This window comes from Lynx rufus, unplaced genomic scaffold (assembly GCF_022079265.1).
Source record: "Lynx rufus isolate CCGP_SWC_20201006 ecotype Redwood Valley unplaced genomic scaffold, mLynRuf1.p SCAF_13, whole genome shotgun sequence".
Lineage (NCBI taxonomy): Eukaryota > Metazoa > Chordata > Mammalia > Carnivora > Felidae > Lynx > Lynx rufus.
This window is the reverse complement of record NW_025814827.1, coordinates 9,869,499-10,010,842: the sequence shown is the minus strand read 5'-3', so window position 1 is coordinate 10,010,842 and position 141,344 is coordinate 9,869,499. Positions and strand designations below refer to the sequence as shown.

Here is a 141,344-nt window from a genome sequence, read left to right as displayed (position 1 = left end):
TCCGTGATTTCAATGATCGGTCACCAGTCACAGCCTTTGTTCGTGCTGTACTCTCTGCTAGGGATGTCTTACTTCTCTTTTCTGTCTGACCTGCTCCTACCCACTCTTCAAGGCCTGCTTCAAAGGCCACTGCCTCTGGGAAGTCTTCCCTAATTTTGCAAACAGGAAGTGGCTCTTGCTTTATTCTGGGTCTCACCTCACAGGGCTTGTAGCTTGACAGGACCTCTGGGAATTATGTCATTGCCAGCCCGGGAACAACCTGAAAGCTGAGGCTGTTTTGTTCAGTCTGATTCTCCAGCACCAGAGCACAATGCCTGACGTGTAGACAATGCTCTATGAGTTTATTGAATGAATGAACCAGTGAATGGGTTGAGTGAGTGCGTCAACAAGGGGATGAATCTCTATGCACCTGCTGCCCCAGCCCCTAAGGGTCAGTGGCCTGGAAAACCTCCTTACGGCCTATGTCTCAGCATTTTGGTGTCATTGGCCTACAGTTGGTATTTCATGTGGCTCAGCTGGGAAAGCTGGGTAAAGTGCATGTACCCATTTATTTGTCTTGGCTGGCCTGCCATGGTGGACAAGGCCACCTTAGTCTGGAGGGGCTCACAGGGGCCCTGGGGAAGTGGAGGGGAAAGGCTTGCGATGGTCTAGAGATTCTGTCGGCACCCAGCTGCCCAGGTCACCAGGCCCTCGGGCCAGCCTCCTGGCCATCTGGCACATCTCCAGGGGTCAGGGTGCAGAAATGGTTTGGCTGGTTCTGGAGCCCACCAGGCCTGGTCAACAGCCAGAAATGACTCCTGAGAGCAACTGCTGCAAGTCTGGGCCAGGAATAGTCAGGGAAACTGAGGCCTGAAGGCAAGAAGTTTGCTGCCCTAGAACCCATCGTCAATGTGCTATATCACCAATGTGCTAGAATCATAGAAACTGAGTGGGGTGGAAACCAACGGTTACTTGGTCCAATTCTATGAATTCTTTTTCTCTACATTTTTCTTGAAAGGTGGGGGATGGTGTCTGAAAGGCCACACCCCATTTGGTAAATGTCACCAGAACTGCCTTTTGTCTTGTGGCTGTTGCATGTCAGACATGAGGCTACGTGCTCCACTTCTAGAATAGTGTCCATTTATAAAGGAGAGAACTGGCTCAGAGAAGTTAAGCAAGCTGCTGAAGGTCACACAGCTGCTAAGTGATACAGGCAAGACTGAGCTCAGGTCTTAGCAGATACTTGGGCTTGCACTCCTGACCCCCTGGTAGTAATGCCCCTTTGTCAGTTGTGGGGGACTGTAGATGGATTAGATTGCTTGGTTTTTGTTTATCTGTATTCTCTCATTTTTCGCCAATGACCATGGAATACTTACTTGTATTATAAAATCAGCTAAATGGAAACAGCCGTTGTATATGAGTCTGTGTGTGTAAGTGTCTGTTTTAGTGATTTTAAACTAGGACGGGGAGGGGGGGATCTCTGAAGCTCTAAGTGTCTCTAGACATCTCTGTACTCCCACCTCTGAGCTGTGTCATTCTTTTTTTTTTTTTAATTATTTTTTAATGTTTATTTATTTTTGAGAGAACAAGAGAGACAGACAGACAGACAGGCAGAGCGTGAGCAGGGGAAGGGCAGAGAGAGAGGGAGACACAGAATCCCAAGCAGGCTCCAGGCTCTGAGCTGTCAGCACAGAGCTGGAGGCGGGGCTCGAACTCACAAACACTGAGATCATGACCTGAGCCAAAGTTGGATGCTTACCCGACTGAGCCACCCAGCTGCCCCAGCCATGTCATTTTTTAAACAGCAGCCCCCCCCCACCACCAAATATTAAAGACAGGCCCCTCAATCTAACCTCCCCACAACTTAACCGACTGCAAAGTCACTGGTGCCTTTTGAAAACACAGCCCCCACTTAATTTGCAATATTTCCATGCCCAGATGCCAAGGCAACAGGGAGACCACACTGGCCTGGGAATCTGGGAGCCTGAGGTCTGGCCTGGTGCCCTGCTCTCTAGCCCGGTGCATACCCCTGCCCCAAATCTAGGCCTCAGTTTCCCCATCTGCCAATGAAGGTTGCACTGGGTGAGTTCTGAGGAGCTGTCCTGCCCTCATGGCCCTGCTTGTGGAGTATTCTGTCAACTGCAGGGCTGTGGTAGAGTGAAGGTGCCTCAGATTATCTCAGGTCTCTATGATAGTCTGAATTGCAAATAACTTTACCCACCAAGCTATCAGCAGGGCAAAGCAGGCCACCCTCTCTGGGTAACAGCCCTCTGGGTAATCCCTCCAATGTGTGTTTGTGAACACAGAGTTCATGGGTTCCTGCTCTGTGTACGCAGAGTATTGAAATGTAAATAGCCCCCTGCAATACAGCCCTAGACTGCCGGCCGGCTTATCGGGCTTGGGTGCTACTTGTTGGGGGTTGATGCCTAAGGGGGAGTCTAGCACGAAGTGGCTGTTCAACATCTATATCCTTTCTTGGAGAGTTTGCAACTGATCAGGGAAGATGGGGAGACAGTGCTTATCAGAAAGGAGTAGGCATCTAAGATTTTCAGGATGGGAGATGGGCAGTGTGAGAGGTCTTCCGGAGGCCTCCGGCAGCACCTCCATGTAAGCCGGTCCAGCTGGCGTGAATGGTTCTGGGCCAGCGGGGATGTCCCCATTTTTAAACAGGCTCCCGCTGCAGTCATCCTTCTGGTCCAACCTGGAGCCTTGCTACTTACTCTCTGTCCATCCCTGATGGCCCATCTGTCTGTGGCCGTGACTCCCTGGAGCCGGGTCCGTTTGGCCAGACCCCATCCCCGTGGTAGTCCTGACTTTCCCATCCATTACCAGCACCTTCAGAGAAATACAGGGAGCAGGCAGGGCCAGGAGTCTGGGGAGGCTTCCTGGAGCAAGCAAAGTATCTCTGGGCAGAGTCTGCAGATCACCAGGCAGAAGAAATAGCTGGTGAGAAATTGTGTCTAGAGAATGGCAGGTGATGAGAGTGGAAATCTTGGACTGTGGGAGGCCACGGACGCTGTGCCAGGGAACCTGGGCTTCGGTTCTGAGGCTGATGTGGAACCAGAGAACCAGCATGGAGAGGGGCACTGGGGACGGATCTATGTTTTAGAAGAGCGGTGTCTGAGGGGAGGAGGGAGAGCAGCTGAGGAGTCTGAGATATGAGGGACAGCGGGGGGAGGGGGGTGGTGTGGGGGGGTCAGGGAGAGTCAGATGTGGGTGAGAGAGAGAGTGGGAGGGGTCAAGGAGGACTCAAGGTTTCTGGCCGGGGAAATGCAAAGGAACCTAAATGTCCTTTGGAGCAGGATGCTTTGAGGGATCCCCAGGAAAGCCAGGTGGGGTGTCTGATTGGACAAAGGCATCTTGAGTCGGGGGCGGAGCAGGTGTTGGAGACTCATCTGTGTCCAGGTGGTAGTCGAATCTGTAAGCATGGGTGAGGCTCTCTTGAGAGAGTAGGGAGCGGGGAGGTGAGCCTGAGGCTGGTGTGTCCCAACATTAGGGGTGGGGTGGAGGGACAGGATCCCCTTCAGGAGCCTGAGCAGAAGCAGTTAGAAGGGGAGGGGGCAGGGGAGTGGAGGGCACCGGCCCTAGAATGCCACAGACAGGGACGGTTCTGGGAGAGCGCAGCCAGCAGGTCCCCAAAGCACAGAGGGGTCACGTGGATGTGGCTCCACGCAGAAGTCACCAATGCACCTGTCAAAAGCTGTTCAGTGGAGGGGTGAGGCAGAAGCCAGATGGTCCGACTGAGGCTAAGCCCCTGCTATCTCTTTCTTGGGCACCCGCCACAGCCTCCCGCCTGTCTCTCTGCTCTGTCCTCACCCCTGGAGTCCATTCACCACACAGTGGCCAGAGGACTCCTAAAGTTATCCCCAGGTCAAGGTGCTCCCGCGTTCCTAATGCTCTCTGCCTTCCCACCGCCAGCCTTACCGCGGACCACCTTGACCAGTCTGGAAGCTTTCTGCCTCTGCCTCTTCCCCATTTGTCTTTTGGAGTTCCTCTCTGAACAAGGGGCCTGCTTCCAGCTTCACCCTGCAGGACTCCCCACCGGCGTCAGCACCTCCACACAGGGGACCCCCAAGGCCCACACCCTTGCTCCCCTTCCCCTGGGCCTACCCAGCAGTCAGATCTCTGCCTTCCTTCTAAAGGAAGCATCGCTGAACCGCCACCCCCCTACCCCCCACCACTCCGAAGTAAGGCCTTCTGTTTTGTACACACTGTACCCCTTGTGAAATACTCCTCAGGCTGTAATTAAGTTTTTAACTGTGCTGCTTACGCGTCTTTCTCTTTAGAATGTGCGGTGCTGTGAGGGGCAGGGGCCGGTTCTGCTGTGCCCTCCACACATTGCAACAGCGGGCTGGGTGCCTGGCCGGCAGTTCAGTGCCTGGTAGATTTGAATGAGTGAGTATTAATGAATGAAAACACGGATACAAAAGGATTAAAGGAAAACACAAGTACAAAAGGATAAAAGGAAGTAGATTGAACAACTTCAGTTGGAGAAGTTGTAGGAGGGACTGAGATCCTTGGAGGGGCGGCGGGGGGGGGGGGGTTCTGGGCCAAGCCGGGGCAGTCTCTCGGTCTTTCCATTTTTAAAGGGCAGTAATGATCCTAGCTGTTGGGCACACACAGTATGCGGTGGGTAACGAGGCGGGCACTGTCACCTGGGGATGACAATCCCCCAGGACAGGAGGAGCCCGCCCCCGCCCCCCCCCCCCCACCGTGGGATTGCTCCCTGGGACCCAGCACCCCCAGCTGAGGAGAGCCTGCGGGCAGTGGGACCTTGGAGCTCTGCGCGCTCCAGTTCCCGGGCCCACGGCCCCCAAGCGTGAGACCCGGGCGGGGGTTGGGGGGCGCGGGGAACCTCGTCCAGCCCTGCCCGGGCAGGGGGGCAGCAGCGCGGCCCCAGCCCCAGCCCCAGCCCCCGGGCAGGAGGGAGCCCCGTACCCCCGCCCGCCGCCCTCCCCGCGCCGCCGGATGTTTGAGGGCGGCTTTTGTCATCCCGCCGGCCGGGGAGGGGCAGCCCGCGGGCCGCCGCCTTATCGCGCCCTGTCTCCGCGCTGTCTCCCGCCGCCCGGCCTCCAGGCTGGTCGGCCTCTCCCCCCTCCTCCCGGCTCCACGCTGGCGGGCTGCTCCCCGCGGGCTCCCCGGGGGCGACGCCGAGGTGGGGGCGGCCCGCCGCGCAGGGCCCCCGGGGCCTGGGAGAGTGTGCGCCAGGGCAGGGGGGAGGCGGGGCTGCCTGCGGTGGCGCCCCGAAGGCCCTCGCCACCCCCCTTGGCAGCCGCTGTGGGAGGAACTGGCCAACTTGGAGCCCGGAGGGCCTTTTTGGGAGACTGCCCCATCCCCATTTTATAGAAGAGACACCGGGGCCCCCGGAAGCACACGACTGGCCAAAGCCACCCCCGCTCCCACCCCACCCAAGATCGTCCTCATCCTGGGTCTAGAAAAGCTTTCCTTTCCCAGTGCCTGGGTGCCAGGGGCGGAGGGGCAGGGCCAGCGGAGTCCCAGAATGTGCCAACTTCCAGCGGGGCCCCAGAATGTGCCAACTTCCAGCGGGGCCTGTGGGGGCCCAGGCCCTGACACAGCAAAAATGGTGGGGTTCCTTCAGCAGTGGGGATGGAGGCAGACGGCCGAGTCCCCTTTCCTCACAGGGTCTCTCTGTTCTCCCACATGGGCCACCTTTGCCCTGTTTGCTCCCTCTGCTTAGAATGTCCTCAGCTTGAAGGAATCTTCCCGTCTAAGGTGCCCCCCAAATACCACCTTCAGCCCCGGAGTGATGGGGGCGGGGCTAGAACCTCAGGCAGGAGCCAAGGACTGCATGGCACCTGTCTGCCCCCCATCCCCCTGCTGCAGGCAGTCAGAAGTAACCCAGGACATCGCAGGTGAACACACTTGGCACGGAGGGAGGTGGCATAACCCGTTCTCTGAGACTCTAAGGGAGGTAGGTCGGCCCTGCAGGGGATACCTGCCCAGACTTCACGCGGCCACTCAACAGCCCCCTTGTCTGCTGTCATTGACACACATCAGCCCCGGGGGGATGCTAAGCTGAGGGGCAGCGAGCAGCTGGGGCAGGGAAGGGGCAGGCATTGTGGAGGCCTGGCGAGAAGCCAGGGAACACTGGGGTAGGGATGTTTGAGCTGGTCTGGGGTAGTTAAAGGGAAGAAGGTTGAGAGGAGGAAGGCAGAGAGCCCAGCTCAGGCAAAGGCCTGGAGGCCCATGTGAGGCATCTGGGGAGAGGGCAGAAAGGTGTAGGGGTGGCCGGAGAGGTGGAGATGAAAAGGTAAACGGGGGCCAGATTAAAAAGGCTCTTACACCCCAAGGTAAGAAGAAAAGAGCAGGTTTCCTATCATATGACCGTTACTTTACCACATTTTTAAATTGATAAATAATTATAATAAGTGTTATACCCATCTTACAGACAAGCCAACCTTGGCTCAGGCAAAGGCAGTGGCCAAGATACTGGCATTCGAACCCAGATCGTGCTGAGCAAAAGCCCAGGCTGCTGCCTCACTGTCACAGCCTCTAGGGAATGAAATTGTGGAGAGGCCTTTGGTTGCATTTGCTCCACTTTCCTCCCACCCAATTTTGTTTTGTTTTGTTTTGAGAGAGAGAGCATGAGCAGGGGAGGGGCAGAGACAGAGAAGCCTGAGCAGGCTCTATGCCCAGCACAGAGCCTGATGCGGGGCTGGATCTCACGACCCCTGAGATCATGACCTGAGCCAAGATCGAGAGTCAGACGCTTAACAGACTGAGCCTCCCAGGCGCCCTGTCCTCCCACCCTATTTTTCGGGATGAAGATACCCAGAGCCCAAGAGGGCCAGCCAGGCGTGGCCCCATTTTCCTTCTTCCCAACTGGACATCCCTGTTATCCTCCTGGTGTTCGCAGGCCAGGAGCTGGTTAACAACAGAGATTTTCATCCCCTTGTTTAGCCTCCTGCCCTCCCACTTACGAGTTCAGGGCAGGGCCTGGGAATCTGTATTTTTGGCAAGCATTTGGTGATTCTGGGTCTGCCCCTTGTCCTCAGGCATTTGGGACCCATAAACTTTTCCTGCAAACCTCTCACTGAGCCTCCTCTCTGCTGGCTTCCTCCTTCCCCTTCAGCTTGCCCCCCAAGGGCACACATTCTCCCCATTCCCCTCCACTCGTGTGCACCTCAGGCCCTTTCTCTTCAGGCTCCCCTCTCTCAGAAAAGTGAAAACACATGGTTTCCTAGGCAACCGCATCCCTCCTTCCAGCTTGCCCTGAGACCTCCCAGCGTCTCTCAACCGTTCAGAAGAATATTTCAAATACCAGCCTCATCAGGCGGGGCCTGACAAAGGCTGAGTTCTCCTCAAAGCCTTCTCTTTGACGGGCAAGAGCTCTGCTCCCCTCTAACCTGGAGGCCTCAGGGGCAAGTTCCGGGCCATCGCCTTGGTTACCACCTAGGCCCACTCTGCTCACCAGCTCTCAGTCAAGAGCTATTTGGCCTTAGAGATCCCTTGAGTGGGGAGGCCAGAGTCTAGAGAGGGAAGAGACTTTCCGAGGTCACCCATCAAAACTGTGATCTCGGTAAGGGACTGGGGGGAGAAGGAGGTGGCACGGGTGAGTACCTGCTACTTTCCAGGCACACTGCTTGATGATCCAGAGACATTAACATGTTACCCCCCCCCCAGCCTTGTGAGGTCAAATTCATTCCCATTTTATAGTTGAGAACACTGAGGCTCAGAGGCATGAAGTACCTTGCTGTAGGTCCTGCAGCAAGTGAATGACAGAGACAAGTTTCAGGAAGCCTGATCTGTATTCCCAATAAGGCCATGGTCTTTGCGCTTAGACTGTGCTGTTCTCAAGGCTGGGCGGTGGTTGGGGGAATTATGGGGCTCTGTGAATTCCTTCCTGATTATTATTTTTACATTTCCTCATTAGAAGATTTGGCTGAAGTTCTTTGGGGGCTGGGCTCCAGATGAGTTCCTCTCTCTCCCTTTCTCTCAGCTCTGACCTTCCCCCCCCCCACCCCCCGCCGTCAATATTTCTCATCCCAAGATGCCATTAATTGGGTGAGTAAGGATACAGAGGTGCCCATCTGTGCAATTCACACCTTCTCTCTGGGCCTCAGTTTCCCCAGTGGTATTGCCCGGGGGGTTGGAATGGAAGACTTTGAAGATCTGTCCTAGCTCAGATATCCTTGGATTCTCACATCAAGTGTATGTGTGTGCGATTGTGTGTGCAATTGAAGGCAGTTAGGTGTGTGTATGATTCGGCGTGTGATTGTATGTGTGGGCTGGTGAGTATGTGGGTGTAATTGTGTGGGGGGGAGCACATGCGTGTGGACTATGTGTGGGTGGTAGAATGTGTGTGTGTGATTGTATGTGTGTATGGAGAAGGGGGACTATGCATGTATCTATGTGTGTTCGGGTGAGTGTGAGTATGTGTACAATTGTGTGTGTGTGTGTGTATGTGGGTTGTGTTATGTGAGTCTTGTGCAGTATGGGCAGTCTGTGGGTACGTTAGTATGAGAGATTATGTGTGTGTGCGTGTGTAGCGGGTGGCGATTTGGAGTGACTGTGTATGTGTGTCATTGCGTGTTGGAGGGCCATGAAGCCCCTTCTCAGCCTGGTTGATCGGGACCTGGCATGGGCAGGCCAGGCAGAGGAGGGGACCCCAGCCGCCCATGATGCCAGCAGGGCAGCGAAGCATATCCCTTTGGTAATCAGCTCCAGACACAGCTGCGTCGCCTCCCTCTGACAGGAGGATGCTGGAAACGCGTTCTGGCCCCAGCCAGGTCTCTTTGGGGGAAAAAATTAAAGGGGGAGGAAAAATTCCCAAAAGGCAGATCGTTATTGAAGCATTTCGTGACACGCACACCAACTAATTGATTTCCTTATTAGTAGCAGATTTTTCTCCCGGCCTTTTCTCCTGCCTGAACTTATAAAAATGAAGGGTGGAGAGCCAGCTCGGTACAGACCCTGGGCCAAGTTTCTCCGGGATCCTCCCATGGCCAGGGAGACAGCAAAGGCACGATGTTTGTTTGCTTTTCCAGGTCTGACTACAGGTAGAGAGGGCCCGGGCACCTGTGGGATCAGATTTCAAAAGCCTGGGGAAGCCCCCTTGCCATCCCTCCATTTTTCCTTCCACCCCTTTGGCCTGAAATCCCATTTACTGGGCTTTCTTTGGGTCAAAATGCAAATGCGCATGGGCAGGAGCTCTGGGGAACCTTAATCATTTCTAGGTAGTTCATGCTGTGGGACTCTTGGAGCCTCTGTTTTCTCATCTGTGCAATGGGAGGCTCCTGTTGCTGATGTAACAGGATGCTTGTGAAAATTAAGATGAGGCTTGTGACTCCCCAAGCCCTTTGTAAATGTAAGTTGTTCCCGTTATGATGACAGTGAATGGCACAGTTCAAGGCCTGGGCGTTCACAAGGGGGGGGGGGCGGGAATGGTGGATGCGCCTTCTATTTAACAGAGTAGGGATGTGTTGTGCAGTGGCCAAGTTCAGGTGTGGCCTCTCAGGAGATCCTTCACTCTACAGCCAGAAAGCCAAGGCTACCTCTGTGTCTGGGCCTGTGGCAGGAGTGGCTCAAGCTTTATCCAAGGGTTAGTGAAAAGAGAGGGAAAGACACTTCACCCAGATGCTTCAGGCCACCATCGTTAACCCCACTTGTGGGAGGAGGAAACCGAGGCACGAGGCGATTTACAAACATCCCAAAGAGCATGTAACTATGAGAGGAGAGGCAGGGATTTGAATCCGGGCCTGAGTGGCTCTGAACCTACATGATGCTTTTTATTCATTAAAAAAAATAAAAAATGTGGCCCCTTCCATGGAGGTAGAGATAGAAAAGACACTCTGAGCCTTTCTCCCCAGAAGCTCTCAAGGGACAGACAGATAAGGGAATGGGTATTGGGGATCATGGTGTGACAAGTGCTGTGATGGGAGTAAGCATGGCCACTAGAAAGGGTACCAATACTGAGTGGTAGGATCAGGGAGGGCTTCCGGGAAGGGGTGACACCTGAGTGGGCAGAGGAGCCTGAGCCTGCCTGGCTGGCTGACCTCCAGCTGGCATACATGGGCCTGTTGGTACCAGTGGTTAAAATATTGACGCACTCAGATATGTGCTGTAAATAACCGATGCCGACGTCCCCTCCCAGCTCTAATGCTCAGGCTCCCTGACCCCTCGCCCAGACCCCTGGACCTCTCCATATCCAGGACCCTTAATGACACATCCAGGTCCCTGCAAGAATAGTGAGTGAACATGCTGACTTATGAAGGTGCAGAAGGGGTCCCAAGGCCAGGATGATCTTGTTATCACCCCCTGGCAAGGAGAGCGAGGGACTGTGGCTGGGAGCTGGAATCTGGGCTGGGCAGATAGGCCTGCTGCTTGACGTGTCCCCTTCCATTCCACGTGAACTTCCTAGGAATGACTGGGGGCCTCTGTGCAGTTCCTGTTCCCAGCGGCTCGCCGTCGCCAGGCCCAGGGAGACAAAATGTCCCTGAATGTGGTGGGGCAGGGAACAATATGGGGCGGGTGGAGGAGGGCCACAGGAAGCGCAGCGGGGACAGCCTGGGAGCTGGCCGCAGGGCTGGGGGTGACTCAGGAACTTGTGACTTGATAAGGTAAGATGACTCCAAAGGAAAACAGCCAGAGTCCAGGGGGTGGTGAAATGGCTGACAGGACGGGATTTCTGGCACCTGTTCAGACATTAGTTCTGGAGCCCTCACATGTCTCCACGCGGCAAAGGACCTTACACACCGTCCAACCAAACGTGTTCTAGTCATTGACCGTGTCAGGTAGGTAGGTACTACCACCCCGACTTCACAGAAGAAGAAACTGAGGTCAGGGAGGTGAGAGAGCCTGCCCAAGTTCACGCAGGAATGGCCGGGAGCCGAAGCACGCACAGACAGCTTGACTCCAGGGCTTACGTGCCAAACTAGGCTTCAAGACAGCACTACCCCTGGGAACCAGGCATGCCTGTATTTGACTGGGTCTTCACATCCCTGCCCGCAAAGCCAGGACCCCCCAAAAGAGCCCCAATAGGGCCACTTTGCCATTAGAACTCAGAGCTTAAAATCTTTGAAACTGGGACACTGCAAATGAAATGAATAAACGGTAAAAATCATATTCATTATAGGGTCTGTGGGCTTAATACGCCTCATATTGAGTAGGGCAGGATCTCCAAAATAAGAATGCTCAGGGCCGAGAAAAGGCTGACGATGGCCTTGCCAAGCACGGTCGTCCTGCCTGCGTGTGAGCAACACCCCCAGAGGCCCGCTAAGGCTGGGGGTGCCGTCTGCTACGACCCTTGGGGCGGCCATGTCACCTTGCTCCCTCCATCGTCCCTGGTAAATGGGACCATGAAAGCCAGCCCGCTCCAGGGCGATGGGAGGGTTAAATGCAGTCCTGTGTGCGGATCGCCTGGCCCCATGGTCGGGCTCTGCTATTGTTCTTGCCTCCTCTGGCCCTGACCAATTTCAGGAAGTCTTTTTTGGCTGGAAACTTCTTAGGATGAAAGAACGTTGGACAGAGAAGGCTGTTAGAGATAAGGCAGAGCCACCTCTCACGTGGGAGGGTGACTTTGGGAACTCTGAAGGCTCAAGCCTCCAGCCCTGTTCCCACCCTCGCTCTGGGCCTAAACTCTGTCCCTCCAGCTTCTCCCGTCCGGCCTCAGGCTCTGAGCACGTCCTCCTCCTCCCCGCAAGGGTTCTAGAAGCAGAGTCCAGGTCAGATTGATCTCTGGGTTTCTTTCTCTCGTGTTTAAAAACAGCTCTGTTGAGATGCGGTTGACATACAATAAATTGCACGTACTTACAGTGTACAATGTGATAAGCTTTGACATGTGTTTACATTCATGAAACCATCACCGTAATCAAGAAAACGAACATGTCCATCACTGCCAAAAGTTTCCTCATGCCACTTTATAATCCTTCCCTCTCTCCTTCTCTCCCCACCTCCCTCTCAGTCCCCAGGCCACCACTGAGCTGCTTAGGTCGCCATGCCTTAGTTTGCATTTTCAAGAACTCGGTATAAATGGAGTCAGACAGGGGCGCCTGGGTGGCGCAGTCGGTTAAGCGTCTGACTTCAGCCAGGTCACGATCTCGCGGTCCGGGAGTTCGAGCCCCGCGTCGGGCTCTGGGCTGATGGCTCAGAGCCTGGAGCCTGTTTCCGATTCTGTGTCTCCCTCTCTCTCTGCCCCTCCCCCGTTCATGCTCTGTCTCTCTCTGTCCCAAAAATAAATAAACGTTGAAAAAAAAATTAAAAAAAAAATAAATAAATGGAGTCAGACAGCATATGTATTCTTGGGTGTAAGGCTTCTTTCACTCAGGGCAGTTATTTTGAGACTCATCCATACTGTGTATATATCAACCTTTTTTTTTTTTAAGTTTATTTATTTTGAGAGGGAGAGAGAGAGAGAGCGAGAGCAGGGGAAGGGGCAGGGAGACAGGGAAAGAGAGAGAGAACTCCAAGCAGGTTGTCAGTGCAAAGCCAGACACGGCGCTCAAACTCATAAACTGTGAGATCGAGACCTGAGCTGAAATCCGGAGTCGGGGGTGCTCAACTGACTGAGCCACCCAGGCGCCCCTATACATCAACCTTTTGTTCCTTTTTATTGTTGGGTGGCATGCCATTGAATGGATATCCCATAATTTGTTTATCTATTCACCTGTTGATGGGCGTTTTGGGATGTTTCCAGTTTCTTCCTATTGTAAATAAAGCTGCTATGAAAATTCACATACAGGGGCACCTGGGTGGCTCAGTCGGTTGAATGTCTGACTCTTGCTTTTGGCTCAGGTCATGATCTGACCAGAGTCGTGGGATCCAGCCCGGCCTTGGGCTCCATGCTGAGTATGGAGGCTGCTTGGGATTCTCTCTCTCTCGTTCAAATAAAAATACTACTACTAAAAAAAGACAATTCACATATAATCTTTGTATGAACATGAGCTTTGATTACTCTTGGGTAAATACCTAGCTAGGCATGGGATGCTGAGTCACACGGTAGATGTATGTTTAACTTTTCAAAGAAACGGCTGAACTGTATTTCAACGTGGTTGGATCATTTCATTTCAACCATCAGTAGAAAAAAAATCCCAGTTGTTCCATATCGACACTTGACATAATTAGTCTTTTTCATTTGATTAGATTTTCTTAATGTTTATTTAATTTAATTTAATTTTTTGAGGGGGTACAAGTGAGTGAGGGACAGAAAGAGAAAGAGAGGGGAGAGAGAGAGAAGTGGGGCTCACCTGAAGCAGGGCTCGAGCTCACCAGTGTGGGACTCAAAGTCACCAAACATGAGATCATGATCTGAACTGAAGTCAGACGCTTAATGACCGAGCCACCCAGGCGCCCCAGTCTTTTTGATTTTAGACATTCTAACAGGTGTGTAGTGATATCTTATTGTGGTTTCATTTACATTTCTCTAATGACTAATGACATGGAGTGTTTTTTTCACGTGCTTAGTTGCCATCCGTGTATCTTCTTTGGTGAAGTGTCTGTTCAAGTCATTTGCCTGTTATCTTTATAATTATTATCATTATTTTAATTTGCTCAGTTTTTTTATTAAAATTTTTTTTAATGTTTATTTATTTTTGGTGGAGAGGGAGGGAGAGAGAAGACAGAGCGCAAGCAGGGGAGGGACAAAGAGAAAGGGAGACACAGAATCTGAAGCAGGCTCCACATTCTGAGCTGTCAGCACAGAGCCCGACAGGGGGCTCGAACCCACAAAATGGGGGATCCTGACCTGAGCCGAAGTCAGACGCTCAACCAACTGAGCCACCCAGGCACCCCTAATTTGCTCGGTTTTAAATGGGTCATTTATTTTCTCATTACTGAGTTTTGAGAGTTCTCTGTATGTCCTAGATACAAATCCTTTATCAGATATCTGATTCGCAAGTATTTTCTTCCAGTCTGTGGCTTATCTGTTTATTCTCTTACCACTGCCTTTCAAAGAGCAGAAGTTCTTATGTTGCTCAAGTCCAATTTGTCATTTTTTTTCCTTGTATCAATCGTGTTTGATGCCTATCTAAGAAATCTTTGCCTAACCCAAGGTCACAAAGATTTTCTCCTATGTTTTCTTCTAAGGCTTTATCATTTTAGGTTTTACATTTAAGTCTATGATCCATTTTGAGTTAATTTTTATATTTGGTACAAAGTTTGGATAACAGGTTTTGTTTTGTGTTTTGTTTTGTTTTGTTTGGCACGCAGATATCCAATTGTCCCGGCACCACTTGTTGAAAAGACGCTTGTTCCTCCACTGAATTATCTTGGAACATTTGTCAAAAATCAATCGACTGTTTACATGCGGGCCTATTTCTGGACTCTCTTCTGTTTTGCTATTTGCCCGTCTCGAGGGTGATGCCACACTGCCCTGGTTCCTGTAGCTTTATGGTAAGTCTTGAAAGCAGGAGGTAATGTTAAGTCCTCCAGCTTTTGCTTATTTGTTTGTGTTCAAAACCGTTTTGGCTGTTTTAGGTCCTTTGGACTTCCCTGTAGGTTTGAGAATCGACTTGTCCATTTCAACCAAAAATCGCCTGCTGGGGTTTCGGCTGGGATTACATTGGACCTATATGTCAGTTGGGACAGAACTGACATCTTAGCAATACTGAGTCTTTTGATACACAAAGATGGTGTATCTTTCCATTTATTTACGTATGCTTTGATTTCCTCTTAGCACTATTTTGTAGTTTTCACTGCACAGCTCTTGCATATCTTCTGTCGGATTTATCTGCATTGAATATTTTTAAAGACTTACATTTTTTTTCTGATTTATTTATGTACATAATCTCTACACCAGCATTCATGACCTCAGAATCAAGAGTCACATGCTCTTCCAACTGAGCCGGCCAGGCGCCCCTGTATTTATTATTTTTAGATGCTATTTTAACTAGTACTTTTTTTGTTTTTGTTTGTTTGTTTTTATTTTTTACTACTAGTACTTTTTTTTGTTTAAGTTTGTTTATTTATTGAGAGAGAGAGAGAATTGAGTGGGGGAGAGGCAGAGAGAGAGAGAGAGGGAGAGAGAGGATCCCAAGCAGGCTCTGCACGAGCAGCACAGAGGCCGAGGCGGGGCTCGAACTCAAGAAACGTGAGATCATGTCCTGAGCTGAAATCAAGAGTCGGACGCTTAACCAACTGAGCCACCCGGGCACCCCTTTTTTTGTTTTAAATGTCAAATTCTGATTACTGACACTTTCACTTTCAGGAGCAGGGACTGGATTTGCCTGGCCACCTGAAAACAAGGGAACAATCAGGCAAGATACAAGAAACAACGTCAAGATGTTGGATATCAGGCAGTGGAGGACAGTACAGCAAACAAACGAGATGAGCTACGAATGCCCCGGATTGCTGCCTGGAGAGCATTTCCAGGCCACAGCAAAGGGACAGTGACCCAGGCAGAGCCCAGCAGTCACCTTGAGTTGAGAAGTTGGATCTGGAAGTCTAAGGAAGCCAAGGTAGCTACAATTCACAGGGAAGGGACCAGAGAAGAGGGAGCCACACAAGGCAAGTCGGAGTTCCCTCTCGTGTTTAATTGAATATTGATCAGCACATGTGTGTGAGACGACTGCCCGAGGCTGGGAAAGAGCCCCTAAAGACTAGAAAGAAAAGTACCTAGCTCTACAGGGCTCAAAATAGTGCCTGTGCCAAAAACCAGGGTATAAAACATCCTAACTCATGGGGCATATGAAAGCTCTCGTCTCAGTAGCAGGGAGACTTATCCTACACCAAGTGTGACTCTTGTCCTGCCTAATGAAGCTTAAAATCAAGACCTCAAACAATCAAAGTCTTTCCAAGTAACTTAACCATGTCCCAAAACTAATCTGAAGAATAATTTTAGGAATCCAAAAGGATTTTACCCAACAAGTCACAATGCTTAGCATCCAAGCAAAATGACCAGGCGTGCAAAGAAGGAAAATACAACATACAGTGAGGAGAGAGTCCATGCAGACTGAAGAAAGGGTATTAAGGCACCTATTATATTACATTGTATTCCCTAAGTTCAAGTAGCTAAAAGAAACATTGAACATGTTAAGTAGAGACATAAAACATAAAAAAGATCTGGGGCGCCTGGGTGGCGCAGTCGGTTAAGCGTCCGACTTCAGCCAGGTCACGATCTCGCAGTCCGTGAGTTCGAGCCCTGCGTCGGGCTCTGGGCTGATGGCTCAGAGCCTGGAGCCTGTTTCCGATTCTGTGTCTCCCTCTCTCTCTGCCCCTCCCCCGTTCATGCTCTGTCTCTCTCTGTCCCAAAAATAAATAAACGTTGAAAAAAAAAATTAAAAAAAAAAAAAAAAAGAAACATAAAAAAGATCCAAATCAAACTAAAGATGAAAACCCCAGTGTCTGAGGGGGGCGCCTGGGTGGCTCAGTCCGTTGAGCGTCCAACTCTTGTTTTCAGCTCAGGTCATGATTTCACAGTTTGTGAGATCGAGCCCCGAGTCAGGTTCTGCACTGACAGCATGGATCCTGCTTGGGATTCTCTCTCCTAGTCTCTCTCTCTGCTCCTTTCCCCCTTACGTGTGCACATGCAGGTGCTCTGTCTCTTTCTCAAAATAAACCTTAAAAAGTCAATGTAATTCACCTTATTGACACCCTAAAAGTGAAAAACCGTATAATTATTTCGGTAAGTGCAAAAAAAAAAACGTTTGACAAAATCTAACATTCATTCCTAATGAAAATGCTCAATAAATTAGGAAGAGAAAGGAACTTCTCAACCTGATTAAGGATATCTGTAAAAATCCACCGCTGGGGCGCCTGGGTGGCCCCAGCGGTTGAATGTTCGACTCTTGTTTTAGGCTTGGGTCATGATGTCATGGTTTGTGGGCTTGAGCCCCACATCGGGCTCGGTGCTGACCACAGAGAGCCTGCTTGGGATTCTCTGTCTCCCTCTCTCTCTGCCCCTCCCCTGCTTTCTCTCTTTCTTTTAAAAAAAAAATTTTTTTTTAATGCTTATTTATTTATTTATTTTTTTTTATAAATTTTTTTTTTCAACGTTTATTTATTTTTGGGACAGAGAGAGACAGAGCATGAACGGGGGAGGGGCAGAGAGAGAGGGAGACACAGAATCGGAAACAGGCTCCAGGCTCCGAGCCATCAGCTCAGAGCCTGACGCGGGGCTCGAACTCACAGACCGCGAGATCGTGACCTGGCTGAAGTCGGCTGCTTAACCGACTGCGCCACCCAGGCGCCCCGTTTGCTTATTTATTTTTGAGAGAGAGAGAGACACAGAGTGAGAGTGGGGGAGGAGCAGACAGAATCTGAAGCAGACTCCAGGCTCTGAGCTGTCAGCCCAGAGCCCGACGCGGGGCTCGAACTCACAAACTGTGAGATCAGACCTGAGCTGAAGTCGAACCACCCAGGCCACCCAGGCGCCCTTCTTTTTCTCTCTTTCAAAATAAAAAAACTTAAAAAAAAAAAATTCCACAGCTAACATCTTAATGGTGAAAGACTGAAGGCTTTCCTCCCAAGATCAGAGACAGGACAAGGCTGTCCACTCTCACCATTGCTAGTCAACATCGCGCTAGAGTTTGTAGCTAGCGCAGTCAGGCAAGAAAAGGAAATAAAAACATCCAGACTGGAAAGGAAGAGTCCGGTCGGCCACGCCTGGACCGCAGGCTTTTCTGGGCCTCTAGGGGGAATGTCAGTTTGTGTGCACACACACATGCATATCTGTGCGTGCAGTATTGTATTGGTGCGTGTGGCACCTTGTTCCTTGGAAATGTGCCTCGGAACTGGGGAATGGAGAAACGTACCTCCACGATTTGGCAGACGTGACCCGTGCGACCCCTATGGTTTCTCCTAGGTCTCAGGGTTTCTCTTAAAGTTTCAGATGGTTTTTTGCACTTTATAATATTTGTGCTATTTTAATAAGGAAGCAGTATTTTAGGTGGCTTATGTCCAACCAGACATTACAGTGGGGGCAAGGAGGGTCACGTTTATCTGAATTCCAGGACCCCGGCCACCTGGATGGTGCAAATACCTTCTTGGGAGGCGCGGGCTTGCAGGGAGAATGAGCCCACAATTCACAGCACGTGTGCATAGGCTACGAGCAAGCGAGCAAGCAAGACTGACCTCATTTCTCCAATCCTCATTGGTCACTGACCTCATTTCTCCAATCCTCACTTTGCTGCCCTTTAAAGGAGGGCTAAGAATCTCTTCGTGGCCTCCGGCTCAGGATTGGTGAGGTATTGGTAACAGGTGAAAGTGCTCTGAGGGTCCGCTTTCTTCTTGCCCAGAGGTGGACTGCGAGTCCTTGACCGGCCCCCGTGTGTTCTGTTCCTTGCAGGTAGTGAGGGGCTTCTCTGAGGGAGGCCTGTGCCTCCTACCCGCCCCAGCACTGGAGGCCTCAAGGGCACTGAGGCCCAGGCTGTCCCACCATCAGGTCTTTGGAGATGCTCCAGTGATTCCACAGATATTTAGGGATGGCAGTTTTGAGGAACAATCTGAGAAACATCTGTGCGGTAAGCGGAACCAAGCCGCCCCCCCCTCCCTGCACCCCCTCCCCCCAAAGTCCGCGTCCTGATCCCCAGAACCTGTGAATTGTTAGCTTACATGGAGGTGGGGAATTCAAGCTGCCGATGGAATTAAGGTTACTATCAGCTGATCTTCAGATGGAAAGATTATTTTCAATTAGCTGGATGGGCCCAATGTGATCACAAGAGTCTTTAAACATGGGAGAGGGAGGCAGGAGCAGAGAGGGAGAGAGGTTTGAGGAAGGAAGCAGAGTCAGGGCGGAGCAGTCTAAGGACTTGATCTGCTGTTGTTGGCTTTGAAGATGCTGGAAGAGACCCCGAGCCAGGGAGTGCAGGCGCTAGCTGCTAGAAAAGGCAGGGAAATGAATTCTCCCCTAGGGTGCCCAGAAGGAACACCGCCTTGTTGACACCTTGAGTTTAGGGACCCAGGTCAGACTTCTGACCTCTGGAACTGCAGGTAAGACATCTGTGTTACTAAGTTTGTGGCCATTTGCTACAGCAGCAGCAGGAAAACGAATATATTCCAGAAGCTACTGCCCTGCCAGCTCTCTGCCTGTACTGGAAACGCCAGCAGATTCACGGGCCCGGACTCCATCTGTTGGGCTTCAAGTGCATCGATGCACTTGAGAGTGGCCCTGAGGCCCTGCGGGCCTGTGGGTAATCAGGAAGAGGTGCTGGCCGGCCTGCGAGGAGGCCAGACCTCCAGCCGGGTCCCAGACTCACCCGGAGCCCCAGGAGGGAGCAGGCCTGCCACCTGCGTGGGGAAAAGGGCACTGACTGGACGGCCTGAATCTAAACCCTGGATCTGCCCTTTGTTGGGTGTATGATTGTGGGCAAGATACTTAGCTTCCCTCTTTCTCTGTTTCCTTACCTGTGAAATGGGGATAACAGTACATACCTCACAATATTGTTAGATGAAGTGAGTTCGTGCAGAAAGTTTGGAACGATGCCTGACGCATAAAGCTAAAAAAAAAAAAAATGTATTAATTAGTGTTACTTGTATTAAGATGACATGAAAGGGCTGGTGTCTTTAGGTGATGAACGGTCTAGTGGGGAGACCCACGTGTGTGGGGGGGGGCAGGATGGGGAGCACGAAGCAGGAGGGAGGGATTCTTTCTCTGGGGGTCGGGGGCTCAGGAAAGGATGGATAGAGGTACACTGATGCTTGAGCTGAGCTTCCCCCTTGCACAGAAACATTTCTGTTCCTTTAGTCATTCAACAAACCTTGATTGAGCCCCTCCTTTGTGCCAGGCACTGCGCTGGGAGCTAGGAATACGGCTGTGAACCAGACAAAGTCTTGCCTGCATGGAGCTTACAGTGTGATGGACGGCTCTGGCGACAGGGACCAACAAAGAAATGCAAAAGATCAGGGGGCCCAAGTGCTCTGACGGAAACCACAGTGGGTAAGAGGGGCGAGGTGTGTGTGTGGGGGGGGGCATTTTATACTGGATGGTGGAGGGAGCGGTGAGCCATTCTAATGGGGTAAGAGTGAATCCCGGAGTTTCACATACCAGCACCGCCACCGCTGGGAGGCCTTGAACAAGTCACTTGTCTCTGTGCCTCAGTTTGCTCATCTGCAGCGTCAGGATCATAATAGTATCTACCTGCCACAACCGTAGGGTTGTGGAGCGGAGTCAATGAATTAATACAGGTGAAGTGCTTAGACAGTGCCTGGCACGTGGGTAAGTGCTACAAGCGTCTGCTTCTTCCGCTTCCAGTTTTCTAGCAAATGGAACAGCCAGGGTGAAAGTCACGGGGTGGGAAAGGGCTTAGAATGTTGGAGGAGGAACAAGAAGGTCAGGAGCGGACAAGGGGAGTGTGGCGAAGGATGACGTTAGGAAGGCAGGGGTCTGGGTAGCTACCCCTCCGTGGCCAGTCATTATCCAGGGTCAGCTTGGCCCTCCTACTGCTCAGAAGCCCGCCATGGCTCCCCACTGCCTAGTCATGGAATTTCCACCTCCCGGTGTGGTTTTCAAGGATCTCCATGTTTCAGCCTCTTCTCTCTCCTCCAGCGTGATTTGCCTGCCTCCCAATCCCCCATCTGCCCTGCTCACTCGGAGCCTCGGACCTTCTTCTGGAAGTGCTTGGTGTCTGCTCACCCAGGCTCTTCCTTTCACCGGGAAGCCTGGAGCCCAGAGAGGGGTATGACTAATCTAAGGCCACGCAGCAGAGTAGGGGCCAAGTCTGGAGCCCAGGTTTTCATAACGGAACCACAGTTGATAGTTTCCTGGGTGGGTCATTTTAACAGATGTTGTGTGTATCACAGTGTGATTTGAGTTGAGGAAAGGGCGAGAGGCAGGGAATGAGGAAGGTGGAATCCACTAATGGAAATTCTCCTCAAAAACACTGTGTCTGGGCCCCTTTCATGCTCAGCACACTGTTCCTCAGAAACAGAAGCCATTTGTGAGGCTGGGACACAGGGAGTAGACCACATTGTCTGCCTTTGCTTGTGTCTATCCATTCCTTCCCTGGGAGAGCCGGAGAGCCCCATCTGCTAACGGGCTGTTGTCCAGGCTCCAGGGTCACGCTTAGCGAGCAATGGCAGAGCCTGTCACAGTGGCCTGAAGAGGAGTGAGATTTAGAAAGGGGGGCACTTCTGGGCACCTGGGTGGCTCAGTCGGTTAAGCGTCTGACTTCGGCTCGGGTCATGATCTCGCAGTCTGCGAGTTCGAGCCCCACGTCGGGCTCTGTGCTGACAGCTCAGAGCCTGGAGCCTGCTTCAGATTCTGTGTCTCCCTCTCTCTCTGTCCCTCCCCTGCTCATGCTCTGTCTCTCTGTCTCAAAAATTAAAAAAAAAAAAAATTAAAAAAGTACACTATAGAAAGGAGGGACTCCTCAAGGAAAATGCCACTAACCACTTGAAAATCTGTATTAGTTTATTGGGGCTGCCATTACAAAATACCACAGACTGGGGGCTTAAACAGTAGAAATTAATCTTCTCACAGTTTGGGAGGCTGGAAGTCCAAGATCAAGGTGCCACAGGGTAGGGTTTCCTCTGTGGCACCTCTCCGTGGTTTGTAGATGGCCTCCCTCTTGCCGCCTCTCACATGGTCCTTTCTCGGTGGGCACATATCCCCTGTATCTCTTGCTATGTCCAAATTTCCTCTTTTGTAAGGATACCAATCAGATTGGATTAGGGACCACAGTGACTGCCTCATTTTAACGGAATCACTTATTAAAAGCCCTATCTTCAGGGCACCTGGCTGGCTCAGTCCGTAGAGCATGAGACTCTTGATCTCAGTGTCGTAAGTTCGAGCCCCATGTTGGGCGTGGAGCCTACTTAAAAAAAAAAAAAAAAAAAAGCCCTATTTTTAAATAGACTGACATTCTGAGGTACAGGGTGGGGGTTGGGATTCAACATGTAAGTTTTGGGGGGACACAGTTTAGCCCATACCAAAACCAAACGCCAATCAATACTCAACCCTGGGCGGGACTGCAAGGACTGAGGACTCCCAGGAGGGGGGGCATCAAGAGTTGGGCATTCTGGGAAAGTTGCCTGGAAGAGAGAAACTTGAAGTTTTGGTCAAAGGGAAGAAGGCATTAACAAGGGCCTGGAAACACATGCATGACGTGTCCCTGGGGTCTCGGGGCTGGTGGTTGTTCCAAGGGGTGAAAGCAAGGGGGAGTTAAGCTGTGAAGGGCCAGGGAGGGCAGGAGAAGGGCTTGGGCTTGACTGTATGGGACCACTGATGATATTTGGAGCACAAGAAAGATGGTGGCTGTGCTTGAGGCCAGAATCAGGGAAATGACAGATTCATGGTTCTCAAATTTGAGCACGCATCAGAATCACCCAGAGGGCTGGTGAAACCAGATTGCTGGACTCACCCTTCAGGGTTCCTGATTCAGTGGGTCTGGGATGGGGCTTGAGAATTTGCATTTCTGACAAGTTCTCAGGGGATCCCCTAGTGCTGTCTGTGTATCACCTTGTGAGGACCCCTGGGAGCTTTGCTAGAGGACAAGAGTGGCGGTGGGGAGTGGGCAGACAGGGGTATATTTCATCTCCCAAAGCGTCCGAGGCACAAGCAGTGGGAAGTCTCGCCCCCACCAACTGCCATGCTTCACCGACAGGGAAACTGAAGCCTCGAAGGTGATGGCTTTAGTAGTGGGTATTTCTAGGCCCTGAGCCTGGAACCTCGGGCGCCTCGAACCTGGCATCTGGCATCTCATGCAGGAGGGCTCACTGGGGCACCTGCTTCTGGGTATACTGAGCTAGGGAAAACAGGTCCCAAAGAGCTGGGCTTCTCTGAGTGTGCGACAGACAGCTGGCTAGGGAGCCGGAGCAGAACTAGCAGGAGGCGGAGCTTTCCTGCAGCTCCGGGGGGCCAGGCGTGCCGTGGTCCCGCCCCGCCCCTCCACAGACTCCGCCCGGTCTGGCCCCGCCCCTTGCACGGCCCCGCCTCCCCGCTGGGTAGTGTCCTCACCCCGGTGCGTGCGTTGAATGTGGCCGCCTGCCTGGCTCCGCTGGTCTGGCTGAGTCAGGCTCCGGCTGCCAGCATAGTGACCCCGGGACAGCTGAGAATGGAGACTGGCGACAGACAGGAGAGGGAGGAAGGGGTGTGGCCAGGTTGGGGAAGGAGTGCTGGACCAGGAGCCAACCGACCAGTCCCATGGGGGTCTCATCTTGAAGGACCGAATGACCTAAAAGAACTTGTTGAACCTCTCTGGGCTGCATTCACTCGATGAAAACACAGTAGACTCAGCGTGCGCCAGGTGCTGGGATGTGGTAGTGAACAGGACCCACGTGGTTTACAAGCTCTGGTTAAGGGCGTGACCACTGAATCCCAGCTTTCCACCCTACTGACTGGGCGACCTTGAGCAAGATAATCAACTTCTCTGTACTTCATTATCCCCTCATCTGTAATTTGGGAGTAATACCTACCTCCTAGGGCTGTGGGGGTTAAATAAATGTGCACTTGTAAAATCCTAGGAATCGTGTCTATTAAGCACTATTATTAAGTGCATAAGGATCTTCATTATTAGCTAATGCTATCTTCAAGCTCCCTCCTGGAGCTTGTATTCACTGACTTTAATTTAAAATTTCTGGGGCCCCTGGGTGGCTCAGTTGGTTGAGTGTCTGACTTCAGCTCAGGTCATGATCTCACGGTTCATGGGTTCGAGTCCCACACTGGGCTTGTTGCCGTCAGCCTGTCAGCACAGAGCCCACCTTGGATCCTCTGTCCCCCTCTCTCTCAAAAAAATAAATAAAACATTAACATTTGCTAGGGAGCCTGGGTGGCTCAGTCAGTTAAGCATCTGGCTCTTGATTTTGGCTCAGGTTGTGATCTCACAGTTAGTGAGATTGAGCCCTGCATCAGGCTCTGCACTGACAGTGTGGAGCCTGCTTGGAATTCTCTCTCTCTCTCTCTCTCTCTCTCTCTGTCTGGCCTCCCCCACTCTCGCTCTCTCAAAGTGAATAAACTTTAAAAATTATTAAAAATAATAAAATTTCTTTATCATTATGAACCTATAAAGAAAGAACATAAACACTAAGTCCCCATCACCCTATTTTAGGAATTAAGCATTATAAATACATTCCTTCTAGTCTAACTTTAGTCACACCTTCATATCCCTTGCCCCTGAAGCCTCTAGAATCTCCTGCCTCCAACCCATCCTCTACAGGGCTCCTAGTCTGTGAGAGATCCAGATAGGAACCAAATTGGACCCTGCCATGACTCTGCTTGAAAATTTCCACCTATAAGATAGAAAACCCCCCTTGACATCCAGACCCTTCACTTCTCATCCTCACTGACTCTTCCTGTTCGGTCTTCGCCACCCAAGACCAAAGTTCCTCTTTCCCTTCTTTTTTTTTTTTTTTTTTTTTTTTTTTTTTTACTGGGGATTTATTTTTGAGAGAAAGACAGTGAGAGAGTGCGAGCAGGGTAGGAGCAGAGAGAGGGAAACACAGAATCCGAAGCAGGCTCCAGGCTCCAGGCTCCGAGCCATCAGCACAGAGCCTGACACGGGACTCGAACTTACAAACTGCGAGATCATGACCTGAGCCGAAGTCAGATGCTTAACCGACTGAGCCACCCAGGCTCCCTTCTCTTACCATTTCTTAAGCATCCCTGTTCATTGTATGTGTTGGCCCCTCTGCCTGGGGGTCCTGCGCATCCCTTCTCTCTCTTTCACTCATTCTAGGAGGAGCATCATCTTTTGATTCCCCACCCCCCTCCCCCCAGGCTCCTGAGCAGGGTCCCCTTGGTGTGGGTGTGTGTCTGTGTGTCCATCCTCCCCTAGACTGTAAGCTCCTGGCAGCAGGCCCTCTGCTGACTCATTTTCATCTGCTCCTAGTAAAGGAAAGGCACGCACCACACTACATCGTTGGAGTTGACTGTATGGGGCACTGTGTGAGGGTATGGTAGGTGTGGTCACGCAGCGACTCCAACGCCATCATTTTCACGGGGAATTACAGTCCACCAGCAGTGAAACCGCTGAGCAAGAACACAGAGGTCATTAAATGGAGTCCCCGTTTTAAAGGCATTCCAGCACAGTGTGATTTCCCACCGTGCCCCGTCCCCGTCCCCAGCCCGTTCCTGCTTCATCCCTGTCTCCTCTCTCTGAGGACACTGGGTTCCTCATGATGAGTGGACATTCCCCAGGGACTAAGTTGTAGGACGTGCAGTGACTATGTGGCGGATCCAAGAGGCTTGTGGTTTTGTGGAAACCAAGTGGATGCCAAGCCTGGCCCCAGAAAGCCTAGGTTCTAGAAGCAAAGAAGAGATGCTTCCGGAGCAAGGGCTCCCAGCCTGTGTCCATCCTGTCAGCTATATTTGTGAAGCCGAACCTCTTCACAGAAAGAGGGGAGCCTAAGTCCCCGTTTAAGTACATTGGAAATAAACCAGTAAGTGCCTCAGACTCCAGGGAGGGAGCTGGGTACCTGGGGGAGGAGAAGAGGGACACTTCTGTGCCTCTATGGCCATTTTTAGTTTTGTACTGTAGTCACATCTGATCTATTTAAAAAAAAAATGAAATCATATGTTGGCTGGTAATCAGAAGAGTCAGGTTCTAGTACTGCAAATACCAATTACTGGTCTGCTCACCTTGGTCTCTCTGAGCCTCACTTTAATAACCACCCAGTTCTCAGCTCAAAGAGTAGGCACAAGGAAGACCTTTGTAAACTCAGTGGGGCTGGGCGCACTTAATTATTATTTACTCTTCATGCAGTTCGTCCCAGCTGACAATAACCGAGCCCTTCTCCTCTATGGCCACAGTATATGGGTCTCTCCATACAAGTGTGGGTGTGTATGTCTGGGCCTGAGCGGGTAGGTCTGGGTGTGTGCACTTCCGGACATGTCAGGGTAGTGTGAGGGATGACTGTGACGTTGGCCATTAGGGGTCCCTGCCCCAAGGATGGCTCCTGATGCAGCAGGACAGGTGACCAAATGAACCACGTCCTCTAACGCTTTTCACCTCTGTCAAAGGCCAAATAGAGGGATGCAAAATGTGGGTGCACAGAGGAGGGGACATAAATTCAAACAGGGGGCTTTGCACTGGCTGTTCCTCCTGCTTGGAATGCTCTTCCCCCAGGACCCTCAAGGCCCACCCCCTTGCCTCCTTCAACTCTTTGAGGAGATGTGACCTTCTCAAGGAGGCCCACTTGACCACCCCGTTTAAGTAGCAACTCGACCCAGCCCTCCCCGAACTCATCTCCGCTTTACGTTTAGCCAAAGCCCTTACTTCCAATAGCAAAGTTACTTACAATAAAACTAACTTAAAATACTGTATGTTTCATTCGTTTTACTGTTCTATTTCCCTCCTTAGAATGAAAGCTCCATGACGGAAGGGACAATATCTGTTTTGCTCACTGCTGTGTACCACCCCTCCCGCCCCGGGCCTAGAATAGTACCTGGCATAGAGTAAGACTGTACATATTTGGGAATATGCTGGTGACAGGGTGGTGCTCAGGGGCGGATGGCAGAGAGGCCAGGGCCAGGCCTGGGGAGGTAGCACGAGGTCTGAGACTGCAGCAGGGGAATAAAGGAGCACCTGTGATGTGGGGATCTGATGGGGAGGTGGATGGTGGAGGTGGGAACATTCCAGTGGACGGGGGGAGGAACACACGGCCTGGAGCGGGGTGCCTGGCCGGTTCAGTCGGTTAAGCATCTGACTCTTGATTTCGGCTCAGGATATGATCTCGCAGTTTGTGGAATCAAGCCCCGTGTTGGGCTCTGAGCTGGTGGCTCAGAACCTGCTTGGAATTCTCTTCCTTTCTCTCTGCCCCTCCCCCAGCTCATGCTCTCTCTCGCACTCTCTCTCTGTCTTTCTCTCTGTCTTTCGATAAAATAAACATAAACAAACAAAAAAGACATGGGCTGGAGAAAACCTGAGACATTTGGGGGGCCGTTCTCCAAATTCTAGCTCAGTGCCCATCCATTCCCTCTGCTACTATGAGAATCTAAAACTGTTAATATGGGGGAGGAGAGATTCAGGGGCCCTTCTCGTTTGGGGAAGGTGATGGTGCACACATTTGCGAAGACCAAAGGCCACCAGCAGGTTCCTTGCCTATGAGAGAATACCTGGGGTGGGGGGGTTGGGGGCGGGAGTTGAGACGTGTTTACAGGGGAGGAGGCACCAGGAGTCCCTGTGATGTTGGTGGCTGGAGTATAGACTCGGTGAGAGCAGAGATGTTTCTATGAACATGAAGGACAGAGCGCAAAGCCCAGGTAGAGGGTGCTCTTGGGACCAGAGGCCAGAGAAGAAATGGACCAGACACTGAGGCCAGGATGGGAAGGGCCTCACAGGGCAGGTCAAGGAGTCAGGAGAGAACCCTGGGGGTCCGGAGAACACAGGAGTCCCTGGAACTGAGAGTAGGAGGTGGCAAACAAAGGAAGGAAGCTATATTTGGGAAGAATCGCTTCTCAGGGGTCTTTACCAGTCTTTCCTGAAGGGGGGGGGGCGGGGGGAAGCATGCTCTCTAAGGCTTATAGACAGAGGAGGGGGGCAGAGTAGCCATTTCACTTTCGTGGCCCGTTCATTTACTTTATCACACACTTAATGCTTCTGGACTCTAGGCTGGGGTCTGGGGGATGCCATGAGGAATCAGTACTGAACTTTGACCCCATGCAAGGGAGAGGGTACCCTGGGAGAGATGTGACGGCCCTAGAGAGGCTGTGGTTATGCCCAGCTGGGCAACCAGGGAGGACTGCCTGGATAGGAAGCATCTGAGCTGGGCACTGAATAATGGTCAGGGGTTTGAAAGTCGGCTGATCCGTAAGAGAGGCCATTTGACTCAGGCACTCCAAAGCCGGGGATTTTGATGTGCGCTATTTCATGTAATTCACCTAGCAACTCTCAGAAGGGGTTGATCTTGGGACCAAATCCAGAGAGGGTAAGTGCCCGGCCCTAGGTCACCAGCCTGAAAATAGCTGTTGATTGGAACCCAGGGCTGTTGGACTCCCGGCCAAGTGCTCACCCTGCGAGTCCACAGCCGCCCCTGGTTATTTGGAGTTCTTTTCACTGCTGCTTTCCAAGCTGCTACGGAGGAGTTGCCAGCTAATCTCCAACCCCCAGGATCTTGATCTGCCTCTGCCTGACCCCGGAGAGGATCCAGGACACAGGCCAATGACCCGATCTCGGCTCCTCAGTGGTTGGCCAAGGGCAGGTAGTGGCCAGGACGGAAAAAGTTTGTCAGACTTTGAGTCCGAGGGCTTGTGGCCGGTTCCGGCTGTGCCATTAATGTCCTGGCTGTACAGCCTTCAAAGCACTTGACCTATCTGGGCCCTTCAAGTCTCCTTCACTGTCAAATGGGGGCACGGTTCACCCCAGTATCCCCCGCCTTCAGGGAGTCAAGAAACTGAGGACAGAGGGGGCACGGCCGTCCCAGAGAAGAATTCGCTGTTATTATTTGGAGGGACTGGGGGTTGCCTGCACCGCTAGAGTGATTAAGGGAATGTTACCAGACTGCCTCCTGCAAAGCCGACCTTCTCGGAGCCCTTACCAGGCTCGGAGCTAAGTGCTTTCCGCACCGTAATTCATTGAGTGGTGCATGGATTGGAAAACACTGGAAGGAGTGCTATCATCAACATGTATGGTCTGTGAAGATGATGATGATAGAGCCGTCTCGCAAAGCATTGTAATTAATGGACTCAGAAGTCTTTGAGAGCAACTGAGAGCTTTGCGGACTGTGTGTCCTAGCCCGTTGGCACAGCCCTGGTCCTTCCCTTCCTTCATCTGAGTGACCGACGTTCTCAGTGTAAAGGCAGCCAGCTCCCCACCCTCGGCCCCCCATCCCTGGATGAGGTATTTCGGCCCCAAGCCAGGCCAGCTCTGAGATTCCTATTCCCGGGCAGTGCGGCTACGGCCCCAGGAGGACAGCCAACAAGGGGCCCAGCAGCTTATCGCTCTGCGGAGACTCTCCAGCGGGCAGACTGTCTCCACTGCTGCTGAGCCAAGCTGATAATGAGGACAGACCCTTGTGTTTACTGTGGCTGGGAGAGTGGGGCCTCCTGGGGGCGGTCCCGGCTCCTCTGGGAACAGACTGTCTGTTTGCTGAGATACCATCGCATTCCTGCAGCCTTGGCCACCCCAGGATGGATGGGGCGGGGGTGGAGGGTGGGGGGAGTTGGGGTGGGGTGTGGAGATGGGAGAGGAGGAGGAAATATGACAGCTGCCGGCCCTCTGTCCCCCTGGGGCCCACGCTGGGGAGGCTGCCTTTGCACTGGATCCTCGGGGGGTCTATGGTTTTCTGGCCTGATCGTTAAGCCCTTCATACAGGTCATTAATAGCCAACACAGGCCCACTTCACTCTGTAGTTTACAAAGTATTTTCTCAACAATGATCTATTTTGTTCTTCCAGGGAACCTTCCATGCAGGTAGTCTGGGGTGATGGAATGTCACAGAAGAGAGATGCCCAGCAAGGCCAGAGCAGAGGCCCACGGCACGGCCAGACACTGGGGTAGGCGTTGAATGAGCCCCAGCTGACCAGGCAAACCCACGAAAACACTAACACGGAGAGTGCTTTCTGCAGTAGTGACTGTCAAGAGATTTTAGTCCACTTAATCCTCACGACAGATCGTATGAGGTCGGTGCTGTCACTGTATCCATCTTACAGCTCAGGAAACTGAGGCAGACGCAGGCAGAAACCAGGAGGGCTGAGACTGGAACCCTGGCAGTATTTCTCCAGAATCTCCCATTTAACCACTGAGCTACACACCCAGCCAGCGTAAAGCCAGCTAATGATAGACAGGGTCCTACCTGGCTTACGAAGGCAGTTGGCATTTACAAGTGCACAGGTGGCCTAGCGGAGGCAAGAACGGGCTTCGGAATTAGGCCTGGATTCCACTCCCCGCACTGACACCAATGAACCCTGAGGCTGACCCTCCCCGGAGTCTGCATTTCCTTCACTGGGAAGTGGAAGGAACACCTGCCTTAGCAGTGGGTGTGAGAAATGTTGGGTGAGAAGGTTCTGGCGTATGGCAGATTTTCATTAAACGATTACTTTTATTACTTTGACAGATGAGCTGGGGAGGTGGCCTGCTCAAAACTGAGACTTGAGAAGAATCTCTCTTGAAAGAGAGGCCCAATCTTCCTCGGCTGTGGGGGCGCAGAGGAGGGGTGACAGCTAGCTGAAGGGATCTGGTGGCTTCAGAGGACACGGCACGAGCAAGTGGTTGGGACTCTGGCTTCAGAGCTCAGCAGACTCGGGTTCAAGTTCCGGTATCCAGCACGTGCTCACTGGGTCTCCTTGGGGAGTCGCTTAACTTCTTGGAGTCTGTGAAATGAGGACGCTGAGAGTGCCTTCCTCATAGGGGTGAGAAGAATGGGTGGAATCATTCAGGGAAAGGAGTGCTGGGCACACCGGCTGGCACATAGTAAGTATTCAACAAAATGCTGCCATCAGTGGGAGTTGGGGTGGGAGTGGGGTGGTACACAGAGGAATGGCCCCAGCAAAGGGGTCCATGTGCTCGAACCTGGAACCTGAGAATATGTTACATTACATGGAAAGGGGGATTGTGGATGCTGGTAGACTGGAGGTAGACCGCTGACCTTGAGCTGGGGAGATTATCCTGGCTTGTCAATGTGGACCCACTATAGTCACCAGGGTCCTTACGAGTGGAAGCAGGAGGGAGAGAGAGAATTAGCGTCAGAGTGATATGAGGAGAAAGACTTCCCCGGCCATTCTTGGTGCTGAAGACGGGTGAAGGGGACGTGAGCCAAGGAACACGGGCTGCCTCTAGAAGCTGGAAAAGTTCCCTCCAGCCCCTGGAAAGGTGTGTGGCCCTTCCACCGCTCTGATTTTAGCCCAGTGACACCCGTTTTGGACTTCAGACTTCCCAAACCATAAGGCAATAAAATTTGAGTTGTCCTAAGCCACTAAGTTTGAGATCATTTGTTATAGCAGCAAAAGGAAACTAATACAGGCTGTGAGTTGGTCCTTGGAGACTGCCCGGATGGTAACAGGCAGAGGTGGGCCTCAGACACACAAGAAGAAGAAGCTGTGCCCTACGGCCGTTAGGCGAGAAAGCACAAAGCATCTTTGAGGCCCGGTGGGAAAAGTCTGTTGGCCTCTTTGCAAAAATGGACACAGTTCTCCATCCTTGCCCATATCCTCTTTGCAGTGTGACTGGGCAGCTCTCCTCATCAAGACATGGAGTCTGCTTCTCCCGCACCTCGAATCTGCACTTGGATCTATGGCTCGCATAGACAAGTTCTGAACCTGGGCTTCAAGAGGTTTTATGCGCTTCTGCACGCCCTCTTGCGGTTTTTGAAACCCTGCCTCCAGTCTATGACCGAGGTCAGGTGTGCCAGGCAGCTCTAAAATGACTCCCAGTGGGGCACCTGGGTGGCTCTGTCGGTTAAGCGTCCGACTTCGGCTCAGGTCACGATCTCACACTCCGTGAGTTCGAGCCCCGCGTCGGGCTCTGTGCTGACAGCTCGGAGCCTGGAGCCTGTTTCAGATTCTGTGTCTCCCTCTCTCTCTGACCCTCCCCTGTTCGTGCTCTGTCTCTCAAAATAAATAATAAATAAATAAAATAAATAAACATTAAAAAAATTTTTAAATAAATAAATAAATAAATAAATAAATAAATAAATAAATAAAATGGCTCCCAATAATCCCCACCTCCTGAGATTAATGCTCTGTGTCACCTGCTCCCATTGAGTGTTGGCTGGGCCTGGTGCCTCGCTTCTCACAAATAGAACGCCGCAAAAGAAGGGAGTCGGCCCTTCTGAGATCAGCTTACACAAAGAAAGACTGGGTGGGTCCCATCTTGCTTTCCCTTCCTTGTTCTCTTGCTGACTTGCTTTGAGGGAATCCGGCTTCTGTGCTGCAGGTGTCTATGGAGGACTCCACGTGGCAAGGAAATGATGCCTCTGGCCGAGGGCTAGCAAGGACCCGAGACCTGCCAAAATCCACGTGAGTAAGTTTAAAAGCAGATCCGCCGCTGGAGCCTCGAGGTGACCAAAGCCCTAGTCGATGCCTTGACTCTAGCCCTGTGAGAGTCTTCGAGCCGAAGACACCCCCCAAGGGGCATTAGGCTTCCTGACCCCCAGAGACCGCGTTTGTGGTTTTTAGCTGTGTAACTTGTTACGCAGCTACGGATAACTAATACACCATCAGATGAGTCTGCTGGATGATGAGTGACACGTGGCTCGGTCACTTCCTTTCACCCAGCCAGACAACCGCTGGATGTGAGAGTGAGGCCATCCCAGACCAACTAGCCCTTAGTCAACCTGTCAGCTGCCTGCAGACGTGGGGTTGGGCCAAGCCAGGATCAGCTGTGCCTGGCCCAGAGCAGCAGAAGTCCTGCCTGAACTTGGACCCGGCCGCAATGATATACATTGTTGTCTTAAGCTACTAAGCCTTGGGATGATTTTGTACCCAGCAGTAGCTGACTGATACAGCTTGTGTAGCCGGGGCTGTGTGCACACAGTAGGAAATGGGGCTGGGAAGCTGTGCAGGGGCCTAATGTGGAAGGCTTTGCTGCCAGGTTAAGGCATCTGGAGTCTAATTTGCGGGCAGTCGGGGCAGGTTTCGAGCAGGAGAAGAAGGTCACGATCGGAGCTGTGGTTGAAGACATTTCTTGTGGCAGTGGCATGAATTGGAGGCAGCGGGATCATTCAGGGGGCCGCTGTGTCATGAGGCCGATGGGCAGTGACGGAGGCTTGAAATTAGGAAACGGTGAGGAATGGGAGAGAACAGTGGAGGTGGAATCAGTGAAAACCGTTCTGGACTGGGTTGGGGGCCTGGCATTGGGAGAGTGGAAGTCGACACCCAGGTTTTGTTCCTGGGAGCCTGAATGGTCGGTGGTGCTGTTGACAAAGACGGGGAGATCAGCACGGCGGATAGGGAGATGGGAGGGGTGATTTGGGGTGGACTGAGCGTTCAGTGCTAAAGAGGCCTGGGAAGAGGCTTAGGAGACAGTGACTCAAGACTGCAAAGGGAGCTTTATCCCCTGTCTAGCGTACTGTCAGGTCTCAGATTGGGCAACTGAGAGAGCGTGAGCAAAGGCCTATTTTACAAGGGTGTGCGAAGAGTTTGCGCATTGCACAGGGGCGGTGAGTTAGCCTGGGCTACCAATGGTGAATTAGCCTAGGGCTACCCATGGGCTATGAACAGCAGCTGTTATCACCCCCTAGGACCGAGAAGTCCCCAAGGACGGGAGCAGGAGCCAGAACCAGGAGGGGATGTGGTGTGGAGAGGGCTGCCTTCCAGGGGCTGTGGCCTTTGGTAGAAGATGCAGATGACCCATGGCGGCCCAGCAAGGAGGACACTGGGGAGTAAGTAGCCTGACCACTCCTTATTCCTGCCTGGGAGCACTTGGTGTCCCTCGTTGGCTGAGTCCACCCTGAAGGCAAGGGCAAGGTGGCCTATTGATGGAGTCCCTGCACGGCAGCCTCAAAGGATGCAGAGGGGCCAGAGTAAAGGAGGGTGAGTAGAAGATACCTGGCCAGATGAAATTTCTGTAGCTTAAGTCAATCGGTGACCCCGGTTCTGGCAAAGGAGATTTGAGGGGATCTCTGCTAGAGAGGGTCTGGGAAAAGGTTCTTGACTGTTAGGAAGGAGACGGCAGGAGAACTGTTCTTTGTTGTGTCTGATGTGATGGCTGGAACTGCGACAGCCCTCTTGCCACCGTGGGGGAAGCCAGCCGAAGTCAGAACCAACCCACTGAGGACAGAGAAGCGACGAGATGGAAAGATGGGTCTCTTTGAGGAACTGCTCTGAGACCGTGTTCTGCCTCTGAGGTTCCTTTTTTTTTTTTTTTCCCCATGAGATAATAAAGGTTCTTATTGTTAGAACCATTTTGAGCTGGGTTTCCCATTACGTGCAGCTCTAAGTTTCCTAATGGCCAGAGTTGCCATCCACCGTCTCCAGGCCCATGTGCGAGCCCTCATGCCTCCCACAGCCTGCAGGCCGAGCTGCCCGCGGGGTTGCACTACAGGCTGCAGCAGATTCAGTGCAGAATCGCAAATGCTTTTTCGGTCTGTGACAAAAGAAAGAGTCAGAAGTGGGAGATAGGCTCTTATCTGCAAATACTACCCTGTAGCTACAGATGACTTCTGACCACGGAAGACAGATGTCCACAGAGGCCGGTGATACAGGGTGGTTGGGGGACACAGGCCTTGCAGACTGTCATGACCCTGCTGCAAGTCTACGTCTGCTGCCTTCTAACTGTGTGACTTTGGGGAAGTTAGTGAACGTCCCGGAGCCTTGGTTTTCTCCCTGGAGGTGGTGAGGGTTGCATCAGATAGAAGAAGGAAGAAACCAAGAGCTCTCACAGGAATCCCAGACCTGAGAGGCTGCCTTCAAAAGACTTCCTCCCCGCTCTCTCCCTCTTTCTTTCCATTGCTGGGTCGGATGTGAGGGAGGTTGGGAAGGGTCCAAAGGGATATGGGCAAGACAAACCACCCAGACAAAGGGAGGATGTGGGCTCCCAGATAGCAGTGACTTGACTTAGCGCCCACAAGGGCCCCCACGTGTCTGATGTACGAATGTACGAACGAGTGAAAGAATAAATGGGAAAAAAAGAATAAGAAGGTTAGAAAGATGGGGAATTTCACCCACAGAAAGAAAGGCGGATGGAGGGCTTTGTAAAATTCTAACGACCAATACCCAGGACGCAGATCGCGGATCAGTCAGGAGAGGCTGGGTAACGCGGTGGTAACAAAAATTCCCGAATCCCGGTGGCTTTATAACAACTATGTTTGTTTCCTGTTGAGGCACTGCATGGTGGGTTATTCGAAGTCACTCAGAGATTTAGCTGAGGGGAGCTCCATGTTGACATGCTTCTATAATGACAGCAGCAGGGTACAAAGAATGTGGCAAAAGCTCCACGCCGGAGCTGAGATCACCTGCCCGGCAGTGTTTCACATCACACCTGCTCATACTTCATTGGCCAAAGCCAATCACATGGCCATACTTGAGTCAAGTCGGTGGAGAAGCTCGAGCCTCTGTTCCCAGAAAAGAGAACTGGCAGTTTGTCAGCATTCCTAACCCCCACCAGAGGGGTGCTTGGGCTGAATGCAGCTCAGACCTGGCTGGTTTGGCCTGTTTGGTACTTTAATTTTTTTTATATAATACTTTTTTTTTTTTTTATAATTTAATGAAAAAAATGTTTTCATGTCTACTTTTATTTTTGAGAGAGAGACAGAGTGCGAGCAGGGGAGGGGGAAAAGACAGAGGGAGACACAGAATCCGAAGCAGGCTCCGGGCTCTGAGCTGTCGGCACAGAGCCTGACGTGGGGCTCGAACCCACGAACCGTGAGATCATGACCTGAGCCGAAGTCGGACGTTTAACTGACTGAGCCACCCAGGTGCCCTTATACTTTAATATTTTTTTATGGGGCTTCCAATATATATGACATCAAGATATGTCATATACAAATCTGTATAAGCCTGGCTAAATTTGAAAAATCGGACTCTGTGGTAACAGTGAGTCCAGTTGTATTAATTAGGATTAAGTTGGACAGATTATAACACAAAAACTCAAAATAACAGAAGCTTAAGTAGGATAGCTGTCTCTTATACGAAAGAAGACTGGAGATACTCTGGGCCAGAGAAGGAAAGGTTGAAGGCAAAAAAGGGGGCCTCCCAGTTGAGTTGGCTCTCTTTCTACTGCCTTCCCAGAATTCCTGCACAAAGCTTCCACTCACATCTTATTGGCCAGAAATAGTCATATGACTATACCCAGTGCAAGGGAGGCTAGAGATAGTCATGGGACTATGCTAGTTTCTTTCTCCAGGATACAATTTGCCCAGCTGAAACTAAATCCTTATTCTGCTATTCAAGAGGAAGAGGGAGAACTGAGGTTGCCATAGGTACCTGAGTCTTGCCAGGGGGTTGCAGTCCTGATTGTCTGGAGCGGAATAACAGATGCTTCACTCACACTGGGTCTGAGCTCACCAATTTGCCACAGACTCCACCACTCCCTACTGTCTCCCGACCACTCAGTGTCAGTTACGATTTATCGTCGGGCTTGTGCTGGCTTTGGCTTTCTGTGTGGAATTAATAGGAAAAAGAAATATTTCCCATGTCTCTGTTACAAATCAGAAGAGTAAAAGACATACCAACAGAGACATGTGTTTCCAGAAAGACAAGCATGGAAGCATATTTCTTTGGGGAAGAGAAAAATATTCCTAGCTGTGTATCATGCAAACAAGGTGTATTGAAAAAAAAATGCAATTGAACACACTATTATTGCTTTTACTCACCGCTCTGGCCTGGCAGGCATTTTACTGGTTGCACAGCTCCCTGGGAAGACAGTGGGCCTCAGATCTTCCTGGTTCTACACGGCTCACCCCTCTCCCGGGAGGAGAACAGCCCCATTTTGTCCAACCCCTCTCGCCCCTCATTTGGAATGATGTCGCCCTTCTTTGTATTCAGGGCTTATTTTGAGCAAGTTCAAAACCGTCTTGCAAAGTTCAAGATCATTATGGCAGGCAAAAATGCAGTGAAATAGCACACCACTGTCAGTTAATTACTAAAAATCCTTTAATAGCTGACATTATTATAAATTATATACCCATTATGACAGGGACAATTGGGCTCTCTGTTTTTCTTGCCCTGCATTGGAACCCCAAACAATGCCGTCTTGTTGGGGAGAATGACCTGGGTGCACTTGGAGGCAAGTTGGGAGTTTACACGGGCTACCTATGCTGACCACAGCAGCCTGTGGGCCTCTGAGGACACCCTGTCCCTGGGTAGGGGTGAGGCAGCTGCCTGACAAGGCCTCAGAGAACCAACCCCGTCTCCATTCCTACCTGTCTCACCCACTGCTGTGGTTACAAGAGTCTCTTCCCATGGCCTTCCCAACTCCCTCTGCCCTGTTCCCTGCTCCTCTCCACGTGTAGGCCTAGCTCAAAGAACCCATCCTCCAGGCAGCTTCCCCTGATTCCCCTTCCAAAGCTCAAGACACGTGGTTGGGTCTCTTTCGTTTTTGTTTTGAGTCAGGTGCACCTTAAGAGTCAACCTCAATGATTTTTCACAGATGTGCACACTATGTGGCCCCCTCCTGAATCAAGATGTAGAACTAACTCAAAAATGTTCATGTGCATGGATATCCCCTCGGAAGCATGTAAAAAATGCAGCTTCCGACCTAGACCCAAGATGCTGATTCGGTGGCCTGGAAGGGCTGGTTAATTGCACCAGATCTTCAGGTGGAAGGGGGCCCACAGGCGACCCTTGGAGAAACCCACTCAGTGCTTGCTGGTGAAGTCCCTATTTCTTAGTTACTTTGCTGTTAGGCGGGAGGTATGCTCTGGGCCCTTCATGTCTGTGTGTCTGCCCAGCAAGGTTCTGGGCCAGGAGTGGCACCCACGGGGTGAATCCAGGCTGGGTGCAGTCTGAAGCTCCATGATTTGGGGAGGCTATCCTTTTACTTTGAAGTGTTTATTATTTTTGTGGGAGAGAGAGAGGGAGCATGCGTGCACATGCTTGCAAGTGGGGGAGGGGCAGAGAAAGGGGGAGACAGATCTGCAATGACAGCAGGGAGCCCGACACAGGGCTTGAACTCATGAACTGTGAAATCATGACCTGAGTCGAAGTCGCATGCTTAGCCAACTGAGTCACCCAGGCGCCCCGGGGAGGCTATCTTTAGGATAAGTGCAGGGCCTTGGAAGGGCCCTCTACAAGGGACGTGTGCCCTACTTTGAATCTGCCTCTGGCAGCCACTAAGGGTTCATGGTCTTAGATGTCAGGGTGAGATGTCATCTACTGGGCAAATCAGAGCCTCTCCCCTCACCCCGCTCACTCCTTCCATCTGCAGGAATATCTGTGCGATGCTCAGCCCTGACCCCTGTTAGAATCACCTAGGGGAGCTTGAAACAAAACCCAAGCCCTGACCTCACATCAGAAATTTTGATTTAATTGCCCTGGGGTGGAAAGCAGGTTCTAGTAGTTTTTTAAGCTCCCAGGTGATTCTAATGCGTTGTCAATGCTGAGAACCCCTGAGCAGGAGGCCTGACTTGGAATTTTAAGCTGTTTTCATCTGCTCCAGACTCATACAAAGAGAAGGTCCCCTGCCACCCTCTTCCTTTTGCCTCTCCCTCTGAAGGGGCCAGCCCCCCGGCTGTGGTCAGTGTCCTCGACCCCCACCTCTAGAGGTCTCCCTCTACTGGGGACAATCCACCGATAATACTGGGCGATTATCCAGGGCCAACGTCATCCTTTGGGCTCAGCAGACGCACTGCCCAGGGCCCAAAATAATTTTAGGGAACCTATGAAATTTTTTAAAATTAATTAATTTATTTTGAGAGAGAGAGAGAGAGAGAGAGAGAGAGAGAGAGAGCACAAGCAGGGGGGAGACCAGGAGAGAGAAAGAGACAGAGAGAGAATCCCAAAGCAGCCTGACTTGGGGCTTGATCTCATAAACCGTAAGATCATGACCCAAAAGAAAAAAAATGACTGACAATAAATAGATAACAACGAATCTAGCCCACAGAGCATGGCTAGTACTAGCGGCACTGAGGCCAGAAATGCTGACCACACACAGCCTGCGTAGCCCTGGGGAGGAAACGAGCGCATAAAGGGTGTCCTGGTCGGGGTAGGAAGAGAAGATACACACACAGGAAACCAAGGGCGAGACGAGACGGGATGCTCTCTCTGACGGTAGTCAGGTCTTACTTGTATCTCTTCTTATTTTTGTCACTTCCTTCGTCACTGGGTCACGTCCTCTTTGCTTTGGTTATTGAATTGTTTCATGTATCAATTCTTCAACCAACTATTCTTTTGTTGATTTATTCCTTTCTTCAGCCAGGGGTTGCTATTTTAATAATTCAGCTGTTTTTCTAAAAAAAGAATATGTATTGGATTTAATTATTTTTGAGTGGTAGTTCTGCCCATGCTGCAAAGATTCAGAAGGTACCAAAGAGGGCAAGCCAAGAGGGCTGGAGGAAGGAGAAAGGGAGGCTTCTTTTGGGCTGAACCTTTGGCCTTGTTTAGATTTTGTGCCGTGTGTGAGCATTACCTATTTAATAGAATGACATAATAGAATTTAATAGAATAACATAAGCAAGCAAGCACACAAAATAACCAGTTATTGGTTGAAAAATAGTCTCCCTCTCAGCTGGCTTCCACCCCCAGACAACCTCTCCGACCCCACGGACAACCATCTTGACCAGCTTACCCTGTGTCTTTCCAAAGACGTTTTATGAATATGCGAACATGATAGTTAAAAAAAAAAATTGTGCACATTGTAGCATACTGCCGACATTGTTGTTAGTCATTTAATATCTTTTTTCATTAAAATTTATTTATTTATTTTGAGAGAGAGAGACAGAGAGAGAGAGTATGTGTGTGTGTGAGCAGGGGAGAGGCAGAGAGAAAGGAGAGAGAGAATCCCAAGCAGGCTCTGCACTGTCAGCACAGAGCCCCATGTGGGGCTTGATCTCATGAACCGTGAGATCACGACCTGAGCCGAAATCAAGACTTGGACACTGGGGTGCCTCAGTTGGTTAAGCGTCTGACTCTTGGTTTCAGCTCAGGTCATGATCTCATGGTTTCATGAGCTCCAGCCCTGCATCAGACTCTCGCTGGCACCAAGGAGCTTCCTTGGGATTCTCTCTCTCTCTCTATCCCTCCCCTACTTGTGCTGTCTCTGTCTCTCTCAAAATATATACATAAACTTAAAAAAAAAAAAAAAGAGTTGGGCACTTAACTGACGGAGTCCCCAGGTGCCCCAGTCATTTAACATCTTGATCTTTTCATAATGAAAGTTGCCTTGCTCTTTTTCTTAAAAAAAATTTTTTTTAAGTTTATTTAATATTTTTCAGAGAGAGACAGAGTGTGAGCAGGGGAGGAGCAGAGAGAGAGGGAGACACAGAATCTGAAACAGGCTCCAGGCTCTGAGATGTCAGCACAGAGCCTGACACGGGGCTCGAACTCTGGAACTGTGAGATCATGACCTGAGCCGAAGTCGGACGCTTAACCGACTGAACCACGCAGGTGTCCCAAGCCTCTCTCTTTTTCAACCACTGGGTGATATTCCATCATTTATTTAATGAGACCCTCTGTTGACAAAGTTAAGATTGTTTACAATCTCTTTATAATGAAGTGACCTTTAGAGCATAACCCCCCACTCTTTATGCATTATGTAACTACATGTGTACCTCCTTTCACTCGTGTGCAAGCACATCTGAATGATGTTTGTATAAAGTGGAATCATACTGTCAACAGGCGTGGGCACTGCTACAGGGAGGGGAAGAGGGACAGCTTCTATGAGAGAGGCCAATTTGGCTGTATCTATCAAAAATGAAATCTCTAGGGGCGCCTGGGTGGCTCAGTCCGTTGAGCATTCGACTTCGGTTCAGGTCATGATCTCACGGTTCGTGAGCTTGAGCCCTGTGTCGGGCTCTGTGCTGACAGCTGGGAGCCTGGAGCCTGCTTTGGGTTCTGTGTCTCCTTCTCTTTCTGCCCCTCCCCTTCTCACGCTCTGTCTCTCTCTCTCTGTCAAAAATAAAATAAATATTAAAAAAAAATGAAATCCCTACTCTCCAATTTCTAGCACCTCCTGGTTCTAGGCTAAGGGTAGGGAGATGAACTAAGGCTGAGCTCTTGAGGGGCTCTCAGATGTGGACAAATTATTTCCAGCCCCGGGAAGGGAGGCACATAAGAATGCCAGGACAACGCAAGGAAAATAGCCTTGGGCCTGTCACTGGGGCGAGAGAGAAAATGTTTGTTCAGAGGAAGAGAAGGAAGGGCATTGCAGGCAGAAAGGTCAGCAAGTGTGAAGACTGGATGTCAGAGAGCGGGACACAGGGGAGCTTTGGGGCGTCCTGAGGAGCAGGCCTTCTCCTGTTCAGGGTCCACGTGGTGGGAGGGGACAGGAGGTGAGACCTGCCCCTGGTGGGGTTGGGAAGCTACTTTTGAATGCATGGGCCATGGGGACCCATTGAAGGTTCTCACTGTGGGAACCTCAGGGTCAGAGAGAAATGCTAGAAGGTTCTTTCTGGCCACGGTGGTATAGAGGAATGATTGAATACAGACATTTCTTCGGATAAACTCCCAGTCCCCGAGGGAGGGTTCCTTGCCCAAGTGCCTTTGGCCTCTAGCAAGTGTCCAGCAGAAACCTGTTGTTGAGACATAAAGGGGCCACATCCCTGGGCATTGTCTCTTCACTCGGGGTCCCCGTGAAGGCTGAAGGAGTGAGCCTCCTCCAGGAGGCCCCCTGGGGTCAGCCTAGGGTGGGGTTCTCATGCTGTTCAAGCTGCCATTCTTTGCAAGTCTCCCTTCTCTGCCAGACGCTCACAGGAACCTTGCATACTATTTCTTGATACATCTGGGTTAGCTTTATTTACTTATTGCTTAAATTGATTTATTTTAAGAGAGAGAAGGTGCAAATAGGGGAGGAGCAAAGAGAGAGAGAGAGAGAGAGAGAGAGAGAGAGAGAAAGAATCCCAAGCAGGCTCCGCATGTTCAGTGCAGAGCCCGGCGTGGGGCTCGAACCCATGAACCATGAGATCATGACCTGAGCCAAAGTCAGACACTTAACCGACTGAGCCACCCAGGTGCCCCTGGGTTAGCTTTAATATTAAACATGGACTGTATTACGATACATAAAAATAAATTTCTCCACCATCCTCGAGTCAAGTGAAGTCTCCGGAAAAATTCTTTGAGCCCTCCCCGCCCTACCGCCCCTGCCCAGCCTGAGAAGGACGTGAGTTACGGAGGGGGTACAGGTAACCCAGCCGCACTGCGGCAAATCCACAGCCCTGACCTCCGTGCAACTGCTTCCAGCCCTCTTAACAATCATGAGATTCATTCATTCAATCATTCATTCACTCATTCCGTATTTCTGAAAGCTGGTAACGTACAGCGCGCTGCCCTCTCCTGGGGCATCCACACAGAGCAGAATCAGAATAACAGCTCTAAATGCTTTGCATAATAATCCCAGTCAATAATCACAGTGACCCCAGGGAGGTAGGTACTATTACTACTAAGCTCATTTTCGGGAGGGGGAGCTGACCTTTAGCGAGGATAGGTGAGGTGACCAAGGCGACTCTGTTAGGGGTGGAACCAGAATGAGAACCCAAGCAGTGACCCCAGGGCCTGCCCTCCTACTTCCTGCACTGCATCCTCAGCGCACTTGGGGTGAGACGACCGAAGCAATGGGAAAAGGGGCAAGGAGCCCTGTGTGTCAGAAAAACGTCCACTTGATTCCTGGCCTCCTGCAATTGGCCCTGTGATCTTGGGCGAGTAACCCTCCTTACCTGGTACTACATAATCTCCCCAGGCACCCCCATCCTGCCCCCTTCGGCTCTGCACTTGTGAAAGACTGTTTAGAGTGGAAAAACAGGTGCAGCCCAAGGGATGTGACCGGTAGCGCTGGAAAGGGAAGTTTCTTTTGGTCCCTTCCACAGCCAACCTTCCTTCTCCAGGCCACTTCTCACGGTGAGCTGCTGAGTCCTTCCGTGTGGTGGAACCTAGCTCATCCCACTCCCACCTTGGGCAAGGAGGTCCAAGATGAGGAAACTGACGTCAGTTTTGACAACCCTGTTTACCCAGGCTTAACCTGGTAAAGACTGACTCCATGCTCATTTCACTAATAATAGCCACTATTTACTGAGCACTTACTAGGTGCCAGACACGGTGCTAAGCATTTTATTTTTATTTTTTATTTATTAAAAAAATTATTTTTAACGTTTATTTTTGCGAGAGGGAGAGACAACGCGAGCAGGGGAGGGGCAGAGAGAGAGGCAGAATCCGAAGCAGGCTCCAGGCTCCAAGCTGTCAGCACAGAGCCTGATGCGGGGCTCAAACTCACCAACTGCGAGATCCATGACCTGGGCCGAAGTCAGACGCTTGACTGACTGAGCCACCCAGGCGCCCATGTGCTAAGCATTTTAATCTTCAAACGATCTCCCAATATTATTATTAGCAGTTAAGTCTCAGGCTCCCCATCTGGAATCTATAACCTACAAGTAAGATAGCACCTGGTTGTAGGAGCTATCATAGGAGGTAAAGGAAGTTGCCCAAGGCCACATAGCTAAGAGGTGGCTGAACAGTATTTGAACCCAGGTCTGCTGGATTTAACAAAGTAATGGTTAAGAACCACTCTCTGTACTGCCCAAGCAGAGGTTGCCTGGAGGGCCAAGAATAAAACCAGCATTCACTTCATAGGGGCTGTGGTAATGGGTCCCATAATTATAGACAGGACCAGGAAAAAAAAAATCATTCTTTCTGGGAGAAAGTAGTAAGAAAACAATCAAATAAACAAACCAAAAAGCCTGACAGTAGGTGAGATTAGCAACTGGTTAAATTAGTGTTCTCAGCGCTGCATGTATCCAGGTGGTCCCGGGGCTAATTTTATTTGGTGATGTGCAAAACTATTTTATGTATTTGCTTTAAACTGATAAATATAACTAGCACATTTGTGACTCTGTGGATATTGTTGCTTATGACAAGGCTAAATAAGAGTGAACAGATTTTTTTTGTTTTGTTTTAAGTAGGCTCTACACCCAGTGTGGGGCTTGAACTCACAACCTCGAGCTCAAGAGTCACATGCTCCACTGACTGAGCCAGCCCGGTGCCCTAAGTGAATTGATGTTAAAAGTCAAGTAAATAACTGTTAATAACATGTGTACACTGTTCAGATGTTCTCTCACACTCCCAGATATGTGACAGCAAATCATGCTGTTTCTGTCTTCAAATGTGTCCAGGATCCAACCCCAAGCTAGGCATGGCCTTGCCTGGGCCTCTGCAACCATCCCCCACCAGGCCTTCGCTCCCAGCTCTGTCCCCTGGAGTCTATTCTCCACATGGCCGCTAGAGGGAGCCAGTTAAAACATGGCAGAACTTAATCCCTCCTCTCCTAGAACCTCCAGGGGTGCTCAGCTCACCCAGAGGACAAGCCAAAGACCCCACAACAGCCTGTGTGACCCTTCAATCTGTCCCCCAGCATTTCTCACAGAGCATCACCTCTTTGATGGTCCCAAAACGTGCCAGGCACGTTCCCACCTCTGGAACCTTGTACCTGCTCTTCTCAGTGCCTGGAACATTCTTTCGCCACTATCAGTCGTTCCCCCACCATCAAGACTTTGTTCCAGGTGGCTGGGTGGCTCAGTCTGTTAAGGGTCTGATTTCTGCTCAGGTCATGATCTCACGGCTCGGCTCGTGAGTTAGAGCCCCGCATTGGGCTCTGTGCTGTCAGTGCAGAGCCTGCTTTGGTTCTTCTGTCTCCTCTCTCTGCCCCTCCCCAGCTCGTTCTCTCACTCTCTCTGTCAAAATTGAAATAATATATATATATATATTTTTAAAAAGAACATTTTTTTTAAAGACTTTATTCAAATGACACCTTCCCAGGGAAGCATTTCCTGCCACTTTCTCCGAACCATACCTACCCTCTCCTGGCATTCCTCTCTCCTCTTCGTTGCTCTATTTTTGACCTTGGCACCTTTACCTTCCAATATGCTATATACCTGATTATTTTGTTTCTGGTCTGTCCTCCCACTAGACTCCTTGAACTTAGGAATTTTTGTGTTTTGTTTACTGCAGGATCCCTAGCACTTATAACATGGCTCAGCACCCCATGGGAACTCAGTAGGTATGTGTTGAATGAATGAACACAAGGTTCCATTGATGCATGTGTGCATGTTTTCAAGAGACAGGGTACAAAGCATGCACCAAAACCTCAGAAGTGTTGTCTGCCACCTCTGGGGGCCCTGACTCCCCTATTTAGGGCCAAGTAGATTTACCTTCCAAAAGGCCAGATGATACTACTTAGCCAGTTAGGCCTATAGTTGTTCTCTATGAGAGTTAATACGTGTGGCCTTGGTTTATCCATCAGGCTCCTGTGAACTGGGTTAGGATGAATCATTCACCTTGCCAATCCATCTGACCACAGCGAGATGTTGCCCAGACTTCTGTGGCACTTCTGTTTATAAGCAGGGGTCCCTAGAGACTGCCCCTTCCCACCACCAAGAAGGAGGTGCTCCCTTGTATGATTTCTGTTGTTTCATGCCCGTGTCTTCCCAGCTAATATGGAAACTCCCAAGGGCGAAGGACCATGTTTTCTTATCCAGGACCAGGTGTTGAGAAGTTAAGCCTCAGGGCAAGCAGCCCTGGGTTCAAGTCCCAACTCTGCCATCTATTGGCAATGTGACCAGAGACAAATTACTTATGCTCTCTGTTGCCTTCTCTAGAAAACAGGTCTAGTAAGAATGTTAAATTCTTCATTGTGCCGATTTGGGGGGGGGGTGGATTTGATTAGGTTGCAGGATGATGATGAGCACGAAGCTTGGCGAAGTGAGAGATTTGAATTCAACCACCTCGAAGATACTGGGCGCCCATGACATGACAGGCGTTGTGCTAGGGACTGCAGAGAGGAATGGGCAACACGGTCTCGTGTGATGGCACAGGGTGGTCTCCAGTTGCCTGTTTCTGACTCTGCTCCCTCAGCACTGCTGTGGGTGGCAGGGGGGGGGGGCGGCTGATAGCTCACCATTTCTCCCTGTGTGGGGCTTATGTTCCAGAGGCAGGGGAGAATAGACATGGAATCGTACGGTTATGTATTGGGAGAAGCAGTGCAAAGAGAAAGCACCAGGTGCTTTGGGAAAATACTGGAATAATGGGGAGGGAGCAGTTTTGAATTTGAGGGGTTAGGATCACTTTTTTTTTTTCCACGTTTATTTATTTTTGGGACAGAGAGAGACAGAGCATGAACAGGGGAGGGGCAGAGAGAGAGGGAGACACAGAATCGGAAACAGGCTCCAGGCTCTGAGCCATCAGCCCAGAGCCCGACGCGGGGCTCGAACTCACGGACCGTGAGATCGTGACCTGGCTGAAGTCGGACGCTTAACCGACTGCGCCACCCAGGCGCCCCTAGGATCACTTCTTTGTGAGTTACTTTGTGAGTAATGTGGCTGCGGGGGTCTGCGGAACATCAGCTGGCATAGCACTTTCCTCTTCTTCTATACCCCCAGGGAACTGGAGCTTGTTTTCTGGAGGGCAGTCCAGGAGGGTACCCTTAGGCTGTGGCTCCTAGGCCCTGCCCTGCCGGGCTCTCACACACCCTCTAGTGGTCGCAGTGCGGGCCAGCGCTGGGCTGGATGGGCCCTGAGAATCCAAGGACAGTGGACCGAACTATCAGTGCCCTTCCCTTCCTGATGCTATCTCCACTCAGAGGCATCTTCCTGTAATGAGGGATGACTCTGGGTCCTCGTGTCATTTAATTTTGGTAACCGCCTGGAACATGACCCCGATTCCCATTTTGCAGATGAGAACCCAGAGGCTTATAAAGCTGAGGGAAGTTTAGGAAGGTCACTACTGAACTTAGGCCTACCAGACTCTGGCTTCAGTGCTCCTCAGATGGCATCCAGCAGGCACCTAATGGCACCTCGCCCCTAATGTTGCATCTCTGCATGAATGAGAACGGAAGCCAAACTATGAGTTACTGCCCAGGGAAGAAGGTAACCTATCTCCAGCCTGCTACCCCATTCCATACCTTCATCCCTGCACCTATCCCGCTCAGCTGGCTGGGTTCAAATCCTGCCTCTGCAACTAACTGAAAGCTTATGCAGGTTAAAGCCTCTGTGCCTCAGTGTCCTTATCTGTAAAATAGTGGTAACAACCATACCTACCCCCAAGTGTTTGGGGCCTCATCCCATAATACTTTGATTCAGCAGGTCCAGTGGACATTTTGAAAATCACTGCCCTGGAAGGTATGCTCTGGAAATACAGACCCACACACCGTTAGCTTGTGGGGTGAGCACACATACTGGTTTATGCCTATCTGGTTTTAGCATTTTAGCACTCTCAACACTATCTGGTCAGTGGCGAATTGAATGGCAAGTTCCTGTGCCTCAGTTTCCTCATCTGTAAAAGGGAAATAATAACACCACCTATCAGGGTTGTTGGGAGAATTCAGTGACTGAATCCTTATGATGCCTGGAACGTGGCCTTGCCCGCAGTGAGGAGTCAATAAGCTCCGACTTATTTATTATTGCAATCCACAGCCAAACCAGCGAATACCCCAATAAAAGAAAACACTTGACACTGAGTTATTCTTCGTATTTTTCCCCCAGGGGCGAGAAATGACCGAAAGGACCACGAGATGGGCTTCTGGGTGCTGGTTAGTTACATAAGTGTTGTAATCACTTGCGAAAATTCATCTCGCTGTTCACTTGGGATTTGTGCGCTTAAAATGCACACTCTCCAAAGGATCCTCACGGTCCTGTGAGCAGCGCAGGGTAGGCACCGTCACCCTCGTTTTTTCAAACAGGACGCTGACAGCTATTTTGATTTGGCCAAAGCAGTAGCGGATGGGGGTGAGGAAGCTTCCCGGCCCCGTCTTCCCTTCGAAAGAAAACCACGTCTCCCGGAGAGCGCGGCGCGAACAGTACCTGGCTCCAGGTACAGCTCAGCAAATGGCTCGAGTCCTTCCTGAATACACCGCCCTTCCCCCAGCGCTCACACAGACTCCGAGCCCCGCGGGGTACTCGCCCCGCCGCACACTCAAAGGGCCAGCCCCACACGTGGGCACCCCCGGGGGAGACCCGCGCGCCGGCGCCCCCGCGGCCCCCGCGGGGGAATGGCGCCCAGCCCCGGGCCAATGAGAGTAGCGGAATTTCTTTCATTCAGTGCGGGGCCAGGCTCCTGCCCGGAAAGGGGCGGGGTGCCGCGCCGGGGGCGGGGCCGCCGCGCGCCGCGGAGAGGGCGGTGCCCGCCCCACGGCCCGGCCAATCGGCGCCGCGCCCGGGGGGGGAGGGGGGAACCAGGCCTTTTTTCCCTCCGCGCGGGACCAATCCCGACTTTACAAGCTTGAACTTTTGCCACCCTCGGACGAGCGAGCGCGCCCGAGGAGGTACCCCGCCGCGCCGGCTCCAGGGGCAGGAGCGGCCTTAACCCTTCCCGCGCCGGGCGGCCCGCTGCTGCCGCCGCGCCCCCTAGCCAGTACCGGACCCAGTGGGCCGGGACCCTGCCCCCAACCCATCCCCATTTCCTTGGTGAAACGTCGCAGGGGAGAGCAAGACCCCTACCCACATCCCTCTCGGTGGTGCAGAGAATCACTTGGGGAAAGGAGAGGAGGAAGCACCCGGCCCCGAGGGGGCCCGGGACTGCTGGCCTCCCGCCTAGCTCCGAGGGAGAGCCGTGGCGACCGTGAGGAGCCGGAGAGGAGACACTCCCCGCCCCTACCCCACCCTCTGCACCTCGCTACCTCGGGCAAGCCTGGAGCCCCCTTGCGCCAAGCGTCCCAGGTCCCTCATTTGGCCCCGCAGAGAGACCCCTGACTGCGACAGGGGGTGTGGAGACCTTGTGCCATCAAGATCCCGCTACCGTAACAAATCGGCCGCCCCCTGCTCCCAAGAGACTCAGGCCAGGAAGGCACACACGCACACCCATTTTTATTAGCCTTCCCTGGGATGGGGGTTTGGCCCAACTCTAAAGTGCAATGTGTGTTTGTAAGTTTGTGCACAAGCCAGGGAGAGGCAAAGCGTCCCGTTTGCATCCAAGTCTCAGTGTGTCCACCGAGTCTTCGCGCCGCTCGCCCGTGGTTTGTGTAACTCGCGTGTGTGTGCGCGCGCGCGAGGGGGTGTGCTCCCTCGCATCCGTGCCCGCGGCGCGACGCGGGCTTGAAAGCGGGCCGTGGGCGCTGTCAGGCTCGGGGCGGGGGTGCCGGGGCGAGCGTGGGGCGGGAGCCCGAGCTCGGCCCGCCCCGGGAGCCGGCCCTTCGGAGCCTCGGGCCCTGCAATGGGACGTGTTCTCCTTTAAGAGTTAAGAAACTTGAAACCTTGTTTGCGCAACAATCAGCGCCGCGGAGCCGCCAAAGTGTCTAGACTGGCATATGATGGGAGGCAGCCAATGACTCCGCGGCGCTCCTCCGGGGGCCCTCAGTGTGCGTTTGAGGAGAACAAAAAAGAGAGAGAGCCGAGCGGGGGAGCGAGCGAGGGAGCCGAGCCGAGAGAAAGAGCCGCCGGGCGCTGCCTCGCCAGACCTCGCAGGGACCGCGGGGCCACCGGGAGGCACTTTTTGTGGAGGGGGGAGGGGGACGACCTCTGCAGCCGCGGCGCCCCGGGCGTCCGAGCGCAGCGTGGGGCGGGCTGCGACCTCTGCCTCGGTGGATTGCATTTTTAATTAAGGATTCCCAACAGCTCTTTGGGATTTTTACAGTTTCCACTCATGTGTTGACACCCGCGTTCAGGAGAAACTTGCTCCAAGTGCATCTAGCGCCTGGGACCTGAGACGGAGTTGGCTTTTCGTGCATGCAATTCCAGGATTTTGGTTTTGTTTGGGCTTTCTTTTTCTTTCTTCCCCCCCCCCCCCTTCTTTTGCAGGGAGTAAGAAGGAAGCTGAAGGTATCAACAAGCCGGCCTTTCGGATCCTGCAGAAAAAGCCCATGTAGTTAAGCGTTTGGGTTTTAAAGGCAGGGCTGCCCGGACACATCTGGGGGGTTCGGCGGGAGCGCTTTGTGCTCATGGACCAGTCGCGCAACTTTTGAAGGCTCGCCGGCCCATGCGGGGTGTTCCTGGCGGAGGGCAGCCTGCAGTCCCCCTCCAGCGCCGGGGCTGGAGTTGCTGAGTAGCCCGGCCGCCGGGGTCCATGTAGCCGCTGGCCCGGCGCGGACTGCGGCTCGGCGCGCGCGTGTTCCCCGCCGTCCCGGCCCGGCGAGCTCCCTCATGTTGCAGCCCTGCGGCGCCCCTTCGACGACAGGCTGTGCGCGACCTGCACGGCGCCCGGCGGCGGAGCTTCATGTGGGGCTGCGGCCCGCGCAGCCGGCGCCTCGCTGACGGAACGGACCCCCGGTAACCGGAGACTGCCTCCCCCCCACCCCCGGCGCCAAAGGATATCGTATGTTCAGGTCCAAACGCTCGGGGCTGGTGCGGCGACTTTGGCGAAGTCGTGTGGTCCCCGACCGGGAGGAAGGAGGCGGCGGCGGCGGCGGCGGCGACGAGGATGGGAGCTTGGGCAGCCGAGCTGAGCCGGCCCCGCGGGCACGAGAAGGCGGAGGCTGCGGCCGCTCCGAAGTCCGCCCGGTAGCCCCGCGGCGGCCCCGGGACGCGGTGGGACAGCGAGGCGCCCAGGGCGCGGGGAGGCGCCGGCGCGCAGGGGGCCCCCCGAGGCCCATGTCGGAGCTGGGGGCCGGCGCTGGGGGCTCCCCTCTGGACGCGGCGGAGCCGGGAGGCCCGGGCTGGCTGCCCGAAAGTGACTGCGAGACTGTGACTTGCTGTCTCTTCTCGGAGCGGGACGCCGCGGGCGCGCCGCGGGACGCCGGCGACCCCCTGGCCGGGGCGGCCCTGGAGGCGGCGGGCGGCGGGCGGAGTCGCGAAGCCCGCTCGCGGCTGCTGCTGCTCGAGCAGGAACTCAAGACGGTCACGTACTCGCTGCTGAAGCGGCTCAAGGAGCGTTCGCTGGACACGCTGCTGGAGGCGGTGGAGTCCCGCGGCGGCGTGCCGGGCGGCTGCGTGCTGGTGCCGCGCGCCGACCTTCGCCTGGGCGGCCAGCCTGCGCCGCCGCAGCTGCTGCTCGGCCGCCTCTTCCGCTGGCCCGACCTGCAGCACGCCGTGGAGCTGAAGCCCCTGTGCGGCTGCCACAGCTTCGCCGCCGCCGCCGACGGCCCCACCGTGTGCTGCAACCCCTACCACTTCAGCCGGCTCTGCGGGCCAGGTGAGCGCGCGCGCCGGCCGGGAGCGTTGGGGGGGGGGTTCCCCTCCCCGCCTCCTTCCGCGGCCCTTCGGTCCGCGACACCGCGGGCGGGGGGAGCTGGGGCTGCAACCCCGGGTGCCCCTGGTGCGTGGGAGCCCGCGGTGGAAGCTCCTCACCCTGGCGGGACGGCCGGGAAGTGGGTATCGGGGCACACGTGTCAAATGGCACCTTCTTTTTACGGCTCCGGCAGACTTAAAAGGCTGTGCATTGGAGTTTTCTCAGTGCAGCCTCAGGGACCTAACTTACGCTGTAGCTTCATAGACAGTGAAAGAGAAGGGCAGGCCTGACGGAAGCCCGACACAGAGTCGTTCGCCCCCCTCCCGGTTTATCCCAGTCTATTTATACCTAACGCGATACTTTCCTATATCCAGGTGGATACAAGTTGGGAAACGGGGTGTAGAGATCATTCACGGCCAGAGTCACCGCTGTTCATAAATTGTCACACTTGTTCCTTTGTATACTCTGGAGCAAAGCTCCTCTCTCAAAGTGGAGACCACCTTCTTGCCTGACTGTTCCCAGCATCCCTTGGGTGTCAGCTATCAGGGCACGCCATGGTCATCATTGTCAATTCTATGTCCAGTTTTTCTAGAGGGTCCTGGAGGTGTCTGGAGGAGGAGGCGAGAAGGCCAGATATTTTATTTACCTCTGGGAACTGCCTCCCTTCTTTGTTCTCTTCCTGGGATTTCCCACACACACCCACCCCCAGCACTGCTTACCTGAGCAGGCCCTGGATTCTGGAACAGAGGTGAGGACAGGTGGAGGCTTCTGGCAGGCCAGAAGCTTGCAGTTCCCCTGTTCTGACCTCTGCTCTGCAGGGCTTGCACATTTCTGCCTGTAGCATCTTAGGGGTGTATGCATCTTAGGTGGCTTTGGCGGCCCTGTGGGGGTGAGACCTGCTGGAAGAATAAAGGCTCTTGGGCCTGGAAGGGCTCTGAGCTCCTCCAGTCTGTCCCCTCTGGAGAGTCTGCACCCAGCCTGGGGGCACAGAGGGTCAGATCACAGATCTTCTGATACCTAGTGTGGAAGGGGAGGGTGGGCCCAGGATTTGTCCCAGATGTCTTATTCGGTGCAGTGTAGTGGCTGGAGGGGAAAGGAATGTGCTTCAGTGGTGGTTCCTGAAGACAGCACTGATGGGGGGTAGGTGGGGAGAGGCAGCATTCATCTGGTCGCCCTGGTCCCCACGTGGTCACTCCAGGCCTGATTCAAGGGCTTTGGGCAGTCCCTGACCTGTGACCTGTGGTAGGCTTTCTGTGTCCCTTGTTCCTCTTCCAGACAGCTTCTCCTGGAAGTGGCTTCCTCCCCTCTGCCACCCTGTCTCCTCCCTAACTCTGGGGCCCAGGTCCCCATTTGTGGTTACCCTGTCCCTCATCATTTTTATTTAGTGGGAGATAATTGGTGGGGCTCACTGTGTGCTTTTTAGCAGGCTCTGGCAGGTATTTTCTCTCTTACCAGGTCAGTTTGCCAGTGACTGTTGAGCACTTGCTCTGTGCCAGGCACCGTACTGGGTGCTAGAGTGGGGAAAGCGGAAATAGGAGTACGACCCATGCCCTTAAGAAACATAATCTGGGCAGGGAGATGGGGCAGAGATGGGGGAAGAAGGGCCAGGTCAGTGGGTCTGAACTATCAGAGCGCTGTGGGGTGTGCAGGTAACAGGATCCCCTCCAGGAGCTCCATAGCTCTGTTTGGAGACCACCTTGGAGGATGGGTTGGGGAGGTGGGCATGGAGGAGGAGGGGAGGGCCAGCCGAGAGTCAAGGTGCCAGGCAAGCTCAGGTGTGTGAGCCGGAAGGGATGGCATGGAAATGTTGGAGCAACAGACAGGCCCCCTCCCCTCACCCTGTTTCTACACCTTGGATTAGAAGTCACCTTAGGGGGTGGTTTGAGCCTCACAGACTGCCAGGTACAGGTTGGGGGGCAGTTTTTCCCCTGCAGTGGAAGTTCTTCACCACAGACCTGGTCCTAGGCTCTCTAGTAAGGATAGTTTGACCTTGGGTGAATAACCTCTCCTCACAGTCTCCTTGTGAGTGGAATGGGGGTGGCTCTAGAACACTCTCCACATCTCATTCTAGACTGAGCATTGTTGGCACTTGACTCCCTTTCTCCCTTTCTCCTCCCAAAAGGAGGCACTGGTGCAGGGGCTGTGTCTCTTGCCTGTTTGCCAGCCCTCCCCCTCCTTCCCCCATTCAAGCCACCCTGGGGGCAGTTGGGGGGGACCCATGGTCTGGGAAGAGTGTTCAGTAGGCGCCAGGTTGACCCTGTTGCCTCATCCCCTGCCTGGTGGCTTGGGCCGCTGGGACCGAGAACTGGGGAGCCCTTTGCTGCCCACCCCACCCCTGCTGCCTGGCCGCCAGCCTGGCTCCTGAAGCTGGGCGGGTGCATAGCTGGAGCTCAGCCGTGCGCATCCTGATAAGGAGACTGCTCCTTCCAGGGCTCTGGGGGAAGAGGGCTGGGGCACTGGGGCAGACAAGACAGACACACTCATGGATAGCAGGCACATAGCTGGAGAGTATACCGGAATACCCAGCAGGCCAACTGAGGGGCACCAGTGCCCACCTGATCCCCACAGGGAGCCCAAGTGACAGGAGGCCCCTTTCTGGGCAGTGCTGACCCCTGCTGCTCAGGGCAAACCGTGCTCCCATCCATCAACTTGCTTTGGGACATTGGGGCTAGTTCCCCTTCCCATGGGTAAAGTGAGGAGGTGGACAGAATCCCTAGGGTCTGATATGGGCGGATTCCAGGTGACACAGGCCTGCCTCCCCTGCCCTGCCCTCTCCCCCATGCTTGTCTCAGAAAGTGGGGGTCTTCCCTCTGTGCCCGGCCCTGCCCTGCACCTTCGACCCCTTGGGAGTCAGACCCCAGCTCTCCTTCCCTCTTGTGTGTCTTTCTGTCCTGGGAAAAGCCAGTTCGCTGAGCTCGGTGCCTATGTGGACGGAAATGTGGAGAAATACTTTAATCACAGTTTAACCTGTGTTTATACAGCTCCTTTCTCCTGAAAGTATCCATTAACTTTGGAATAAATCTCCTGCTCTTTGCTTCACTACTTTTTTTTTTTTTCTGTAATTATATTCAGTAAATTACTATTATCCAAATTGCGCCAGGGAAAGAGACAGAGCGAGAGAGAACTTCTAAACGACTGGAGGAGGCCGCCTAGGAAAACACAGGGTTCCCAGGCCAGGACTATAGGAATTAGAATGGGCTAAAAAGTTTTCCTTTTATTTGGCCTGGCATTATCCCTTTGAAATGAGATCAATTTCAAGTTGGGCTTCCAAGCCCCTGCCCCGCCCCTCTGGCGGCCCCTCGGCCCGCCCGCCCTGCTCCTCGGAGCTCCTCCTTGGAGGTGAGGAAGGGGTGATAATGTGCAGTTTGCCTCTTGCTGGCGCCAGCCGGCCGCGCTGTTTATCTGGCTGCCGGGGGAATCTGGGCAATTAGGCTCAGCCGGCCTTAAAGCGCCAGGAGCTCCTTTTCTGAGGCTCCCGTCCCGGGCTTGAGGTTGAGCCTTCAGGTTCTGGGGGTGGAGGGGAGGGCACTCGGGAGGCCCCCTCCCCACCCACAGCCACCCCCTGCGGAAGGTGGCAACCGGGAGGCCCAGGGAGGCAAGTGGATCCTTTCCTAAGGGAGATGATGGGCTCAAAGGGGGGTGGGGGTGGAAGGCATTATCCCAAACTGAAACCTTACCAGGCACTGGGAGAGGCTGGGAGCTCTTCTGGCTTTAGAATTAGGGTCCAGATCCCGAAAGGCTAAGTATCACCCCCCTCCACCCACTAGGGGGCTAACCAGAGGCACGTTTGGGCCGAGCTGAGCTGGGCACTAACCTTCTGGTACACTTGGCCCCTGGCTGACTGCTCTTACTTCTGAAGGAAGTTGGAGGAGATTCCTGAAGTTGATGCCTGAGGCTGGATGTCTGAGGGGGCTGGAGTGTCTGATGTCTGTCTGTCTGTCTGTCTGTCTCTCTCATGTCCATTGCTTTCAGAGGAGCCTGCAGGGCTCTGGGGGGGGGCTCTCCCCTTCAAGTTTAGAGCATCTAAGTTTATTACTGAAAAATCAACACAACTTTGGCACTCACTCATCAGGTAGCTTCTCGGAGGGGAGCGGAGAGAGGGCCTGGAGGCAGCCCACACTTCCTCTTCTGTCCTTTTGTCTCGCGTACTGAGTAGTCCACCTGAGTTAATGACCTAGGGCTCCACTCTCCCAGATCCGTGGGGCCTGGAAGTGTGGGAGTGAAGCAGAGGGGCCGGTTAAAGGTTACCCAGTACTGTTCATAGCAGCATTATTCCTAAAAGTCAGAAAACAGAAATAGCCCTAATGTCTATTAGCTGATGAATGGGTAACCAAATGTGGTATATCCATCCAATGGAGTATCATTCGGCCATAAAGAAGAATGCAGCTATTGAACGGATGAGCCTTAAAAGCATTATGCTGGGTGAAAGAAGCCCCCCACAAAGAGCCTCCTACTATGTGAGTCTGTGTGAAATGCCCAGAATAGGCAAACCCACGGGCACTGAGAGTAGATTTGTGGTTGCCCACGGGTTGAGGGCATAGGGACCGACTGCTAACGGAACAGGGCTTCTTTGGGGTGATGAAAATGTCCAGTAATTGTATTGTGGTGATGGTCTCACAACTCTGAATATACTAAAAAGCACTGAATTCAACACTTTCAAAGAGTGAATCTTAGGGTAGGTGAGCAGAAGAACTCAGGTGTTCAAAAAAGGTAACCGGGTGTTGGTTCCCGCCTGGCCTGGCCCTTTGTTGAGCTGAAGTAAAATAACATCTTGTGCCTTCCTCTGTGGCCTACCTGGCCGGACCTCGGGTGCCCCATCCGTTGAAAGCAGCAGCTGACCTGGGTGACCGCCTGACATTATAAATCCCCGTGTCTCGTGGCGGAGTCTGTGGCCTTCATACTTTTGAACTTGCCCAGGATGGAATGTAGCGTTCAGCTTCCAGCCTCTAAAGTTGTTAAACAGTTCTGTGCAAACTGTTCTGCTGGAGCACGTGGGGGCCTGGTCAGGTCCCTCCCCAAAGCTTTGCAGTGCTTCCCTCGCTGGTGAGATGGACGTTCCAAGTTTGTAGATTCGCTTTGTGCCTCATTCACATCAGGACACACCCAGCCTGCGTGTGGCCATGGGTGGTGGCTGTCTCAGGCAGCTCCTTCAAGAGGGGACTTCAGTAGCCCTTCTCCCCTGTATTTTCAGCTTTGGGCTCCAGGTAAGCAGCCCCTGGGTGAAATCCTGGGGTTGATTACAGTGGCTTGACTCCAGCCTCCACGGCCCATTGCTGGCAGGTTTCACTTTCGGGGGACAGATCTGGGAGGGCAGCTGTCCGGAGCACCCCCCCCCCCCACCTCCCCACCATGTGTGGCCTGAGCCTTAGCCGATCAGATTTTTGCAAAAGGAGCCCTGACCCAGGAATTGCAGGCCTTCTGATAAGTTGAGTGGGGTGGTGGGAAGGGCATGAGGCTGGGGATCAGGAGACCTGGCTTCTGGTCCTGACTTTGGCTCTACGACCAGTTCAGCATGTGGCACTGAGGGAGCCGCTCCCACTGTCCAGGCCTCAGTGGTCACTGTACAGTGGGAGCGCCAGCCTCAACTGTCTTTCTTGGTAAAGCTGTAGCCCCGCTTGTGTACTGCTTCGTGTCCTGAAGCAAGCTGGTCCTCACTGAGTCTGGTCTCCAGCCCCTCCAAGGCCTGCGCCAGTGGGTTTGACGTGGGTCCTACTGAAGGCAGATAGTTCCCTTCCTCGAGTCTGGCTTGGCATCTCCTTGGGGTCACCCCTTTGGCCTTCTAGGTCCTCTTTCTCCACACCTTTGTCTACACGGCCCGAACTTTGCCATTATCCTCGTCACCATCATGAGGATAATGACTTTAGATGTTTACTGAGCCCTCTCTGTGCCCGTGACGTGCTGGACCTCGCTGGGGTGAGGCGGTGTGATACGGGGTGCCTCTTGTTGCTGCCTGTGTCATTGGGATGTAGAGCCAAGTCGGGCCCGGGCCCAAATTCCAGTTCCATCATGATTGGCTGGGGGACACTGGGCAAGTCAGTCTTCACATCTGTAAAATGGGAATAATAATGGCCATCTTATTTACTTTGGAGAAAGGACAAAATAAGAATAGGTACCCATGAGTATGATTAACCACTCTGTACCTAAGACCCAGAAGAATGAAAGACAATAAATGAAATAGAAAATGCCCTGCATGGAGAAGAAACAGGGTAGGCATTCAGCGCATGTTTGCTTCTGTCCCCAGTGGCTATTCTGTGATTCACTTTTCCTTCTCTCAAACTCCTGTCCACAAAAGATTCCCTGTTTCTAGACCTCAGAGCCCTCACTTTGTTGAAGTAATTTCAGGCTGGAAATGCTGGGGTGGGGAAGAAGTCAAGCTGCATTGGGTGTACAGAGCAAAAAACAAATGCTCCTACAGCTAATTGTGCCTTATTATCATTGCGAAAAACACTTATTACCCCTTGTGTCATTACTGATACCTGCCTAATAATAGTTATTACCACTTTACTACCACCGAGAGTTTGTTTTAGTTTGCGATTTGATGGTGTTTAGTTTCATTTAGGGAAAATGAAGGGTCATTTCATTCATGCAAATTGTTACTTAGTTTAGCAAATTGTTACTTCCCCTAAAGCAAGAGGCTAAGGAATTCTTCTGAAGACAAAATATATGTTTTCAAGGAGGAGTATTTTGGGCAAATGAAAGGAAACCCAAAGAAAAATACCGTAGACGATAAGGAATCACAGAGGGTCTGAGATGGGAGGCCACGGAGAACTTGTGGGCCACCCCTTCTCTTTACAAAGGGGGAGACTGAGGCTGAGAGCTAGCTGGAAGTGACTGGCTTAAGGTCTCTCATCTAGGTAGCTGGGTTGACTTCCTGGGATCTAGCCAATCTTACCTTCCACCCTGCCCCCAAGAATGTCAGTTGTAATGCAACTGATCTGGAAGGAGCTTCTGTGTCTCTCATGCTCGGTGCTGATTAGAGTTGCCAAATTTAGCAAATAAAACTAAAGAATGCCTAGTTGAATTTGAGTTTCTGACAGACAGCACGTAATTTTTTAGTGTAAGTATGTCCCAAATCTTGCAAGGGATATACTTATGCTAAAAATTACACCACATGTGTCCAAACTTCAAATTTAACAGAGCTTCCTGTGTTTTATCAGGGAACCGTAGCTCTGACTTGTTACAGTAACAGTTACTGTTTGTGCATGTATTTTTCCAGAATACCAAGAACTGTTTGACATAGTCTTCCTTTGCCCTCCTGGCACACCTGGAAGGTCTTTGTGATTATTGTCCCTATTTTAGAGCTGAGGAAACAAGCTCAGAGAGGTGAAGCAACTTGCCTGAGGTCACACGGCCAAAGGTGGCAGAGGAGGGATTGAGTCTGGGTCTGTATGCCACGCCTGTGGCCTCACCTGTTGGGCAGCAGAGGTGGTGGGAAAAGAGGAGAGTTTCCTGGGGGCTGGATTTATTATTTGAGGAAACCGATGATCAAAAGCAGGTCCACCCCCCCCAGGTGTGAACTCCCCCCCACCCCAGCAGTGACATGTTGTCTCCTGTCTTTCAGAATCACCACCGCCCCCCTATTCTCGGCTGTCTCCTCACGACGAGTACAAGCCACTGGGTAAGTGTGTCCTCCTTCCCACCGGCTCCCTTTCAGTCCAGGGCCCAGCCTCAGTGCTCAGGGGTGTGGAGGGGAGGGGGGAAAGCAGGCCTGGTTGCCTTTGAGATGGGGCGAAGTTTTACAAACACACCTCCGGTTGGGCCAAAGCAGACCCAGGCTCTGCAGCCGGCTATTTACGTCTTGAAATTCCTCCGCTCATCATTAACCTCTCTGTGACCTTTAAACATGGGCCTGTGGGAGATGAATGGGTTTTGACTTAAGCACCTCACTGGAGATGGGTTTGGTATTTCCCTCTTTTCCTCTCTCCCTCCCCCAGCCCTTGGTTGTTCTCCTTTGACTTGTGTTAATTAGCACTATGACAGATAGGTAGAGCATATGAAGTCCCCTTTGAGAGGGGTGGTGTTTTTCCCCCCATTTTAAGCCAGGAAGTTCACCTGGGCAGAAACAACCGTCGGACTATGCAGAAAATCCGTGTATTGGTGCAGAAAGCCCCTGGCGTGGTCCGACCCCGGGGTGTGCTCCGTGGAGGTGGTAATGTCATTGTAGGCAGGTCCCATTCAGAGTCAGAAGGGTTCTCTGGAAACCCTTGGGGCTAGATGAGCAGCTCGTATTCTGGAGTAGCTGCATGTGGTTTTACAAGTAGCGGTGGCTTGTTTTCTGGCGCTGCTGGGTCCCCCAGAGGAGGATACCAGGGATGGGGTGAGTTCGTTTGGCTTTACTAAGTACCAAGAGAGAAACTTTGCGACCCAGGCAGTTCCCGTGGGAGTCAAGCTTCCAAAGTCCGATAGCACAGTAGTGATGCTCACACATTCCACCAAGTGACCACAAGAAGTGGGTTTTGTTTTGTTTTTGGTAAAGGCCTCTTCCCAGTAGCCTGTGTCAGCATCATCTGGGAGGTCACTTCTAAGTGTCGCAGACTCTCAGGCATCCAGGCCAGTTTTCTTTCCAGGCCACCCCCCCACCCCCCTGCCTTGTGCAGTCAGAAATGCCCACCGGGTCCCTTCAGGAGTATGACCTCTTCAGCCTGGGAGGACAGAGCCTGTCCCATGACGGTGTGTGAGTCAGTGGTTTAATGATGGCAACTTCCTCATTGTTTTTCCCCACGGATGGTCATCCCGTGCATGGAGGAGCTTTATTTAGTTTTCTGGGGGAACCGAAGAGGTCATCTGGTGGGACCCTGTCACTTCATAGATGAGGAGTCTGGCTGAGGGCTGGAGTGGGCCCTGCAGCTAATGAGCAGCAGGGCTGAGGCAGAAACCCCATTCAGCTCGGCGGTTCCCCATCCCTCCCTCACAGGCCTGTCTCAGCATTTCCCAAGTCAACATAATTGCACTGGTCGCTTAGAAGATCTGTAGATCCATTAGAGGGGGGGGGAAACCCTCAAAGGTTCTTAGTAAATGTAGCCCCTTAGTTCGAATGTCGAGGATCATTGCCCCGAGGAATTGCAGGTCAGCCTGTGATAAAGCAGCAAAAATCAGGACACCGCCTGGCCCTGCAGAATGACCATTTGGAAATCAACAGGTGTCCCGGTTATTTTACAAATGGGACAACTGAGGCCCGGAAAAGAGGAAATGACACTTGCTGGTGGTCACATAGCTCAGGAATCTGTAGACTATGGCCTGCCATCTGTTTTTTGTATGTTTCGTGAGCTAAGGATGTTTTGTACTTTTTTCGATGGTTAAAAAAAAAAAAATCGAAAGAGTAATATTTCCTGACATGTGAAAATTACATGAAATTCAAAGTTTAGCATCCGTGAAAAAAAATCCCGCTGGAATATCACCGTGTTTGCCTGTTTCCATGTTGTCTGTAGCTGCTTCTATGCTATAGTGACACAGTTGAGTAGCTGTAACAGAGATCGTGTGGCTTACAAGGCTTGAAAATACTATTCGCTCCGGGGCCTTTTGCAGAAGAAGTTGGTGAGCCCTGATTTTTATGACTGATGGTGGAGGTTGGACTCAAACCTGGGGCTCCAGCTTCAAAGCAGGGTCCCTCTCTGGGGCTCGAGCAGTGATCAAGGTTGGGAGTGTTCTTTTTCTCCATCAGCCACTGCAGGGTATCAGATGTCAGGGCCTCGCTAGAAGCAATAAATGGGAGGGTTTGGAAGGATGCAGGATAGGGACTTACTAGCTGTGAAAGGTGGGAACCGTTCCCATGCCTGGGACCCTCACAGAGCTGCCCACGTTGGCTCTACAGCGGCTCCCGCAAGGAATAGGGTCCAGCCTGCGATGTTGCACTTTGGGAACATTAGATCCAAAAAGCAAAACGCTTTTAAGAAGTTCCCACTTGGGCATTGGGGTTATTATTTTTGTTTCCAAGAGATTTTCCATGTGTCCGTAGTTTCCTCCTAACACATTTTAGCAGCAGATAACTTTTTCGTGTCCTGATAAATAGTCCGGGCTATTTTTTGTATTATTTTCTTTTCCTTGCATTGTTGCTTTTTCATAAACAGAAAGTCAGTTCACTTCTAAGCCTCTGTGATCACATGAGACCAAAAAGCAAAATAAAACCCAGAACACCCAGTCAGCATCTGGCAATTGGGAAACAACAAAAAAACCCCAAACCACCCCCCCCCTAGAATTGGTTAATGTTTCATCTTACCGCTCCCCAAACCATGTGGTAAAAGGGAAAAAAAAAATCCTACAGGATCGAATGGAATTCTAGCTAGCCAGGGCCTTGGCTAACGGTTTTGGTCCCAGGAATCCCCAGGTTGGTCAGGTGGGACCCACTGAGCCAGACCTGGGTTGAGCTGGGTAAGAAGGTGATGAGCTGTCAACCTCACAGAACGTACCTTTTGACGCCTTCACATGGACAACGCCCCATAGCTGGTCGCAGAGGAAAAAATTTGCCAGTCTGCCTGCCCCCAAAAGGCATCGGCTTGTCAAGGTGGTAGCTTAGTGTCCAAGAGAAAACGTGCCAAAGATTTTCTTTTCCTCGTCTCACCGCACTGCAGACAGGGAAAAACAAATAATGCATGCCATACGAAGTACTTAAAACTACTTTAAAAAAAAAAAAAAAAAAAAAAAGAATGCCTTAAAAAAACCAGTCCAGGCATTGAAAGTTGCTCCGTGAGCAGGTTTGGATGTTAAAGAGTGGAGGAGGGAAGAGCGAGAAAAAAAGTTAATCTGGGAGCAAATGCTTGAGCCCTTAATTAGAGGGGTGTAAGCGGGACAGAGTGAGGATGGCTGGTAACTTGTTAAAACAGAGCTTCCCGAGCTCCAGCGGGAGGAAGGAAGGAAGCAAGGAAGGAAGGAAGCAAGAAGGAACAACTTTAAGAATTTTAATGGTTGTAATTAAGCACAGCAACTATGAATTGTTTAGGGGCTTAATTTAACCTTACCCACAGAGGCTCCAAGTTGCTACTTGCTCAGTCCCCTGAACTTGGGTTATTTCTGTGGTCAGGGCAGTTGAAACTTTTTCAGGTGTGAGGGCTGCAGCAGTCAGCATTTTCCAGGGAAGTTCCAGGGCCGGCTGGCCTGGTCTCGCGTGATCGCAGGACCAAGTTACAGAGTGGCATCAGGAAGCTGAGAGGGACACGTCGCCCTTTGCAAGCACTTGCGTGTGCACATGCACACGTACACACACAGATGCGTGAGAAGAAAAGAGAGGAGCGCCCCGCAGCCAACTGAGTTGTCTTTTTGTTTCTTCCGTAGATCTATCTGATTCCACATTGTCTTACACTGAAACGGAGGCCACCAACTCCCTCATCACCGCCCCGGGTGAATTCTCAGGTTGGCATTTCTGTCCTTGCACGTTGCTGTTGTGTTGAACTTCACAGAAGGGGGACAGGTTGGGGGCGGGGGCTTGATGGAGGCCTTTTTGATTTCCTTCCTCCTTTTCTTTTCCCCTTTCCTCCCACCTCTTGGATAGGAAGACTGTCCCTGTCTTCATCCTTGGCGTCCTTGGGGTTAACGACAATCTGTACGAATGAGATCTAAAGATGGTCACTTTGAAAGTGCCTGTTGGTCCACGTGTTCACCAGTGGACTCCTCCTTGTCTCATGGAAACAGGGAAAGCCCAGCACGACCCTCTATCCCTCATTTTAGCAGGGGAACCTCTTTTCCCAGCTGCCAAGAGGCCCCAGAGTGGATGTGTTTGTATATATTTATCTTTGTGGGTTTCTCCTCCTGTCCCCACCTCTGGGGAAGGACAGACGTGGAGGGTCAGAAGAATGGAGGTCGAGTGGGTAGAACGAGCTTGGACAGAGGGTCTGGCAAACGAGGAGTTTGCCAAAGGTTGGTAGCTTCCATGTCTCTCCCTGAGCAGTGGCTGCTGGGCTAGGAAGCAGAGAGAACCCCAGTTTGGAGTCTCCCAATCCCCTGCAATTAAGAGTTGGCCACAGGGGGCCTCACATTCCTGGGCCTACCTAAACCAACCCTTCCTTAGGAGATCAGAGGTTGGTGGTGCCCGGGGGGGCATCGAGGGCCAGGAGGGACTCTGGTGCTGAGGTCTGTGGGACCCTTTGGGAACATGATGGATGGGTGTGCCGTGAAGACAGCTGGGGCTTGTGGCCTGGATCTGTGCTGTGTGGTGTGACAGCCACTCAGGCTGGAGCTGCCTCCCAAGTGGGCATGGCTGGGTCTCCACGTGAAGGCCTCTGTCTGTCTGCATCGCAGCTGCCCTTCCCCTGCCCCACGCCCATGTCATGATAGCAATAGCCGCGACCATAGCTGTTTAGTGTTTCCTCTGCACGGGCCCCTTTTTCATGTATCAGCTCAGAACAGCAGTAAAGGACTCACTCAGGGTCACATAGTAGCAGAACCACTCGCCACTGTGCTTATAACCACTGCTCTGTCCCCCCTTTCCTGCAAGGGCTGACTGTATCCCCAATGCCTCCATTCCTTCACGTGAAGATCTGTCTGTCATTCTTGCCACCCCCTCCCCATGACTCTAAGAGTGACACGATGCTGGCTGTGCATGGCGGCCTGGCCATTTCCCGTGTCTGAGCCCCTCTTCATTCCGTATTCCATCACAACCATGGAGGTCACAAGAGTATGTCTGTTTCAAAGATAAGAAAACTAGAAGCTGGAGCAAGAAGTGACTTGCCCCGGGGTCACATAGTGGGGCTCAGCCGGTACTGAGGTCCAGGGCTTCGGGGTCCTCCCTGCCTTCTGGTCTCTGGTGGCCCCCTCTAATCGGGGGTTTCCTCTGTGCCTTTTGGCCCCTACTTGGTTGTAGTGTTTTTCCCTGAAAGACCTTACCGGACGAATGTAAGAAGTTAATATTTCACTCCATTCTTTTTTCTCCTTTGCCTATGTAGAAGGAAGCCACGTATAATTTTGAAGCAAGAGGCTTAATGGTATTTCTGAATGCATGATTCTGTGCCCTTGCCAGCCCTCAGGATGTGTTTAATTTAGGTGATTGCATTGGGATGGGTTGGATGGATGGGTAATTTTTCGACATCCCCCCCCCAACCCCCATCCCCCCAATTAACGGTGGAAATTCTCATTTGCGGGGGTGCTGTAGAGTTCTGCAGTACGTTTGCAGATATAGTCTCTCTTTTTTTAAAAAAAATTTTTAATGTTTATTTAGTTTTGAGAGAGAGAGAGAGAGAAAAAAATGAATGAGTGGGGGAGGGGCAGAGAGAGAGGGAGACATAGAATCCGAAGCAGGCTCCAGGCTCTGAGCTGTCGGCACAGAGCCCGATGCGGGACTTAAACCCATGAGCCGTGAGATCATGACCTGAGCTGAAGTCGGACGCTTAACCGACTGAGCCACCCAGGCGCCCCAATCTCTTTTGATCTCTATCATCCCAGAGCTGATCTGGTGTGTGGCTCAGGCAGGAGGGAGCAGACCCCAGAACACTTAGGGAAACCAGGAGAGAGCGCCCTCTGGAGGGACGTCTCTGGGAACCCTGGGGTCAATAGGTTTGGCTGCCTCCAGGGCCCAGGGGCCCTGTGTTTGGGATTACTGCCCAGTCATCCCAGAGCGGTGTGTGGTAATGGCCAGTGAGGAGGCCCCTGCTGTTCTTAACTGTGGACGAGGACTACTTGGTTCTCATGAGAAAATCGGCGGCGGGGGGGGGGGGGGGGCATGCAGTGACTTGGAATTCTGAAGGGCTAGGGGAGCTGGGGAGGAAGTTTGGGATTGGCACTGAGGGGATCAAATGGGATCTGGCGGGCTTTGGTCTGAGATCTGGGTTGTCTCAGTAGGCAAGTGGAACCTTCCCCACGTGGTCACCCAGGCCCCTTCCAGGGACTTAATGCGTCTCCTCCCACACCGGGGGCTCCCTGTTCAGCTTTTCCAGCTTACTCGTGCTCTGGGAATCTGAGGACCAATGGGCAGTACGTTGGCACTGCCCCTGCCTCCTGGGAGCTCATAGGCTTGGGGCTGGAGTAGCTGTCACACTGGAGGACAGGCTCCGGGAGGGAGGCCCTGCAGGGTGAGGAGAAGGCCCAGAGGGGTGACAGGTCTCAGTGGATGAAGGTAGGAGTTGTCCATCTGGCTAGGATGTAATGCAGGGTTGTGCCTGGCAGGGTGGGAAGTGAGGTCAGAAAGATGATGGGCAGGGTGTTGGGCCAGGCCAGGGTGTTTGATGGTCAAGGACAGATAATCATGCTGCCGCTGTTGTTGTCAACAGTTGACAGCTCTTGACACTCACTACTGAGCACTTTGCGAAGAGCTGGTCATTCTCCATCTCGTTGACTCCTTACCACGAACCAGTGAGACAGATGTGATTCCCCCTGCTTTATGGGTGAAGAAACTGAGGCTCATTGCTGGGCAGGCTGCCCAAATTCCTGAATTGTGAGTGGCAGGCTTGGACTGGGACTGCCCAGCCCTCCAGCCCCGAGGGTCCTGCCTGGCATTCCGCAGCTAGCGTTCCCATCCCCTTCCCTGAGACACACCCTGGTGGGGGCTGGGGACAGGGTAGAGCCTTGGGACAGCCCATCCCTGTTTAAGGACTGAGAATGGGGTGCGGGGCTGGCAAGAGGTGTAGGGCTTTGTGCTTATCCTTGTCACCACTGGGCAAACCCTGCAGACCACCCAGAGGCCACACCGGCCAGCCACCTCAGCCCCCTCTGCCTCCCGGAGTCCTGAGGGGCAGCTGTTCCTGAGAGCCTGGCCCCTTTCTTGAGCAGGGTCTGCAGCCCTGCTTGTCGGCCTTGTTCAGTGTCAATCCCAGCGCCTGGCTTGGAGCGTTCTATTTTGATCCAGCTCCAAGGTCTCGGCTTCACTTTCCTGTTCTGTGGTTGAGGCCACTTTAGGGGGATGGTGGGCATTTTGAGGCGCAGTCATAGCCGGGGCAGGCAAGGGCATGTGGGTGGCCGGGCGGGGGTGCGGGCAGCAGGACAGAGGGCTGTCTTGTGTCAGCTCTCTGCTGAGTGGTTGACAGGACACCCTCATCTGATCTGTTTATCAGCTCCACATTTAGATGCATGATCCCTGCTACACAGATGAGAAACCTGAAGCTCAGGAGGGACAGTGACTCCACCAAGAGTACTCAGTGAGGGGCAGAATGCACAGCTTCCACTAGATCTAAAGACCCTGACACCCAGAGTCTTGACAACCTAGGAGTTCCTTTTGGGGGTGCCTTCAAAAGCTTGATGCTCTGGATTCCTTCCCTAACTCAGGGCCTGGGACGCCTAAAGCTCCCTCAGGCCATCCTTTTCCCCTCCACAACACCTCTACCTTTCTCCCATTCCCTTGATTTCAGTTTAGTTTAGGGAGGAAAACAAGATTAGCTAGTTAAATTCACACTAAAGTGTGAGTGGCTGGTAGGCAACCCTTCTTGGCAACTTGAAAGTAGAATATGCTATAATTCAAAGAATTGTAGGATGAAGGGCCACATAGGCATGGTCATTCTGAGGAGGGATGAGTGAGGAGGGCAGGATTCTCTTAGCTCTTGGCTGCCCTAGGCTAGAAGAACAGAAAGAGCATAACACAAGGAGCATTATGCCCTGGGTGGGAAAGAGCGGCCAGACCAGGCTCTGTGCTGGGTGCGGAGTGAGCTTTGGGCCAAACGTTTAATGAGGGCCTGAAGTGCTGTGTTGCTTTAGAAGCCAGGCCTGCCCCATTCCAATGCTGTGGGGCTGGGGGGGTGCAGCCCTGGGCCAGCTTCAGGAACCAGTGACTCCCCTCTGGTAGCCTATTCTAGTGCCTATCAGATAGCTATTCAAGTGCCTTTAGTAAGTACCTATGGTATATAAGGTGTGGTATAAGCTGCCAGTCACAGGGCTGTCCCATTTCCCGACTTTGGATGTGTGTACGGTCAGTCCTCAGAGCATGCTGTTTCTTTAGAGCTGTGTCGGTGAGGGCGGTCCCTCACTTTAAAGAGGGAAAAGCCCAGGGAAGGAAGGGAGCTACACAGGACCACGTGGTGGTGGGGGGGGGGGTCGGGGTGGGAGCTCAGCTGCATGTATCTTTCCTCCATCAACCAGACTGTAAGCTTCTCGAGGGCACAATTCATTCTCTAGGATTCTTGCATTCTGTAGATTGACAGAGTTTGGGAACAGAGGCTCAGAGAGGTTAGGAGAGTGGCTGAGGGCCACACAGCGAGCATAAGCAAGTAGAGCCAGGTTACAACCTAGGGGGGTCCGTGCTGCCCAAACACCTGCCTCCTTTCCTCTCAGTGGTCTCTGAAGAGGTACCCTCTGGGGTTGGCGCTGTCTGATGTTCATCATCGGTGGCTCCGGAAGCTGGGAGAGGAGCATGTTGGTGCGGTATTGTTTCCTGCTGCTTCCTGATTCTGGGTTCCAAGATGCTCTCCTCAGACACCCCCATCCACCACAGACCCTAGAGCCCCTTGTTCTCCAGGGTGCTCAGTTCAGTTCACTCCATGTGTGCTGAGCTTCTCTAGCAAAGTGGCTGAAGAGCACGGGCTGTGCACTGTTGGACGCCGGGTTCCAGTCCCAGCTGTGCCCGTTCCTAGTTGTGGGGCTTTGGGACAGCCACTTGGCTACTATGAGATGATGCCCGTGAATCAGCCAAGGCTTGGCACACGGCATATGGTAGGTGTGGCCATTACAGCGTGGCAGGCACTGTGATTAAGGCTGGGAGCTCAGAAGATAAAAATTACATTATCTCTATCGTCATGGTACTCACAGTCAGGGGAAGACGCAGTAATAATGAGGAGGGGTGTAACAGGCCGTCCAGAGGAAGAAGAGATTAGGGATAGACGCTTGGTGTGGTGAGAAGGCAGCCCAGGAAGACTTCCTGGAAGAGGTGATGTCCAAGTTGGGTTTTATGGGATGAATAGGAGCCTACAAAAGAGACAAGTTTGGGGGGTGGGTAGATGCGTTTCAGGTAGAAGACATAGCAGGTGCCAAGGTCTGGAGGTGAGAAAACAGCCTGATGCTGAAAAAGCAAAGGGATTTAGAGGGGCTAGCAAGCAAAGCACCTGGTGTTGGCAGGAGATGAGGCAGGGGGAAGCCAAGTCCTGTTAAAAACTTTATACTGTAATACACAGAGTGCACAGGTAAGTGTCCGGCCCAGCCAGTTTGTATAAACCGATCGCACCCGGGGGGACAGGCAGAGCCCGGAAAACGTTGCAGGCACATGACAGTGTTCGTTGCCTGTAGGTCTAGGTGCTGTGTGCCGAGTGGTTTAGGAGGAAGCGCTGGAGGGCAGAGGGGTAAAGTTTTAGCTGCAAAAGGGCTTTCACTTGGCTTTGGAGAGCAGGAAGGAAGTCTTACCTGGAGTTCAAGGCAGACGGTGCCTTGACACATTTAGACTTGAACCCAGATTGGTGCCCACGAGTTAAGAGCTGGCTTTTGGGGGTGGTCCACCCTTGCTCTGTCCATCCCCCTGGGTCAGGCTCTGGCCTGGTGGTGGTGGACCTGGATGGATGCTGGGTTCCTGGGCCAGGACCAGCTTGTCATCTCCATCCAATTCAAGACAGCCCCAGACTCCTTGACTTCTCTCAGGGCAGCAGTTGAGGAGAAGGACCAGTTGCCTCTGGTTCCAACATTGGCAGCATTTGGAACTTGCATCAAGCATGTTTGACTGTTTTTTTTCAGTTTTGACCAACCAGAGCGGGGGAAAAGCCTTTTTCTCTCCTTAAAAACTCCTGGGATGTCACACAAGAACCCATTCTTCCTAGGCTGGTTGTCTGAGGCTGGAATGGAGATAGTGAGGGGTGAAAGGCAGCAGTGACAGAGGTGTTCTGTTCACCCAGAAGACAACAGGGTATAGACAGCATCCTGGGAGGACCAGGTGTTTGTGGAGGGGTCTGGTCATCCTGGCTTGGCAGGAAGCACTGTAGGATGGAGGGCAGCACACTGGAGTGGCTTCCAGGGTTGGTTTTGGCCTTCACCCTGTAGCATGACTTCAGGCAAGCACTTCACCTCTCTAGTCTCAGTTTGTTCAGCTGTATATTGGGCCATTAGGCCACTGATCTCAGGGGCTCCTCGGTAATGGTGTGTTCCAGGCAGAAGGTACCAGATCCTGGCCCTCAAGGGGTTGTGCAGGGAGCTGGGGCTTCTGGCCTGGTAGGATCTTAGCTTCTCATCATTGTCCCAAAGCAGAACTATGCCTGGGACAAGGCCATGCGGAGGGAGGGGATCAGTGTCCTGTATCCCTCACCCCCTGGAGCACTAAAGCTTGGAGTGGGGGTACACTTGACTGATGAAGAATCCAAGGCCCAGAGAGGGCAACTGAGTCACCGGAAATCACACAGCTTTTATACTCATTGGGGTCCCTGACAAAGGACCCCAGAGCTGGTGTGTTTCCTGATGGTAGGCTTTGGGATGACGTCAGTGTCTTGAACATTTATTAGGAACCTACTGCATGCCAGTGGCAGGTGATATAAAGTGAAGAAAGCCTGGCCCTTCCCCTGTAGGAGCTAATGGTCTAGAAGGAGAGATGGACCGCAAGCAAAGAATGGTGAATGATTGCTGGTGCTAAGTGCTGGGGAAATATGGGCAAGGCTTAGCACCAGCACAGAGACAAGAGCTGGGGACTCTGTTGGGGTGGGAATGGGGGATGCAGGGAAAGCTTCAAGGAGAGAGTGATTCTGGGTTGGGTTTTGTAGGATGACTAGGAGTTCACCAAGAAGACAACAGGGTATAGACAGCATGTTGGAAACGAGGGACGGCTTGTGCAGGAGCAGGGAGGTGTATAATAGCACCATGTGTTCTGAATTTGTTTGTGGCCAGAAGGTTAATATGTGTGAGATGGGGGAATAGGGAAAGATGAATCCATCGAGATTGTCCTGAATCTGGAGGAACGGATTAGAGCAAAAGGCTTGTGGTCACTGGGGCCAGAGGAACTCTGGAATATACTTGGTCCCGAAGGGGCTCTGGACCTTGTCTGGCATCCAGCACAGGGACTAGCCCATAGCTGGAGGTTGCTGTGGGATGGATGAAGGGATGAATGGACGATTTTTTCTTGCCCAGGACCAAGAGACCCAGAGTGAGAGAGAACACATAAGATCGTAGCACATATTCAAGAATCACAGGTAATCCCGAGGTCTGTGCCAGGCACCTTGTAAGTGCCATGCATGTATTCACTCATGGAATCCTCCCGACAGCTCTGTGAGGTAGCTACTTTTATTAGCCAGAAATAACTGAGGCTCAGAGAGGTTAAGAAACCTACCCAAGGTCACCCAGCTAGAAAACTAGAACTGGGATCAGAACCCAGGCAGTCTGGCCCCTGTCGGGTTCCCCAGTCTCTGGCACAGGGCCCTTCCTGCCCCCTGAAAGATACAGGACTGACATGGTTGTTCCTCTGGCGCTTCTGTGGCCCTGGGTACCCCCCAGATTTGACAGGAACAACTGTCACCAGGCCCCAGAGAGGAGCTCTGCTCATCAGATGGTTGCTGGATGAGTAAATGAACGACCACTGGGATGGCAGGTGGGCAGGTTTCCGAGAGGGGGTTGCTGGGCCCAGGCGGCGTCCTGTTCCTGCCCAGGGTGCTTTGGCTCGAGACGGAGGCAGCCACTGCCTACCCCTCACTACACCTCAGGCAGCCCACATCTCCGGGAGAACCAGCAGGTTTTCCGAGGAGACCTGAAATTCCAGAAAATGCAGTTGGTTGCTTCCAGCCTAATCACAACCATCTGTCTGCCGGGCTCGGTGGCTCGCCCTCCTCCTGTCCTCGCTGGCACGCTTTCCCTGGGCGTCTGTAACAATCGGGAGCCGCACTCGAAAGTTTCCTTGTCAGGGTAGAGCGGCTGTTGCCAAGAGCTCCTTCTTTGATGCAGAAAATATATCCTGAAGGTACTTTGTCAGATGTTTTTATATTAAACATTCTCCCTCCGTGCCCCTTGGCCGCCAAGGGAAGCAGAGATACATCACTTTTCCAGTTGCCCTTTGTGGAAAGAATTCCTGGTGTTTATGGGCCCTTTCCCCTCGCCACCCCTGGCAGGGCCGGGCACCCCTCGGCCAGAGAGGGGAAGGCCTTGGGGGGTGGCACCCCTGCAAAGCAGGGGTGCCCTGGCCTGAGGGAGGGACACTTCCCTTATCCTGTGGTAGAAGCTTCTGAGTTGGGAAAAATAGAGGTCTCATGTCTGGAGCAGACATCAAAGCCACTGCCCCAGACTGCAAGGTGAATCATTGCCAGGACTTTAATTGATCTTTAAAAAGAGAGGTAGGAGCTCAGAGATAGGAGCCTGGAAACCATTTTAATCACTCCGAGTTGTCCAGGGTTGTGCCAGCACGGGACAGAGCTGGGAGAAACTGGGCTGTTAGGCCTTCTGTGCCAGGTGGGGGAGAAGGTGGGGAGGCGGGCTCCGGCACCCAGCCTAGAATGGGGGGTGTGGGCAGAGAGGGGCAGAGTGCACCTTCTGGCTCTGGCCCCCTCCTCTCGGGCTGAATGGGCTGAAATATGGCACCAGAGGCACCTCTGGAGACAGGCTGGCTGCATCTGCCCATCAAGATGTGTGTGCCCCGGGAAGTCCCAGGCTATGTCTCTCCCCACCCCTCTGCCTGTCTCTGCTCCCCTCCCTGGGTCCTCTCATCCTCTGCCTTATATCCGACACTGAGGGGATATGCTCCCCAGGTGCCCTGTGGGCTCCCAGCCTTGCACTCGGCAGCTGTGTGGTCTTCTGCAAACCACACATTCTCTCTGGGCCTCGGGTCCTGCCCTACTGGGCTGAGGGATGGGGGGAACGGGTCATGGGTCACTCCCACCTGCCGCCACAGCTGCAGGAGAAGAGAGGACACTTTACAAAACAGGGACTCCAGGCTGCTCTCAGGGGACAGATGCTGGGAATGGGGTTTGGGGGGCAGGGCCTGGGTCTTCCCCACCTAGTGCCCAGCTCAGGGCCCAGAGTGTGGTAGATACTGGCATGGTGTCTGTGATTCACAGAAGCCACCCCCCACTCCCCCAGAGGGCTTAGAACAGCTTTCACAGGGATGCCATGCTCTCTCCACACCCCTGGACTCTCTCAGCTCATGTGGTCTGTCTCAGGCTCAAGGAAACCCTGGTATGGACTGGGGGAGCCCTGCCTCTGGAGCCTCCATTGCTGTTTGACCAGAGAGAGGAACCAAGAATGGCAGAGAGGGCCCATCTCCTCCTACCTGGCTGCCCGGCTGTGTCTTAGCTGCCTGCCCTCTTCTTCACAGGACAAAGGCCAGAGAAAGCCCCAAGGGCTTCCTTGGAGTCTAACAGTAGTGCTGAACCTGGCCTGGGGGCCAGGAGACCCGGGTCCCAGTTCTGGCTTTGTCCCACCTGTCTTGGTCTCAAACTGCTTCCATTCAGCCTCTCCCTCTGTAAAATGGGCCAGTAGGTCTAACCCATTGGTTCTCAGTTCTCTTTGCACATTAGACTTCCCTCTTCCCTGAAGAGTTTTTAAAAAGCTCAGACCCCATTCCGGAAATGCTTGGGGAGGGACTGGGCATCAGGATTTTTAAAAATTCCCCAGGCGATTCTAATATGCAGCCAGGGCTAAGAACCCAGATCTGGCCATCTCCTCCTCAAGGCGGAGCCTTTTCTATAGCGGGGGGCCCCCAGCCTGTGCTTGATCACTTCTGGGGATTGGGTGCACATGGCATCTCAAAACTGCCTTAAAACAGGTGTCATAACTTCCAGTGTTCAAGGGAGAAAACTGAGTGTGGGAGGTGGTTAAACTTGACTTGCTCAAAGCCACTCAGCTAAAGGTGAGCGTCTGATCAGCAACTCCCTGAGGTTGGTGTAGTTTTCGTTTTCTGCAGCGAGGTGGGTTGTCTGATGGCTCAAGAAAGTCGCTGCCCTCCTTGTTGCCCGGATGCCTCCCTTGATCTAAATAGCCTTACCAAAAAGTGAAATGAGACAGTCAGCTCTGCCCAGGCCTGCTTCTGGACCTTGAGGTATGGTGTGGAGTGAGGCGTATAGATGACGGGATGCTCAGGGACCCAGCAGGGCAGGGATGGAAAGCCCAGGCTTGGGGGCCAGACAGACCTCCCTCTTGCAGCCTTACTTCACTTCTGACAAGTGGGTTTGGCAACATCTCATGGATGCCCTGGAGATGCCATACGTATGGTGCCTGGTATGCATTTGATTTTCTGTGAATGTGAGGAAGTGAATTGGTGACCAAGTATTAGCATGCTGGGTGGGATTTTATGAAGGAGAAGGTACCCAAGGCAGGGCCTTCTCAGGAAACTTAGAATCTAATTAGAAAGATTGGGGGGAAAAATCACTTCCTAGAGAAGCAGGGTAAATGCTGTTTCCCAAGGAAAGAGTGTGGGCTGGGAGACAGCAGCTACCCAGGGAGGCTGCAGGGGATGCGGGGAGCAGAGCTGGGGCCAAGGTCAGATGGAGGGTTTCACCAGGCCACAGGGGAAAGGGCACCCCAGGCCCTGGGAGCTGCTGGGCAAAGGCATGGCGATGTGAAGATGCTTCTCTGAGAATGGGCATAATCCTGGCAGGGCAGAAGGAAGTGAGGTCCATGGGAAGGCCTTGAATGCCACTTCAGGGACGGCCGGACTTTGCTCTGTGGCGGGCCATCGCTGAGTGCCCCAGAAATACTTTTGACTGATGGACGGATCAACCGTATCCTTAGAGGATGGGTTTGTATGGCTCAAGAGTGTAGGGTTTTGTTTGTTTAATGTAATCTTTTTATTGCTGTGTACTATGTGTGTAGAAAAAGCACACATATCCCAAGTGAACGGTTTTTCCAAACTGAGCGTATTTGTTATTTGTGTTACTGTTGCCCCGATCAAGAAACATAATGTGACCTCAAAAGCTCTCTCTCGTGTGCGTTTCCCACCGCCTCCCGCCCCCCTCTCTGCATGGGTAGCTGAGCTCTGTTCTGACTTGGAAAACCGGAGGCTAGTTTTCCTGTTTCTGAAGCTGGCACAAATGGAAAACCTATACCGTGGGCTCTTCTCTTTTTCTTTCCTTTTCTTTTTTTTTTTAAATGGAGATACAGTTGACATGCAATATTGTATTCGTTTTAGGTGTACAGCATAATGATTTGACGTATGTATAGATTACAAAACTATTGCTGCCTAGGTTCAGTAAACGTCCGTAACCACATAGTGACGTTTTGTTTTTTCTAGTGATGGTTACTTTTAAGGTCTATTCCCTTAGCAACTCTCAAATGTACAAGATAGCCCTGTTAACAGTAGTCACCCCGTTACACATTACACCCCCAGGAATGTTTATCTCGTGACTGGAATTTTGTTCTCTTTGACCACCAGTCACCCATTTCCTCCACCAGTCCTGTGGGCTCTCTAATGCCGCAGAATGTTCAGGAGGCTCACCTGTCCTGTTGTGAACACCTGTGAGCGCTCACTCACTGCTGGAGAGGATTCCATGGGTACCCACCATGGTTCCCCTAGGCTAACGTACCCATCTGACTACTGATGGCCACTTGGGCACAGCTCCCAGTTGGGGGCTCCTACCTGTGAGGTGACAGTAAGTATTCTTGGATAGGCCTTTCTGTGGACGTAAGGACATCTAGCCGGGAGTTGAGTCGCTGGGCCGCGCATTAAATGTGTGGTCAGCTTTATTCCAGGCCCTGCCAGGCTCTTGTCCTGAGACCACGGTGTTCAGTCAGAAATGCTTCTGGGATGAACTCTTGGTTCATCCCACCCATTTTGCAGATGAGACTGGAGGAGGGCAGTGCCCGTCCTTGGCCCCACGGCTCCCAAGTGGTCACCCAGCCCGCCTCCCCGCTTCACCCCCGAGGTAGGATTTTAGCCCCATGTCCTTTCCGAAGGCCCTGGGCAGTGCACGCTGGGAAAAACAAAAAGGAGAAAAGAGCGAAAGGAAACCAAACATTGGAAAAGAAGTGTGTTTCCAATAAACTGGGCCTTTCACCGGTAGCCAAACTATTACATTCCTGTACCCTGGGAGCAGCCGACCGGGTTTGCCGCTCTGGGCTGTAAATCTTGCTGGGCGTTGGGTTGGGACTCTCGCGTCGCTCCCGGGGACACACAGACAGGCAGTGTCCTTCGGGGCCTTGGATCCGAAGACGCCGGGGTGACATGTGGTTGTTTGGGCGGGCTGGCTCTGCCCCAGTGGGGCCCCTGACAACAGGGCAGCCTGGCCCTTCTGAGGGAGCAGTGTGTGAGTTACCGTAAGAGATTTTCTCTGCCCGCCCGCCCCCTCCCTTTCTTGGGTGCTTTGATGGGTTTGAGGTGTTTATAGGCTTGATTCATGACCGAGTTACCAGGGTTTTCCACGGAAATAACTTATTAAAGGGGCCGTGCACACAGCGACATTGAAGTCTGGAGAGGGGCGCGCATCAAAGGCGGCCCTGGAGAGCCAAGCAGTTTCACTGGCCGCTGCTCAGACGCGGCCCAGGAGGGGCGGGAGGGGGCGGGCCTGGGCTGCAGGAAAAACACTTGGGCTTAAGAAAACACTCCCCAGACAAACCCAAATTCAGGTCCACGGAAAAAAAAAAAAAAAAAGAGGAGAAAGTGAAAGCCTAGCATTCGGGGCCAGCCCTCCGCCGGACCCTCCTGCCCAGATGCGGGGACACATGTGGGTACCCGGCTGACGCATGGTGCCCGGACATTCTGCTGTCATGCCTGCACCTCCCCTTGGCCCAAAGCTGTTGCTTAGAAGGCAGTGCCTAGGCTGCGGGCTGCCTGCTGCTTTTTGCCAGGGATGGGTGGGGGAGACGTTAGGGGTGGAGGGATTTTTTGGTTCGCCCCTTCCTGAGAGCTCCTTTCCTTTGATTGAATTACATCTGGTTTGTCTTTTGAGGCCGACTAGAAGCTTTCCTTTTCCAGGAAGCCTTCAGGGATTGGGCAGCCCATAGCGGCTTCTCTTTTCTCCCCCAACTTTCAGTGGTTTTCCCTTGCAGTGAGTTGACTTTGCTTTGAGTTTAACCCCTGTCCCCAACCAGACTATGAATGCCTTCTGGGCAGGACCTGGGTCTGCCTCTGTCCCTCAGGGATGTAACCGGGAAACTGGTGGTGCTGCTGCCTGGCATAGCCCACCTCGTGCAGGAAGACATGGTTTGGAGTCATTCCCTGACACTCAGTCCTGGCTCTTGCACAAAAATAACAATTGCAGTAGAAGTAGTACTAATAATGGCCAAAATTTGAGGACAAAACATGTGGCAGACACTGCACATGTTTCTTGCTCCTTAACCCCTTTCAGGTAAGGTGGGTTCTATTACTATGTATCCCAGTTTATTTTCCTTCACTGGGGAGAAGTAATTAGCCCAGGGGCAACACGCGGATTAGTGGCAGAGGTGGGGTTTGAACCCAGAGCTGCCTGACTCCAGAGCTTGTGTCCTTGGACAAGGCACTACACCCCTCTGGGCTGCAACCTCATTCTGTCGGTGAGTTCACAGACTGGTCGGAGAAGCAAGACACGGCCTCATGAGGCTGCATAGGATTTGTTGTTGGCTTTGGTTTATTAAGGTACGCTCTGTATACGGTAAAACTTCATGGAAGTGTATTGTGAATTTTGACAGTTATGTAACTACTGTCACACGGTTAAGATAGAACATTTCCATCACTCCAAAAAGTTCCTTGGTGTCCCCTTGTGGCCAGCCCTTACCCCACCCCCAGCTGCTGGAAACCCCTGATCTGATTTCTCTCTCTGTAGTTTTGCCTTTTCCAGAATATTCTACAAATTTAATAATATGGCGAGTAGCCTTTAATACCTTTTCCTTTAACCCAGAGAAATGCTCTGAGATTCATCCACGTTGCCTCATGGATGGATGGACATTTGGGTTATTTCCAGTGTTTTTGTCTATAAACATGTGTGTTCAGGGTTTTGTGTGAACATAAGCTTTCAGTGAACATGGGTAAATAAATACCCAGGAGTAGGATTACTGGGTGTATATTTAAAGGAGTATTTGCTACACTGTTTTCCTAAGTGGTTGTACCTTTTTGCCATCTCACTAGCGGGGTATGAATGTTTCAGTTCCTCTGTGTCCTCACCGGTGCTTTGTATGCTCAGTTGATTTTTGTGTGAGTTATTCTGATAGAAGTGTAAGTGGTATCCCGCTGCCGTATTAATTCACATTTTTCTAATGACTAATGATGTTGAACATCTTTCCATGTACTTTATTTAAAAAGTTTTTTTTTTTTTAATGTGTGTTTGTTTTTGAGAGAGAGAGGGAGACAGAGCGTGAGTGGGGGAGAGGCAGAGAGAGAGGGAGACACAGAATCTGAAGCAGGCTCCAGGCTCTGGACCGTCAGCATAGAGCCTGATGCAGGGCTCGAACTCACGGGCTGTGAGATCATTACCTGAGCCGAAGTTGGACGGCCAACCGACTGAGCCACCCAGGCACCCCTCATGTATTTATTTTCAATCTTTATATCTTTGGTGAAGTGTCTGTTCAGACGTTTGAACATTTTTTTCTATTGGCTTGATTGCTTTCTTATTGAGTTTTCACAGTTCTTTATATATTCTGCTATCAGAATATATGATAGGTGTTTTGTAAGTATTTTCTCCTAGTCTGTGGCTTGTCTTTCATTTCATAATGGTGGCTTTTGAAGAACAGAAGTTTTTCATTGTTCTGAAGTCCAGTTTATTAATCGTTTCTTTTCATGCTTTTTGTGTTGTATAAAGAACTCTGCCAAACCTGAGGTCACAAAGATTTTCTCCTCTGTTTTCTTCTAGAAGCTTTACGGTTTTAGGTTTTATATTTACGTTTATAATCTATGTCAAGTTAATTTTTATATAAGGTGTGAGATAAGAATCTGTGTTCTTTTGAGGTGTGAGATAAGAATCTGTGTGTGTGTGTGTGTGTGTGTGTGTGTGTAAATCCGTTTGTTCTCTTTGTATTTGTTGAAAAGACTACACTTTCTCTTTTGAGTTATGTTGGCCCCTTTGTCAAAAATCAGTTGATCTTATGTATGTTCCCTTTCTGGACCCTGTTGTGTTTCATTGTCTACGTGTCTTTCCTTTCACCAAAATCACACTGTCTTGATTACTGTGGCTTCATAGTAAGTTTTGAAATCGGGTAGCATGAGTCCTCTTGACTTCATTCTTTTTCTGGGTCGTTTTGTCTAGTCTAAGGATTCACATTTTTATATTAATTGTACAATCAGCTGTTGATTTCTACAAAAAGGCCTGCTGGGATTTTGATTGGGATTGCATTGAATCTGTGAATCAGTTTGGGCAGAATTGACATCTTGACAATGTTGAGCCTTCCTATCAATGTATATGGTATACTTCTCCATATATTTAGGTCTTTGATTTCTCTTCATCAGAGAATACAGATCTTGTACGTTACTGTTAAATTTTTACCCATGTAGTTCACGTTTCTTGGTACTGTTGTAAATTGTAAAACATTTTCCAGTTACTCCTAATACATAGAAAGACAGTTATTTTTTTATTTTTTATTTTAATGCTTGTTTGTTTCTGAGAGGGAGTGAGAGCCAGCACACGAGGGAAGGGCAGAGAGAGAGGGAGACAGACGATCTGAGGCAGGCTTCGTGCCGACAGCAGAGCGTCCGATATGGGGCTCGAACTCACGAACAAACAAGATCAAGATGTGAGCCGAAGTCAGATGCTTAACCGACTGCGCCACCCAGGCACCCTGACAATTAGTTTTTAAATAGTGATTACGTAAGCATAGGATTTTAATGGCTTGGGTGCTCGGTATTGGGTGTTATGTTTCAGAGGAAGAGTTGCAGAATGGAGATTTTTGTTTTTCTTGTTGGACCCTCAAGAATATCACCTCTGCCCCATGACATTCCCTAAGATGGTCAAGTGTGAATGTCTTCTACTGAGACAGATGTGGCATCTTGGGTGAGTTGCCTCAGCCTTTGGGTGTCAGTTTCCTGCCTGTGAAGCGGAAAGCAGTGGACAGAACTGGATCAGATGACCCGGTGAGGGCTCTTCTAGCCTGGAGTTTGATGTTCACACAGGCCGCAGGGTGGGAGCTTCAGAAGGGCCCTGCGTCCTGGTCTTAAGGAACCCTCTCCTTATTTCACAGAACAGAGAGGGGAGGGCATTTGCCCCGGGTCGCACAGTGGCTGACAGTGAAGAGAAGACAGGTCTCTTGTTCCCCAGTCCAGCCCCTCACCCCTGATTCGATGGGGAAAGACAGCCCAGCGGGAGGTGACTCCACAGCTGGGAGGGAGAGACTGGGGAGGCGGCCATCGGTGCTGGCAGCCACGAGGCTGGCTGCCGGGAGCTGTGACCCTCAGAAGTGGCCAGTTCACGTTTGGGCTGTTTTCAAAGTATAAAAGCACCGTGCTTGGAAATGCGGGTTTTGGCTGACCTCACCCCGAGTGTGGAGTTTAAAGGCCTTTGTAACTCTTTGGTTTGGAACCGGGTCTGGGCATGGCTGGGGAAAACACTGGAACCCATTAGTGCGCGTTCCAATTGCTCTGCCTCTGGGAGAGGGAAGCAGCCTCCTCTCCCCTTAGTCACCGCAGACAGCCCAGGAACCTGAAGGGTACGAGCAGGGAGGAGAGGGCAGGGGAGAGGAGGTGAGTCCTCGGCCACAGAGGCCCCAGCCTGGCCTTTGGTTGATGGTGCCAGGAGCAGCCCAGCATTTCATGCCTATTTGCTTTGATTTTCATGGCACCTCTCTGAGTTACCCCATTTCACAGATAAGAAACTGAGGCTCAGAGAGGTTTCACATCCTTGCCAGAGCCATACAGGGAGCAAGTGAAGGAGATTTGACTGGAACCCGAGTTTTCTCTGAAGTCAGAAGCTGGTGGGACGGGGACAAGCTGCCGATGGGCACAGGGTTTCCGTTGGGGTGAGAAAAATGTCCTGGAATTAGATAGTGATGGTGGCCGCACATCGTTGTGTGTGTACTCAGTGTCACTGAACTGTATGTTTAAAAATGGCTAAATGGTTAATGTCATATCACGTGTGTTTTACCACAATTAAAAAAAAAAAAAAAAGCTGGTGTGCCCTTTTGCCCGTCAGTGCTGCCTCCCTCCACAGCAGGCTCCTTGGCATGGGGGAGTATGGGCCGTGGCACCTGGCCCTCCTGGTCGGTGGAGCTGCCCAGGGTCCAGGCAGAAGGGCGGGCAGGGGCTTTGGCCAACGGATAGCCACAGCCAGGTTGGCTTTTGCACGCCATTCCCCTCTTTAAGGATAGAGAGAAACTTAGACCCTGGCAGCATCCCCAAGAGGATGCTGGGACACTGTCCCAGAGCTCTTGATCCACACAAAAGAGGTGGGACCTCGGGTGACCATGGCCTGCTGGCCACCAAAGCCATGCCATAGTCCAGGGCTGGGCTGGAGCCAGAGTGGCTGCCCTGGTGCCCGCCCGGTTGGCCTCTGGTCTCTGTCCCTTGGTACTGCTGGACGTGAAGACTCTTCCCCCACCAGAGCCTTCCCCTTTGGGAGGGAAATCAGGGAAGGAAGTCAAAACCTAATTGCCCGTATTTTTTAGAGATGCATAATGAAGGATGCGGGGGAAATGAAATGAGGGACTTCAGCCAAAACAAACAAGCAAATAACTAAATAAAAGGGACGTAAATGAAGCAATCTTGATAATTGTTGAATCTGAGTGAGCGTTAGCTCAGGTTGGGTTCTTAGAAGCAGAACCCAAGGTGGGGATGTGGACAGACGCGGCTTACCCCGGGGGGGGGCACGTTCTCAGGAGAAGGGGGGTGAGGGAGGCGGGATGGGGCAGCGAGGATGTGGTCTCAGCTGGAGTCCAGCCTCAGCCTGACCCTTCGGGGAGCTCTCCCGAGCAGGAATTGCAACTCAGAGCTGGTCACACCTCACACCGGGAGGCAAGGGATTAGCCTTTGTTCCCTGTCAGTTAGTCACTGGCTGTCAGCGTATGCATGTGTGTAAACACACACACACACACACACAGGTTGGGGGGGGCTATAAACGCCTGACCAGGACGATTCTCCCAATAAGGGGCATCTGTGAGCCATTAGCAGCCCCGACGTCCCAGTAGCCGGGCATAGAGGGGGCTTGGGTGGGGTATGTAACAGCACCCCCTACATGGATATATGGGAGTCTCTTGTTACTATTCCTTCTACTTTTGGTGTCTGGTTGAACACTTCCTTAATGAGAAACAAGACATCTCTGCTGAAACAGGGTTCTGAGAAGGAAGGAAGAAAAAGGGAACTCCCGCCCCTTGAGTGCTGCCTTTGTGCCAAAGCACCTCACCGTCCTCTTTCACCTGGGTTCTTTCCCTGACACGAATGGGGTATTTGAGACTCAGAGAAGTTAAGAAACCAGTCCTAGGTCTACAGTTGCCAGATTCAGCCAATACAGGATATCCAGTTATATTTGAATTTCAGATGAACGGCAGCAACGGATTTTATTTTTATTATTTTTTTAATGTTTATTATTTTTGAGAGAGAGAGAGAGAGAGACAGAGAGCAAGCAGGGAAGGGGCAGAGAGAGAGAGGGAGGCACAGAATCTGAAGTAGCCTCCAGGCTCTGAGCCGTCAGCACAGAACCCAGTGTGGGGCTCGAACTCACAGACTGTGAGATCATGACCTGAGCCGTAGTCGGCCACCCATACCAACTGAGCCACCCAGGTGCCCCAGCAACAACAGATCTTAGGATAAGTATGTCCCCCATAGTTTTTGGGGCAAACGTATACTGAAAAGTTATTTGGTGTGTACTTGAAATTCACATTCTCACTGGGCGTCTTGCCTTTGACCTGAGAGCCCTGTCTAGGCCACGTATCTTGTAAGGGGTGGAGCTAAGAGTTACACTCCAGTGGGATGATGCTAAAGCTTATGTTTTTCAACCCTGTCGGGTTTAGCACTAACAAAAGGCTTTTGGAGGCAGTATCTTGCCAGGGCCTCATACGGCCTGATAGCAGAGCCCATTGGAATCACGTGGTCAGCTTTGAAAAATTCTGATGCCTGGGCCCCGCTCCAGACCAATGCAGTCAGTCTCTTTTGGACACCTCCACCTCCAGAACTTTTTTAAAGCACCACCGGTGAATGAATCTAGCATGCAGTCAGGGCCAAGAATCACTGGCCAGGGCCCCCAGCTCTCCATGTTCATGAACGTGGAAAGGAATATACCAGAGACCAAGAGGGGGCCCGCTGGTGCCCCGAAAATACCCCCAGAGTCCCTGCGCCGTTTCTTGGGCCCAGGAATGTGTTTGGGAGAGGCAGGGAGCCCGGCCCTGTTTGTTCGTCATCTTCCCTAATTCAGCATCCTCCCACGGCCCGCTGCCACCAGCAGGCGGAAGTGCAGCCTGGCACACAGGCCCTGCCCCAAACTGCCGGCACGCTGGGCTCTCTCATGGCTCCCTAGCTTTGCTGTTCCCTCTACTTGGAATGCCCTGCCGGTCTGTTTTTGTCCACCTGGCCCGCTCCTCCTGTTCCTTCCAAAGGGCCAGCTCACAGGTCACCTCCTCTCTGGAGCCTGCCTCGGCCCCCACAGCAGAGCCGGTCACCCCCATCCTCCAGCAACTCATGGCAAAGACTCCGCGATGGCAGTTCGCTCCTTTGCGGGGATGAGCAAGGCGTCTGCTTGCTCCTCTCACTGCCGGCTTGGTATTGGTCCGTGTCTGATGGTGGCTCTTGGCACCGCAAGGCCTTTGGTATGGAATTAGAGGGAGAAGGAAGGATTTGGTTGAGGGAGTGGGGTCCCGTCTTCCCACGCCATCATCCCCAGAAAGGTCCCCTCTTTCCTGCTGCTCCTCTTTTTGGCTAACACTTAAGATCATTTGCCTAGAGCCTAGGCCCCGTGCAGCCCAAAGGTAAATAGGTTTATAATGACTTGAGGGAAAAAAAGAAGCAAGTGAGCCAGGAAGTCGGGCATTGCCAGCTGTGGGCCTGGGGAGGTGGAAAAAGGCCCCTGTGGCAAGCCCTGAGCCTTGGAGCTGGGCCTCAGTGGCCTGGGCTGAGCCTCTGCTTCCCAGAAATCCTCTGGATAAACACGGAAGGAAGTGAGGGGTGCAGTCTCCCTCCCCCCCCTTTGAAACGGGCTGTGGCCCAGAAGGAGGCTGAGTGGCTGGGGAAGGGGGGGCGGCCAGGACCCTACTTCAGAGAGGCCTAGGACGCCTGCTCTTCTGGTGTTAAAAGAATGACTTAAAAAAAACTGTGGTAAAATACACATAACACAAAACTTACCGTTTTAACCATTTTTAGGTAAATAGTTCAGCGCCATCAAGTGCATTCACATTGTTGTGCAACCATCACCACCTTCCCTCCGCAGAACTCTCTTCTTCTTGCAAAGGGAGGATGGATGCCTTTTTCTTTTTTTTTTTATTTTTTATTTTTTATTTATTTATTTTTTTTTTTTTTAAGAATTTTTTTTTTTCAACGTTTTTATTTATTTTTGGGACAGACAGAGACAGAGCATGAACGGGGGAGGGGCAGAGAGAGAGGGAGACACAGAATCGGAAGCAGGCTCCAGGCTCTGAGCCATCAGCCCAGAGCCTGATGCGGGGCTCGAACTCACGGACCGTGAGATCGTGACCTGGCTGAAGTCGGACGCTTAACCGACTGCGCCACCCAGGCGCCCCTGGATGCCTTTTTCAAGCCTTGTTTAGATTCTGTTGAAAATACAACTGAGGGGCTATTTGTACATCACTGGCTGGGGGCATGGATAAATAAAGCAGCCCCCTGCCCTTAGGGAGTTCTCATTTTTGTCCATCAGCTAGGTCCAAGGAGCCGGGGAGGGTTAGATAAGAGAGATTGGCGAGGACACAGCTGAACTTGGGCAGCAGGGGGACCTGGCCGGTCTCAGACTCCAAGCAGGGCACCGGGTGATGGGACACAGGCCACTCTTATAAATATATCTGTTTGTGTAATCCCCATGAAAATTGGCGGGTGGTGGTGCACAGAACGAGTATCACGATAAGCCAGGCAGTTCAGAAATAGAAACACACCTGCCCATTACACGGCCACCTTGCTCAGCTTCCTCTCTGGCCTTGAGCGTCTTGTCTTGTGTGGGTGTTTTCACACCATTGTGATGCGGTGGCAGAGAAGGTAACATTTTCTTTGCTGTCTTCCTCAAGTAACGTCATATTAGAATCGCTTTTTCATGTTGCACCCCCACGCTTCCAGATGTTTCCCAACAGCCCTGCCTTGCCCAGGGAGCGGTTCTGCTGTTAACCCTGCTAGGGGGTGAGGTGGGTGTGGGGCTTTGGCTGCATGTGGGGCCGGAGGACAGGTAATGTCCCCTGATAAGGGGCTGAAATGTGGAAGGAGCAGGCCCTTCCTTTTGAGCAGGGTCATGGATGATGGCTACTGGGCACGTTTATGTGGCGTCTTTGAGGCCATGCAGGTGCGTCCCCGGGCACCCCTCTTGTGGTCCTGTGTCACCTGTGGGGAGCTAAGACTCTCACTTGGCTACAGATGGAACCCAAGTGTGGGTCACTCAACCTGGCGGCCTTGAGGACCCTAGAGGTGGCCCGTGAACGTCTGGCATTGGGTGTCCATCTTCCTAGGGCCTCAGATTGCCCCTTGCAGGGCCTCCTGCAGAGCGAGCCTCACCCAGACTGTCTGGTGGACCTCACGGAGGCAGGTGGGGCTGTGCAGGGACGCCAGTGTGCGGGGCCTCGAGGGCCCTTGGTGAGGGAGGGGGCCGGGGAAGGCTGCCAGCGGCGGCATTTTGGTTAGCTTAAAACACACCTCGTGGCTTTTGTTTTCCAGAGAAACATATGGCCCATTATGGAAAATTTGGAAAGTGTAGAAAAGTGCAAAGAGATGCAGGGAAGGGACCACAGTCCTACCCTCCAGAGATAACCACTGTTAACATTTGGCTTGTTCTGTTTAAATTGTTTTTTTCTGTTAGAAAATACAATTTTGTATCCTGCCTCTCCCCCTTAGCATTATATAAATATTTTCCCGTGTCATTAACTCTTCGTAAACATTGTTTTTCACGGCTGCGTTTTATTCCAGCCTAGGGTTCCACCAGCGCTGACTTAGCAGCTGGTAAGTCGGACACCTGGCCCCCCCAGGTGGGAAGATGAGCCCCAGCTGTGAGGAGGGCCCTGCCCGTGGGGGTGGGTGCTGTGGCTCTTGTTCCTTGCGTTCTCTCTGGCCACTCCTCCGGGCTGCGTTGCTCCCTGCCCGGGCCTGGCCCCAGGGAGGTGGACGTCCTGCGTGGGTGGCATTAATCACCGTCTCCTTTGAGCTCCAGAAGCCCTGGGCAGGGATGGTGTGGCTCTTCCAGGAAGCCTTCTCTGGTCTCCCCAGCCTGGGGTGGCAAGTTTGCGCTTCTCCCTGAACTCCCAGTAAGCAGGAGCCTTTGCACACACTGCCCCGATTGTGTGGGTTTACAGGGTGAGCGTCGCCCCTGCCATACTCGGCCTCTTCTTGCCTCACAGAGCACTGGCTTTAGGGCATGCCTTGCCAATCCCTGACTGTGTGACTTTGGGCCAGTTCCATAACCTCTCTGAGTTCTTGCTTGGAATCTTTGTCTGCAAAGCGGGCGTGATATTGCCCTGTTTGCTTGGTTGTTGTGTAAATGAAAAGAGATCATGTATCCCAGGTGCCTGGCACTGTCCGAGGGAACACGGCGGGTGCCTGGTAAGGGGTGAGGGTTATTCTGAGTGTGAACGGCAAGATTGTACTGTCGTGTCGTCTCCCCTATTCACCCCCAGGAATGAGCGGCCCTGTGGGGAATGGCTGACCTGAACTGCATTTGACTTAGCTAGAGTTGAATGAACTATCTTTGCTCCCTTTTCTTCTGCCCACACTTTGGTTGGGGAAACTGAGGCCACCCTGAAGTTCCGCCTACACTCCGTGACTCTTGGCAGATCCCTTGAGGGTGGCTTAGGAAAGGTCTGTGGGGATTCAGGAACACACTGGATACATCAGTTGGTGAGCCAGGGAAATTAGCAGTAACGAGCTCATTTCGATAGCAATGAGCTGAGTCTCCCTCCAGCTGCCAGACATTTATGAGGCTGGCTGGGTGCCGGCGGCCGGAGGCCTCCAGTGGCCCTCATCCCTCTGCCTTCCGGCTGGAAATAATTCGTATTTAAAAAATAACAATAATAAAAAAAAATCTCCATCTCCTCTGGCTTTCTGAGTCCTTCAGGCCCAGGTGGGGAGGTGGTGGATGTCTTTGCTCTGTGAACTCTGTGTGGAGCAGTCGGACAGGAAAGGTCCCCCAGCTTCCCCTCCCTCATCCGCCAAAAGGTCCGGCCGCTGCACCCTTTTGAGCAGACTTGCCAGGGGGCTTTGCCTCGCAGGGCCCCTCTGCAGCAGACCCCACTCTTGGCGAGGGGAGGGTGGTTAGGATTTCAGTAGGATCCTGCAAGAGCTTTGGGTCTTTTTTCCTGCTCAGGGCCTCAGTTTCCCCATTTGTAAAGCGAAGGAAGAGATAGGCAGCACGCTGTTTAAGTTTCAGACCCAGAATTCTATGGAAAATGGGGGTCCTGGGGTTGAGAGTTTCCAGTCCTGTCCGGGAACCAGAATTACCTGCGGCATGTGTTAGATGCAGCTTCCCAGGCCTGCTGAGTCAGAATCTCCAGGGTAGGGCCCAGCAGTGTACATTTCTGGGGCAATTTTTAAAACTGATACTAAATTCAAGTAACCTAACACACAATTCACCATGTTGAAGCGTGCCATTCATTGGTTCTTGGTATATTTTCAGTGTTAGGCAACATCGCCACTGTGGAAGGGAATGTACATTTTGCATAAGTGCCCCAAGAGATGCTGATGCCACCCATCCCTCTGGGGACCTCTGCCAGCGAGTGTCCCTGAGGTGTTGATTCGGACCCTTGGGTACCAGGCAGTGAGGCCGCTCCTTGCTCTAGTTCCCTGCGGAAGGAATCCGGTGTCCGGGATCTCTGAAGTGAGATGAGGGGTATCCTGGAAGAGAAGGCCAGGTTGCGGGAGAGGGAGTCCTGTTTCCCCACAACTTTGGAGGGGAGCAGAGGCTCCTCCCCCATCACTGTCCAGGGCACCCCATACCTTACAAGCCAGTGAGCACTCACTCACTCGGATCTGATGACCCTTTAAACTCCCAGCTTGGGATTCTGAGGGTGGCCTGGGCTGCTTTGGGCTCACAGCCAGGATGTTTGCACAGTGGTGGCCCACGAGGCTCCTTCCACCCCCAGGGACACACTTCTCCTCTTTCTCAGCCCACCTCTGCAGGTGTCGGCATCCCTTTACCGCCCTGACCACGCACCCCAGCTCCAGGCACTAGGGGCTGAGGCATTGGTCCTTGTGAACCACGCATGCCACATCCTCTGTGAATTCTCCTCCAAGCAGTTTGGGGCATTTGGGAACTTCGCCCCCGAGCAGACAGGCCTTTGAGAGGGCCCCAGAGTCTGGGGCGGGGGGAGGGGCAAGTGACGGTAATACCCACCTTGTCAGTGAAGGGGACAAGTTCTTTCCCTGTGTGCCCTCAGCTTCCTGTCCATAGCCGGAAGCGTCTGCCCTGAGGGTGTGTCTGGCAGACTTGGGCAGGCCACGCCCCCTCAGGCAGTGAGACCCTGCACAAGGTCCTCTGCGGCCCTGTTATTTGTGGCCTTGAGGCTCCCTGGGGTGTCCAGCCGGGACAGTAATTGGTATTCCCAAGAATGGGACTCAGCCCATAGCACTCTTGCTCGTTGACCCTTCCTCTGGGAAAGGGGTGGCTGGACGGCTCTGTGTCCCCTGCCTGATGCAGCTCCTGGCTCTCAGGGTCGCCATTGGTATTTCTGACCCTGTCCACAGTCAGCACCCCCTCCTGAGCCCCCAGCCTTACTTAAGGAAGCCCCGTGGATCAGTAGACACGGCTTTTGCCTCTGACTGACCGCTGGGCTCTTTGGCCTGAGACCTGGCTTTGCTTCTGGGCTTGGGTGCTTTTACTGAGTTCTTGCCTAAATCGTCTGCTCTGAAATTCTTTTCTTGGGAGCTCTGGCGGGTCTGGCAGTCCCGAGTGGCTGCCCCTCCGTGGTTAGCATGTGGTGGGCCACGCTCCTGTGTGACCTTTCCCTCAGTGCGCCTCAGTTTCTACATAGGACGTAACTGTTCCTTTCTAGCCCTGCCCTGCCATGAGTCACCCCTGCCCTGGATGTGGCAGCTACCCAGGGAAGGCTGAGTGAATGGATGGATGCACTCGCCAGCCAGAGACCCTGCCGTGCCTTATTCCTGTGGGATTCTGAGAGTCCCCTGCAGTTTGCAGTGAGAACGTAGCAGCTGAGAGTTCACTTTCTTAGAAGGGTTGGTGGCTCTGTAGTGGGGCAGTTTTTTCCAAGGTCCCACCGGATGCCCCACTCCCAGCCAAGCCCACAAGGTTGACTTGGGTGGCATTCTCTTGGGGTGGCTGATGGTAGGGCTTGGATGGTGAGCAGAGGCTTCTGGGCTGGCACAGAGTCAGTTTCTGCATCTGACAGTGGGTATCTACCTGCAAGGGCTTTTGTGAGTGTGAAACGAGATGATGTTGCTACCACCTGAGCAGATATTGTCTTCCTAGCCATCCATGTCACCGGTGTCCTTGTTAAGCAGATGAGCAAAGAGGAGGCTCCCAAAGATGTCCAGTGGCTTGGTCATACAGCTGGTTAGTGAAGGGACCATGCACAAGTTCTGCCTGATGCAAAGCACATCCTCTTTCTTGCCTTTTTTTTTTTAAAGTAACACGTAATTAACGCAGAACGTTTAGAAAACAAGAAAAGCACAAAGGAAAAACAAATTACCCTTAACTCTATCACCCTGAAAGGAAATTATTACTATTTTTTAATTAGCTTGGAATATTATTTTTCTTGTGGTTCTCTTTCTTAACAAAAATAAGGGGCAGCGGAAATCTGCCAGGTACGTATTTATTGCCAAATGAGAGGAAGATAGCTACACAGACTATATCTAGCTGTACATCTAGCAACATTGAGAACATTTCCTTAGTTCAGCAAATATTCTGTGTGATTAAAAAACATTTTTTTTAATGTTTATTTGTTTTTGAGAGACAGAGAGCTAGCAAGCATAAGCCAGGGAAGGGCAGAGAGAGAGGGAGACACAATCCGAAGCAGGCTGCTGGCTCTCAGCTGTCAGCACAGAGCCCGATGCGGGGCTCGAACTCATGAACCGTGAGATCATGACCTGAGCCGAAGTTGGATGCTTAACTAATTAAGCCACCCAGATGCCCCTCCCCCTTAAATAAATTTTTTTAATGTTTATTTACTTATTCTGTGTGATTTTTAATGGGTGCTTAATATTCCAGCTCGTGGATGTGCTGTATTTTCTCACCAGTACCCCGGGCCTAGACATGTAGGTTGTTGCTGCATTGTTTCTTTTTTTTTTTCTCTTCTAACTATCATAAATACTGCAGCTTGGCGAGCATCCTTTTGCATATATCTTTATGTGCATCGCTGGTTACTTCCTTAGGATAATTCCTAGAAGTGGGACTGCTAGGTCAAAGGCCACGCACATTTAAGGTCAGAGTGCCCTCCGGAAAGGCCGTATCCGTTTTCTCCCCCAGCAACCGTGGAAGAGAGGGCCCGGATCTTGTAACTCACAACCTTTTGCTATTTCCAAACTGTGAGCCCAGAAAGAGTTGGAAAAAAAAAAAAAAAAAAAAAAACCCACTGTGCTGGGAGCGACTTCCTGCCAGAGGAAGGGAGGCATTTGGTAAATAGTCCACTCCCAGTTTTTGAGTGGATGCTCTGCGGCCTGCCTTCAGGCCAGGCCACTTGGGAACATACAGAAAAGCGGAGACCTGGTCCGGGTCCCATCCACCGGGATGGGAAAGATGATGACCACCTGAAAGGCCACAGGAGCGAACCCCAGGACGGAGGACAAGTTCCTGCTAAGGGCAGGGCCATGGCCGCCTGGGCCACCTCCATCCCCAGCATCTGGTTCAGTGCTCGGAAGGACTAGGCGTGTGGTGAATATTTGTCAAATAACAAAAAGCAGCTTGTTACCAACAGAAGCTGCTGTGAGCTCTTTGAAGTAGCATTTGAGTCTTGTTCACAGCTGGCTGCACCCCGAGCCTAGAACAGTGTCCGTTCCCCATAAATACTGTCTGGGCGAACGAAGGCTTCATGGGACAAACAACTGCAAGAAAAGGATGAAGGGGCGGTCCACATTCCGGAAGAAAATGGAATGAGCCGCTCACACCCCCCTGCCTCCCTTTGTCGGTGCTGGAGAGCACTGGCTGGGAGTCTGGGTGCTGATTTTGTGCCCCTGCTCCTGTGTGACTAGGGGAGTTGCCCCACTGTCTGAGACTGAGTTTTCTTAAGGGACTGGACTTTGTTCTCAGGGCCCCCTCTGGCTCTCAGACCAAGAATCTGAGTGTCTGTGGACAGGATGGAAGGCCAGACTTTAGCCCCATACATTCAGTAAGATGGGGGCCCCACAGGTGACCCCTGGCCCAAGAGCAGCTGCTGTCCAAGCCTGGTCCTTGCCACTGCCCCCCATCGCCAGCCCTCAGCAGGGCTCTCTCAGGTGGCTGGTGGCTGTCCCCGAAGGAGGGGATATGGAAATGAGGTGATCTAGCCGTTCCCCAGCCTCGTCCTTCTGTTTTGAATAAGGTTGTAGATTGTTTGTTTGAGAGAGGAGAGGCCCCAGCTAAACATCCTGCTTTTAAAGTCCTGAGCGCCAGCCGCTCCACCCCCCACCCAGGAGGCTCCTCTGGCAGCCCCAGGGCTGGCATCCCTCTGCCTCTCAGCTTGGCTCCCCCACTGCTACCCTACCCAACTCCCATCCTGGACCCCACGATAAAACTGCTCTTGGTGGCCCCTTCTGCCCTCTGTTCCCCTCCACTTCATTCCCTACACTTCCCCTCTGCTTAGGCTAAGAGAAGCTCTTCCTACTGGAGGAAGGCTCTTTTACTTGGGCAAAGTGCTTTGCCATCTTGGACTTGAAGCCTCAAGATCTGAGTGCTGAGTCCATTTCGTCGGTGAGGACACTAAGTGCCAGAAAAGCGAAATTTCTTGCTCAGAGTCCATGGTGCAGCAGTGGCCAAGCACAGGACAGAGAATCAGCCTGGGGAAAGCTGGGGCTCCAGCCCAGCCTCTGCCTCCAGCTGGCTGGGTGACCTTGGACAAGTCCCATTCCCTCTCTGGGCCTCAGCTTGCTCATCCACAGAGTGAGCGGGTGCGTGGTACATGATCTCTTGAGCTCCTTTCCACCTCTGCTGCTCTGTCTCGAGGTGAGGATCATGCGGCATCAGGTGGGAGGCCCCTTGCAGCGTCCCTGGGCCCGGTGGCACCCCACCCCTCCCTTGCGCCCCACTTCCTGCAGCCAGTTTGGAGCCAGAGACAAAGGCCTGCCCTGGGTGGAAGGTGCGGCCAGTGGGGATGTGTGCTGGTGCCTGGCTGGCGGGTCCTGATAAGAGGCCGGGGCTCCCCGTGAATCAGCGGGAGGTGCTGCGAGCGAGCGAGGGGAAGATGGGGTGCCCTGGCGCCTGTCTCACTAGCCTCTGCCCACCTGCTCAGGGACCTCCCTCAGCCCCCTCGCCCAGTGAGAGGTTTCATGGCAAATGCTGGACCCGCAGAGAGAAAGGGACACAGCAGCTGTGCAGCTTTGGTGACGCCTGTGCTATTACGTGTTGGCAAGGCTGGGGGCCTTCTGGCCCCAGCAAACCTGACATTCAAAAGGCCACGTGATCCTGGGGTTCTCTCCTGGCTCGTGGGACAATGTGTAGGATGGGACGTGTGTGCTTTCTGGAAGTTAAAGTTCACCCTTCCCGGCGACCTGTTTGTTCCACATCCTCAAGGACCCTGACTTCACCCTATTGTTCGTGCTGCTGACACAGAGGTTCCGAGCTCCTCTCTGAGTCTGCGCTGGGATGGGGGGTTCCCGCTGGTGGCAGTGGGGGGCTGGGGGTTGGGATCCGCGCGTGCCTGCTTGTGAAAAGGGATCTGCTCATTCAGGGAAGATGTCATGTCGGGACACCCACGGGCTGCCCAGGGAGGCTGAGATAGCTACCGCCCGGGCTTTTGTATCTTGAGTTTTGTCAAACTGAGGCCCAGCCATTTCTGGCTGTGGCTGACTTCCTGCCCTTGGTGGTTATGGTGATGAAACTGCTCAGGTGGCCCGTCAAGGATGGGCTTCAGTCTCACAGTAGCCGATGGAGGACGTGCAGGGGGGCCTTGCCTCCAGACGTGAACCATTATGATGACCCCACTGGTGAATCCAGTGTCTCCTCACTGAGGATTCATGAGACAGTTGAGTCAGAGTTAAGTGTAAAGAATTGGATTCCTTGGAGTCGGCGGGGCGATCCCAGAATTTGAAGGCCCTGGCTCTGAAGGGGTTAATCTTGTTTCATAAATAAGGGAAGAGTGTAGTCAAGCTACTTTCTGGGAGATGCAAATGCATTTGGACGTTTGGTACGTCAGTTACTGTTTCGACAGTAATAATACGCAAAATTCCTCTGGCCTGATTTTCAGTTTACAGAGAACAATTCAATGACCCAATTGATCTTCTACAAGAGGATCCGGCCAGGAAGACAAAATTCTTAGCTCCACTCAGCAAGTGGGGCGACTGAGGCTTGGCAGAGGGTACATGGTTTGCTGAGGTCGTACAGCCAGCCAGTGGGGTGTGGGTGGGCCTTGGGCCTCTGGTTTCCAAGGCCTGGCCCCTTGCTGCCACACCTGTCCTTCACCAGAGAGCCTCATCAGCCCCCTTGGTTAGCAGGAAGCTCTGACCAGACTCCTTAGCAACCCTGTGGAGAGCCCAGCCTGCCCATCCCAGCTGGTCTTTGAGGGTCCCTGGGGTATTGCCCAGCGGGTGGAGGGACTTCAGGGCCAGGGGGCTGGAGATGCGGTTTACAGAGCCCACTGGGCCACTGGCAACCTCCCCATCTGTCTACTAGCATTGCTTTTTCACCTGAAGATTATTCACAGAAGGTTCTTAATTCCACGTGCCCCTGGTTTCCCCCTTAGTCATATATACTTGTTAAAAAGTTGAAAAGTGAGTGGCGTAAATGTGATAGAGGTTGAACAAAACACCCCACCTTGCAATGGCAGGGCAAGTGCAGGTGACCTGAGGATCATCAGACGGGGGTGGGGTGGGGGTGGTTATCCCTGGTGGTCACTTCTGCTCCAGCCACCATTTCCTCAGAGGGTTGACTGCAGCCATCTGTCACCATTTTCACCCCAGCAGACACGGCCTGAAGTTTTCCCCAAGAGCCTTTTGGATTCCCCCCTCACGTTTGCCCCAGCATTAGGCTGCGTTTGGAGGGCACACACAGCCACCCCCATATCCTAACTTGCTCCACTGCATCCAGACCCCTCCCCAAATCATGAATCCTGCCTGGGCTCCATAAATCACCCTAAGAGCACATTCCTTGGGGGATTTGTAAAATAATCAAAATATTTGGGGAAAAGACCTTAAGATTACTTATGGCTATTAGTGGGATCCATATATGTTGGCACCAAGCATAGCTTAATTGAAAAAATATGTGTGCTCGGTGATTTCTTTCTTTCCTTTGTTTTTTTATTTTTTTATTTTTTTATAAGGAGTAAGCCCAGAGAGAAGGGTGGTTAGGAAAAAAAAAACCAGGGAGGAATTGAATATCAAAAGGGTTTGTGTCGAGGAGCTGTTTACAGAATTGTGGAAAATATAATGCTAAATGGAAAGTAAGCCCTGCCTATATAGTCCGGGATTATTAATAGAACTGAATTACCACGCACATAATGAACCTTTTAAGAGACCTGGGACAGCTTTCCCCATTGCAAAACTAGTTTCCTTCGAATAGCACCATTCACGCCGCTAAGGGCATTGGGTTACAACAATAAATAAAAATGAACAGTGCCCTGAGAAATTGAAGGAATGCACAAACGCTTCAGTGATTTAGGATGAGAAAACACTACTTAAAACATTTAATTGAAACGCGTACTTTCATCTTTAAAACATGAGCGTTTGAACTGCCACCTGAATCTTTCTCTTCGCTTCATTAGATTGCCAGGCTCCTGGGGGGGGGAGGGGAGGGGTCGAGCTCCTGTCCCTCCCCAGGTTTTTCCCCTTCTGCTCTGCGTCCAAACTCATTTTTTTGCCCGAGATCATCAGGAAAAGGAGGCTGGACAGGGAGTTTCCTTGCAAAGCTGTAGAGAGAGGCCTGTTAGGAGACAGGCTTTTCCAAATGCCATGACTCGGTGTTAGCTTTGGAAGCCTGGGTCAGTCACCGCCCCTCCCTGAGACTCAGTTTCTCCTCTATTAAAGGAGGGGCTTGGATTGGAGCCTCTGGATCTTTGTCGCAGGACACAAGCCTGGTGCCAAGGTTCCCCATGTGCCAGTGTACCTTCCTGGTTAAAAATGATTGGAGTAGGAGGACCTGGAGGCCCTCCTGGGTTTAGGTAACCGGAGGGCAGGGACACAGCGACCACTGGGCGTCTCCTGTGGCTGGGCCGTGTGCTTAGTGCTTGCTACAAGTTGCCTCCTTGAATCCCCTTGGGTCTAGGGACTTCATGATTCTAATCCCAGGAGGTGCCCTGGGCTGATACCTGCCGAAGGAGGTACGCCATGACCCCGGGACGAGTCTGTGTGTATACACAGTGGTTCCAAGTTGCCTGGACAGTGGAGTGGGCAAGCTCCACTGAGATTGGGCTCAGCATCTAAGAGAGAAAGGGAAGATCATGAGTCTGCAGCACATGTTTCAAACTTGGCTAGGTGCTGTCCTTTGAGGTTAATGTGTACAAATGAGAAGCATGCATAAGCTCTCCCTTGAATGCTCACTGCACCCGGGGCTGCGGGTATTTCCTCAAAGATTAACCAGAGGGCCTTACTGAGTGCCTGCCACATCTGGGGCACGCTATGAGCTGCGGTGGGGGACACAGAGAGGCTCTGCTCAACCCTGTCCCTGAGAAGCTTCTTGTAGTCTGTGTTCACAATAAGACAGGAGAGCCGTGTGACCTTGGGCAAATCATCTCTCAGTAAGACTCCTAACATTTATCTAGACACCTGGGAAACCACTTGGTATGAAATACCTATTTTATTGTGAGTATCTTCATGAACTGTTTATGTCTTATCTCCCAGCTAGAGTGGGGGTTCCTCAGGACAAGGATGAATGTTCCTTGTGGCCATTGACTGGTCAGTTGAATGAGCCATTTCACGTTCATTTCGTTCTATTTATGGGCACCACTCAGGAGCCCGGCCTGTGCCTGGTCCAGGGGTGCAGAGCAGAGAAGACACAGCCCCTGTTCTCGTGGTCCTTTCTGTCTGTGTAGGAGCTTCGGCTTGGAAACGGCTAGTGCAAGCTACGATTGGGTGCCGAGGCAAGGTTTTCTTAACTTGGCTCTTCCCAGAAGCAGACCCTGAGACAAAAATTCAATTGCACAGTTCATTGGAGCAAGGGGTTGACCCAGGAAACAGCAGTGGGAGAGTGGGCAGGGGCAGGGGAGAAGGCCAGTGCATGGAGCATTAGGAAGCCGGGTATGTCTGTGGGCACTCGGAGCTGAATCCCGTTGGGAACTCGGCAGGCAGTATCCAGCTCACCTCAGCGTGTGATCCCCCCCCCCCCCCCCGGCCCCCGAGGGGCGAGAGAGCTGGGGCATGAATCCTCCAGTCCCGAGGCAGTCATTTCTAGCACTTCCCAGCAGTCAGGCAGAGCAGGCCCCCAGGGTCTAGGGAGTGTCTTTGGACAGAAGCAAAGCCATGCACTGACTCGGTGAGGGCTGAGGGGATATGGGCCGAGCCCCAACAGAAGTTCAGCTCATTCAACCAGTGTTTATTGAGCACAGGCTATGTGGTGGCATATGAGATGGGGTCTGTCACTGCCTTTCACGAGAGGACACTGAAGTTCTTAGAAACTAAGTTTGAAACCAGGTCTCCCAAGGCCCTGGGCCACACTGCCTTCCTGACCTGACAGCTGTGTGTCAAGGTCAAAGAAGATTGCAAAGCCAGCCTGGGGGCGGGGGAGAAGGGGAAGGTCTACCAGGTGGAGATGGGCCAGCCGTGTCTCTGGCTGTGACATTCACCTGTCTAGGCAGGTGGCTGCACCAAGATACTTAGCATGCTCAGGGTCTCCTGCACTAAACTCAAGCTCCTGATTTGTGCACTCTGTATCTTCAGTGCCTAGTCCACACTGGTCATGGAGCGGGAGAGCAGTGCTGGAGGGGCTTTGGCCGCCAGCCAGCCCAAACCTTTGTTTTGGTGAGAAGAGGAAACGGTCCCAGAGACACCAGTGACTTCCCCCAAGTCACACAGTGACTTATTGACAACAAGAAGTGCAGCCAGGCCCTGGATGGCCAGCTTGCTTTTCTTCCTACTCCTTCCGTAGGAAGCTGCTATGTAAAGTATGTTTTTATTATAGTTGATCATAAACAATAAAAATTTCTTACATTTAATGGTGCCTTTTTTTTTTTTTTTTGGTGCCTTTTTTAAAAAGCAGTTTACAACCCAGCTTTTCACTTGCTCCTTAGGAAAACTTGAGGGGCAAACCAGCTGTGCCCATTTTCAAGCTGGAGTCATTGAGGCCCAGGAAGCTTGCCTGGGTCTTGGGACCTCCACGGCAGTGATCTGTCTGCCACACACAGGACTGGAGTGGGTTAGGTTGGCCGGGGTCGTTGCCAGAAGCCTTTTCTGGGAGGTGCCCTCCCTGCTTTGGGACAGACCACAGACATTGTTACATAGAGGGTTCTGGGGGGAAAGCCCTGGGCCGGTGCTCAGAACACGGGGGATCAAGGCTGCTGCTGGCCCCAGCTTGTGGTGTCACTATCGGGAGTCACATCACCTCTGTGCTTTGAGTTCTTTCCCTAGGATAGATGGCCTCCCATCACTCCCTTTTCTCTGCCGTGGTTCTAGCTTCTTCTCACAAAATGCTCACAGTTAATGGAAACAGATACCTAGTTAAAAATTGTGTACAGAAGTCTGTAATAAAGACCTGAACAGATTGCTGTGGGATCCCAGCCGGGATTGCCTAGGCGAGTGTGGGAGGGCTTCATGGAAGAGGTGACGTTTAGCCCTGGGCAGGGGGCAAGTGAGGAGCAGTCCAGGGAAAAGGTACAGGGAGAGGACAGTCGCATTTGCCAAACATGTAGCACATGTGTTGTGCATGACATATGTTGTCTTACAGAATTCCCTACAACAGAAACCCTGGGAAGTGTGTTCAATTATTCCCGTCTTGAAGATGAGGTCAGTGGGCCCCAGAGAGGGGAGATAGCTGGTGTCCACAGTCTCACGGACCAGGTTCTAAAGCCCCCTTGTCTCCTTCACACCTCTCCTCAGCCTACCAGGCCACTGCCACAAAGGCCCCGGGGCCTGATCAGACTTCCTGGCACTTTTAGGATCTGAGATCTACGAGAGGTGCTGGGGCTGCTTGCGGTCCTCTAAGAGGGCATGCCCACGGTGGGAAGGGATGGTCGTAGTGCCCACCTCGGTACCAGCCACCTCGTCCCCCAGCCTGACCTGTGTCATCCCAGCCGTGGGATCTGGACAGAGTTGGGCCTTCTGTGAGTCGGGCATCTCCAAGGAGCCCCAGGGGCTCCTTCTCGCTCCCAGAACCCTCAGCACCACCACTTGGGTACCATCCTTCTGCCTTCCCTACTCCTCCTTCCTTGGCTCCCTTGGGAACCGCTGACGTAAGCCAGGGGCAAGCAGGTGTGGCCAGGGTGGCCTGGGCATGCCCATTCCTCTCCCAAATCCCTGGGCAGCCTTTTCTAAGGGTCTTGCTTCATGGGTCTGATAGCTCAGACATCACTCCACTCAAGATTTCATTCCACAGATGGGGTACCTGAGGCCCAAAAGGGGACATGACTTGTCCAGAGTCCCACTGTATTAGGGACTGGGCTGGAACTCCTGGTGCTCCCTGGCTCGGAGCGACCGTGGTGGACCTCCAGCCCCCTGCCGTGGTAGGATAGTTAGTGGGATTCGGTACTTGCCCCCCGCTTTGCACACTCAGACACCCCCACCCCAGAGGTCCTCACAGACTCGGGGAGGAAACTTTCAAAAATGCTTTTCTCCTCTTCCTGCAAGGGCTTCATCACTCTTTTGGAGATCTGTGGGGACGGGGTTTTGCTGAGGGAAAGAGCCCCCGCTGGGTGATGCAAGGCTTCATCTCCTTGCCCAGCTTCCTAGCACTGCCTGCCTTCATCAACAGGGGTCCCAAAAGGCAGCATGTGGGGTTCCTGGGAGCTCATGCTCTGGGGTCAGATGTCAGCCTCACCACTCCCCATGGGGGGGGGGTGTCACAGGCTCATTTGTTCTCCTATAGAGTAGGGATAATGGTAGTCTGACCTCAGGGGAACGAGTTAATACACACATGTACAGTAAATGCTCCATAAAATGGGTGGTATTGTTGTCTGGTCCCCGGAGACACCCTCGTCTCTCTCCATCTGGCTCTGTTGTGTCCTCCGGACTCCCTCAGCCACTGCCACTCTTATAGAGGGGGCTGGTCTCTTGCTTGTGCAATCCTAAAATGAAAGGCAGGGGTGGAGCTTAAACTCATACTTGCAAGAAGGTCAGAGTTTGCTAGGCTCCCGGTGACACTACCTGGGGAATGGGCAGGCGCTCGCTGCTCTGCACAAAGACTTAGCTGCAGCTTGCAATAGATGGGGGTTCACGCTTACTTCTTCCCTGACCACCTTGCGCAGACACACACACATGCACACACACACACACACACGGACACACACATACAGTGCACCCGGATTCCTCATGTGAAGTATATCCAGTGGAACTTGGTAGGAGCTCAGCAAATGCATGTGCCCACTTTATTTTCTGTCCCTCAGCCATGATGTTACCAGGTGGGTGCCTTCTGTGCCAGGCATTGTAGGGTTATGCAGAGTAAGGGTCTACTAGCTGTTTAGCACAGAGTTGGACATTTTATGTAGGGTGTCTCCCTTAATCCTTACAACCATGGGTTGGGGGAAAGGTGTGGAGTTTATTATAATCCCCATTTTATAGGTGAGTTCACTGAGGTTCAGAGAAAAGGCACACGTCCACTTGAGGTAACAGTGCAAGGGTTAAATAAAGGTCTGTATAAGACAACAGTGCAGAGGACAGGATGGGGCCCTGTAGAGGCAGCAGTGAAGAGCTGGGGTGGTTTGGGGGTACAGAGGTAAGACTTGGGGCTAGGGATGGGCTGCTTTGTTCTTATCCCTAATCCCCCCTCCCCTTTACCACTCAACATGCTGTGTGACCTCAGGCAAGCCCCTTTCCCTTTCTGGGCCTACAAGGATTACATACTCATTAAGTCCGTCTTTGGATTTTCTGAAAATTCCAGCAGCTGATGGATTGTGCACAGGAAAGAACTCTTTATTGGCTCCAGGGCTGTCCTTACTCTTCAAAAGCTCCTTAGGGGTGTGGGGGTCATGGCCCAGCTCTGAGGGTCACTTTCATGTTGAGCAGTCACCACCATCAGGCTGGGGATCCGGCAGAAATTCCTGTTTGCTCACAGGGAGGGGCCAGGCAGGCCCTCATGGATTCCCAGGCTCTGTCAGCATGAGTGCAGGGCCACGCCTGCCCTGAAACCAAGAAACCACGGTCATTCTCCATTGCTAGGCCTCGGTTTCCCCTTTCACACCAGGAGAGGAGAGGTGACAACCTGGATCTGTGGTTTTCAAGCGTGTGAGTGCTGCTACAAAGCGTGAAGGGTGGGGTAGCTGTACTTTTTTTTTTTTTTTTTTTTTAACCTACCTTAGGTCCTGGCCTTAGCAGGGAGGTTCTGTACGGGGGAGAAGGGGTGGGCAGTATTCCGCTGCTAAGTAAGAAAACACATTTGAAGAACTGAGTAGATCATCCATCCCTTCCCGATCCAGCCTCTTTCATGATAAGGATAGTATTTTGCTAAGGTCATCCTTGGATGACGCCCCGGGAAACCCTAGAGCAGGAGGATGGGGTGCTGGGTGGAGGACGTAGGGCAGGAGTCCGAGTGTCACAGGCTGTATCCCCGATTGCGTGCCAGTCTGTGAGATGGCCACGGCAGCCATCTGCCAACCTGCAGAAGTGGCCCTCGGGGCTCCAGGTGGGGGAGCCCACGGCGCATCCCTGGGCTTTACGGCTGCTCCGTGTTTCACCAGCTGCTCACCACTGACCTTCCAGCACCGGCCTGGGCCAGGAGCCACCGTTTCCCCCACCCGCCCTTTTAGGGATGAGGAACTGGGGCCCAGGGGCAGGAGGAGCCCTGCCCCAGGTGAGGGGCTGGGTGGGTGGCAGGGCAATGGCAGCGCAGGAGGGGAAACCCCTCCTCCCTGGGTACGCCGGGCTCGGCCCCCGCCTCCGTATGGGGCTTCAAGCCAAGGGAACCCACAGTGGGGTTAAACAGAAAGGCCTCCTGGAGGAAGGAAAAGATTCCCAGAGTTCTGTGCTTCAAGCCATTTTGGTAAAAAAAAACCTAATTAGAGGTGACAATGGTGACTTTGTCTGTGTGCTCACTTTTTCCTCCCTCTTCCCTACACCTCCCCCTCCTCTCTGTCCCTCATTTGTTACATCCATGGGAAAACTAGGTAACGTTATAATTACTGAAAATATTGTGGGTCCGTGGAAGCTAGGGGGAGGGGTGTGCCTGGGAGTGCAGGAGGCCCTTTTTTTCAAAAAAAAAAAAAAAATTTTTTTTTTTAGGTTTTATTTTATTTTTTTCCTTTTGTTTGGAAACGGAGCCCTTTGCAGTCATGCTGTCACAGTTAAAATAAGGTTTAAATTACAGGCCAGCCCGTGGCTTTTCCCCTTTCTTTCAGAATTTTTGCCAACTTGCAATTTACTTAATGAAATCCTGCTATTCCGTTTAACGGGGATATTTTTTGCAGATGTTGATTTAACTTAGCTTTGCAAAATATGTGAACTGTACCGTTTCTTTTCCTATTTTTAACGGTTTCAGGATTCTAGTTCAGCAACTCCATGGGCCCTGCCATGCCAACAGCGGTGTTTACTCCCATCCCTTGAAAATATTTGTTTTCCATTGCTCTGTCTGCCCTCCCCTCCGGCCCACATATCCACAAAGGGGAGGGGTCCCATACCATGGCAGAATCTTCCAGTGGAGACTCAATCACGTTTAGGAATGGGTGGAATTGGACTGATAGAGCTGGAATGAACATCAGAGTATCTCATAGTCCAAACCTCTTGTTGTGAGGAAATGGACACTCAGAGTGGGGAAGTGACTTGCCTAAAGCCACACAGCAAATTAGGAGCAGAGCGGCTTGAGGCATAAACTGGCTCCTCTGGACAGAGGTGAGAGTGGGGGGCTGGGAGTTCTTGCCTTGTGGTTATTTTGGCTGTTTCTTCTCCCTGGGGAGTGACTTTTCTCCTTCTCCAGGGGGGCGCTTTGAGCCTGACCCTCTTGTGTTGGGAGGGAAGTTCTACTTCATGTCTATCGAGGCAGCTATGTGTAGTGGAAAAATCCCCCACCAAGAGTCCTGAGACTCTTGGGGTTTGGGGCCGGGCTTCTGCTGTCAACTAGCTTCTGTGACCTGGAAAAATTGTTTAATCTCTCAGAGCTTCGTTTTCCCCATCTGTGCAGTGTGGGTGATGTAGTCCTCGTCTCCCAGACTCTTGAGATAATCTAATGGAGGAGGAGCCTATGAGAAGTTCCCCCATAAAGCACAGCAGGTGTCTAGGGAATGCTTCTAAAAAATCCTCACCAACTGCCAACTTTGATGCTCCGAGAAGGACACGGGAGGAGAGGTGTCTTTGGGTGCCCAGCATCTGTGTCAGACATGGCAGGAAACGCCCCTTCCCCTTCCATTGGGGACCTCCTCCAGCCACCCTTTCCTTAATGAGGAGTCCCCCAGAGGGACAGGGGCCCACGTGGAGTCAGGAGAGACTGGACACATTGTTTCGCATCATGGGGCAGAGGTCTAGAGAAGGCCCAGTGTGAACCCAGGGCATCCCTCCTGATGGCTCCTACTGGTGGGTCTTAGGAGGGGGCTGCCCCTGACGCCGGGCTGGGGGCCGGTCCATCTTGAGTCTGACCCCTCTCGGGGCCTCGCCCACAGTCTCCTGGAGGCCTTGCGTGGCCCCTGCTTCTGGAGGTGGGGCTGGCAGGAGAGCAGGGGCCGCAGTTCAGAGCTGGGGGCGCCGGGCTGGGCCTGCCCTGAGCACGCATTCCGCACACACGCCCTGGATGCCGGAATGTCCGCTGAGCTGAAGGAAGTGCTGGCAAGACAACAGAGCCGCAGGGAGCGCAGTGGGCCGGGCACCGGGGACGGGGCCCTCTGGAAACGTGGAGATGGCCTGGCTGGGGCCAGCGGGGGAGGGAGGGACGGCCGCCTCGGCCGCGTGTGACCTCAGGGAGCAGTTTCCCAGTTTCTGGTCAGTCTGACGGAGAGGGCCGGGACCCTCCCTGAAGCAAACTGCGCATTATATAAACTCCATTTATATAAAGTTGTTGTTGTCTTTGTGTCTGCGGGTGGAGGCGGTGGGAAGGAAAGTGTGACTGGAACTCTTGTTGACTGAGGAATTCATCATCCGGATCCTTGTGTGTTCATGACTCTTGGTTCCCTCAAACCCCTTTTTGTTATTAAATATAATGGGGGCGCCCGGGTGGCTCAGTCGGGCGAGCGTCCGACTCTTGCTTTCGCTCAGGTCGCGATCCCAGGGTCGTAGGATCGAGCCCTGCATTGGGCTCCATGCTGAGCATGGAGCCTGCTTGAGGTTCTCTCTCTCTCCCTCTCTGCCCCTCTCCCTGCTCATGTACTCTCTCTCCTCTCTCTCTCTCAAATAAAATAAGATAAAAAATAAAATGATGTGTTATTGCACAAGTAATAAAGTTATATTCTCTTTCTATAAAATTCAAAATACACTGATAGCAGAAGTCTTCCTTTCTTCCCTGTGCACCCCCCCCCCCCGTTTTCCACCTGGGAATTAACTACTCTAAACAACAAAACCTGATAGATTTAAAAAAAAAATAACAACAAAAAAACCCCCAATCTCTCCAGATAATAATATGGCAAGTCCAAACACTAGTGACAACAAATGTGACAAAAGCTCCCAGCTATATGCTGGGTTTCCAGAAGGCACACACCTCAACAAAACTATAGGGGAAGGTTGCAACTACCAGGATGGAAAAGAAAAGATACACACAAAGAGACACGAAGAAAGCAAGTGTAACAATATTAGTATGAGATGATAGGATTCTAGGCAAGGAGCATTGAAAGGAACAAAAGGCAACATTTTGTAAGGATCCAGGGTTGGCAGACTTTTCTGTAAAGGACCAGATAGTAAACATTTTCAGCTTTGCCGGCTACGCAGTGCCCCGCTGCTCCACTCTGCCATCAACGAGCATGGCTGTGTTCCAGTAGAACTTTTTTTTAATCAGAATGAGTGGTAGGCCAAATTTAGTTTTTTGCTGGTCCCTGACTTAGATCAAAGCTAAAATGGTCAGTACCCTATATAATAATCAAGAACCTTTATACACCTAACAGCATAGTTTTGAAATATCTAAATCGAAGATAGAAATTAAAAGAGAATATGACAAACCCTCAGAAGAAGAGGACCCTATGAAACAAGTGCTTTCGGAAGTTGACAGATCCAGTGGATAGAGACCCAGAGAATTATGAACAACACTGTACACTTGTTGATATGTACACACACACATACACACACGTGTATAGACATACGTATACATACATACACACACACATGTGTATATACACATATACACACATATGCATACATACATATGTATACGTGTAAGTAAACATATACACACATATACACACACATATATACACACATACATATATATATACACACATGTACATACATATATACACACATACGCATACATACATATGTACATGCACAAATATATATACAGACACACATGTATATATACATACATACGTATATATATACACATGTGCGTACATATATACACACATATATATGCATACATAAATGTATATAGACACACACACACACAGATGCTTGTCCCATTGTGCTATATTAGGTCTTCACTCACCCCTTAGATTTTTATTTTATTTTATTTTATTTTTTTCAACGTTTATTTATTTTTGCGACAGAGACAGAGCATGAACGGGGGAGGGGCAGAGAGAGAGGGAGACACAGAATCGGAAACAGGCTCCAGGCTCTGAGCCATCAGCCCAGAGCCTGACGCGGGGCTCGAACTCCCGGACCGCGAGATCGTGACCTGGCTGAAGTCGGACGCTTAACCGACTGCGCCACCCAGGCGCCCCACCCCTTAGATTTTTAAAACCAGAGTAGTCTCTAAACAGGCTTGACAAAGACCAGGGAACAAAGCTCTGTATTTTCAGCACTGGGGGCTTTGTACAGTCCTAGAATTCCCACTTATGAAGTCTACCTGTCTCCTCTTATTAATCGCACCCAATTGTAGCCCAGGTTCCTGCTCTTGATGAGCCAGTGGTCTTTTGAGGTGCGGGGTGTGCACCCATGAAACAGTGTGGAACTGTCAGGGCCCTCACCCTCCTTGCCCACCACCTTTCCGTGGCTCCCTCCGTCCACACCACAAGTGCTCTGTTGGATTTTCAAGGTCTTGTGTGGTCTGGCCCTAGCCAGCCTCTGTATGCTGGGGTGTTTTTGTTTGTGTGTTTTGTTTTTTCCTCCACACGCCCTTCCGTGTTGTGTGATCTGGCCGCAGGAGACTGTTTGTTGCCTTGTCTTCTTCTGCCTGAGTGCCGTGGCCCCAGCCGTACCTCGCTCCTGGAGCAGCGCTTTCTTTCCCCATCCCTTACACCCCCTCCCACTCGGCCGTCATTCCCCTAGATGGATTTCGGAGTCCGCCCTTCTTTGCCTCATGCCCCTCATTTATGAATGAGCATTTACAGTGCCCTTTGGTAGCCGTGTTCTCTCTTCCCTGGACGCGGAGCTCTGAGAGCAGAGGTGCGTCTGGTCTCCTGACACCCCAGGAGTCAGCGTAGGTTCCAGGCAGTGCCTGTGGGAGGTGTCTGTGGAGAGCTTCTCCGCCTGCCGCACACCCACTGGGAGCAGAGCGGTGGGAATGAATATTTATGAATCCCGGCATCCCCTTGGATTGGCTAGGAGACCTCAGTTTCTTCCTTGTCTGTAAAATGGGGCACTTCCTCACATCACCTCCTAGGGTTGTTACGGGAACTGGGTGTGCCTGGCACATGGGGAGCTTGCAGGACATGTCAGCTGTTAGTGCGGGAGTCTCCATCCAACGACTGTCTGTTGTGGGTGCTCTTGATCCCATTTCACAGATGGGGAACCCGAGGCCTAGAGAGGCTAAGGCCATTCGTTGCACACAGCTAGGCAGTGACAGAGCTGGGATTTTGAACCGACGTCCTTGATTCCAAGTCTCACGTGGAGGTGCACACTGACCCGAGGCTATGTCCTCAAACACACCCAGACGCACTGAGTCAGGGCCATCCGCGGTGGCTCCAGAGTGTCGCCTTCCCTGCCGGTCCCCCGGCCTGGCGCTGGGACTGCCACGTCCGTCTAATGCTAGGAAGTCCATTTGGTTTGGTCTCCTTCCTGTCCCTGTCATTCCTCCCTCAAAGAAGCCAGCTCTCTCCCTACCATGCCAGGCTGTTGAGCCCTCCACTCGTGGGATCATAACCTATCAGCCAGAAAGGGGGCCTCTTAAATCTTGTTGAAAACATAGATTCCCTGGGGCTCCACCCAGGACCCATGAATCAGAATCTCCAGGGGCGGGGCCTGGGAATCTGGACACAAGGGCCCAAAGTAGGAGAAACGCTTTTAACCCTTTTAGTTTTCAGGTTAGGAAGCTGGGCCTCAGAGTGGGGTCTGCGCTGCAGGGAGGTCCAGGGAGCCTGGGCGACTGGGAAGCCGCTTCTCTCTGGACCCTTACCTGGCAGTGACTCCTACCCCTTCCCAGCCCTGTCCCCACGCCTCCTCCCCCATCTCCCAGACTCGAATCTCTAGAAACCATGTACAATGGAAGTGGTTGCGAATGGGTGTGCAGAGACCTTTCTGGAAACGCAGGCTCTGCTCACAGACTTCCTGTGTCTTACAATGTTATCTTCAGAATAGGAAACTTTGCCCCATTTTTGCAACGCACATCCTTTGCCTGAGAGTCTGTGGTGGTGCCGGCCAGCCGGGGCGGGTCGCTTCTCAGGCAGAGGCGGGGGTTGCTCTGACAGCAGAGCGAGGAAGGACTCTCTCCCTGTTACCCACAAGAACAAACAAACAGACCCCTTTGCAAAAATAATTCGTGTTGGCCAGACGCGTCAGGATTATTTGTTCCTTGAGCCCCGGTCGTATTGAGGACCAAGTCTTTCCTCAGAGACAGGGAGCCCTCACTGTGAGGCCCGGCCCTGCTGCCTCACTTCTGGCAAGTGATTTCTGTTCTCTGAGCCCCAGTTTCCCCTTCTGTAGAGGGAGGGTGTTGGGCTGAATGGGCTGTAGCAGTGACATTTAGCAGTGCCCCAAGAAGTCTTTGATTTCCCCTAACTTCCTCCAAGTTGCTCTTTGAAATAGCATGATGTTGCTGTTAGCATGTTCCATGGCACTCTAATTTTCAGAGTTTCTACCGATCCAAGAGGGGCATACCCACCCACCCACCCCCCCCCCCATCAACTTCCAGACGTTCACAGGACCCGTTCAAGTGGTGGGTGGCTTCCCCAGGTGAGAGGATCCATTTGAATGGGGGAGCAGGGACTTGATCCTCAGAACTCACAGTGGGTGGGGCTTTGCACGGGCTTGCAGTTAGTTACAGGCCCAGGCTGGTGCTCTCCTCCTATAGGCCAGCTGCAAAGAATGTTTATGCTGTTTCTTTTACTCCCCTCAGACTGGAAGTCTTAGGGAGGGCTATTTTGGTTTGAGGGAAAAAAATATGTGTGTAGAGCCCACTAAATAACTTGGAACTGACCAGAAGGAATGATGTTTACAAAAACAAGAGTCTCTCTGATTTCCTTTGACATCTCCGTCATTTGCTCCCCACTTGGACCTCCAGCACTTGCCTCGCCCCAGAAGGACCGGTTCCTCCAGGGAGCCCGTGTTGTTGCGCCCTCGCACACAGTAGGCGTTCGTGAGCGCCAGGGAGAAACCCAGCCTCCTCAGCAAGGGCGCTTCTCGCATCTCCGTGGTACTTCTGTTGGCTGGACCCCAAAGCCACAATGAGTGGTTCCTGAAAACATCCGACCCACTCTTTCCCCTCAGGGAATTTGCTTTCAGGGTTGCAGGGTGGAGCTCCACATGTTGGGGGGGGCCTGGGCAGGGCAGCTCTGGTGGCTGGGTGGGAGCAGTCGGGAGAGGGGGGGCGCGTTGGGAAGGTAAGAGATGCTCAGGCTGGCAGGAATGACCTGCTGGGATGTGGTTCTTCGTGACTCTTTGGAAGTAAGTGGGTCCACCTGCTGGTTTGACGGTAAAAGGCCAAGAGGAAGGCAAGGATTGAACCAAGTCATGCTGAGATTCCAAATGTATGCATGGAGATCCTTCTGAACAAACTGTGGGTCAGTTACAGAGCCCATGGCGTCCGTGGCAGAATGTCCTTCTGGTGGCAGGATGCATGCACGTGTAAGCCTCTTGCCTCAGTGTTTTCGTTGGTCTTAACTGATAGTAACTGCTGAAGCCCAGGAGGGAGTTGTGGAGGAGTTGGAACATCAGAGAAAAAGCATCCACCAGTATGCCTGGCTTCCCTGCCCCACGGGACACAGCAGAGAGGCCCCCGCTAGCCTTGGGAGCCCCTCCGAGGCTGGTTCCATCACCCGGTGGATGCTGTCAGGGTCTTGGTGATCCAGGAGGTGTCTGAAATGCTTACAAGGCCAGTAGCAGCAGGCCCCACATGGGCAGTGGTCTCAGGGGCTCGGCTGGGCCCCCCCTCCAGAGCTAGGAGACAGAAGGTGGGGAGAGAAGAAAAATCTTCTGGCCTGGAGGCTGGGCCTGACTCCCTGCCCAAGGTCAGTGCCACTCGGAGGGGCTCCACATTCCTCAGGGGTCCTTAGGCTGGCGGGCCGCAGGGTAGCGTCAGGACAGAGGCACCCCAGGGAGACTGGCGGCTCTGGGTCTCCCTGGCACGGCTCTAGCCCCCACGTGCCCGGAGACACAGGCGGTTGCTCCTGACTCGGTGGCCTTGGGGACCCGCCCGGCCGGAACCTGCCATTCCCCCGTCAGTGCCGCCTCCCCGACTTGGCAGGGCCGTCTGCTTGAGCTGGAGCAGCCCTCGGTATTTCCAGCTTGGCCCACTGCCCGCCTCTCTGGGGCCTTGCAGTCTGGCCCTTGCGGGCCAGGACCAACACACCCTCTCAGCTTGACGGCTCCCCAACCTCGCCCGGGGCCTCTTCCTGCCACCCCATGCTCCCTGTGCTTATCTGCGGGCCCCTCACCTTGCCTGCTCCCCAGAAAACAGTATTGATGCCCTGGAGTTGAAAATGCAGCTGCCTCCCAGGGAGAGAAAACATGGAGCCTGGCTTATTCGTAAATCACCCAGGAGGCCGTGACCGGCCTCGGTTCACCTACTGCAGTTGACGCCTGAGGGGTTTCTACTTGGGGCGGGGCCCCTCCTCACCTGCTCTCACGTGCAAATGCCCCAGTTGGCTGGGTCCCCTGGCCCAACGCCCTAGGAAGCGCTGCTGCTTTAAGATGGGTACGGAGATAACTGGGTGGCAACTTGGCGTGCCAGAGCCGAGGACTACATTGCCTCCTGGGTGGCTGCTGGAGGACCCTGGGGTCCTGTGGGGGTTCAGCCGTCCAAGTGGCTTCTTTCCAGATACACGGAAAGGGAACAGTGACAACTCAGGGACTCCTCACCAGTGCAGGCAGATTGGGTGGTGGGTGATTGGAAAGGCTGCTGTCTAAGAAACCAAGTTTTCTGATTTTCAAATACCACAGACTGTGATGCTAACCGGGTAATGTTTCCTATTGGAGGTCATTTGGAGATGTGCTTGAGTGAACAGATAAGAGCGATTTGTAATTGGTATGCTAGTTGTTTATATAGTCCTAGTAGGATAAACAGTTCTCCTGAACCTTATTTATATTTTGCATTTGTTTATCAAAACTGTTTTTTTTTTTTTTTAACTTCAACCCAGCTGCTTTCGGAATTATTACAAACTCTGGATTTATGAGTCCTAATTAATGGTACTTTATTGTATGTGCACAATAATTTATCTTGGCAGCATGCATGCTTTATCCAAAAGCCTCAGTGCTTAGTGTAAGGGAAGCCAAAAGTGTCCCTTCCTCCCCAGAGTGTCAACGCTACGTGAAGACTCCGGGGGAAAAAAAATCATTTGTCTTATCAGATCAAAAGTAGACAAGTTATGGAGTAGATAAAGCATGAGATTCCAGAGGTCTTTCCTAGGCTGTACCCGCTGGTGTTGTCCCCAGAGCTTGACTGGCCTGTGGACACTCTGGGTAAAGTTGACAGATTGTGGGGTGTGGATGGGGCCAGTGGAGGAAGGAGAAGAGGAGGAAAATGACCAAGGGATGCTTGATGACAGTTTCCGGCAACAACAAATATGTGTTTATCCTTTTTTATCATCTGAAGTGTGTTCCCTCTACCATTTTTGTCCTTCACTGGTCTCACCGCCAGCCAGCACTGGCATGAGTCTTTCAGCATTACTTCTAATTAGGAATTAAAGATCCTACTTGGGGGCGCCTGGGTGGCTCAGCCGGTTAAGTGTCTGACTCTTGATTTTGGCTCAGGTCATGATCTCACAGTTCGTGAGTTTGAGCCCTGCATCGGGCTCTGTGCTATCCGTTAAGTAAGGAGCCTGCTTGGGATTCTCTCTCTCCTTTTCTCTCTCTCTCTCTCTCTCCTCTCAAAAACAAATAAGTAAACATTAAAAAAAAAAAAAAAAGATCCTACTTGGTCCAAGGATGCAACATTGGTCTTAGGAGACCTGTACTCTGATTTCCCGGCTGGATCCCACTATCACAGGGGGCTATACCTTCACACCAAGGGTGGTCACCTTGTTCTGCTGACCCTCAGATTTCTGGGGGTGTTTGCTCATGCAAAGACCTCCCAAAGGCTTCACCCAAAGAGGGGCCCACCCTCTTCGTCCCCATCTCTGCAGGCGCCTGAATGACTAATAAACCTGAGCTCTATGTCTCCTGCCTGTCACTTGCCTTAATCCAGTCAGGATAAAGCAAGATGGAATTAGAGGCAGCACCCTGCCCAGCCCAGCCTCAGATGGCCTCTCAGCTCTAAGTCTTGGTGTCTCCCTTTCTGGCTCGTGAGAATTTTCAGGGGAGGGCTCACCAGGTACCCCTTTCTGCACATGCGCACACAGACAGTAAGTAGCCTTGCATGTCGGGGGAACGTCTCCCCATTGCACAGACGAGAAACCGAGGCATGGCATGGTATTATGGTGATGGTGGCACCCAGCTGGGGTTGGAGCTGGAAAAGGAGACTTCTGTGTGTTTGGGTTTTCTGCTGTTATTTTTAACTCTGGTTTTAAGCGTCTGTTCTTGCAGCTACGGCCACAAGATAGGGCTGGGATGTTGTGCGACGCGTGATACAACTAAAGGGGCCTGGCCTGCGAGCTCCCCTACCGACGGAGGAGGAAGTGGTTAGGTGGCCAGGAATGCAACCTGCGCCTCCCAGATTAATTAATAATTGAGGGCTGGCCCCCAGCCAGGCGGAGGCCCCCAGCCACTGCAGAGATACAGTGAACAAAGAGTGGTTAACTGCAGTGGGGGAAGGAAAAGTTTGACTTTGCCTGTGGCTAAAAGGGAAATTCACAATGGCCATGATTTATGGGCCGAATTACTTGGGATCCTCCTTAGTGGGCCCAACTTGGGCATGTGCTCCAGGAATGCAGACGCTGGCGGCCTGCAGGGCCATTTGTGCCCCCTGGAAGGGGGGAGGTTGGGGGGGGGGTGCAGCGTGGCCGGCGCCAGCCCCGGTGGAGGAGGTACGAGTCACAACCCGTGGGAGATGGCAGGGAGGGGGACCGCCCCGACCGCCCGGTGGAGCTGGGTCTAGGCTAGAAGCCGAGTGCCCACTAGGACACACTCTTTGAGGAGGAATGCAAGGAACAGTGGGTGTGGAGTCTGGCTGCCCTGGGTTCAGATTCACACCAATTGGCTCTGTGACTCCGGGCAGGGGGCTTAAACTTCCCTGAGCCTCCATTTGCTCCTCTGTAAGACTACACCTGGGATTGTTCTCGGGGTTAAATGAGATGCTGCATGTTAGACAGTAGGTGCTTAGTAGCAGCTGGACCCCCCCTGGGGTGACTGGAGACGAGGCCTCAGGAACAACCCAGCGATGGCAAAGGGTGCAGGCAGCAACTGTAAGCAGGGTCGTTGCTTAGCAAAGCTCTGCCAGTGTGTGCTAGGCCCACGTGTGCCAGGCGTGAGTAGACTGCTGCTAGAGTAGACACAATTATTCAGGCTCCTTCCCCAAGAGCCCCCTTCGTGCCTGCCCATGATTCAGGAAAGGCACTCCTTTCTCCCACTATGACTCAGGTCCCTATGGCTGCAAACAGCCCTCTGTAGGGGGAGGCAATTCTAGAAGGCACTTGGGCACTGCCATCAGTTGGGTCCAGCCCAGATGTCTCCCTGGGCTTCTCGTCTTTTCTAGAAGAAATCAAGGGTTATGCACTGGATCCTGGAAAACAAACCATGTGCCCCTCTTAGCTGAAAACTTAGCCATGGGAGACCAGGTGGAATCACAGCTGACCGTTGTGACCATCACTCTCATGTTATTGATGCATTACCGACTGGAGTCCTGCCGCATGTGCCCGTGTGTATTCAGACACAGGCTGAGGAATTATGTTAAGAAATACAAAACTGTTACTGAGGTGATGTCTCACCTTCCCAAGGTGCCTGGTGGGAGGCAGTGACAGAAGACAGGGACAAGCCCTGATCCTGCGTCCTTGTTAACCCTTGAGGACCACAGGACAGTCACCCCACCTCTCTGAGCTTCAGAATCTGTAACCTAAAACGGGGTCACTTACGAATGAATGGGCTTGGAGAATTGGAAAACCCTCCATGGTTAAAAACAGCATCCCACCATCACCACTGATGGGGGGACAGAACCACCTTCTTGGCTTGGGCTGTAGGGGCTGCGGGAACCAAGCCTGGCCTCCTGCTGCTGCGGGAACCAGTGTTGGACTTAGGGTTGAAGCATGGGGCCAGGTCTTGCGGGACTGTGTCCACCTGCTAGCCTGACGGGATGCACAGACTGACTGGCTCCCTCCCCTGCACTTTCTGCCCCAGATCAAACAAGCCAGCCCTTTACAGGCAGCTTGGAGTTTGGGCAGGGACACACCGAGAAGCTTCAACTGCTTTAAGCTGCGCACAGTAGCCCAGCCACAAACAGGAGACCTGGTCACAAGGGTGAGCTTTTGCCAAGCCGGTGGGTCATTTTGCAACGTTTTTACAGGGAACATTTAAATCTCATGTTACTGCATTCTTTACAGCAAATATTAGTATTTAATTGTGGCTTAATGATCTCTCCAGTCAATATTAGTCTTTTGCCTATTACAAAGCACTCCTGTTTGTTCTAGAAATATACAAGAATGATTCGGGCAACCCTCACTTTAAGAAAACCCAGTAGTTGGATTCTGCATTCACTCAAGAGGCATGGATTATGCACTTTGTGTTACAAAAAGATATTTTAAAGAAAAGGATTTAATGGGAGGATTATTTTTGAGCCGAATGCCTCTGCCCCTGGTGCTTTAATTTTGGGGTGTTTATCCTAAACAAATGAGGCAGGTGTGTTTGACCTGCAAAGGCCAAACTGTCTTGTTGGTAAACATTAACAGGCTGGTGTTAGACGAGGCTTATTTTTGAGAGCTCTGCAAATAAGAAAACCAGCCTCCCACCCTGTTCTTTGGCTCTTCCGTTCAGAGCCATGCCCTCTGTTCCCTTCACCCTGGTAGACTCAGCAAGCCAGAGAAGCTAAATCCACCCCCGCTGCCAGACAGATGACTGTAGGCTGTAGGCGATTTTTTTTTTTTTTTAGCCGCTAAAACAGCTTGCACCTAGTGAGCTCATCTGGGATTCCATTGGCCAGGCTGCATCATGAGGATCAGCAGGTGGGAGCGACGCCCCTTCCTCCTTGCCTGGGGTCCTGGCTTCCGAGCATCGGTGTTATCACCTGTTAGATGGGAAGGATGCTGCTGCTCACCTTTTTCAAACCCAGGGAGAACCCGTAGATTTCCCAACTGCCCTCTCAGCTCTAGGATGTTAAATCCATTAGGCATCCCATTGTTGAGAGCGCCCTGTCAGGTTCACAGTGCCAAGTCCCAGGGGAGGAGGGGTCTCAGGGAAGCCTGCATGCAGGTGCACAGGGCGGAGACACATGCCCTCTTGACAGCATCAGATAGAATGTGGTCACGCCCCGGGACTGAGGAAGGCTTTCCGTAGGAGGTGACATCGGGGTCTTGACGGTTGAGCAGGAGGCTGACCAGCGGCAGGGATGGGAGGAGGACACTGTTGTTAGGCCCTTCACTAACTCCCTTCGAGCGAGATACTCTGCAAGGAGAAACCAGCACTCCAGCAGGGCCACCTTGTTGGTGTGTGACTTGTGCCTCACTCGGGACCCGCGCTCAGAAGGGGCCTCTGCTCACTTTAATGCTCTGCCTTCACCACTGGAACTCTGAATACTTTTTGAACAGGGAATCCTGCATTTTCGTTTGGTGTTGAGTCCCCAAGTCGTGTAGCTGGTCCTGGCACTCAGAGATGGAGACATCCGGATGGAGCTGCCTGGATTTGCAGTAGTTCACCTTGCCACGGCCTGTGGTGTCGGGAGCCTGCCAGATCAGGCGAGAGTAGGGTGCACAAAGTACACATGGAGTGGGGTGTTCGAGGGACAGGGAGCTAAGAGACCTCCATGGCAGGAGATGGTGAGTCCAGGGATTCAAGGGGGTGAGGCTGTGGGGGCCTCTCCTGATGATCCCTTGGGATGTTTCTGCACCAGGATGGGTTCCTGCCCCTGAGAGCGGAGACAGGCTGATTGAAGGCAGTTTTGAGGTACTTTGCTTTCATGGCTTTACACTGGGTCCAAGTAGAAGTCTGGGGCAGGAGGCTTGCCAGCAAAACTCCAGTTGTATTTGGGAAGTAAAAGAAAAGTAGAGGTGCCCCCAGTTGTCCCAGCTCTGGGAGGCTGCAGGGCAGGAATGTGCCTAGAGATGGGCTTCCCCAAAGCACACTGCCATCCGCCACGAGCCAGCATCCCTGCCCCTCTGCCGCATGCCCCGGCTGTCCCCATCCACACCTCCAACTGGCCGATTTTGTTCTCTGTCAAGGGAAGTCAGGGTTGGAGTGAGTCAGCGAATGTTGGCACCTTAAGATGAAAACCCAGGCTCAGCCGACCAAGAACCCCGAAGGCCAGTGAGGGGCCTGGTTTGGGTGTGAATTTGGGGATTTGGCCATCAGCAGTGGCCACCTGCAGGCAGGGAGGATTTGAGGGCTCCTTCCCTTCTCAAAACTGCCACCTCTTTCCTGGGGACCGAGGTACCCGGCTTTATTATCTTGCATAAATAGTGTTCTTTTAGAATCTTTCCAGGGGCAACATGAAAAGCAAGGCTTTCCCACCCTGGCAGGTCTCTGGGTAAGAAAACAAACAAACGTATTCTGAGTCTGACTTTGTGATAAGACAAAAGGGGACTTGGAATGGGAGCAAAGTTCAGAGGCTTTTGTTGCAGAAACTGGTTCCCTCTCGAAAATGTGGGCTGGTTTTATAAGCCGCTTATCGCTGTCTCTGCCCCGGCGGGACACTTGTCCACAGAATTCTCCCACCCGGACTCGGGCCCTCCCCTGCTCCCTTGGGGTCTTCATCTCTGGCTTAAGCGGTCGGGTTTCCTGTAGGAGGGCCAGGCTGGTCCAGGCGGGTACACCAGTGTTACTGGTGCAGAGCCCGGTCCCCCAGTCTGATGGCAGCCTTGGGGTGCCTCTCAGAGCCTAGAGCTGCCCGCAGAGTGTTTGTAAGAAGAGCACCGAGGCCCAGGGAGAAAAGCCACTGTTCCCTGAGTGCAGGGAGCCCGGAACAGTCTTGTTGGGGTGGCAGGGCCAGATGGATCTGCTGGCAGCGGGGCCCCGGGTGTCCTCCTCTGTCTCCCCTGAGGCCATAGGTCCTGGGGAGACTGGAGGGGACGCCGAGCAGGCGTGGGTATCGGGGCCCGGGTGGGAGCTCGCTTTCTGTCGGGGGGGGGGGCACTCGGAGTTCGCTTTGCAGGACTTGTTTGGAAACCGCACAAGATGAAAGGAGTGGAAACCTTACCCACCTCAGCCCAGGCCACCACTTTGTTCCACTGGAGATGTGGGGCCGAGCAGACCAGGGTCAGGTCGCCTTCTGCAGGACCCTGCAGGCCTCTCCCTAGAGAAGGCCAGTTACAGCCCATGGCCGCTGACTGTCCTTACACCCCCCATCCCTCCTCAACCCATCCAGGGCGGGCGCTCCGAGAACCACCCCAAAGAGCAGAGGGAGCAGACGAGGCAGCATGAAGGGCCAGCAGAGAGTGTTGTCAGGCCAGCCAGACAGGATTCCCACGCTGCAGTGCTGTGTGGCTCCTCCACCTTGGGGTCTGTTCACCCCCAGGAGGGGATGATTCTACCTCCTGGACTTGGGGGTTTCTAAAGACAGAATGGATGCAGGGCCCAGAGCGCCCGGCTCCTCCCCACACCTCCAGGGTCCCAGCCAGGGTTAGCAGCCCTTTCCCAAGATCACCCACCATTTCTTACTGCAGCATGTAAAAAATGCTCACAGAGGGGTGGGGGCACGCCTGGGTGGCTCAGTAGGTTAGGTGTCCGACTTCAGCCTAGGTCATGATCTCATCGTTCCGGAGTTCGAGCCCCGCGTCAGGCTCTGTGCTGAGAGCTCAGAGCCTGGAGCCTGCTTCAGATTTTGTGTCTCCCTCTCTCTCTGCCCCTCCTCCACTCACACTCTGTCTTTCTCTTTCAAAAATAAATAAACATTAAAAAGAGTTAAAAAAAAAAAGAAAGAAGAAATGCTCACTGGCTTTTGGAGGGGGGTGGTATGGGAGAAACTATCCTTGGAAACCAAGAAAGTGTATGAGTTTGCGGGACTTCATGGGGGGCCATCAGTAGCTGTGATAAGGCACGCTCTCTGAAAACGCCACTGCCCTCCTGGTAATGGTAAGGTGGGCAGCAGGTGGTGGGGAGGTGGCCCCCACATTGCCACATCCAAGGACCCCTTTTACCGTCCAGTCTTTATAAAGCCTTCCTGCGCCAGCTTGGAGTGGACCTGGCTGGGCTGTTGTAGCACAGGGCCTGTGCCATCACCCTGCAGACCTCCTCCCTGTCTCTAAGCCTAGATAGTCGTGAAGCTCAAGTCCCAGCTCTGTCACTTCCTAGCTCAGGGCGGTGGACACGTTAACCTGACCTTTGGACCTCGGTTCCTTCATCTTAAAATGGGAATGACTGAGGATCGACAGTATGTGGAAATAGTGCATTTAAAGTGCTTCATATTCTGCCTGACTTTTGGTCATTAAATGTTGGCTGGTATATTATTGATTATTACTATTATTGGCTGGCTTATTTTATTACCGCTATTACTACTACAACTACCGCTGTTTCCCCTTGATTCTTAACTCCCTTGGCATATCTTATCTTTGTAGATATTATTACCTAATGTGAACACCTTTATGAATTATATAGCCGACTCAATCCATTACACAATTTCTATAAATGATATAGAGGGGATAAGACTGTACGGTGGTAATATTAGTAGAAATAATAATAGCTATTATTTATGGAGTGTTTATTTTGATTTTCTTTTTTTTCTTTATTTTATTTTTTTAATGTTTATTTTGAGAGAGAGAGAAACAGAGGGGCGAGTGGGGGAGGGGCAGAGAGCGAGGGAGACACAGAATCTGAAGCAGGCTCCAGGCTCCCAGCTGACAGCACAGGGCCCGACGTGGGGTTGGAACTCACGGACCGTGAGATCGTGACCTGGGCTGCAGTCAGACGCTTAACCGACTGAGCCACCCAGGCTCCCCTGGAGTGCTTATTTTGAACCAGGCATTATTTGATGCTCTTGAAACGAATCCCAACAGCCCGATGAAGTAAGCAATGATCGCATCCCCATTTTACAGCTTAGGAAGCTGAGGTCCAGGGAAGTAAAGTCACTTGCCCAGGATTTCACAGCTGGTGAGTGGCAAAAGCTGATAGTCACATGCAGGAAGCTGTGCTCCTGAGCCTGTATTCTTTCTTTCTTTATTTATTTTAATTTTTTTTTTTCAACGTTTATTTATTTTTTGGGACAGAGGGAGACAGAGCATGAACGGGGGAGGGGCAGAGAGAGAGGGAGACACAGAATCCGAAACAGGCTCCAGGCTCTGAGCCATCAGCCCAGAGCCTGACGCGGGGCTCGAACTCACGGACCGCGAGATCGTGACCTGGCTGAAGTCGGACGCTTAACCGACTGCGCCACCCAGGCGCCCCTGAGCCTGTATTCTTAACGCAGCCCCATGCAGGAGACCTGATGGGACCTTGCTGTATGGCTAATTTCCACGGTGACCTTGGGCAGTCACTTTACTTGTTTGGGACTCAGTTTTTCCACCTGCAAAATCATGAATTTTGGACTGTGTGTTTCGTGGCCTCCCTCTTTCCCTGCTGTCATTCCCCCCTGGCTCTCCCATCTCATCCCTGTCTTGGGGGTAAAAATCCACAACCCAGCAGAGCAGCTGGCTGGCCTGTCTGAAGGTGGCGGTAAGCGCGGTCCTCAGCCCCAGAGACCAGCAGCTGAAAGGCCCCTGAGGTGGACCCTGTGCAGGCGGCAGCGGTGGCCAGACCGCCCGTGATGTAATGACCGATTAGGAACTTCCTCTTGGAAGCCTGGCTTCCTCTAGGAGCCAAAGGTGCTGGAGCTGAGGTGGGGGGTGGGGAGGGGCGAGTGGGAGCGAATAAGAGGAAACTCCTGTCAGCTGGGCCCTGCTTTTGGAAAGAGTTCAGCAGAGAGGCTCGTTCTAAGCTGTTGACCATTAACATGGCCCCGTGCACATTCCTTCTCTGCTTTTACTGCCAGAGCCCAGTGGATAAAGGACGGGTCTGCCCCCTCCCTTAACAAAGGAAAAAAAAAAAAAAAAAAAAAGAGCCTCTAATTAATGCCGCATCTCTGGATTCGCTGCAAAACCTGAAGCCATTTCTGCAGCTTAAAATGACAAAGGAAGGTTAAGTGGAAACTCCTTTTCCCCCCTTAAGTTTGATAACAAAAACTACTTATCTAATGGGCAAACAAGGCTTTTAAAGGGGTGTTAGGTTAACCAGATGCAGGGCCACGTAATTACTCCCAGGCCTGGGAGCCATGGATGAAAAAGCTGCCGGTTGGACGGGAACTTGAAGCCACAGGCATGACATGGGACAGAAGAAAGGAGCTTTCCAGGAGGGCAGGAGGCCCCAAAGTGGCCCGTGACAAGGGGATTGGAAAAACCAGCCTCTGGGCTCTTCTCCGGCTCTGCCACCAACTTACTGGGTGACCCTGGGCGAGTCACTTCACCTCTCTGGGACTCTGAGTCTCCCTTCCCGGCTCTCAGTGGGGTCTGGGTCTGTCTGCCCTTGCTTTGCGCTCATTTGAGGTGTGGCTGGGTCTGTCCTTTCCGTCCAGCCCCGGGAGACGCAGCGAGGCTGCTGTGGCCCCACGCGGGTGTGAAGCAGTAGCAGTGGCTTTGAACATGGAGGAGAATGGGCGGCGCAGCCAGGCCTCTGGAGACCACGAGGACTCGGGGCCCAGCCTGCACATGCTCTGAGCCTTCCCCGTCTAGCTCTCTTCGAGTCTAAGGGACCAGAGGCTTGAATCGGGGCACATCTCTGGTTCCCTTCACAGGATGGCTAGGTCCAAGGCAGTTTGGCCAAAGGGAAGGGGGGGGATCACGAGGAAAACAAGCTGCACTGCGTGTGCTCAGGCTCTTGGACCGCGTAGCCCACGGGGGAGCACACAGGAACGCTCCTGCCCTGTGTTTTGACAGAATACTGCTGATTCGAAGAAGCTAAAGGCTTTTCTTGGGATTGCAGCTCTCCCTGCCTCCCCCAGGCTGCAGTCGGCGCTCCTGGTGCCCCAGCACCCCCACAAAATTACACGTTGGGCTCGCAGCACACTCACGGGGCAGAGAGGCCAAGGAGAAGGAATGCCAACCATTGGAGGGACTGGCTCCTGCGCAGGGGAGAGGGCCTGTGGCTGGCCGGCTCCTCCTGCCCACCACAGGCGGCCACCACCCTCTGGTGGCAGGAATGTAGGCACCGCTGAGGCCGGGCCGCCCCTGCCCGGTCTGGAAACACAGGGGCTGTCCCCTGGGCCACCACAGAGCCCTGCTGAGGCCGCTCCAGGACAGCCACAGAGAGCTGGCTGAGCAGCGCATTGCCACTCCCTGCCTTTTCTTTCAAGGCGTCATACCTACCACGAAATGCACAACTCTTCAGTGTACAGGCGATGACTTTCGACAGTGAGTACAGCCGAGTTCCCGTTGGACCGATCGAGATATGAAACATTTCCGTCATCCCAGAATGTTCCCCCATGCCCCTTCCCTGTCCTGGAGGTAAATCCCTGTTCTGATTTCTATCACCGGAGGTTAGTTGTCTACTCAAGAATGTTATATAAATAGAAACAAACAGCAGATCTTCTGTGTCTGGCTTCTCTCACTTAGCACAATACGCTTGAGATCCATCCACGGTGTTGTATGTTTACATAGACAGTAGTTTGTTCCTTTTGATTGGTGAGTCGTGTTCCATTGTATGGGTGTACCTTATTATTGTGTATCCCTTATCCTAGTCTGTTTGGGCTGCTGTAACAGAAATCCTACAGCCTGAGTGGCTTGAACCACACATGTGTATTTTTTACGGGTCCTGAGGCCGGGGAGTCCAAGATCAAGGCACTGGTAGTTTTGGAGTCTACTGAGGGCCCAAGTCCTGGTTCACAGATGGACGTATTCTCGCTGTGTCCTCAGAAGGGCTAAGGGGGTGAGGGAGCTCTCCTGGGTCTCTCTTGTAAGGGCACTAATCCCATTTATTCATGAGGGCTCTACCCTCATGACCTAATCACCCCCCAAAGGCCCTGCCTTCAAACACCATCACACTGGGGGTTAGGATTTCAATACATGAATTTGGGGGTTCACAAATATTCAGCCCATGACATCCATTCTCCTGTTGATGGACAACTGAGCTATTTGCCAAGTTTGGATGACTGCAAGTAGAACTGCTGTGAACATTCACTAAATTGCAGCAATTTTCATCGAGCTCATCGTTCAGATGGGAGGCCTGAGGCCAGGAGAAGGAAGATGAGCTGCCTGATACAGGCCTGAAGCCTGGACCCTGACACGCTCCCCCCACAGCCTGGGGCCACTCTGCCAGGTCTGCCCCAGACATAGCGCCAGACCCAGACCGTGTCCCTCCTCTCCTCCTCCCCTGAGAGCCCTCCCAGCTGGGACCCAGAGTCTGGCTGGGAACTAGGCCAGGCCCCGAGCAGGGGGTAGCGAGCAGGAGTTTCGGTCAGAGCGCGGTCATCTTTGATGTTGTTCACTCGGGTCTGACTCCCTGGTATTTATTTGCAATTAAGGAGCTGGTTCCTAATTAGGTTGATGGCGGGACCACAGCCTTGGAGCCACGAGGAGAAAAAGATCTTCTGCAAAAGACTGTCCCCTTGCGCCCTGAGTGGCAGCCCTACGGAGGATGAGAAGCGTGGCGATGGGGTGGGGCCCCATCACTGTGGGAAGGGCAGAGGTTTGGGGGGCCTGGCGTCTTGCTGGCAGAGAACACGTCAGCTCGTGTCGGTCCCGCTGCATGAGACCCGAATCCGTGTGTGTGTGTGTGTGTGTGTGTGTGTGTGTGTGTGTGTGTGTACAGAGCCGTACCGGCACTCGCCTTTGTTCTAGACATTCAGTCATTCCTTGCTCCATTTGTCATTCCTCTGCATATGAGGCACCTCTCTTTACCCTTGGGTTCTAGGCTGGGAGCTAAACCTTCACACCATTACAGTGCTCTACACTCTGTGAGGGGCATTGCCATCTGCTCTCCTATCGTAACCTCCCATGGTGGTGACCCGGGGTCATGACCCCTGGCACCCCTAAGGAGCCCTGGCCTTTGAAGGGTTAGCACCAGTGCTGGGGCCAATAAACAGACAGCTACTTCTTTCTGCACCCACCCAATTGATCTGCTGCTGGAGTTTCCAGAAAAGTCCAAAGATGGACTTATGGGTTACGAAGAAGCCCATTTTACAAGTGGGGAGACTGAGGCTTGGGGACACAGCACCTTATCCATGGCCACAGTCAGTGGTAAGAGCCTTGGGTCTGTCTCACTTTGAAACCCTTTGGCTCATGGAACAAGCATTAGATTAGAATTCTGGAGTCTCAGGTTTGGGTCCCAGTTCTGCTACCTGCTGCTGTGTGTGTGTGTGTGTGTGTGTGTGTGTGTGTGTGTGTGTGTGTGGATGAGTCACCCTGTACCCCCCGGGGTGCCATCTTTGGGGCACAAGGACATTCAGTTCAATTAGTGGTTCCCAGAAGCCAGTCTTAGGACTACATTTTCATTGGTCCATGATGAAAGAAATAAGAAAATTTCTTATACTCTAATCATATTAACTTTTACATTTCTGATTTAGGTCCTATCTATTTTATCAGTATCAAATTATACTTTCTCTTGTGCTAGTGATAGTAGATGGTCTTGGGGTAAGTTTATTTATTTATTTTGAGAGAGACATAGATAGCACGAGTAGGGGAGGGGCAAAAAAGAGAGGGAGAGAGAGAATCCCAAGTGGGCACCGCAGTGTCAGCACAGAGCCTGATGTGGGGCTCGAACTCACAAAATCGTGAGGTCATGACCTGAGCCGAAACCAAGAGTCGGACACTTAGCTGACTGAGCCACCCAGCCACCCTAGTCTTGGGGTTTTTAATAAGTCTGCACATGACAAAATAAAACAGTAGGAACCCCGTACATTCACAATCCCTCTGTTAAGCAGTGTATCAACTTGTGAAAGTCTAGACCAGCCAGGGGCCCTGACCAACAGCACAGACACCTGCTCAGGCATAGGGAGTGGCTGCATTGAAGACTGTGGGTACATGGGAGGGAGAGATCAGAGAGGGCTTCTTGGAGGCAGCAGTCCATCTCCTGGAACTTGGAAAACTTGGCCAGGAGGCCAGGTGTGATAAGTGTTACCCAGCCTGCCCAACAAGAGAGACTGCCGGAGGTGAGGCCCGACCCAGGCACTGTCCCTGAGCCAGACGGTTGGGGCAGGCCAGGGCCTAGGGCAGCTCTGTGGGGTTCATCCCCCAAGCACAGGATCCTATCCTCCTGAGGAGTGCTGGAGCAAGGCTGGGTATTGATGAGGTGGGGGTAACTATGAGGGGCATTTGGCTTGGCTGGGGTGGGAGGAGCTGAGAAAGGGGGCAGGGAATGCTCCCCCCACCCAGTTCCATTACTCTCAATCTCCCCCCATCAACATACACACACACACACACACACACACACACAGACATGTACACACGTACACACACACACACACACACACACACATTCTGACTGCTCCCTTGCCTGTTACAATGGAGTGGCTACACCCTGGGGCAGAGCCGCCACTTTATGACTGGGTGGCCTCTGAGCCTTATCTGTAAAGGTGGGGGGGAAAGCAGTAACCCTCACTCAGTGAGGTGTTTCATTTGTGGGCCGGGGAGTGACTCACCAGCTAAACACCTCCAAGACTCAGACCATGAGAGCAGCCTGGTTACAAACAGGGAAACTAAGCCTTAGAAAAGGGAAGGGACTTGTTTAGTGCATGGGTTTCAGTGGGGAGTCTGCTCGGAGCATGGCCTGGCACGGATGCTGGCTCTGGCACTCACTCGTGTGTATTCTTGACCAGTTAACGGCACCTCTCTGGGCCTCAGTTTCCTCGCCTGTGAAATGGGGTGGGACCAGGAGTGAACCGAGGCTGTTGTGAAGAGGGCGCCTAGCTCATGAAAGGCCTTTGGTGATGTGTGTTGCTCATCCTGTCACCCAATACTCCCCAGGCACAGAGCCTTTGCTCCCCCACCTCTGTGTCCAGTGCACCCCAGGCGCTGTCGTTGGTCGTGAGAAGCCCAGTGCTGGGGTTTCGTGGCCAGGCTGGGACAGCACTGCTTTCCTGGCTCTTGGGAACTCCCCAGACCTGTGCCAGATGGATGGGCGGAGAGATGGTCCGTGGCTTGGAGTGTTCCTGACTGTCCACCTGCTGGGACTGGCCTAGTGCCTGCCCTGTGGCACCACAGGCTAGAGCTGTTTCTCTACCTGCTGGCCAAGGGGTAAATCACTTGAGGGCAAGGATCAGGGTCTCTTCTCCCCCCACCCCACCTCCCATCAGCCTGCAAAAACCAGGAAGGGCCTGGATGGAGACTATGAGGCAAATCAATACATTCTCAGGGAGTGGCCTGGGGACCCATGTCTGGGACCTTAACACCAGGCAGGGGGTAAGGGGCACGTCCTTTGGGGCTCTGCCCAGCTCACGGCCTCAGCAGAGTTGGCAGCCTGCAGGAGGCCTCTCTCGGGTAGACAGCTTCCTGCTAGGTGGCTAGGCGGGCCTCCCAGCGCATAAGAGGTTGTGAGGGGCCCTGTCACCCTGCTGCTCTGGGGCTTCTAGGCGGGGCTGAGCCGAAGGCAGACAGAGCTGACCTCACCCCGGCTCCTGAATGAAGTTGTTAGCAATGTTTTCTTCCTCAGCTTTGGTTGGACTTTGATCAGTTTCTCATGGAGGAGCCATGCCATAAAGCACCTTGCTGCATTCCCGTCACATTCTCAGGAGAACTTTCTCCCCTCTGTGCATAAGCCCCATCCAAGGGGTATGTGGGAACATGTCACATCACGGGGCAGTCATGGATGCCCACCTGCTACTCAGAGCTCTGAGCTCAAAGGAAAGACCCGATGTCAAAAGACTTCGGAATCTGAGAAGCTGGCCACACATGGCAGCAAAGACGGTGCTGCCCTTCAAGACGGGCCCTGGCCTCTGGGTGGTCTTAGGTCTGGTATCAGGAAATTGCTCATCCAGACATGCAGAAATGCTTCAAGCTGCAGGGGAAAGGGATCCCAGTCACCCAGGCCACCCCTTTGCTGTCCATGGGGAAACTGAGGCCCAGAGAGGAGCAGCACACATCTTCAAGAGCTGGCGAACTCTGGAGCCCTTGTGGGGCAATTTTCTTTAATACTTAGAGACCTCAGCTTCTCTTTCTCACAGAAGGGGCTGCAGTTCTGGTGAAAATCTGCACTTCCTGCCAAGAGAGCCACCTCGAGGGGTGGGGGATAGGAGTGACTGGGAGACTAGGCATCATGCTCAAGACCAAGGCTGGGAACATTCTGGGGGTTGGAAGGGATTCTGGGGGCCCACTCCCCTACCCCATCGTGGCTTGCTATGCCTGAGTCCCCTTCAAGCGGGGAAATGTCCCCTGATGACTTAACCCCACTCTTTTCAGGTTGAGGCTTAGACTGGCCGGGTTCAGATCCTGGCTGGGCCACTCACTAGCTCTGTGGCCTTTGGGCAGGCAGCTGGTGTCTTGGATCCTCATCCATAAAATGAGGAGAAGGTGGTTTCCTCACAGAGTGATTAGGACCCAGTGAGGTCAGACAGGGTCAGAAATGCAGCACCTGGAACATTGTAGGTGCTCCCGTGTTCAGCCCTTCCTTTGGGTGTGGGAGGACTGTCCGTCTCCTGCTAGCTGGAGCTTGGAAAAGTCTACAGGGCAGGGGCCGAGTGTGGTTCATGTTTGTGTAGCCTTAGCACCGAGCACACAGTAGGCGCCTTGCCTTCTGCGTAGGCTCGTAACCTTTGTTTTCCCCCTTTGCGCCTGTAGGGGGCCTTTCTGCTGTGAGTTACGTTTCTTGAAGACAAGCTGGCAGGCAGTCGGTGCCCGCATGTCTGTTGAATGCTGCAACCCCCCTCCCCCGACCCCCACGGTCCAGGCAGCAGTGCTGCGTCCCCCTCCCCCCTCCTTAACGCTCCCCCTGCCCTGTGCTTGCCCCGCAGACGCCAGCATGTCTCCGGATGCCACCAAGCCCAGCCACTGGTGTAGCGTGGCCTACTGGGAGCACCGGACGCGTGTGGGCCGCCTCTACGCGGTGTACGACCAGGCCGTGAGCATCTTCTACGACCTACCTCAGGGCAGCGGCTTCTGCCTGGGCCAGCTCAACCTGGAGCAGCGCAGCGAGTCGGTGCGGCGCACGCGCAGCAAGATCGGCTTCGGCATCCTGCTCAGCAAGGAGCCCGACGGCGTGTGGGCCTACAACCGCGGCGAGCACCCCATCTTCGTCAACTCCCCCACGCTCGACGCGCCCGGCGGCCGCGCCCTCGTGGTGCGCAAGGTGCCGCCCGGCTACTCCATCAAGGTGTTCGACTTCGAGCGCTCGGGCCTGCTCCAGCAGGGGCCCGAGCCCGACGCCGCCGACGGCCCCTACGACCCCAACAGCGTCCGCATCAGCTTCGCCAAGGGCTGGGGGCCCTGCTACTCGCGGCAGTTCATCACCTCCTGCCCCTGCTGGCTGGAGGTCCTCCTCAACAACCACAGATAGCGGCGGCCGCCTGCCCCGCCGCCCAGAGACACAACCCGCCCCCGTACAGCCGACCACGGACGAGACCCCCCCCCCAATATCATCTACCTAGATTTAATATAAAGTTTTATATATTATATGGAAATATATATTATACTTGTAATTATGGAGTCATTTTTACAATGTAATTATTTATGTATGGTGCAATGTGTGTATATGGACAAAACAAGAAAGACGCACTTTGGCTTATAATTCTTTCAATACAAATATATTTTCTTTCTTTCCTCCTTCTTCCTCTTCTTTATTATTTTATTTTATTTTATTTTTTAAGAAAATGATACAGCAGAGCTAGGTGGAGAAGCCTGGGTTTGGCGTATGGTTTTTGAAATATTAATGCCCAGACAAAAAGCTAATACCAGTCACTCGTTGATAATAAAGTATTCACATTATAGTTTTTTTTTTTTTTTTTTTATGTCTTCTTTCTAACAGCGAGGGACATGCAGGGCTTCGGTGGGTTTCTGGCCCATCCAGCGCACTGAAACTTGATTTCAGTCTTTTACCAGATAAAGAGTAGAGGGGCTAAATTGACAAGGGAGGAGGGGCATATGTTTACTGTTAAGGCCAGAGAAGGTTCTGGTGTTCCCTCCTGCCCGTGGCTTCGGTGTGCCCACAGGATGGGGGGAATGGAGGGTACATGGCCGTCCATCCTGGATAAACTCTCCCAGTCTGATGGAGGAGGCTCAGGTCCATGCCTCCCATCTCTGAACTGTGCACAAGCTAGAAGACACTGATTCTCAGCACTGTGGGGAAGTGGCCTCAGGAAGAAAGACAGACAGTGGGCCTCAGGCCCACCTACCACCTTGGGAAACCCACCTGAGCCCCAGGGTGAAGCTCCTTTTTGGACCTCCCACCCCTCACCAAAGAGCTCAGAGCTAGGCCATCTGGGGTTGTATTTATGATTTATGCAAAGGCAGGTTGTTTCTCTCTGCTCTATAAAAGGGAAAAGTTGAGGTTCGGGAAGGGCAAATGACTAGCTCATGACAGATCAGGGTTAAAAGTCACATTTAATTGTAGGACCAGAGCCATATTAAATCCGTTTTCTCTCTTGAGAAAACTCAAGAAAAGAAGGCTTCCTTGGCCAGATAACTAAGGGGAATGTTACATTGTATATCTTCTTTCTTGGAGATTTACATTAGCATATTAAATGCTCTGAGAAGTGTGTATTATCCATTGCTGCGTAATAAATTATCCTAAAACGTAGCAGCTTGAAACTAACGTTTCTTATCTCTCGCAGTTTCTGTGTTTCAAGAATGCAGGAGCGACTCAGCTGGGTGGTTCTGGTTCAGGGTCTCGTGAGGTTGTAGTCAAGCTGTCGGCCAGGGCTGCAGTCATCTGACGCTTGTCTGGAGCGGGCCGACCCACTTCCAAGCTCACTCACGTGGCTGTTGGCTGCAGGCCTCGGTTCCTCACCACACAGGCCTCTCCACCGGGCTACTCGTGACGTGGCTTCCCCCATAGCAAAGGATCCAGATGAGGGAGAGAACATGCGCGAAGCTCTCATCCTTGCTCACCTTATCTCAGAAGTGATCTGCAATCACTTCGCCACGTTGTACGGATCACACGAACCATTCTTGCTAACGACGTGGGAGGGACGGCATGAGAATCTGGATGTCAGGAGGTGGGGATCATGGCCACCATATCCTCTAAGAAATAGACCATTGTGCTTTGTTTCCCAAAGTTATTTACCAATGGACTCTCCCCACCCCTGCTAATCCTGTCCCTGTAGCAGGGCATACTGGCACCATTGTCAGGTGCTGGACACACCAGGGCACCCCACCCTGAAGCCCTGCCCTGAAGATGCCCATCGGGATGCTGGTCTTACTGGGTATTGGTGTGGGGTCAGTGTGGGGGTCACTTTGGGCTCAGGCAGTTAGAGGAGTGCCAGATGGAATAAGGAGCCACTTTTGTGGGCATGTTATGGCTCTGGTCCTCACAGGCAAGCCACAGGTTGGGGGTGGCGGAGGGGACAGGAGCAGAGGGGAGACACCGTGGGAGTGGCAGAAACCAAGAGGCATCCGTTGCATGGAACCCCTAGAAGTCAGCAGAAGGGTAACCTTCAGACCCTCGTGCTCTGCAGCCAGGGTGCCTGAGTTCAAATTCTGTGTCTGCCATTGCAGGACACACCAGAGACTTCTCAATGTGCCCTGGTATTATTACCATAAGGTGGTATGAGATGGGGATAAAAATTGTTCCTACCTGAGAAGTAGGTTTGGGAGAAATCAGGACATCACACAGTTCCTGGCCCATCATCAGTGCGTATCAGCTATTGGTAACACAGGGCCGGGACTGGAAAGGGACGCTGGGGCCCTCAGATGTCAGGACGAGGAGCTGGGGTGACTTTTGGGGGGCGGGGGAGGGAGCTGGTTTCTGTGTGGGCCGGGGAGGTGATCAGTGCAGGCCTTCAGGAAGCTCGCTGTAGGGACTTCCCAGTGGGAGGAATGCGCAGGCTGCAGGCAGGAATGAGTGGGCCGAGCCCTGGCTCCCCAGCTCCTCGTGTTCACCAAAGCCAGTCTCTCAAGAGGGGCTCTTTGCTCTCAGAGGAAGCAGCCAGTCACCCCGCAGTGCCTGGGGGTGGAAGTTATGATCACAGTCCCCCTTCATCAGGGAGCAGGAGGCACAGGGGATCGACACTCCTTTTTCATAGATGAGGAAACTGAGGCCCAGAGCAGGGAAGTGTTTACCTCAATCCTATATAAGCATGGATGTTTGGATATGACCTGGGTCGCCTACTTCCCCCCACAGGGTGTATTCTGTGCGGACCGGCAAGGGACATCCTTTTGCCATCTTCCAGATTCTCGGAGTCCCCGCGGAGGCAGATGACATTAATTCTGGAGTTAAGCCTCATAGGCTGTGCTTTCTCCTGGTCCCCCTCCAGCCCAGGTCCTTTCATTCCCTGTTGCCACTCGGGCCTGCGCCCACGTCCCCCTGCCGCCCTGTACCGTCCAGGCGTTGGTCCTCCTCTCGAGCATTTTCAAGCAGTCACTGTTTGCCAGCCCTTGCTACACGCAAAGAATTGTTTACACACCTCGAGTCCAGGAGAACCCCTGCAGCGATGGTCTCAATTGTTGCCCCTTTTCAGATGGAGAAACCAGGCTTACACCCGTGTGCCCCTTTGTCCGAGGTCCCTGGGGGAAGGAACAAGCCCTCTGTGTTGGATGCCAGCTGGGGGCTCCCCCTGGGTGCCGGTTGTGATTGGCTTTGTGGAGGTGGGCCTGTCCCTCGGGGATAGTCTGCCAGCATGAGGGGCTGAGTCCTGGGGCCCCGGGCGTCAACCCTACAGCTGTCTTGCTCCCAGGCTTGCCCCCCTCCTGAGGTTCTTGGGTGGCTTCGAGTGTCAGGGAGAGGCCCTGTAGCGGCCGTTCTTCATGGGGGTCTGAGACTCCCGTGCCAGCCCCTCGGTTCACAGGTGGGGAAACCGAGTCCCAGACAGAAGAGACTGAGTGGCCGAGGTCACGAAGTGGCAGCAGGACCTGCCACCCTCCCCCCTCTCCCAGTCACGGTACTCGGGACTCGCAATAACTCTGCGGTTTCCCCCAGACCACCCAGGGATCCAGTGACTCAGGCTCCAAAGGAGACACTTTCTAAACAAGGCCGGGTCTCTGGAGAGTGTGGTGGGAGCCTGGTCCCTGCAGGCCCTGGGAAACGAGGTGGGTGGGGCTCACTGCCTCCCAACCCAAGCTCAGGCCTGGAAGGGGGTGGGGGGGCGGGAATTTCCTGCAATGACTAGGCTTTTGGAGGAGGGTGGGTCCTTCCACTGCCCCCTCCCCCCATCTCCAGTCCCACCCCTGCCTTAGCCTCTAGGAGTGTCTGGGGGTGTGGCGGTGTGGGGGTGGAGGGGTTGATCTAGTAGTGAGAGAAGCAGAACTGGGAGGGGGGGGGTGGGGGGGTTTGGGGGGTTGGGGGGGCGGGCCTGGAGATCTTGTTTCACGCTTCAGGTGACAAAACCCAAGGCCCAGAGAAGGGTGTGAGTAGTCTGAGGTCACACAGCAAATTCAAGGCAGAGCTGACCCTACACCTCCAGTTTCAGGACTCCTGGTCTAACTGCTCCCTCTGAGTTCAGGCAGATTCCGTCAATGCTCTGGAGAGCATTGACACACCTCTGCTCCCCTCCGAGAACTCATGCCCTCTTACCCCTGTCCCGGGAGCTCCCGTTCCCTGCCCCCCACCCCCGTAGTTCAGGAGGCTTAGTGGCTGTAGCTGTCTTGCTATAATCCTGACTCTGCCGCTTACCAGTTATGTGCGTTGAGGCAAGTTACTTAACCTCCCAGTGCCTCAGTTTCCCCATCTGAATACTAATGAGTATTCACCTCCTAGAGTTGTTGGGAGGATATAGGAATGAGTGCATGTTGGGCACTCAGAACTGACGGGTATTAAGCTCTTGGCAGGTGTACTCACAAACTATACTCACTAGTATAATTTGCGGGCTGAAAGGTAGCTCAGGTTGGTAAGAAAAGCTTTGGTTGGGGACTGAGCAAGTGTTAAGAACTCAAATCCAGAGTCCTTAACTTGCTGTTGGCGTTGAGCAACCAGTCACCTGACCTGTGTGAACCTCTGTTTCTTCAGTGAGAAAGGAAATCCATGATCCGCTGGGACATTTGTAGTCGGGGCCACCAGGGTGTCCCCTGGCCAGCTGCTGTGGCCTCTTAACTGGGCCTCCAACCTACTCTCTACCCAAAGTGATGCTGTGCACCCAAATCTGGCAGTGCCCCCCACCTCCGCAGGACGGTGACCCCTCTGATGACTCCCTGTACCCTCAGGACAGAGAATTCCCTCTTCGAGTGGCCTGGGAGGCCTTGAGGGAATCTGCTCTCCCCCCATCTCTACCTGGCCAGCCCCTTCAAACAGCACACTCCAGACCTCTCTCTTTCTCCTGGGCCTTCGCCCAAGCTGTCTCCTCCTCCTGACCATGACCCAGTCTGCCCAGTCCAAGCTCTGGCCACACGGCTGCCCCTTTTCTCTTTCCCGGAGTCTCCTGGAAGCCAGAGATGTCTCATTTCCCATTTGCCCCCATGGCCCTGAGTCAGCCCAATGCCGGGCACAGAGGACAGATGGACTCCCCGGGTGTTTGTGGAATAAAAGGGTCACAGAGGTAATGGATGTGGGCGTGTTTTATAAACTCCAAAAGACCAAGTGGGCATCCAGAGGGGTGTGTGTTTATTATTATCACGTGTCTCCATGACAACTCCAGCTGGCTTCTCCTTACAGGCCCCTGAGAACCCTCACTCCCTCCCCTATCCTGAGGCCCCACGTTCTGGGGGCTAATGTCCTGCAGCCTTATTCTACCCTCTCAAGGGTGTGGTATAAAATTCCTGGTTTGGGGGCAACCCTTTGATGGCTCAGAATGTAGACTCAAAGAACATCTAAGCTGGAAAGGCCCTTCAAGTGCATCTAGTTCCATCACTATTACAGAATTGAGACTCAGAGAGGGGCAGGGTGCTAACCAGGGTCACACCGCAAGACCGTGGCCGACGGGGGCCAAAACCCCTGACTTGGAGCTCCTTCCAGAGCTGGCCCCTCTGCGATGCTGCAGTTGAGAGGCAAGAACGGTAGGGGTACAGATCGGGGATTTTGTTGTTGTTTTTTAAATTTTTTTAATGTTTATTTATTTTTGAGAGAGAGACAGAGTGCAAGCAAGGGAAGGGCAGAGAGAGAAGGAGACACAGAATCCGAAGCAGGCTCCAGGCTCCGAGCTGTCAGCCCAGAGCCCGACGCGGGGCTCGAAACCATGAACCATGAGATCATGACCTGAGCCAGAGTCAGACGCTTAACAGACCGAGCCACCCAGGCACCCCGGGGTTTTATTTGTTTTTGATTGTGGAAAAATATAGATAGCATAAAACTGACTAGTTTAACCGTAACATAAAATTTGCCATTTTAATCATTTTTAGGCGTTCAGCGCTGTGGCATTGAGTGTATTCTCATTGAGGTGTTCCCTATGCTTTTTAATAAAAGGCAAATGAAGACTAAGTTTTAAAATTCTCCACCCTGGGATTTTGAGGCCTTTGCTGGCTTCTGGCAGACAGATTTCCCAGAGGAAGCTGTGTGCCACCTTGGCCCAGTCTGGGGAGTCTGCCGAAGGAAGGTGCTGGGGAAGGAGCTGTGCAGTTTAGGCTGACTGTCACCAGGGATATTGACTAGAATTGCCTCGCCAGCCTTGCTGACTGTTTCCAGAGCAGCTCATGGTGAAGTTAGTGGAGTGTAGATAAAAACCTTAGAATTTCTGAATGTGAGACCAGGAGCCCATGGGCTAAGCGGAGGAGATAGATTTCTTTTTTAATTCTTTTTAATGTTTACTTATTTTTGAGAGAGACAGAGCGTGAGCAGAGGAGGGGCAGAGAGAGAGGGAGACACAGAATCCGAAGCAGGCTCCAGGCTCTGAGCTGTCTGCACAGAGCCCGATGAGGGCTCGAACTCACGAACCTGAGCCGAAGTCAGTCGCTTAACGGACTAAGACACCCAGGTGTCCCAATAGATGTTTGGTTTTTTTAAAATTTTTTTTTAACGTTTATTTATTTATTTATTTATTTATTTATTTTTTTATTTATTTTTGGGACAGAGAGAGACAGAGCATGAACGGGGGAGGGGCAGAGAGAGAGGGAGACACAGAATCGGAAACAGGCTCCAGGCTCCGAGCCATCAGCCCAGAGCCTGACGCGGGGCTCGAACTCACGGACCGCGAGATCGTGACCTGGCTGAAGTCGGATGCCCAACCGACTGCGCCACCCAGGCGCCCCAAACGTTTATTTATTTTTGAGACAGAGAGAGACAGAGCATGAACGGGGGAGGGTCAGAGAGAGAGGGAGACACAGAATCTGAAACAGGCTCCAGGCTCTGAGCTGTCAGCACAGAGCCCGACGCGGGGCTCGAACTCACGGACCGCGAGATCATGACCCGAGCTGAAGTCGGACACTTAACCGACTGAGCCACCCAGGCGCCCCCCAATAGATGGCTTTTAATGTGACCTCCCTGGACTGGAGGAGACCTGGCTGAGTGATACTGTGAGGGGGCCCCCTCTCTCTTTGGGCCTCAGTTTCCCTTCGAAAAGCAAAGGTCTAAACTAGATGGCTTGATGGTGCTTCCAGAGAGCTCCTTCTGCTCACCCCCCAAAATCTTATGTCCCAAGAGAGGCAGTTGGGGCGGACTTTCAGACTGGACCCGCTAAAAGGAGCGGGGACGGTCGCTAGTAACAGAACACTTATTTTGTTTGGTAACAGTACAATAATTTTATTATTTATCGAGGGATGTGCTGTGTACTATGCACTTTGTATCATCTCATCCAGTCCTTATCCTTATTTTATAGATGAGGCTCAGAGAAGTTAAGTAAGTTGCCCAAGGTCACACAGCTAGTAAGAATCAGAGCTAGGATTCCCACCTTGATCTCTCTGGTTCCGGAGCTGGTGTTCCTACCCCTGGCCCTGCTGGTGGCACAACTTCTGAACTTGACTTCCCACAGATGCAGGCTTTCAAGGCAACTGCTGGGGCTCCAGGCCGAGCTCTGCCTCCAGCCGAGTGACCTCGGGCAAGGCACTCAAAGTCTCTGAGGCTGTTTCTTCATTTCTTAGAATGGACCTAAGAATAGTACCCACCTTACAGGTTAGGGAGATTGAAAAATAAGTTTATATTTGTGAAGCAGTTAGAACAGGGCCTGCTTGTCGTGACATTTAGCATTTGTTGGATGTTTAAAACGTTAACGTTTGTCGCCAGCTTTTTGTGTGTGTGTGTGAGTTTTGTCCGAACCAGCAAATTGGAAATGTTTATTTTTCAGGGTTTCGCTATTTCTCATCATCAAGCAAGGAACAAAACGTAGCTTTAGGAATGCCGAGAAAACACACGTGTGAGCTCAACACTGCGTGCGTGCCCATATGCGATATGCACTTTCCTTATTGTTTTAGCAAAAACACGTCTATGCATGATCTTCTGTAGAGGAGAGAAAACAAGGCTCTTCCTTGGGTCGTTGAGTGTTGGCCAAGTTCCTTACATTGTCTCAAACGGGCAGGAGTTGGGTGTTTTCTAAGTACGTGTATAGGACGTGGACCCTTTGGAAATGATGACCCCACCTCACTCCTTGTTTCCTTTCCTTCTCTACCTGTGGAGCCGGGACCGTTCCATTCCCGGCCCTAACAGCAGCTGTTTTGACTCGTTAAGAATCCTCCGCTTTGTGCTGCCCCAAACATAATGTCAGCTTACATCAAAAACCACATCAGATCCCCAGAAAGCCAAGCGACTCCGGGTCTGCCTTGGTGACAGGCCTTGGCTGGCTCCTAGGCTCTCCTCACTCTGGGGCTCTAGGGGGCTGAGGTCTGACCCCTGGGGCCACTTGGCCTCATCTGGGCCCAGAGTGCAGGATCTCTGCCACGTCCCAGCCATGCTGAAAAGTGTCCCTGCCATGGCTTGCAGGGAAGAAGAACCAGCTTGAGCCACACAGGGTTTTAAGTTGAGGACTTGTCAGCTCGCATATTTGGAATCCCATTCTGTCTGAGTCCGGGCCTGGAGAGTCCCAGGGGTGCTCCGCTAGGGGAGGGCTGTGGCTGGCCTGGCTCCAGTCCGAGCAGGCAGTGTCAGTAGACATCTTCTGACAGTTTCTAGGCCTTGGGGGTGGGCTCCCAAGTGACCAGAAGAAGCCACAGGCCTTTGAAGTAAGGCTGCTCTTGAATTTGCCAAGTTGGGGAAGGAGGAGAGGCTTGGGATCCGAGGCCCACAGAGCCACCGAAGACCGTCTTTAAACATAGACATTTCGCCACCTTCTCCATCAAGCCTTACGCCAGAGGTGCTGCTGTTGAGGATGGAGGGCCAGCTTTGGAGAGATGTGAAAGCCTCTTGACAGAAGTTTGAATCCGCTTCCACCATCCTCCAATCTCTGTGAACTTGGGCGTTTCGCGTGTTTCCTCTGGGCTTTGGTTTTCTTATACGTGAAATGCAGACGGCATCCTCTACCGCGTGGGGACCCAAACAGGAAGCGCGTGGTGTTGCGAGACAGTTCTCCATGGGACTCTCCGAGAATCGTGCGCGCAAAGGCACCGACGGCCTTTGTTCTAGATTATCTCCTCAAGGACGTACGTTAGGCAACAGCCTTACAAGATGCCCCTTTGTGCAAAGGGCAGGTATGTTGACTGCCCACTGTAATAAAAGTTCGGGGTTCCCGAAGCTCAGGGTTCCTCCCCATAAAGCACCCCACTGAGCTTGTGGGCGTCACCTTCTCTCTTTGCACAAGGAAACCAAAGCATGATGTGCCATGAGTAATAGCAGCCCGTAGTCTCTGATTCCGGAATCTTGGGTCCTCTGCCGGCATCCAGGAAATGGGGCAAGCCAACACGTTAGTTGGCGAAGAGGGTAAAATCTTAGATCCTCACGGTTCTTGACAGTGATGATGGGGGTGGGGGGTGCTGGAAGAGGAAAGATGGGGACTTTGCAAGACACTTCATGGGATTCTGAGACAAGTCCATGAAAATCGGGAGCAAATACGTTGACCAGATTGTATGGCCAAGTGGGCAATAAATGACCCTCTATTTTTTTGCCTTTTGATGAGGAGGATTTGGGGGCGTTTGCAGGCTGAGCACTGGGAAGAGGTGCAGAGAGTGGCCCAAACTGTGCCCTGGATGCGGCCGACTCTTCTCCGGCTGGTGGGACCTCCTTACGAGTCACTGGCCAGTCTCACTTTCCCCCATGGGAACAGCCAGGGTGGTTGGGGGTGGGGGCTGGAGAGGAGCTGCTGTCTTTCAGATGGTGGTTACGGATGGGCACTCACACCGGGCGCAGGTGGGGGGACGTCCACGACGGCTGTGAGCAGAAACCACAGGGATTCTTAGAACTTTGGCTGGCTCACTTCGAGACAAGAGGGTGGGCACGTCACGCTGGCTAAGGGAACATGAGATTCGGCCCCTCCCGCGGTCCCTCGTGCCCACTGCAGATCCATTCAGACAACAACAAAAGGTTGTCCTGCTGCCTTAACGGGATTTTGACCTTGGGGAAATGGCCCCAAGGCAAACGCCCAGAGGAAACCAAAGGTGAAGAATGGACTTGTATTAGGGCTCCGAGGCTGGGTTTGTCCAGGTGGGGTCCACTGTAGAACCTTGGTGCCAGCTCTGCAGAACGCAAAATGGGCACCGTCCCCCTGCCCAGTGGGTGGAAGTCAAGACGGTTTTTGAAGCTCCAGCCCTGACAGGCTGGTAGATTGAAGACACCCTCCGTGGGGTCACAAACTGTGGGAGCTACTGATGGAGCCCTGTGGGTCACTCCCGTAGATGCCCACGGTGAGGGCGTGTTTTCTGCTGCCACTGACCCCGTGCCTGCCCTGTCCAGACTGCCCCCCACTGCTGCCTGGACCGATCATCCTAAAACATGTGGCTAGACTCCTACCCCCCGAGACCTGTACAAGTAAGGGACTCTTTTTTCCTTTTTTTTTTTTAACTTTTGACCGTTCTAGTATTTATTTTCGAGAGAGACAGAGTGCAAGCCGGGGAGGGTCAGAGAAAGAGGGAGACACAGAATCCGAAGCAGGCTCCAGGCTCCGAGCTGTCAGCACAGAGCCTGATGTGGGGCTTGAACTCACGAACCGTGAGATCACGATCTGAGCCGAAGTCAGACACTGAGCCACCCAGGCGCCCCACTCTGTGTTTCTACGCCGCACACCAAGCCTGGAACGCTCGCCAAAAGCTGACCAGACTGTCTCAGGGTGGGCACGGCTCCTGCCTGCTTGAGGCAGATTCCCCGCCTTGAACCTTTGACCCCGTCTTAGGGCTGTGGGTGGGCATCTCCTCGCTGTTGACACTTGTCCAGGTTATGGTGGTGGTGTTCCAGTCTTATTGGTCAGCCAGTTCCAGCCACAACATGGTGGCCCTTGAAACCAATCGTGTCACGTTTTCAGCTTTCTGGGCCCTTTATGGGGTGACAACAGTGTGCCTTCTACCCCAGCAGGCACGCCACAAAGTGCCGACAGACATGGTGCTCGATGACCTTTCCTGCTCCCTGCCATTCACAGGGACGGTCTTGGCAAGTCAAAGTTCCTAAGTCAATTTCCCTCACCTTCTCTTGGTCCAAACTCCTGACTCAAGCGGTTTGGTCATTGATGGTGGCCGTCCCCAGAAGGGGACCATCTACTCAGCCACCTCCTGGGGAATGAGAAGGGTAGGGAGTTACAGAGAGACCTTTTCTGAGAATTTGTCATTCGGCCCACACCATTCTCGGGCATGCTACTTCTTACGCTCCCCGAGCGGCCACCTTAGTTAACGCAGCCCGTGTTTGGTCGTCTGGCCAAAAGGGGATCTAAACTGAATTCTGGCTCAATTTTATAAAAATGCCCTGTCACTGTTGCACCGGGTCCCTCTGGGACAAAGGTCTGGGCACAAATAGGGATGACTGGGAACAGGTGGAGTGAAAACACTGGAGTAGAGCTCACTGGCCGTGGAGGAAGACCAACAAGCCAGCACCTGGGAAGGGAGCACCTTAGACGTCAGGACCTTCCTCACAGGGGACGGGGCCCTGAGCAGGCCTCCCGCCCCCACCCGGGTGCCAGTGCATTCGGTTCACTGACTGCTGTGTTAGCCACACCCGGCCAGGCAGCTCTGACCGTGATCTGATAGACGTTTTCCTTAACCTTCCTCCCAAACCGAGAAGTTAGGAGAAAACAGCGTAGGATGGTCCCAACTCCAGCTCCTCCAGGAGTCTGCCCCAGCCCACCCCTGTCACTCCGACATCCCATGGGGCTGATGCGTGCCACCTGGCACCCGGTGTTGACGGACAGGACACATCACGCTGACTAGCCTTGGGAGGTCGTCTCTCTAAAAGCAAGAAATTAGTTACGCGGCAGTAAGTAGCGAAGGCACCATAGCTTCTCTTGTTTCACGCTCACAGACATGGTTCGGCATCTGCGGGATGCTGCCTGCCTTGCGGATGAGAAGCAAAAGTGCAGAGAAGTCAAGCCATTGCCTAAGGTCACACAGCCAAGTGCTGGCTGTGACCAGGTCTGCGTGACCCTTATTCCCGTGCTTTCCAAGTTCCACCTCGCTGGCTTTCCCTCATCTGAGGTGCCGGGGTTTTTTCCCCGTGCCTCACAGACCCTGGTCTGTAGAATTTCCTGCCCCCCTCGGCTTGTGTCCACGGACACCGTGGTCGGGAGGTTTAGCAAGCTGGGGGAGCATGTGGAGCAGGCAGTGGGCTCCCTACTACGGCCTCCCCATATGGGGGGGGCGGTCTCAGTTTCTTCATCTGTGAAACGGGTCTAAGATCTGCTTCAGCAGACTGGTTGCAAAGAACAAATGAACTCAGGAGCAGGGCTCTGGGAAGTACTGATGTGAATATTGATGTGGTCTGAGACATGGCCCAGGAGGAGGGAATGAAGGGCTTGGTAGAAGGCCTGGGATGGGAAGAAAGCAGAAAGGGCCACTCAGACACAAGGCCTGGGCCAGGGTTCCCTTATGAGCTGCTGTTTGTCATCTCTGATGCTACCTACCTTCTTGTGCCTGAAATCCTGGGCATTCCCCCTCTGGGGTAAGCGGTGCCTTTTCTAAACTCTCCCTTTACCACACTCATTCCCTTTACAGCAGTGGTATGGTGCTTACATAGCCCGAGCCCCTCCCACGTGTGGGCAACTTGCATACATTATCTAAGGGAATATTCCCACTGCACGCTCGCTAACCCTCTTTACAGGTCTATCTGCCCCATTGTACAGATCCGGGAAAAATGGGACTCAGAGAAGCTCAGTAATTTGTCTAAGGTCTCACGGAGACTGAGCCAGGGTTTGGACTGAGATCACTCTTGATTCAGAGTCTGGTTGCCTTTGGGCTCCTTGGTTTTTTTATACTCTTGGCTTTCACCCCCAGAGAAGCCAAGCACTCTGAGACTGGGGCCTGGACGGAGGGGGGCCCAGAATCCTCCCCTGTGGGTGGGATTCCAAAGTGACTCGTGGCCAGGTGCCCACAGGCTGAACTTATCTTCAAGGAGAGGCTGGACGGGGCAGTCCCAGACCACAACGGCTCTGGGCACATCACAATCTTTCATCGCCACAGCTGTCTCATGATGGGTCCCTCCACAGGCCTCCAGAAGCTCCTTCTGTTCCCCTCTAGACCGCAGCCGGACCGATCTTCTTAGCATACAGCCCCGGCCAAGTCATTCCCCTACATAAAGCTGTCTGTTGACTATCCACAGAAGTCCAGCTCCTTATGGGACATATAAGGCCCTCCTTGGTCTGCAGCCCCCCATTCTCTCTAGCCTGAACCTGTTCCCTAAATCAGAATGTGCCCTAAATAAGTTGGACCGATTTGTGACTCCAAGCCTTTGCTTATGCTGTTCCCTCTTCCTGGATGCCCTTCACCCACGCCAGCACTTTAATTGTCAAACTCCTTTCTATTCATTTTAAGTAGTAATCCTTAGGAATATTTCATGTTTTTATAGGAGTTACATGCACGTGGTACAAAATGGCACAGAGTGAGAATTGTCTCCTCCCACCCAGGCACCACCCACCCAGAGCCCTGTGGGTTACCTGTCTGTTGGGTGCCTTCGTACCCTTTAATATCTTCACCCCCTCCATGCTTCAGCTCACCTGTCCTTTCCTCTGGGACCCATCTCCTACCAGCCATCCTCTCACCCAGCCCAGGTGAACCGTGACAGCTGAGTCTCACACAGCACCCAGACTTCCCTCCCATTCAAGCCTTTCGCACATTTTATGGCGCTTGTCTATTGACTGGCTGTCTTGGGAGCTGCTTGAGGGTTGCAACTGTGTTGTGTCAGTTTCTGTGTCCCCAGTGGGAGACAGAGGGCCTTGGTGCATGGGGAGTATAAGCCGAAGGTATTGCACAAGCGTGTGTCTTCAGGGGGTGATGGTAGAATGCCTGAGGTTGCTGCCCTTCACAGGGTCCCCCAGAAAGGAAGGTTGGCTCAAATAAATGGTGCTGGGGAAACAGGAAATGGTGGGGGGGTGGGGGCAGACTTCTTCACCTTGCACTATGGAGCAGAACAAATTCCAGACGGATGAGACCATAAAATGTGAAAACAATGAAACCATGAAATGACTAGAATAAAATGTGCATGATTTTGATCTCTGGACGGGATGGGCCTCTCTAAGCACAGCAGTAAAGAAGAAATTATCATGGAAAAGATGTATATATCCGCCTAACTTGAACTGGGAACTTCTGTACATCCAAACATATCATAAATAGAATGAAAATAAAAATGCATACGTAAAGAGCACTTGCAAATCAAAAAGAAAAAAACTTAAAAACCTCAATAGAGAAAACAATTAGGCAGTGGACCTGAAAAGAAAACTAACAAGAGGGAAAGTGTAAGTGACTAAGTTTATGTTTGTTTAAAAGTAAGTTGCTAAGGGGGTGCCTGGCTGGCTCATTTGGTAGAGCATCTGACTTTTGATCTCAGGGTTGGGAGTTCAAGCCCCACACTGGGGGTGGAACCTACTTAAAAAAATATTTAAAAGTAGGTAACTAAGGGGGCACCTGGGTGGCTCAGTCGGTTAAGCGTCCAACTCTTGATTTCAGCTCAGGTCATGACCTTGGGGTTCATGAGTTTGAACCCCACTCAGGATTCTCTCTCTCCCTCTCTCTCTGCCCCTCCCCCTCCCTCAAAATAAATAAACTTTTTTTTTTTAGTACGAATATGTGTGACCTCATTAGGAAACAAAAGATTCAGTTGAAATAGGGAGATGGTATTTTTTACTTACCACTTTACCCCAACTATTTATATATAATACATAACGCTCGGTGGGGCTGAGATAACGTGAGATGGGCAAGACCACTGTTCTTCTGTGCAGATGACACTCTAAACAGGGCGGCTTTCAGGAAACCAGTTTCTCAATATGGATCAAAAGCCTTAAAAATGTTTATGCCCTTTGTTCCAGCAATTCTGCCTCTGGGGATCTTTCCTGAGAAATATTCTTTTTTTTTTATGTAACAGCAAGAACTCTAAGACAGTCTAAATATCCGATAACATGGAATCACAGAAATGATGGCACATCTGTGTGACAAAATATTATGGAGCCTTTAAAATCCATGCTTAATGGGGCGCCTGGGTGACTCAGTCAGTTAAGCGTCCGACTTTGGCTCTGTCATGATCTCACGGTTCATGGGTTTGAACCCCACGTCGGGCTCTATGCTGACAGCTCAGAGCCTGGAACCTGCTTTGGATTCTGTGTCTCCTTCTCTCTCTGCCCCTCCCCCGCTTGCAGTCTCTCTCTCTCTCTCTCTCTCTCTCTCTCAAAAAAAAAAAAAAAAAAAACATTAAAAATAAATAAATAAATAAATAATAATAAAATCCATGCTTCACTGCTAATGGCAATTGTGCCCGGGAGGATGGGGAGGTCAAGGTACAACTGAAGTTTGTTTTCCTTCCACTTTCTACTTTTCTGGACTGTTTACCTTACCGTAAGTGTGCGTTATTTTTATAAAGGAAAAGATCATGTTTGAGAATATTAATTTTTTTTTAAAGTTTATTTGTTTTTGAGAGAGAGAGAGAGAGTGCTTGAGTGTGGAGAAGGGGCAGAGAGAGAAGGAGAGAGAGAATCCCAAGCAGGCTCCGTGCTGTCAGCACAGAGCCCAATACGGGGCTCGAACTCACAAACCGTGAGATCATGACCTGAGCTGAAACCGAGAGCTGGACGCTTCACTGGCTGAGCCTCCCAGGCGGCCCTAGAATATTTTTAGTTATTTGGGAAAGTTTTCATGTGATGAGGCCAAATGGAAAAAAAAAGCAGGTGCTAACCCTACATATAGCTACTATGATTCTTCATTTACTTATATACATGGATAGAGCAGAAAGCACTGAATTCAGTCCCTGGCACGTACAAAGCACTGAATGTCTGCACCCATATTGCTCTTATGATATTGATGCAGATATAGATAAGCTATAACTCTGACCACTTCCGGGTTGTGTCGTTAGGGGTGATTTTCACATCCTGTTTTATACTTGCCCGTAGTTTTCAAATTTTCCACAATGAGTGTGTGTTAGCTTTATTATGTCACGTTCAACTTTGTTATAAATCATACGATCACACAAACAGATTCTCCACAGTAAATGTTGAACCAAAAGGGATTCGGGACTGAGTCTAAATTAAACATTTCTAGCTGCCAGTGTTTGGCTTAATTGAAATTGGACTGTGTGAAACGACGGTAAGTGGTCCCTCCCATGTGCGTCGTCTAATGGCGTGCTTCCACACATGACTGCCTCTCTTGGCCCTTGTGGCACCCTGCAAGGCACTGAGATTAAGGGAACTCAACAAAATACAATGGGAGAAAAACGTACACACACACACACACACACACACACACACTGGCTGGACCTTGACCAAAGTCACGGTCCTGCAGGATTCCAATCCTTTCTACGCCCCATCCCAGGACACAGCGTGGCTCCCTAACTGGGCTTCCTGGCCTCCCCGTGGCCCAGGAGGCAGCAGTGGGAGTTGGCAAGGCAGGAGGGGAGGAGAGGAGAATGGCCACTGTGCACAGGAGGTGATGGGGTGCATCTCCCCCTCGTTTGGCTCTCAGAGAAGACCCCGCCCTGCCTGATGAGGCCCCTGCCCTTCCAGGTGCCCCACAGACCCACCTGTGTCCAGCCCAGTAGTGGGTTTGGCAGACAGGTGACATTTTCTGGAAAGAACAGATCATGCCCTGCGGATGCTTCTAGGGTAACTGCTTTCCGTTCTTTCCATCTTTGGATTCATATGTGATTTGTTTTGGGGTTCTTGGGATACAGAGAATTCTCTGAGCCTCAGCACAGAAACTCCAGTTCACAGATAGACTAAGAAATCTTTGGAGGCCAGAGGAGAATAGCACTACGCTAGACAGATTGGTCATATCCGCTGGCG

The 141,344-nt window shown here is 52.5% G+C and overlaps 1 protein-coding gene and 1 long non-coding RNA gene across 2 annotated transcripts; both read left to right on the top strand.

Annotated features, from left to right (window-relative positions):
* The first annotated feature begins 29,208 nt into the window (after positions 1-29,208).
* On the top strand, positions 29,209-33,118 carry LOC124508065 (uncharacterized). Its single transcript, XR_006961210.1, has 4 exons — positions 29,209-29,301; positions 29,862-30,217; positions 31,679-31,761; positions 32,985-33,118. It is a non-coding gene; the product is annotated as an uncharacterized LOC124508065 (long non-coding RNA).
* Positions 33,119-49,628: 16,510 nt separating this feature from the next.
* Positions 49,629-124,728, top strand: SMAD6 (SMAD family member 6). Its single transcript, XM_047074438.1, has 4 exons — positions 49,629-50,442; positions 58,040-58,096; positions 61,747-61,824; positions 123,957-124,728. The coding sequence occupies exons 1-4, from the start codon at positions 49,629-49,631 to the stop codon at positions 124,496-124,498; spliced, it is 1,491 nt and encodes a 496-aa protein (XP_046930394.1). The 3' UTR covers positions 124,499-124,728.
* Positions 124,729-141,344: the final 16,616 nt, after the last annotated feature.

What these genes read in the sequence shown, in the direction of transcription:
- SMAD6 (XM_047074438.1), top strand. Translation starts at nt 49,629, where the DNA reads ATGTTCAGGTCCAAACGCTCGGGGCTGGTGCGGCGACTTTGGCGAAGT. An exon ending in CAGCCGGCTCTGCGGGCCAG is followed by an intron (nt 50,443 to 58,039) that starts GTGAGCGCGCGC and finishes CCTGTCTTTCAG; the next exon opens with AATCACCACCGCCCCCCTAT. An exon ending in CGACGAGTACAAGCCACTGG is followed by an intron (nt 58,097 to 61,746) that starts GTAAGTGTGTCC and finishes TTTCTTCCGTAG; the next exon opens with ATCTATCTGATTCCACATTG.